This window comes from Thunnus thynnus, chromosome 18 (assembly GCF_963924715.1).
Source record: "Thunnus thynnus chromosome 18, fThuThy2.1, whole genome shotgun sequence".
Lineage (NCBI taxonomy): Eukaryota > Metazoa > Chordata > Actinopteri > Scombriformes > Scombridae > Thunnus > Thunnus thynnus.
Window position 1 is genome coordinate 19,898,248 of NC_089534.1, and position 106,790 is coordinate 20,005,037.

A 106,790-nucleotide genomic window follows, 5' to 3' on the forward strand; every position below is an offset into this window, starting at 1 on the left:
ACAGCACTGTCATTATGATCACAGCTCCCAAGGGAAAGAGGACACACTGGAAATTGGGTGCTTTGTCTATGCTGGCTCATTACAGTGGGTCTGTCTAATGAATTATACCCGTGGCTGTGGCTCAAGAAAACTTCAGTTCTGTGTTGTGCTGAGAGTAGGCGGTGTCATCTTTCTGGCAGTGTCCTGAAATAACCCACTGTTGACAAATTTTTGGTTTACCCAGCTACACAAGACAAGATTGGGTCAGACTATGAGAGCAGTTGTTAAAATGGTGTTTTTGCAGAGGGTCACTCTTTCTCAGAAACACCAGCTTTTCTAGGCCTCCTTTCCACCTTGGGACCAGTGGCCCAAATCTCATGGTTGCTCTATAAAATTACAGCTTTGATCTAATTTCATTTAGTGGTCTGGAGGAAATGGCCGTCAATATCTAAGTGCTAAGGAGACTTTCACACTCCCTCAGGTCACCTATATCCTCTGTTCAAATCGATATACAATAAATGAAATACCAAAGCAATAGTTCTTTTTGCATATCTCTCACCTGTTATACCACACGTTCTTTTTTTTATTTTTATTTTTGTTAAACTAATCATCCTTCTCCTTTTAAGTTCTCCCCAGAGTCAAACAAACCAATTAGGTGACAAATCTCCGGATGCTTGGCACACCACAGTTAAACAGTGAGCCTGCAGTTAGGTTGGGTATGAATGGCCACTCACTGCTTGGATGATAATCACACAAGCCTTGTTTATAATATGACTGAGCTTCTTCTTCTGAGCCACGACAGAGAGTGAGAGAGAAAGGAGGACCTTGCACCACAACCCCTTACTAGCTGGGCTTTGAGATTATATTTTTAGAATGAACGATTGGTTTCTTGTCCTTGGAAACAGCCCCGTTTTTTCTTGAATGGGTCAGACACTATACAGTGGATGCTGACTGTAATGCAGTGAAAGGTAAAGGAAACTCTAAAGGCTTCTTTATATACACTATATCATCCCACTTGGTTTTATATGGATCTAAAAGGATGTTGTTATATTCTGCCTGTGAGATGAAGTCATCCTTGTTTAGTGTTACCAGAAGAATATGTGTTTAATGAGATAGGACACACAGAGGACGCACAGGGGATCCACAAAAGTAATAATTTTTTTATGGTCACTTCAGTGGCCATATTGTAGCTGCAGTTTAACTGTGAATTTGCTTGTTTGTGCATACCCCGAGGGCATTTACAGTAAATATGCATACACAGCACAACAGTCAGGACTAACACACCTGGAGTACAGAGGCATTATTGAATGTGGTTTGCCGTGTTTAAATATGTGTTGAGAGATTGCTCTCCTTTGTTACAGGATATACTTATGGGCCATGTCTAAACATTTGACATGAGTGTACACTCAACTGTATGACAAGGTTTGTATCATAAGGTCACAGGCTTTCTAAAAAAAATAAGAAAAAAATCATGTAACTATCACTATGTCCCACTGTTGTATTCCTAGAGTGTCTGCACGCACACACATGCACAACATACCATGGCTAGTGCACAGCAGTGACAGGAAACACAATGTGCTCTGCTGTTCATCTCACAGATAGCATCTTATCTACAAGCTTCCTCCACACTGCAAGGACAGCAGTGGAAATATAATGCACCATTCAGTCTCTGTTTATCCTGGGGATTAGGAAGAACTATACTGTATATGCTGACGTCAGAGTTATTGCTGTCAGTTGAAAGCTCTGGCTGATACACTGTTCCCCAAAATACACACACACACACACATGCAATTGACTTCTAAATCTAAATTGATATATACTGTATACGGTAAACAATTTAGAAAAGTCGTGCCAGCAGAAAGATTGACAGAAACCACAAATCCAGTTTTTTCTACGTTGTAGTATCTTTCTGTCTTTGAGTTTCAGTGTCAGATTTTGTTAGACATCATTACAAAGATGACATTTCAGAACAGAAACTGGAATGTGATTCAAATTGCATGTTTACATTTAAATTGATTTAAAAACAAGTCTGACAGCCTTTTCTTTCTTTTGACAATGTTACATTTAGTCTTTAAAAGTGCAAAAGCACTTTAGTATGATGTAAAGGCCTAAACTCATTTCTTTAAAAATCTTGTTAAGAGGGTGTATTACATGTTTGAGATTTTGAAAAGCAATATCAAAAACATCTGTCAATAATGCCTCAAAACTATGTAATTTATGAAAAGTTGAATGTATATGAAATAAAAATATACAGTGAAATGTATATAATGACTGATTAAGCACAATATAATGTAGTCATGTAAGTAATGTATTTCACAACTAAATTAACAATGGCTTAAGTTTTTATTCCCATGAGTCTGTACAGTGTGCACACAGACACACAAATACATGAGCAAACATACGTCTGTTCTTACTTGTGACAAACCTTAATGACGCTGATGTTTGTAATGAAGTGTTAACCATCACAAGATACCTAATCCTAACTCTTGCCCTAATTTTAAAGTAATCCTAATTCTAACCTTAAAGGAATAGTTCAACATTTTGGAAACTATGTTAATGCACTTTCTTGCAGGGAGTTAGATGAGAAGATTGATACCACTCTCGCAGACAAGAGTGGTATGGATCTTCTCATTTTACTCTTGGTAAGTAAGCAAATACTGGACTTCCCCATAATGTCAAACTATTCATTTCATTTCAGGAAATAAAACATTTTGCCCAAGAGATGTATTCTTTTCTTAAAATAACCCTTTTCCCGCTCAATATGCATGTCAGATAAGGTTTCACTGATCGCAATTACACAGTATCACACCTACTGTTCTATTATACAGAAAACAGCTAGTGTGATGAGTGAATTTGAATTGCAAATGCAATGTCAGAATAGGAAAAACAAATATTTGACTATCGTTGGAGTGTTTTCACGAACTTTAATAATAACAAAGGATAGAGGCTGACCCTGTTCAATATGAAAACCTGTTGCGTGCATGTAATGATAGCGTTGGAAGAGATTTACGGTTACAAACCTCACAGATGACGCACCATAATTCCACAATGTGCCTCATTATATCATACACCCAACCACTGTGTTAGAAATTGTGCCTCTTAAATGGACTGAGGCGCTTTTTTCCTTGATGATATCTCATTAGCAGCCTGTCAGCTCGACTCACAGCCCCTTCACACCTCCTCACAGCCCTCTCTTCTTCCTACACTCCACCAGCAGGCAATGACATTTGTGTAATGAATGTGGTTCATTTTCAGACGTCTGCCCAATTAGGTGTGAGACACTGTGGACTGTAGGGAAAGTGTAGTTGTATTTGTACAAGTGGAATGTTCTCCGGCAAAACGCTTTGTGGATTAAGAACATTGAATCTCTGCAGGTGTAAGTTATATTAGAAAGATAATTCATTTATTCATGAACTGCAAGTAGGTAGGTTAAGACTTTATATGATATGATAGATATAAGAATATTTTACATAACTTAGTTTTAATAACTCTATCATTAAGCACAGAATATACAGTTTTTCTTCTCATATAAACTTAAACTACCTAGTTCTAGACATTCTACATGCAAACATATATCGGTACTTTTTTAAGTAGGAGTGGGCTGTATTCTAGACAGTATTCTGACGGAAGTATTCCTTCACTAAGATTATAACGGACCATCGTCTTGTAAATAAATGCTTTTTCGTTGCTTACGAATGAATGCAGACTGCTGGTGTTTATCTTTGGCAGTCTGGGTTATGTCCTTAAACTGGGGATGGGAGGGTTTGCAGATGGCAGAGATACAAAAGAAAAGGACACGGGCACTGCCAAGCAGTTGTTATGTCTGCAGTTATTGGCATTTGCTAAATTTCTTGGACACTGCATTTTGTATCCTTAGTTGGAGCAATAGAAATAAAAACATAATAAATCACACTGTTCACAGTGGAGTTCTGTTTATCATTGTCATTGTTTATGTTCTGGTGGTCATTAATAATGTGAATATAAATAAAAGAACTAAAATGAGTGGTTGTGTGCTCTTCTACATTTTGTTAAGACTGTGAAAATGAGCCTAAAGAGCTTTTTAAGGGTTAAGATTTGGCTTTAGAGTTAAAGAAATAGTTCAACATTTTGGGAAATAACATTAGCTAATTTGCTTTCTCGCTGTGAGTTACATCAGTACCACTTATGTCTGTATGATAGATATGAAACTAAAGCTAGCTGCCAGTTAGCTTAGCTTAGCATAAAGGCTGGAAACAGAGGGAAATAGCTAGCCTGGCTCAGTCCAACTATTATAAAATCTGCCTACCACTACAAAAAGAGCAACTCTTAAGTCTTAGTCACCATGAGGTTGCTGGGCCCAGCCAAGAAATAGCCATACTGCAACGCCACTAAATTCACAACTTATTGATTTCACAGTTCTGTTATTGTACGAATCAAACAAACCAGTTAGGCTACATGTTAACTGGTGAAATTTAGAGGTGCTGGTAGTTTGATTTTGTTACCTTTGTACAGAGCCAGGCTAGCTGTTTCCTACTGTTTACAGTCTTTATGCTAAAGCTAAATGGCTACTAGTGGTAGCTTATTATTTTCTGTAAGGCTACAAACAGCTGCTTAGCTTAGCATAGATAGTGGAAATGAGAAAACATCAGTCTGAAAGTAACACAACCTGCTTACCAGTGCCTCTAATACCTAATTTTTGTATATATCGTTTTACAGAAGTGCAAAAACAAAAATTTGAGGTTTTATGAGGGGTTATGAACCAAACTATTTCGGGGTGCAGTGACTTCCTAGAGTGTCCACTGGTTGCCAGCAACCTCATGGTGACAATAATGCTCTAAACAACTGAGATATAATGTGTTAATAGGTGTGGTGGTTTAGAGGTGCTGGTAGATGGATTTTGTTACTTTTGGGCAGAACCAGGCTAGCTGTTTCCCCTATTTTCCAGTCTTTAAGCTAAGCTAACCAGCTGCTTGCTTCAGCTTCATATTGCATTGACAAATATTACATTTTCTCATCTCAGTAAGAAAGCAAAGAAAGTGTATTGCCCAAAATGCCAAAGTCTTCTTTTAAACATGGAACCAAAGCATTGCCATTACATCATTGCCATTACATTTACGTTTCTTCCTCGTATAGCACAAACCTCATAGAGTCTGAAGGGCTGAAGAGTTTATAAAAATAAATAAATTTAAAAAAAAAAAAGCTTTGACAACAAAGTCTTGATCAGCTCTCACTTTACCTGATGTGGAGTATCATCCACTGAAGTATAAATTCATAGAGCTTGGATTGAATCCTACTTTGGGACCTTGAGATTTTAAATGAACTGGAGTCAACTTACTGATCAACAGTTTAAAGTAGCAGTCCAAATCTGCGGCTAGCCTTGTAAAAGAATAACAGTTTATAGATGTTAAATATCAAGTAGACAGGCTTGTGGGATATGAAAACCATGTCATCACTTCATCCAGCAACAGCAGAGTCAGCAGCTTTTTTGCCAAAATTTCCAGTTGGTCTCTGTTTTGGCCATTGTGGTTTTGGAATTAATTCCTTGTGTTTCCTGTTCACTCAAGTGGTGCACCACTGGATGAAGGTAATAATCAGTAATAAAATTGAAGAAACATGGTTAAGATAATGAACAATACTGATGACTATTCCTGTCTCAGTGACATCAAGTATACAGTATCTGTAGGAGAGTGTTAAGGAGCTGAGCTGGTTTTGTGTCTGGATGCAGTTTTGGCTTATACAATAGAATATGTCAAGAGTCAGAAGATCTTGTAAACCACTTTGCCTCAAATAAATCATCTATTGATGTGATACTGAATAAAGTTTTGGTTGTCCTGGCCTCCCCAAGTTATTTCATAGTTTGTGTCTGAGATTTTGCCCATAAAATAAACAGATTTAAACTATTTTGGCATAAAATGGTAACAATACTGAGTATCAGCACAAATCCTTGGTATTGGCCTTCAATCTTTACTGGTCATAATTATCTCCCAATTATCAGCCTGTAATTAAAAGTTGGGTTGTAAAACTTAAATTACTTTCCCAGCTGCACATGGTTGAAACTCAGTTCACCTTTTTACGAAACTTCACAAATATTGTACAATAAAACATCAGATTGTCAGTTGCTTTTAATGCGATATCTTTAGGGAATCTTGGCAAGAAAACCAATTTAAAAACTTCTGTGTGCAGCTTTCAATTTGTCAGATGTTTCTGACAGGCGAGTGCAGCTTAAGGAAAAAGCATCGATTCTCTGTTGCTCCACAGACCAGATGGTGCTGAGACACACAGCCTCTCTGTCTCTCACGCATCAGTGTATTCAACAGTCATTGTGTGCAGGATTAGTTCATGTACATTGACGGTTTCTGGCCGGTGCTTCTCGTATAGCCTTCTTTCGACACACTCCCATGCAGACAGGGTGGGTGGAAGCTATTCCCAGCAAACAGGTGCCATCATGTGGCATCAGGTGTCCTTCCAAAAGGTTAGACAGCGATGGGAGGATGGTTTGTCCTAGATATGCAGTTAGTTAGATCAGAGCTGCTCTCGGAGGACACTCTGAGACGGTAGCCACGGACAGTAGGGACAGTGGTGCTGCAAATCTGGGATACAATCTGATTTGCTTATGAAATGAGGTTAGCTCTGTGTGCTCTCACTCCTTTCATGTTAAACAGGGCAAACAAGACTCACAAAGAGATGAGACTTTGCACAACAGCAGAGCAAATATTCATTTGTTATGTGATTGTATGTGAAGTGTGCTCAATTAAAGCCCCAACTGTGACTATTCAGCCCTCACAGAAAAGAAGAGGAATAAGCCTCAGTATGCTGCAAAATATTCTTCATCTCCAGAGTCTGACTTAGCAAGGGCACATTTACCTAACAGTTTTCCAGGATCGGTGTCAAACATCTTTCTATTGTTTGGTTTCCATAGAGACTGCAGCCTCTGGTTATGAATCACTGAAACTGCAGACAGGAACAGAGGATCCATTTATGGTCCTAATTGACAAGCTACATGTGATTAATGAAAATGAGAGAAACCAAACAGCTTAATAGAGGTCTGCCTCCATCTATGCTAATTGATCCACTTTAGCTGTCTGTTGATATAGCAAAGGGGAGCCTCATTGTGACAAAAAAGCAACAAGCCTACTGACAAGGGTCGAGCTAAAAAATAAGTACAACTGCCCATCTGGCAGGATGGACCTTTCAACTGATTTACAGCCTTTTGTCTGCCTTTTTCCTCTTTCCTTCCTCTATTTCATGGAATTACTGAAATGTTCCTGAAGCCCTCTTTAAAATTAATTTACAATTGATTTCATTTCAGGCGTATCACAGACAAATTGTGGTTACTGTTTACAGCATTTTAAGGTTTTAGAAATGTCTCTGTTGTGCACACAAAAGCTGTACTTTAACAAATTACACCAACAATTGCAGATGTTATTAAATGTTATTTTATTAGATGTTAAAAAATGAATTCTTTTATTGTAGTAATGAGATGGCTTTGTTTGGAGTTTCATTGAACCAGTTTTTCCCCTCTGTGCTGGAGTCTTGTTTGGCAGCCCAATCAATAAAAATAAAATTGGAGAGCTTGGTGAAATAAGCTTTCTGGTAAGAGTGAGGAAAAGCAGACATCTTTGACATACAGTATGTGGTGAAAAAGGAAGCAGCAGTTTGTGTACTCCCTAGTCAGGGATGAGACCGACCAACGCCCTGTTGGTGCTGCGTTAGAAGCAGTTCAACCAGGAGTAAAAGATCCAATGACGCATTTATGCCTCAGCACGAGCTGTGTGTTTTACAATAATGAGAGAGCCTCTATTGCTCTCTCTTGAGCTATTAAATGCCTCTCTGGTCTGTCAACTAATGTTGCTCTATATAGATAAATGTGGTGGGAATTTGTTGTATTGTGTTGTATTTTTTGCTGATTGATGCCTTTGTTATTGTGGTTTATTGTGTAATTAAGGGAGTTAATTATATTTGTGTTTTTGCAGTTGACCTCTGTCTCTATCTGTTTATATTTGTGTCTCTTGCTAATGTGAAATGACTAGACATATAGACCATATTTCACAAAATATCCTTTGTTCAACAGCCTAGCCGAGTAATTTGGAACATGAATAACTCTCCTATAGCTGGTAACTTGCAATAGAGAAAACCAAGAAATTGATTTGTACATAAATTTGTATAGGTAAGGAAAAGAAAAAATCATATAGCCTACTGTCTATGGTCTCATTAGCTGTAAAAAGCATTCCAAGTCAAGTCAATATTATGTATATAGTGCCAAATTACAACAGAAGTTATTTCAGGCCACTTTTCATAAAGAGCAGGTCTATACCGTACTCTTTAATTTACAGAGACCCAACATTCCCCCATGATCAAGCACTCAGTGACAGCGGTAAGGAAAAACTCCCCTTTAATGGGAAGAAACCTCATCCAGAACCGGGCTCTGGGTGGGCAGCCATCTGCCTCGACCGGTTGCTGGCTAAAGCGAGTAATAAACTGAGCGGGGATCAGGATAATCTCATCACCGCAAAATGTATTACCATCACTGCACAGAAAACTGCAGGGCTTCCAGATTAAAACAATTTAGATAAAATATAAAGATTGATTGATGGACTTTTTCAGACATTCAGCATATGTACAGTAATGTGGGCAGTTATGTTTATATATATTTACAATAAATATTTGAATTTAAACGCAATTACTATATTTGCTAGAGTACCACAACAATACATCTAAAATATGCAGCTTTGTTTTCCATTATCATTAGTTTGCATTTACTTTTGAAGCACATTTTGCATAAAAGTAAATTTTTGTTGATGGGGACAACACTATTTAACATGCCATTTATTTTTGAATAAACAAGTTATTTGACAATAAAAGATGACCTTTATGAAAGTTTACAAGTAATATCCATGAAATGGAAACTTTGCAAATCTGAGAGTCAGGGTTTGCAAAAATGTAAATTTGTGTAAATTGTCTTGGTCCTCAAGTAAACACAAAAACTCAGGAGGACTTCTCTTTTGCTCGAGACAGGACTGTGGGTTGCTAACAAATTTGGTTCTCCTACTGCAGAGTTCACTGTGATTTGAATGACTTTGAGTTTTTTAAAAACACATGTTGATGCCTTGAGGCCACTTCCCTTGTGTTTTTCTTATTCTTTGTTGGTTGTTTGAGCTTATTCTTGTTCTCTGAGCTTGTACAATTATTCAGTCTTTTCTACAATATTCCCAGATTACTCAGTCTTAATAAGACCAGCATCTTATTGCTGCTGCACAGTGAGAACCTTGCATCTCTGAAATGTCAGCTGTTGAGAGAGTTTTTCTATAACATTCATCATTTTCTTCTTGCATTTTGAAAAGATTGTTTGGTAGTATCACTTGTGGTGAACAGCAGTTGGCTTGTTATAATAAATCACCCTTTATATAGGGGTTATAAATTGTAACTAATGGCTTTATTAATAATTAATAAATCATTCACTAATTCTTTATAGATGAGTTATAAGCCATTAATGAGAACAACCTTTGAAAATTTGTTGATTTACAGCCCTTTAATTCATCAGGATGACATGTGAATGGACTGTTTCCTCTCTGGAAAAAACCTGCAGAGAATCTGGATCAAAATCAACTTCTGAACAACTTATTTCTATGTATGAAAGAAGGCTTGATGGCTTATTAAAAAGTGTGAAACACACCAGTATTCATTAATGGATTACTAGCATTTATAACTGAATTATTATTTTCCACAACATGGCAACCCAAAAGTTTTTCTTATGACTGGCTAATAAATTATAGTAGGAATCAGTATTTTCACTTAATATGTACCCAAGAAGAGGTTGTTTTGAAGTTTACTGCAGCTGCTACCTTTTTGTTTTTCTCTCTCATACAAGCAAATTAAAGGCAAGTTGTTTCTCTCTGGAAAACCAAGAGTTGTACAGAGCGCTCTGTGGGAACAATGTGTAAGCAGCTGCTGGTTTCAGCAGCTGATTTGGCCATTTAAGGAGTCAGCAATTATCTTTACTTTTGTCAAATCTTACTTATGAATTAGCCAGCACAGAAAGGTTTTCTGGCACTAGGATGGACAGGTGTGACACTGATCCATGCATTTGTCTGAGGTGTGAGCTGAATTATTCATGAGCCCAAAACAAACTCTTCCCTACAGCTGAAGGCTAGTTACAAAAAACAAAATTGATAAGTGGACAAAATTGGAATGTTTTGACTACATGGAGTTATATTTCCCTAAAATATACAGATCAGTTCTTTATAAATCCACTTCCTTGCTTTTGAGTCCTGTTTTACTATAGTCCTGAAACATGACACAAGTTAGGGGGGTTTAGCCTTTAGTGACAGAAACGTGACGACTGTATCTAATATCAGCTATGTTAGAAATGTACACTTTTACAGAGTGATGGTGAATATTCACACCGCTCTCCCATTTCACAACATAATATGAATAATAATCATGTGATAGCACCGCTTGCTTTTACACAACAAAAAAAAGGTATGAAAGGCCCTCAAGAGAAGGGAGTCTACGTGGGTTGGGAGTAGAGTATTATGTGCATGTGTGTGTGTGTGTGTATGACATTGTCACTGCAACAGTGGCGGCCATCTGAATAATTCATAAAGCTAATCAATGATTAAAGGTCTGTTGGGTGTCACACCTCACACTACAAGAGGGTGACTGTATGTTATTCAGGGTTATGGAAATAATAGGGGAGAACAGGGTAAATCGAGCCAATGGGTAAAATGAGCCACTCCCTTTATCTAGGTAACCATAAACAAAAGTAATCATGTGACCACAAATTAAGAAAGTTTAGATCACGTTACTCAATCCATCTTGGACTCAAGCACATGGAGAGAGTAGTAAGCAAAACAGAGCAAAAAAAAAAAAAAAAGATTTTTGTCATGCCAAGTGAATTCATCATGTTACTAAAGTTATCAATCTTGTATCTTAATTAAAATAGATATGTTTTGGACATTATACATGTTAATTTAAGTCAGTGTAAGCTACAAAACAATGTCATAAACTTAGCATAACTGTGGATCTGAGCCACTGTGTGAAACAGTTTTGTCAAAATGGAGTTTGTGGGGTAAAACGTGCCAGTGATGTTGGGGCAGGTTGAGTCAATGGCTCAATTTACCCCCAGAAATTATTTTCTGATATTCTAGAAACTAGAGACACTGTTCACGTTAATGTTTGATCACTGTTACAAGTTTTATAATGTTTAGGAATAAATACCTAATTGTTGACTAATGTTAAGTTTAAGCCACACACAAACATGCTGTACATACAAACGGGTGACAAATTAAAAGAAAAACCAACATAAAGTGTCTTAGTAAAGTGTTGGGCCACCACGTGCCACTAGAAGAGCTTCAATGCATCTTGGCATTGATTGTACAAGTCTCTGAACTCTTCTGGAGGAATGAACACCATTCTTCAAAAAGATATTCCCTCATTTGGTGTTTTGATGATGGTGGTGGAGAGCGCTGTCTAACACAAAATCTCCCATAGGTGTTCAACTGGGTTGGGATCTGGTGACTGTGAAGGTCATAGGATATGATTCACGTCATTTTCATTCTCATCAAACCATTCAGTGACCCCTCGTGCCCCGTGAATCGAGGCATTGTCATCCTGAAAGAGACACTCCTATCAGGATAGAAATGTTTGATCATAGGATAAAGGTGATGACTCAGAAAAAACTTTGCATTGATTTCCAGTGATCCTTCCCTCTAAGGGGACAAGTGGACCCAAACCATGCCAGCAAAATGCCCCCCAAAGCATAACAGAGGCACCAGTGATTTCATATTAATATTAATAATGCACCGATAGCAATTTTCTTGGATTTTTGGCGATTCTGATTTTCGTTATAAGAATTAAATTAAAATTAAAAATTTTTTTGGACTTAAAGGTATTACAAATTGCAAGCTTTGTGTCTTCTTCACTCACGCTAAAGAACTTCCATACCAACGACAATGTGTGCGTGTGTGGCTGTGGATTTCTGTGCGCTGTATGCGCCACATGCATGTTGTGTGTGTGTGGCTATACTGTCTGTGCTGCAGCTGCTGCTGTGTGCGTGATTTGAACCGTAGTGTGGTTATGTGAAAATTTGACTGGCAAAAAATTGGATATATATTACTTCTTTATCAATTAACAAGTTCGAGTCCTCGTCTTCAACTTCCAGCTCTGAATGCAGTCAATGCTCGAGTCCAAGTCTGAGTTTGAGTCATCAGTGCGCAAGTCTGAATCGTGTCACGAGTCCTGAAATTCAGAACTCGAGTCCGAGTCCTGGACTTGAGTACTACAACACTGTATATAGTAACTATTATTTGAAACAAATACACTTTTATTTAGCAGTAAAATCATCAAATGTAAAAAGTGGCTCATGTTACCCCGTTCTCCCCTATGGATGGTAAGGTAAAATGTCGGTCAAGATACAGTAGAAAAGAAAGAAGTCGAACTCACATAATCCTCTCTCCCTGCCTTTCTTTCTTTCTTTCTGGCAGCAAAATATTGTATTCATTGCCAGTTTTTGTAACATAATAAGGATTTAATCTGTACTAGGGGTGTGCCACATCGTATCGTTCATGATAATATTGGTATAATTTTTAATATGATGAAAAAAAATGATGAAAAAAGGTCAAATGAACAACAAACCACGTAAAGGCCACAGATCAATGATTCGCAACGAGACTGGATGCAACTTGCAAAAGAATTATGATGATGACCGTGTCCATTGCAACGACACACTGGCATATCCCAATACTTCTGTGTTGATACACTGTATTAAGTGGATTAGCTGGATTTCTGTTTGTTTTTGATAGCATCCAAGCTACGTTACTATCTATGAACAGATTAAACGTTACCACCGTTTAGCTGGTGACCAGTGTTTTGTGTTTTTTAATGTTAGCTAACTTAACTCACAGTATTAGCTTAACGTAGATGAAAAAGAACAAGGCTTAACTTGTTGGACACAGTCAGGATGCTTGCAATCGAGCAAAAGGCGTTGTTTTTGTTCGTAAAGTGAATGCTGTTCTTCAAAAAGTTGGATGAGCTGGTCCTCCCACTCCTCTGTCCACAAATCTGCCATGCTTTCGTACTGGCCTGTGCTGTTTCCTGATTGGCTGAAGAGAAATAGCTATGTCCTTACGTTCTAAAACTGCACCTGGAGACAATCTCCTGAAAACCAGTTATGAAACACTTGGACACTGTTTACAAAAACATGAAAGAAGGTGAGTTATTAGATTAATATCAGTGTCTTCCAAAACTTTGTTAGGTAGCACTTTGACTGATGACTGAAATGGTAGTATAATGTACAGAAGTGCTATTGATTCACAAAAATGTGTCTCACTAAAGCTTTTCCATCCTCTTATCTCATTTCAATACACTATGACTTTGCTGAACAATTTCTCAAGCTTTTTAATTTTCCTCCAGTGCTCTGCTTTTCCTCTCTTTAATTGATTCACTGAACTAAAATGAGAAGTCTGTCCTGAGACCTCAGTTTCAAAGCGGTGGTCCGCAACATTCTTAGTTCTGACGACTTCTCTTGTGCTAAGTGCTGATTGCAATCACATTAAGCGCTTCCCTTCAGTCAAGGAGTCTTGTGTATTTTTCCCTGTGTCTTGTCAGTTCATTCCCCTTCTGGTTATTGTTGTTGCTTCCCGTAACATAAGAAGCATTACTTCCTGGGTGCCAGATTTTTTTTTCCTGGAAAGGCCTATTAGACACAGGCTGTTAACCACACCGATCATGTAAGCTTCCGTGATGTAGGTACAGATTAGGGGTGGGTGATATGGCCCAAAAATAATATCATGATATTTCAAGGTATTTCTGCGATAATGATATTCATGGCAATATGACAAAATACTACTTGTAGGATTTTAGGCTCTCTTTGTAAGGTGCTTCCTCTTGAGGTGATGAAATAAGTTTGCTGTATTGCCTCCTTTTGTTGTTTAGTGTAGTCTTCTTGCACTTCTTACATATTACTGTGGTTTGTTGATCTTTTGTAACCAAACTACTTCGACACTGACTCCTCCACCGTGGAGCTGGTAGCAATGTTACTTTTGCTTTCAGCCATGCTTGTTGTTGCTGCGTGTGACACTATGAAATCATTGCGTCAACAAGTCAGAATATTACCATAATCACTATATGATTTTCTTTTCATCATATTAAAAATGTTATTGATAATTATAGGTCGTCTTATTTAAACTGTTCTTCTGGTAATAGTTGAAGAAAGGAAAGCTGCTTGATAAACATTGTCCAATCACCTTTCTTAATTTAGGGCATAAATGGTGCTCTTTTTGCTAGATTACTGACTGCAGACAATGTAATGACTGGTAAACAATGTGTTGTTATTTCTGAGAACCTTTCTAGAATATTTTTATTTCTTTAAAGATCCCCTCCAGACATGTATTTAAACAAATAAAATACTCTGCATGGAACAATAATGTGTGTTTGATGTGCTTTTTCCACAAAAAAAAAAACTATAATTACCATATTAAAATCCTTAAAATGACATCTACTCCTTCTCCCTCATCATAAATCTATGAATATGCAAATATTGTTCATTTCAAAAGTTTAACTGCTGTACACAAGATGTCTCCTACTTCACTGTAAAGTCTGTTCTCAGTTTATGTGCACTGAAGGCTTCAAGTTTCCACATCACACTTGTTTGAGTTTCCTATTGAACCAGGATTGGCTCCCAAACTAGTTGTGATGTCACACATCCTGCTTGAGGATATGCCCCTTAAACTCAGATTTTCAATGAGCATAGAGAAACTTTCCACTTTCAGCAGATGAATGTGAAAACAGCCCTTCAGTGTCAAATGATTGACATACATCATTCTGCACAATGAAGCTCAAACATTCAACTGTAGGAACAAGAAGAAATCATATTTTTGAGTGGAAGGGGACTTTAAGTGGATCATTTAATGGTGTTACACTCGTGTTGATTTGATTAAGTTCTGTGCTGAGTCATAATCAATCAAAACATTTTAAGTATCTAAGACATCTTGTCTTGCACCATTGTAGGGTTCCACAGAATAATTAGCAATGAGTGAATCATGGATAGATAGATTATTCAATATTTTAGGTGTGTCAGTCTCAAATAAAAAAAATGAAACAGCAAATCTATTAATCATGTATGATTTGTTCCGGTATTCAGAAATGGAATTATGGGTCAGTGGCTTTTTATTGATAAGGCTCTATGCATGCAGACGACACAGTTATCTACTAACATAATTATTCTGAGCAACTTTTTAAAGCAATCTTTAGTGAGCTTTATGAGCTGAATGCTAATTGAATTTAATTTATTATTCTTATTATTACACAATACATTGATCATGTATTCTTGTTTTGGCCCTAAGAATACAAAGGATGGACGGAATTTTATGACCATCCGCACAATGCCTTAAAACACTACAATACAAATACCTTTGATTTCTCTTTTTCTGTGGAGACATGGCGGTGTTTCAGCTGTAGTCTGTGATGTTGTGTTGGATTGTATTACATACTGTATTATGGCATGTTAATTCTATTTTGCCCACATACAGGGAGGGGTCATAATGCCTTGGGCACTTTTACAGTACAATGCAATCCAATACACTGCTTAAAATGGTTTCAAAAACTCTAGTGGAGTTCAATAAACAGTTGTCTGACAAGACTAAATTTAATATGCAGTGTAGGGAACATCAAAAACAATGTAGCATTTTTTACAGGGCAATCACACTGGTGTGATGAGAGTACAACTCTAAATAGTTGAATCTCTGAACAAATATACTGTTTTTACCCATTTACAGATTAATTTAAATTTCATTTTAAGACCTTAAACTTTTTTAACCAAGAAAATTGGTGTGTATGAGCAATGTGTGTGTGTTCTATACACAGAGGACTGAACAAAGACATTTCTTCTGTTTTAGAATATATTGACAAGCAGCCACCTACACTGTTAAGCCTCTAGATGTTTTGTTGTCTATTTGGCTGCGAGAATTGCTGTTTTACCAGAAATGCCTATGGCGTTCATCCATCCATTTCATACCACAGAGTGATTAGATTATTCTTTATCTGAAAAAATGTATGAAAAGGGTATTTTTTTCAAATTATAGCTTCATACTGAATATAGTTAAACCTCTCTCAGCACTGGCTGGTGCTCCAGATTCTTCAGGTTAGCAGGGATGCAGGCTGCTTTTAGATTTTGTGCTCTATATACACTACCTGGAATAAATGGTGTCATAACCCGAGGCACTGTGTTTTGGCTACAGTGGGACAGCACAACAATCTGATGAAGACTCTGATTACCTTTTTGTGTGGAAAGATTATTGTTAAATAATGTTTTAATTAGTTGTTTTAATTGATGATTGCAAAATGTTTTAAGTATTGTGCTTGTGTGTGTGGTTCTTCATGTCTGTTAACACAACACTGTTGAAAAAAAGAAGGCGCTGATCTATCTCTATTCTGAGTGTTAAAGGTTAAATTAAACCAAATATTTGGCTGAAGAACAGCAGAAAACCTTTGCTAAAACAAGTTGTTAACACCGTGCTGAAATCATCTTTTTAACAGCATTTAGAGGGTGAAAAAAAGCCCTTAGTCATTTTTGAGAACCCACATTTATACAATCCCCAAAGACCAAACTGGTAGAGAACAGTAAATGGATAGATCCGGAAAGAGAGATATTAAAAGGGAGGGGAGATGGTGGGGAGATGGAGTCGTGCGGGGAGAGGTTAATAGTGCAGAGAGGATTGGGAGACAATAGGCTGGGCTAATGAGTCATGAGGCTGGCTTTACTGGTGCTGAGGCATTTCCGAGCCGCACGCTATACTCACTCTGCTATCACAGTGTTCTCTCAAACCACACAGAGATGTGTGATCTGTTGTTAGTTTTTTATGAAAATTTACTTGTCTGCTTGCCAGAACAACAGTGAAAAACACAAAGTGAGGTTTATAATAACCACCAAAAGAAAACAGATAAATGTACAATTAGGGGAAAGAAATTGGGGGAATTTTGTTCCACAATGTTGGCAAAGAAAACAGAAAAAAGTATTTGCAAAAATGTTTCCTTCTGTATTGTTCTGCAAGTAAAAATCTAATAAAAATAGTGAACTTTCATACTGAAAAATCACTTTTCTCAGTAGTGTATATTCTTATTCTTCTTCCGTTAAGTACATCACCAAGATTGAAATCTATGTTAGATTTAATTAATATTAGTGTGTGGCTAGACAACTATTTTGCCATGCTCCGCAGCTGTCGCAGAATTAAGCGCTGGGACATAGACAGAATGAGACAGTGTCAAGTAACAGCCAAAAGACAAACTTGTTTAAATACCTGATCAAATATGACATTGCTATCCCTCGAGGGCTCTTTCAACTCATCTTTATTCTTCTAGTAACTAACAGATATTCAACCTTTGGACTGAAATAACAGGTTTCTGCATGCCGCCAGCTAAAATGGCTTCTCTTCTCCTTGTAGAGTCACAAAAAAGAATCTATCTAAATGTTGTTACGCAGATTTGTTTAGACTTCGTACATCACTAGAATACCGTAGAGGCTGGAACTGTTTCATATCCATGTCAGTCACTGCTGATCTGGCACTAATCCAGAGGAGATCAGTGAGGGCATCAGGGAATGCTGAGTCCATCTCTTGCCTGTAGCTCATTAGCTGCCTGTCTAGACTGCCTGGCAGCTCAGTAATGATGAATACAGCATCACCACACCCTTAAAACCAACTATCAGAATGATTTTATGGACAGAGACCCAATTTGGAGGAGAGGAGAACAAGTTACAGTAAAGCAGCATGGTGGATCATGAAGACTATCAATGATTAGATAGAGTAGGTAAAATATTGGTTAAAGCAGTGGTTCCTAACCTGGGTGGCAAGATAAATCTGACCGGTCACCAGATGATTAACAGAAAAGAAAAGCAGAAAAACCTGCTACACAAACTTCTCTTTACTTTTTCAGGTCTTCTTTTAGATCTACGTGCTGTTTTCTTATGAATTACTGCATAATTTTACTTCTTCTGCCCTCTAAAAATAGTTAAAATAAATCGATCTGAGAAGAAAGAAGCACTTTTTCACTGTTTAGTTGACCTGCTCACGCCCAGTTGTGATATGCAAAGTCGGGAACCACAGCAGAACTGTGTTAAAGTACTGCTGTCAAAGGAAAAATAAACATTTTCAGTAGAGGTTAGTCAAAACAGGAATCAAAGAAACAATTACAGTTGTCATTTTTCATAATTTATTGTACATTGTCATTTCTTCCATCATCTTATACCCAAACTAATAAACAGTACAACATTTCCATTTATACAAAATATAAACTATAAGGGGGGGAATATAAATCTAACATCAACCCTTCCCATATGGTTACACATACAGTCATTTCCTGGGTCTAACCCATGGAGGAAGGGGGGGAAAGGTGTCAATCAAACCCTCATTGTAAAAGACCACAACTCTTTAAAAATCACAAGGCAAAACTGACACAAGTCCTGTGGCAACTTATTCGCTACATACATCTCTTTGACATTTCTAATTAAAAGACCGAAGAGCCAAATTATGAAAACCCAACTAAGAATGTCATCTGGCTCTCACTTGTTGCTTTAAAATCTCCTACTGTATGTGCCAAACTTCACTTTACAGACAAAACCCTTCTGATATTGATTGCCAGGTGGAATTGAAGCCACAAAAATAACCTCTGTACACTCAAGTGGTCCGCATTTCAATCAAGACATGTGACATGACAACCGCAGCCCTGAGCATCTCCAAAAAAAGTGGTGGCGTGACTATGGAAACGCAAGCCAAAAGGGAAGCTGGGTGCATCGTTCCTTTTGATTCCATGCAAAGGGGCTGGGGGGCTGAGGGGGGGTGTGCTGGTGGTCTCCAGCTGAGAGTCACACCCCCGTTATTGAAAGAAATGTCTTGGAATTACATATTTTTGTTATTATTTAAGGAGGACGAAGGAGGTTGTGGAGTCCATCCATGTTAGCCTTGTGGTCTCTGTGCAGTGCGGTGAAGGGGAGAGAGGCTGGAGAGGCTGGACTGGGTGGGATCGTGGGAGGGGAGTGTTGAGGCAGAGAGGGGGCCGTGGGGTCCGGGCTTCAACAGTAGCACTGCAGGAGAGATGCTGCCACGATGACGGGGATCAGCAGGGAGGAGAAGATGCCTGCGTGCAGTGAGACGCCCGCTCCGGCAGGGGAGGTGGAGTTGGCCGAACTGCTGTAGGTGTCTGTGGCCATGGTGGTGGTGTTGGGGTTGGAGGTGGAGTTTCCCCCCGCTGTGGGGTTTGTGTTGTTCTGGGAAACCACCTGTAGGAAAGGAGGAAGAAGAAGAGGATGGAGGGATGAGTGAGGAGCACTGTTTTTTTTCTTTTTTTTTTCTTTTTTTTTCTTTTTTTTTTGCCAATGCTGAACTTAATCGTCACATGAGGAAATAAGATAATGATAAATACCAGATGCTTTTAACAGATTAACTGACTGCGTTTCACAGCAAGGGTTTAGCTAAAATGAATGATCTTATACGCAATGGCAAAATACCCAAATTATTCCAAAAACGCTTGAAATCCATTTATATGTTACTCAAAGTTAACCATTAATTTCATTTGGTGATGATTACCACATAACTCCTCACATTCTAACAACACTGGATTACTAATTGTCACCATAAAGATAAGAGGGGACCCAAGTTTCTGTGCATATGTGTCAGGTTTCGTTTGGCATACGGCACCGAAACTTTAGCTCCCCTCCCCAGCGTTGCGCAGGTAGACAATACACTGCACCTAAATCTTTAATTCACTGGAGTGTAAGCTAATCAAGAGGTAAAAAATAAAAATGTGGGAAAAAATTCTATTTTTCTGGGAATTAAGTTTAATTAAAGATGCACAGCAATCTAGAAATCGACTAACTATAATTCAGGTTCATGTTAATTTCCCAAGAGAGCTTCAAGTCTAGCCTGCTGTAATCCTGATCATCACACCGACTGATTATTAGCCTGTAAACCCTTTCTAGTAACATCATTTAAGTAAAAAAAAAAACATCACCACATTTATTTATAAGCGTCATAAATAAAGGACAATCCCAGCAGCTCATACACAATAAATCCATTACCTAAATCCTTAAAATCATTTTTTCCAGCTAAAAACTGAATATAACTCAATATAAATATCAGCCTACCTGGGTTGATAAACATATGGCGAACACAATCACTCCAAGCTGAACGATCGTCATTTTGGACATTTCTGTTTTCTGTTTTTTTGTTTTTTTTATGCAATGATTTGGCCAGATGGATGAGGCTGCCCACAGACGCTGCTTCTCTCTAATGTGGACGCTGCATCAGACGAAGCTTTTTATACCAGCTGCAGGTCTGTGACGTAGCCTGCAATGACAGTCGGTCCCGGACATGGTGGAAATAGAGTTACACAGAAATGTCTCATAGAAGCCTAAAGGAAGCAATTTTTTGAACACAAGATATTCAATGACGCAACCCATGTCACTTTAGGCTAAGTGAACACAGCAGAGGCTGTTTAAAACATTTGGGAAGTCAGCTGAGCACGCATGCTCCATCACTGTCCTGTGAGTTTTCTACTGTCCTATATATCATGCTGGAGTGTCTCACTCACAGGCTGCTTGTTGAGCAGAAATCACCTTCTCTAGCAAAACAAAGTGACCCAGTAGATCAAACCGGGACCGTCTATATAGCTACACCTGCACCCTACTCCCACCATTATGTTGCCATGGTGATAATGATTCGTAGGCTGCACGGTTAAGGCTAAAACTGGGATTGTGGTTACTGAGATCATTAAACTTGTGAGAATATGTTGCTTCATTTGGAATTTTACTGGCGAGGAAGAGATATTAATCCAGAAAACGGAAAGCTGTCGCAAATATGAGAAAACAGTTAATGCAACCTGTTGAACAGTCTCTATATACCAGGCTGTATAAATCTGGCAACAGCAACACCTGGTGTTCAAGACTGGTTCACGTTGAAATAAAAACAAACTGCGTAAACTATGAATTAATTGTTTGATGTAATATTATGACAGAGGCAACATCATTTTCAACCATAACCTATTAAAGATGTAGCCCACTTGTCAGTCTTTTTTTTTTCTTTTCTTTTTTTAAATTTTTTTTAGCATCATTGTCCTTAAAGCTGAGAAGATAAACAATGAAAATTAAATTGTTATAGCATGTGTTGGCCGTTTATTTTTATTTTTTCATCTACTTTATTTACAATTTTATATTTATACAGAATTATCAAAAAAAAAAAAAAAAAAAAAAAAAATCCAAAATACACAAATAAATAGCAGCAACACCAAATTTGGGAGGTAGGGTGCAACTATAGTCCTACATACAGTGCAATATGATTAAACAAAATTTAATTATAGGCTATGTATTGATGAGGATAATCAATACAAATTATTATTAGTTTTATTTTACATATGTATGTAGCCTATATGTATGGGTCACTGTGTTAGATTTCCTCTTTTGTTGTGAAGTGTAACAATATACTTTTTATCTGTGGTGAGGAAATGTTAAAGTTGTTCGAGCGAAACTGAAATTCAAATTGCGTTATAAACTACATGTCTACAGCTTATTTAGTCAGTGGTGCATTAAAACAGATGCACTCATCATGACTGTATTTGAGTGTAATCTGATGCAGGGAAAACACCGGGGTACAGTTACTGCTTAAAACATTCAAAACTATTGGGTAGACATCGCCCCCTAATGGTGACATTATATTACTGTAAACCAAAGTATCACATTGTGTGTACTGTCTGTCTCTCTGTTAATGCTCAACACCAACATTTTCTATCATCTTCTAAATTGACAGTTCACTGTAATCATGTGTCCACGGACAATAATGCAAGTAATGATACACAAAGTGTTCATTTTTTTTATGATTCAATCCAGATGTTTGGGATTGTAACTTTAGAACTATAAATACTGACTCCAGTCCTCTGTCATTTATGTAAGTGGATTTCTGAGGGAATAGCCTAGTGAAACGGTCTTATCCCCGCCTTCACCCCCCACAGGAACCTAAAGGGACAGCGCTCCCTGCAGAGGCACCAGATGTGCGCTGTTATGGAGAGCCGGAGAGAGGGGCCTTTTGTGAGGCATCAGATAAGCCCTGTTCCCAAAGCCGGGACGGATCGGGTATCATCAGCGGGTCTACGAGGGGGCGAAACCCAAACCCTGCGCACTGGATCGGGTTTCTGTTTACACGAGCGCGGTCCCTGGATTCTTCCAACCAGAGCAGACTGAGGAAGGCTGGAGACAGGGAGGAGAGAGCCCTCATGTCCCGCCTGTCTGTCTACCTGTCTGTCTCTCTGCATGGGGTTTGGCGACCTGTAGTCAAAGTCCTGCCAGAGAGAGACATTTAAGGATGCAGTTGAACCATCTAAACCCAGTTTTGCCTACGTTTTTAGTAATGGCATCTTTATGACCTAAATTCATCACACTAAGTAGGCGTATTAACATGACATTGGTTAAAACGGGTATGTTTAAAATAGATTAATGAAAATATAGCATTAAATAGTAAAATAATGGCAAGTTTGAACTAACACTGATGTTTCTTTATGTTGCTGAATGAAACTTGATCATCTCCATCTTTTCATCACCAGCTGAGAAACATGATATTTATAAATCCTCTGGCCTTTACCATCAGGAATAACCATGGGACAAATGTTTATGTTGAAAGCTCTTGTTTGTGCACAGACACAGCACACACACACCTCCCTCTGTGTAAATGTAACTCCTGCCCTCAGGCATGTGGTACTTTTCCTGTGGCAAGGGTGGCTCAGGGGCCAAATGTGGACATTTCAGGTGTTTTTAGTGTTGTGCGCGTGTACACACACACACACACACACACACACACACACACACACACACACACACACACACACACATACACACACACTTCACACACAGGCACTCACATGCACTGATCAAACAGATGCCATTTAAGAAAGCCCCAAACATTCTGCCATGGTATCATTTAACTCACAAGGCTCTTTTCATCTCTTTATTTTAAGACAAGAGTATACAGACAGTGTTTGTACTGTGTCCCCTCCGATAAAACACAGTCTTTGCATTCCTTATGAAATGTATCTGTTGAGATTTGGGAGGGGTGGGCGCCAGGTGTTGGGTTACATCAAATCAGAAGGCCCTCCCTTCTCTATCCGAAGAGGGCAGCATCAAGTTGCACAGAATCAGGAGGGAGTAGACCGGTAGTCAGGCGAAGAAGTTTTCATAATAACAGCAGACACAAAAATGTGTTTTGCATGAAATGTAAATTTCAGAGCAGCGAACTTGGATTAAACACAAATACTGGAACACAACTTGCATTGTAGTATTTCTTTGTGTGCAACATTACATCAGTTTTAGGCCATTTTTCAGTACTTTTTTCTCACTGAATAATAAAATAAATGGTGCAACATTTAGGTCATTCTTCATTTACATTTTACATGTTGTCATTTGGCAGATGCTTTCATCCAAATTTACAAGCAAGGCAGTATCCGCTTTGTTTGAGTTGATCATCTAAAAGTGTTTTGTGTTATTGTAGTATATGTTTAAATATGTTGTGTTCGATTTTTGTTTGCTTGCTTGCTTTTGGATAATAACTGCCTCAGCATTCAAATAACAGGGTATAAAAATGAATAAGTTCAATGAAGTTTTGACCAACTTTTCCTGGTAATTAGAATAGTTTTACCCCGCTATTAAAACTCCAGTGATCAGACTATGTTGAGGTTAAAATAATATAGCCTTGGGATTATTACTTGACATGAAAGAATAGCCCATTTATCAATAAAGGTTTTGTTTCTGAAGTTTTCATGTTGCACCAAATTCCTCAAATCCTCAAAGTTGTTAATTACTAGACTTCATTTGACTGTCCTTCCTTTTCATCAAGGAGAAAACACGCCAATAAAGAGTCTATTTTGAAGGTGCTGACCGGAACACGTATCTTCCATATCAACAGAGGCTTGACTGTGGTGAAGAAGAGAGAGTGAGGGTTGTTCGGCGGCGGAGCCTCCAGCCTGGAGCGCACGCATGTTCAGTGGACTCGAATGGTGTGAAGCCCCAGATGAGGGACTCAGACGTCCGGGAATGACAGCCGCTGTCACCGAGAGTGACAGCTTTCACTCAGAGCGACTCCGCTGAAACCTTCCAGCTGACACCCAACACTGATCCGAATCGGATCCAGCCAGACCAGGACTATGCCAGAGATGGAGAAAGGGAGACCACCGGAAAATAAACGCAGCAGGAAACCCGCGCATCCCGTAAAGAGGGAGATAAACCAGGAGATGAAGGTGAGAGTGAGTTTGTGTGACACTGCTAAATCCGTTTTTATCCCGTGAAATAACTTCTTTACGCACACGTCTTCCTACTCAGGGCAGCGAGTCAACTGCGCACAAATCAATGCTGGGAATAATCAGGCACATACTGTGTTTGTTTTCAATGAATGCACTCCTTGTGTCTTTTATATAAGAGGTCATAACTTATGAATACATTTCTCTCTGTTAATTTACAAGAAGTACCGGTTATTTGCAGAGATTCCACTAATGATAACAAATATTTTATATCACAATCTAAACTGAAAATGTCACATACAAACACACTCTTAAGAGACAGGGGTCATTTTAATTATAGATGTTAGCAGTGAAGAAGAGTAGGCTGGCCTTTGCCGTCTACTGACGCCATGTCAGGCCAGCTGTGGCCGGACGCACACACTGTGATGTCCAGCGGAGATCCAGATGTGCGTCACTTCTTCCCTGCTCCTGCGGTGCGCACACTTGCTGTACCACAGAGGCTTGTCCTCATGCCTTCCAAAAGAGAGAGGGCATTTATATTCTTTAAATAGCCTCCCTCAGCCTTACTCTGAGAAAAATATACTAATATGTGTGCTATCACAAAATATTAAAGGATGCAAACATCACATCAAACTAAAGTATTTAAAGATAATAACTGGTCACTTGAGGCATGTTCTTTAAGAATCTCTCCTCTTCTCCCTGCTTTAAAGGACAGTCACTGCACAGGCAATAATAAGTTAAATCACAGTAACAGACATGATTCCCTCCCACCATTATGAGTCTATTACTGCATGGAAACTAATCCGTGGATTGTCTGCTTTGTTTGGGTTTGGACACTGGCTATTTGAGACTGTTGACTGTGGTGGTAAGGGATATCCAAGGCTCCTTCAAGCAGGAGCTGAGAAATCTAAAAAGACAAGCAGTTTTTCGGGGGGAGATTCTGGCCTTCTCGTGAGAGAGGAAATGTGCTCTTTTTGTGTAAGTGGTTTGGATTGTAGCGTTTTGATATCCAGGAGAGGTGTATCGTTACAACTTAACTAATTTTAATCAAAACATGTGAAACGCTATCCCCGCTTGATGTAAGGCTGCCTGGGCTGAATCTCAGGGTCGGCCCCGGTTTGTTGCCTTTGGCTGCAACTCTCTCTGTGGTTTGGGATATGGCTTGTCACTCTCACAAAGCAGATGTTTGTCTGAACTGCCAAAAAGAAACAAAAACAACATTGTGGGAAATGGAGGGGTAGGGTGAAAAAAAAAATTGCCCGTCTTTCGTTAACAAGAAAACAGAGAGACTAAATGACCCTGAGCTGTGTGCATATAGGAGAGTTGACATGATGTGAAACATTCAAGAATCTGCCAAATAGGACTTAGATTGTAGTAGAGTAAAAATCCTGGAGATTTACACCTTTAAACGAGACAAATGATGAAAGAGCAAAGGAAAGACAGTAAGAAGAAAGACAGACTGAAAGGCAGGCAAACTGGTTTCTAACTCAGCTGAGGTCCAGCCCAGTGTTGTCTCTGTAATACATCTGTTTCAACACCACATTCGGACCTACTCCCTCCACGTCAGACCCGAGCGCAGCACCAGACACCGGATACTTAACTTTAATCATCTTTAGGCATATTTAGCTGGATATGATACCACTGCTTGCACTCACCCACACACTCTCCCAGACGCACACACACAGCAGAAAGTGAGCAAGCGAGGGAGAGATCCATTTCTTTGAGGCCCTAGTGCAGAGCAGAGGTCGGAGTGAGGAAAGCAGGGGAAAGAATGTGCAGTCAGTACTACAGCACTACAACACCACCACAGCAGACTGGCTGTGCTGGAAAAGGGTGAAACCTGAGAGGCAGTGCTGTGTCGGGTGTCAGGGCTGGAAGGTGCTGGGGTGGAGGGGAGGATGGTGAAGATGGGAGGATGAGGGGGGGGGGACAGAAGAGAGAGAGAGAGAGGCAAGGGGAGGGACAGGGAAAGCTGGAGAAAGAGAGAGTGGTGGACATTGGAGGGAGAAGAAGGGAGAGGAGTGGGGCATTTCCGAGAACCGTGGGACCTCGCTGTGGTGTAGGGTGTCCCGCTCTGATTTCTGCCCGTTCCGGATCAAGTTTCTCCTCCAATCCAGTTCTCCCAAAGCCACAGAGAGAGGTGGGTGGATAAAGAGAGAGACCTTTGTGTTTTGTTTTTTTTTTTCATCTGGTCGTAATAAAAAAAAAGGGACCACACATCCCATCTGCGGAGAACAGTTTTCTTTTCTCCCTCTTTTTTCCAATTAGAAGAGATAAACAAAGGATGATTCATAGATTTCACACTGGTGTTAGGTTTTAAACCTTTCCGTCTCAGATTTAGCAAGAGTAAACAACTTGAATACATCATGGAAAAAGCGTCATACTGTACTCCACTGTGCCCGTATTCATTTCTCCAACAGGGCTGGGGCTGAGAAAGAATCCCTCTCATTGATTCAGAGTAGGAAGGTCTGATTATGTTTAACATAGGATAAAAAGTTCCACCAACAACCCTAAGATGTACGGTCACAATTTCCCATTTGCAGCCAGCCTATGGTTCAGTTACCCTATCTCTTTACATAGAGGGTTAATCAGAGATTTCTTTTCCTGTTTTTCTCATGCAGACGTTTGCAGAAAGCACCATGAACGAGCTCCTGGGATGGTACGGCTATGACAAGGTGGATCTCAGAGACTCGGAGGCCAACGAGATTAGAAACTACAGAGAAAGGCGTCAGCATGTGTCAGTGCTAAAAGGTGAGGGCAGGTGTTAACAGTTCACAGAGTCTTCTTGAATTTATACTAACTTACAGGTTCTGCAGGTTTTAGCGCAAACAATGAGTCACTGTACAAATTTGCTAGACTTACTCTCTGCTGAAGTTGTAACTTCTCAAGTTTCATTCATTCAGATACATCTATTGTTTCTCATCACATTGTACTAAAAATCAATGAGGGGCATTGTTACGAGTTCAAAAGTTGTTACAGTATCATGAATCATTATCAAAATTCTCCTCATGATGTTTATGTCTTTCAGAAAACTCATTGCCAAAACCTAAGAGCCTGGACACCAAAGTCAGTCACTCAGTTCTGGCTATGAAGAGTGGAGTGAGAGAGTCCTCTAGTGTCCCCTCCTCTTCACCCTCCTCTTCCTCAACAAGTTCATCCTTGACCACCCCCAAGGAGCACAAGAGTGCACCTGTCATTGTCCCACTCATAAAGCCATCAGCAGGTAGTGAGCTATGGACCTACAAATGATGAGTTTAAGTTTGGATTCTTGCAAAGTCTATACAGTATAATATGTAATTGGCTTATAGAATTGCTGCCCCTAAATTTACAATAATCCATAATCTATGACTATTATATTAATATGCTGAAAGATCAGAGTGTGGAATCAACTGTTGCTGATAGAGCAGGTGTTGTTCATGACTCCTCAGTGGTCATAAAAGCCCTGCAAACAGTTAAAGAGGATTTGCAATTACGTGACATGTCTCCTAGCATTTAATTACTCCGGGTCATATTTGTCATCACATTCCTACTTCTATATGTAGTATTAAGTCTAGAAAAGAAGTGATATCTGAAGTTATCAGGTGAACTTGTGTGTTAAGGTGATTTATTTTTAAAGTAAAAAACAATACTCTCAGACATCTGAGATCATTTTGTTTGCAAATTACTTTGCTGTCACATTGCAAAATATTGCGAGTTGCAGCTTAAAAGGAGCCAGTGTTAACAAGACTACACTAGTGCCACCTTGGTATACAGTGCAGTGTGTGGGTCTCTTGTTTTGACAATGTACTCTAGCACATTGGATTTGAGATTAAGCAATGGTTATAATGGTGATGACTTTCCACTTTCCACAATAATTTGATTGTGAGTACATCCATATTAATAGAACAGTGTTGGAATTATAAACCTGCCATTGTCCTGCTGCACTGTTAAGAAATGTGTCTCAACAAATCCAATGTGTTGGTGTAATTAGCCAAAACAATTCAAAATCTGCCATTGTTTATGGATTTATGGACAAAGCAAAAAATAAGGCATACTAAGGGTGCAGCTTTGGGCTCCCTGAAAGAGTATTACTCCTTTGATTAATTCATAGCATCTTACTAGAAGCTTTGTTTCTAGCCTTTCCAGTTGTGGGCCAAGATCCTATGATTGCTTAATATACTGACTTTATTGAAATATATACTTGATCAGATAATTGGCTAATGGACCAGTCTCTTGAGTTTTTGTTAAGATTAAAGAGTTACTGTACACAATTAGTCCACTGAAAAGCACTGCTGTTGCTTTTCACAGATATTTATATATAAAGACTTCCAATATGGCTGTTGAAATCTTCTGTAAACAACTCATGTCTCACCCTTATAAGATCTTTTAAATCCAACAGCCACACACACCTCTTGAGCTGAGCTGTTGCATCGAAGATGGGTAGTAATAGCTTTGCAGTTCGCAGTTGTTAATTGCTCTCCACTTCTCTTCTGCTTTTTCCCCTGCAGTGGAGGATGTACAGAATGTGCAGATAGTGTGTGTTTGGTGCCAGAAGGAGGGTGTAAAACGCTATTCACTATGTATGGGATCAGAGCTCAAGAGCTTCTGCAGTGAGAAGTGTTTTGCTGCCTGCAGACGGGCCTACTTCAAACGCAATAAGGTAAGTAGTGACAATACATACAAAGTGTATACAGTACTTGTCACAGTGAATCATCACAAAGTTGTGCTGAGAACAGATAATATTAGAATAAATAAATTAAGTTTAGGACATTGGGAATCATCCATACATCGTCACACACACAAATATATGAATGCACACATATACAGGTACCGTATACCGACAGAGTTTATACCAGCTGTGTCATCCTGCATACACTTAAGACCCAGGCTTCAAGTGGTTTCATGCTTGTAAACTTGTATTTACTTTATTTTCTTAGCAAAAAGGAAATAATCAAAACAGAAGTCTATAAAGATAAACATAGTAGGGACTGTGCAGGAGAGGTAAGAAACCCCAAAGGGCTTGTAGTAAAAAACTCCCCTCTAGGATTTACAATTTATCTTAATACTATGGATATTTGTTTCCTTAACACAATGAGATAAAAAGAAGAAGAAAAAAAACAAGTTAGTATTAATAGTAATAATAATAATAAATAAAACAAATGGAAACACATAAACACACATACTGAGCACATTAACTATAGCACAGGTGATTTTTCATGTTAGACTTAAGTACTGACAGTGATGGGCAGGTTTTGATAGAGAGGGGACTGTTATTCCAAAGTGACGATTCTCTGTATTTTATGACATATTGTTCGAGAGTTGTGTGATAATAGAGAAGATGAGTATCCTTTGCTTGTCTGGTTGGATATGAATGAATATCAGAGTTCATTAAAAAGAAGGTGTAAAAAACATTAGGTAAGCTGTATACATTTACACATAAAGATACATGTTTGATAAATATTAGTGTTGGAAATAGATAACAGATTTCATTTCTTGAACAGAGGAGTTGATGGTTCATGGCAGTCTGATGCAGTTGCCAATCTTAAAAATGTCTTTTGGATTAAAGGGAAGAGGAAGAAGAAGGATATGTACTGGCCTAAACAATGTTACTGTATGATATGTATGGATACATTGAACTATAATAGAGTGTTAGAGGACAGGACTGATTTATCAGTGAACAAACTTTTCTAATGATGCCAAAAGAATTCATGTTTTTTTACACACATACTCAATGTGGTCATTCCAGGATAGTTTTTCATCTATTAATGCACCTAAAAATCTTGTGTTAGTGACTTGGTTGATTTCAATATTATTAACAAACTATTTAGCATCTTTCTTTGGATAACTTTTATTTTTATTTCTGAAAAAAATTATAAAATTGCAAAAATTTTGACATTTAGGGAAAATTTGTTAATCTCTAACCAATTTGAAGTATATGATAGAATTTTATGAAAGATCATTGGCTTCTCTGATCAAGAAACCAAAGTTTGCTTGTGATATGACAATACTAATATCATCAGTGATCAGAATGGGCAATGCAAAATCAGACATCCAAGCAAAGTCATTTTTATAGATGAGAAGTAGAAGTGGCCCAAGAATAGATCCATGAGGCACTCTGCAATATAGCTTGATTCTGTTAGAAATGCAGTTTTACAGTTTATAGATACATATTGATCTCTATTATTAAGATAGTCATTAAGCCAATTAATAACAACATTCTGAAAGCAATACTGGTGAGGTTTGGAAATGAGAATTTTGTGATCAACTGTATCAAAAACCTTCGATAAATCCAAGAATATACCAACTGCAAACATATTATTGTCCAAAGCTGTGGAGAATTAGTCTATAAGTTGTAAGAGAGCCATATATGTTTAGTGATTTTGTTGAAATCCATATTGGTGTTTATACAGGATATTGTTATCATTCAGGTGTTTTAACACTCTTGCATAGACTAACTTTCCCAAAACTTTGGAGAAGCAAGGAAAAATAGAAATTGGCCGGTAATAAGTGTAAAGGCTAGGATCCCCTTCCTCAAATAATGGTATGACCTTTGTGACTTTCAAGTATTTGGGACAACTCCAGTTTTTTTGCTACACGCATTTGCAAAGAAGTCATTGAATCTATTTGCTATATCAAAAGGGTTAGTGAATTAAATGTCACCATCAATAAATTGAGATGGAATTTTAGTAGCCTTTGTCTTATTAAGTAATTGATTGATAATGTTCCACATGGATGTTATGTTACAAGCAGCCTCTTAAACTTGTCTGAATAGTATTTCTTTTTTGCTATATGGAGAAGATGTGAAAATGCGTTTTTTTTATTTTTTTTGTATGTATCAGAGTTGTGGGGAGTCGGATTTAGCAGAAATCTTTTATATAGTTTATTTTTCTTCATAGAGGATTTCAATAATCCCGAAGACAACCACGGTTTACTGGCAACTTGGTCTGACTTGATCTTATACTTAAACAAAGGAAAGCATTTATTAAATGTAGAGTTGAATACTAGTGAAAATGATTGGTATGCCAATTCAACATCCTGTTGAATAAAAGTATTATTCCATGGAAAATCCTCAATCATGGATTTGAAGCATTCTATATTCCCTTCACTAAACTTACAATAGCTTGCTTTATCTGTAGACATTGTTTGTATACCACCAGTTGCTGAAGTAAGATGAAATACAGGGAAGTGGTCTGAAATGTCTGTATACAGTATTCCTGAGTTGGATACATAATAGAAAGAATGTGTTAAAATATTGACTTGTGAGGTCATAATAGACGGATTAATTTACAGGAGTTTAAAAAGGGGGATCTCTGAGAACACACTTTCTAGTTATTATGGGGGATAAGTAAGCTATAGGAATGGTGGGAGGGAGGTCAAAGTTTGTAGAGGACACTTGGTATCAGTTTCGCGTTAATGGAGGAGGGGTTGGCCATTAAGTGGCTCTGATCTGGGGGACAGGAAAGCAGCAACCACAGAGAATTGCTCTGATGCACACTGCCATGATTTTTCACCATCCATTACAACATGGATATACCCTCTTTAGAGGTGCGGGGTGACAAGCAGCTATATCGCCTTTCACCTTCGCTGTTGTTTATACTATGGTGGGTTTATTCACACGACAACAGAGACAAAAAGGAGGGCTGAACAGACTGCGCGCAACAAGCCCTCTAGTTTTTCAGAGGCGGGGAGGAAAGCAGTGCCGTTGGCTTGTCGCTGCTTGTCTGAGAGGAAGGCCAGGAGGCCTGGGGCGAGGTGTCCACTTTCAGTGCATACCTTACCTTCAGCTGCCTCATGTTTCGTAACTCAACACGACTCAATGGGTCACAGAGATGGGGGAGCACTCAGATCCACAGCAGATCAGCTTACATGAATCAAGTGGAATTTCCTATATTAATACTGGCAAGGCCATTAATAATATGACAATACATCACCTGTATTATCTCCTCACTCAGTTGTACAATCGTATCTGTTTCACAACACAGCGATTTCCTTTTGTTGTACTGACCTTTGGGATTTGGTACCATGCATGAAGTTCAGACCGCTAACCTTGATGACAAGGCAATTCATTTGAATCTATTTTTTGCACTTGTTATGTAAGAAGCTCAAATTTGGTTTAATGACCACAGATTGATTCCAGTTTAGCATTCTGATGTAAAGCAACTGCAGCTACGTCCTCATGAATTGTAGAACTAATCCATCAAAAGTAGTGTGAACTCAGCTCTGACTAAGTGCTTCACAGCGGTTCATGTCACATGTGTCACACTGTGGTTTTCCCCTGTCAGGCCAGAGATGAAGACCTCCATGGTGAGAGATCCCCACAGCACCCCCATACGGAGGACTCACCCAGACTGGTGTTGAAGATAAACAGCAATGTTAGAGTAAGAGGATATTATCATTGTATCTATTGTTTGCCAATGTAAAGTCTTAATATAACTATGCTATGAATTACAAGATTAAAACAGCTTTGTTGTGTATCTAAGTTGTCTTTTTACCGTAAAAGCATTTAATGAAATTAGCCTGTCTTAAAGTTCTCATCATCGACTATCACCTCAATGACCCTCCACAGTCTCTCTCCCCTGTGCCGCAGGTATGTGATTGGTGCAAGCATGTCCGCCACACTAAAGAATACTTGGACTTCGGATCTGGTGAAGAGAGGCTTCAGTTCTGCAGCACCAAGTGTCTGAATCAATACAAGATGGATGTTTTCTACAGAGAAGCCCGTGCAGCTCTCACCAGCTCCAGCCCAGGCAGAACCAGCCAGGAGGGGAGGTCGGAGAGCAGTGTGGCAGGGCAAAAGCTACTCACTCCAGAGTCTTGGAACAGCAGCACCAGTGCAGGGGAAGCTCGTCATAGAAACCTTTCCCCTAAAGGGCCTACGCCAATCCATGGATCAGCAGAATCCACCTCTATCTCCCCCTCAGAGGCATCATCTTCTTCTTCCTCTTCTAAGATCGCTGTCTCTGGGCTTAGGAGCCTGGACAGGCCCATCCAGCCTCCTCCGCCTCCCTCTGCTGTAGAGGTGCCATCTCACCCTGTTCCAATTCCTCCTCTTCCTCCACGTCCCCCTCTGGAACATCAGCCAGTACCTCAAATCCACATGCCCTTCATCAGACCTCCTCTTCATGCTCAGGGCCTCAGAAGTCCCCTTACCAACCCTCCCAGACACCCAGGCCCCCCTTCCAGCCCTATCCACAGACCTCCTCACTCTCCTCACCTGCAGCCCCCAACATCTTCTTCCATGAATCCCCCTGGACTGATGCATCCCTTCCCAGGAGCCTACTTCCCTGGCTTGCATTCCCCTCCCCTTAACATGATGCCCAGAGGCCCTGTCCCAATGCCTCCTATAATGAACTTTGGTATTCCCTCCTTTAGCCCACTCTTACCCCAGCCCACTGTCCTGGTGCCTTACCCCATTATTGTTCCCTTACCTGTCCCCATACCCATTCCTATCCCCATTCCAGTCCCTTCTAAAGCAAACCTAGAAACCCCAACTCACAGTGGAGTTATACAGCCTGTGCCAGAGGGGGCAGACCGGGGTAGGTCCATAGCTACCAGGCCTCCATCTCCAGGGATGTCTGAAGGGGATGGCCGATTGGCAGCCAACAAATTTGGTGGAACCTTGACTCAGGGTCTCCCCTCACCCAGTGACCCCAATGCCAGGGACACAGATTGGGTTAAATCAGAGAGGCCATTCCCATCCCCAACATCCACACCCCACAGTGGAGCATCCTCCCCCAGGGCACAGTACAACGCATCCCCCTGCTCAGCCCCAGGGTCGGATGGGCCGACAGACTATAAACAGCAGCAACAGTCAGAGCGACAAGTCATACAAAGGGTACTTCAAAGGACCCAAGTGAAGCTGGAACCCAGTGCCAATGCAGTTGTGGACGTTTCAGGGCTCAGGTCGTCAGGAACTGGGCAGGGTACCAGATCAGGGTTCCACGATATCATCAGACCTACCCCTCCTCTACCACAGTCCCCTTCTCATGACACTGTATACCACCATCAGGACTCCCACACTCCACCTTCACACACCCCACCAAGCCCTACAGGGAGCAACCATCCATATGATGCCACATCTTCTGCCCTGAAACCTCAGGACCACGGTCCAAATGGGATGTCCTCGTCATCCACACCCGCCAGTCCAGACTCCTCCTTACCCCAGAGAGTACCAGCACCACCCCCTGACCCTGCACTCAGTGAGCTGGAGGCTATTAAAGAGAACAAGTGCTCTGTTGTTGGCCCAGTACGGGTTGAGGGCCCAGTCAGTCAGTCAGAAGAGCCCTTAGCAGTAGTTGGGGAGGTAGGAGAGGACCCCCATGTTCCTGATGAGGACCATGCCTATGCCCTGCCCACAGCGCCAAAGACAGGCGGGACCACCACCCCACTGCTCTTGCCCAAACTCAGGGACAAGGGCAGCCTGCGGAGCCCTGCTAATATGCCCAGTGCTGGAGACATGGAGCCAGCTCTGAAGAGGCGATGCCTACGAATCCGCGATCAGAATAAGTAGAGGATGGAGGTGAGAAATTCTATTACAAAGCGAGGCAACTATATAGATACTGTTAGTATAATTAGCTGTTAGCTAGAGAACTACTACCTTATCTTATATACATACATCTACAGAAAACATGCCACAAGCACCAAATGGATGGGGTTAACTGCATCAGAGCAATTCAGAGTATCAGGTAAATTGTAAATTATTGAATAATGTGCTAAGTTGCCCCTAACTGTATTTGCATAAGATTTCTAAATCCCATTGCATTGTTCTATGTGGCAAACCCCTCCCATGTGGTATTCCATGTTGGTTAATTTAAAAACCAGCAATTATGTCTAAATGCAATTTGACCAAGGATTGGAAAAAGTGCGCATACACACATTCAATGATACAGAGGGCAAGCTTAATCACAGGTCTTACAGTATCCGCGTGGTCACTAAACAGCATGGCGCCAAAGAGAGAAAATCCCAGTAACCTGGCACTCCTCAGGGCTCTAAGGTTACAACAGGGGAAGGAGGTGGAGGGCACAGGCAGTGAGAGTCACTTTGAAAGGCGATCACTTCAACACAACCTGACAGTCACAATGCTTTGTTTGCATGGCAGCCTGTTTTGCAGGCTTTGTTTTGCCAAGATATGTGACTGTGTGTCTGTTTAAGAGGGAGGGAGAATTTTCTACATTTTAACCAATTAGCCCATGCTTTAATCCAGGCTAGTTTACAATGTATGAGGAGGTAGTGGGTTCAGTGTCTTGGACAAGGACATATGGCTGCTGCTGAATCAAAACTGACCTTGAGGTTAAAGGAGGGCCTGTCCAAAGTGTAAGCCCAAAGTCAAACTCTTGGTTCTCAAGGTATGAAAAGTCAGGTAGCACAGACATCTTTTGAGATTGCTGTAGAGACAGAGGTGATTGTCAGGCAGACTACAAGGCGCTGTTACTATGAGAGCCAGCCCTCAGCTTTGATAGAGCTCTGGGGCTTCATTAGAAAACACAGGGGCTGAATCCGAGCGATCCGATTACACATGTCATAGTGACACCCTATTCTGGCTTTGGCTTTTCTCTCTCTCATGTATGAGTTTAGCACTCTCCTCTCCCCTTTCCCTCCTTTTCCTTCCCTTCACTCACCACCACTGTCCCCTGCCAACCAGATGTTGTTAGAGTGCAGCAGAAAAGCCTCCTTACTTTGGACCAATCAAAGGCCCTCTTGATTTCACTTGCCTGATTGCTAGTCCAAATGGTTGTAACACCACCCGACCGTCCTCGCCCACTGGTATCATGCCATAATGAGATCATGTTACCATTTTACTGTATGCCCTGTGATTAATCTGCTGATATTACAGAGATGGTTTAGATTTCAACTGGCCTGCTCTTCTCCTCCAAAGGCCAAGGGTCACCTTACTAAATGTGTTTAAAAATGATGGCTGTTGATACAGAATGCACAACATAAACCTTTATCTTATACCCCAGGTGTTTTATGCCTAAGCATGACAAGATTCCCTTTCACTAAATGAGTTCCCACTTCACTCTTTGTCATTTGTTGTGGTTTCATGCGTCCCCTTAGTAACCAATACATATGAAATCACAGCATGCTGCTTGTGTCATGCAGACGGATTTATGGCCCTGCGTTGTGTGTAATGGGAGCTGGCTGTCGTATGTGAGTGACTTAAGCTTGCCACCTCTGTGCTCTGAGCCGAACATTGCTGTGCTGTTCTATTGTCTCTAGTGCTAAAAGTCTTTAAAAAAAAAATCTCCCACTCTGACAGAATCAGCAGCCAACTGGAGGACTTCACCTCAGGAAACAGCCCGTTTTTTCGTCTCAGTTTTCCTTGCCTTTATTTGGGATATTTTATAGCCTCATGTAATCCGATCCCACCACATGGGTATTCGCTGAGCTTTTGAAACTAAAACGCAATGGGACAGAGGGAGTACAGAACCCCGGTTTGGCCCTTACATGAGTGTGTGTGTACGTCTGTTTACGTTTAATATGTGTGTTTGAATGAAAGTCTGTGTTAGTGTGTGAGAGAGAAATAGACCAGATGTTCTTGGTTTGATTGTGCCCTGTGCAACAGTTATCTGAGTGTTGACATGACTAAAAGCCTCATTCTCAGTGTTTATGTAGAATTGGCGGATTAAGGAATGAGTGTCCAGAACAGGAGAGGTTGATATAAGATATGTTAGAGATGAAGAATCTATAACATCTCACCGCTCTCTTACCCTCTTTCTGTTTTTTTTTTTTGCTCTCCCCTCCTCTCCAACTAATGAACAGACTCCCTGTTTAACACTGTATGGCGGTGCCAGATTCAGTGCCACGCCCTCTTGTGGACAACACCAGTGCTAACATCCTCCAGCCTGTCCTTCAGCCTGTCAGCCCACCAGAGTGTTGCTCTGCCTGTAGACCAGCAGGGTGCCAACCCAGGAAGCAGTCCAGATGGCCATATTATCACAAGTCAACGTGGGGGAAGAACACACAACACAGTCACACATTTTGTCTTGGACCAAAGAGTATTGCTGGCTAGTGTGTTATGTTGTGTTCAGTGAGCACTTGATATGGAGCATCTCAGATCTTCTCCCTGTCTGACATTGCCCGTGTGTGTGTGTGTGTGTGTGTGTGTGTGTGTGTGTGTGTGCGTGCGTGTGTGTGCGTGTGTGTGTGTGTGTGTGTGTGTGTGTGTGTGTGTGTGTGTGTGTGTGTGTGTGTGTGGCTGCCCAGATGCGCTCCTCCTCCTCCACCACCACCTCCTCCCTCTCTCCTTGCTCCACACAGCAGACAGGGCTCTGATCAGCCTTGTGTGGTCTTCTCAGATGGAGCCTGAACATGATCTCTTTCCAGGGGAAACGGTTTGTTTTCTCTGCCCGGCTTGCACAAAGAGCCACATTGTTCCTCTCCCCATATCCCACGCTGACTCCCCACTCCAGGTTTTGGGTTACCTGGCCGACGGGGGCTCAGACTTCAGGAGCGTTTTTATTTTTTTGACCGACAGCCAGGAATATAGTATACCCTTCTCCCCACCTCTCTGCCCAATCTAAATACGGTACACAGGAACACACTAGTTCTGAGGTTTGATTCCTCACAACTGATTGCCTGTGATTCCCTACTCTGCCCTCTTGCCTTTCAATTCCCTTCAAAGGGAGGAGAAAATGTCTGCAGAAATGAAAAGTTTAACCTTGGGCAGTTTATGCATTGTGTGGAGAGAGTCTTGCTGGGCTGAGCAGTATAATACACTCTCTTAGAGAGAAAAGATGCTCCCTCTGCCATCTGTAAAACAACGACATAGAATATATGAGGGGATGTCTACTGATATACAGTAGCCGAGATGGTCTGTGAACACTTTAGTCGTCCTGATGACGCTGGTCCATAAATGTGTGATTTACAGACCCTCCATCATCGTTCATCTGATCTGATAGCAAATCAGAATTTGAATCAGTTTTAACACAAAGAGTGCCGTGCATGTTCATGGCAGTTTAAAATCCTGAATATTGATGGCACATGGCAGTTAAACTGATCCTGATCTTTTTATTATGTTACTGGCTCTAATGAGATGATCCTAGAAAACAGGCTTGTAATATTACCAAATGTGGTATTATACTCAACCGTCAAATGCTGTAGTATGCAGCGATCAGTATTACAGTTCCCTCTATTGGGAACACTTAATGAGATATGATCCAGCTAGATCACTTAGAGGCTTTGTCAACACTTGTCCCATTGTAAGGTTTCAGTTTTTCTTGTTGAACTCTACACAGATACTATTTGATGTTATATTAACTTATGGATGATGCATCTGTAGATTTTCACAAAAATTGCTTTATTTCTTTGTTTTTTTCTTTGATGATTGTATTCTGTGAGTGCTGAAGCTCTTAAATGCCCCTTGTCTATATGTTTATATACTGTATCCCCACTAGAGAGCAGTGTTTGCCTTTGTAACTTTGCACCTGCCTGTTTTTTTTTTGTTTTTGTTTTTTTTTTTGACAAGAAAGGCCCATAGGCAGTTTGCTGAAACCCATTACACAGAACACAACGCCGCACTCAGTGCCAACTGACTGATATTGGATGCCAAGTAGATAGCTGTTTCCCCACATTTCGCTGCCATTATTTTATCTTTTCATCCAATGCTTGCCTACCAGTACAGCACTGTCAAACCACAAAGGCCCCGGGTGTAGTCAGCTGTCCTTCAACGCCTCTTCTTAATGAAGAGTTCAACAGTCCCCTGAGATAAGTAGTCATCATGACCTACTCCTAGAATAACTTCAAATGTGACCCACCCCAGCCATCATTCCAAAACTACATGCCTATCAGTTTGTGTGTGTGTTTGTGTGTGTGTGAGTGTCCCTACAGCGACAACACATTTCACTGTCTCCCCACTCATTCCAGCCAGCATCCTCACCACAGGTCATGCCATTATGTCAGTGTCATCCTCGGCTGGCCAGGGGACTTTGTCAACAGCTTGTGTGATTCAGTGATGACATCACTCCATGCAAATAGCTGAGGCGTCAACAAGTGTTCCTCTACTCTGACGCCAGAGGCCAAAAAAAGACATTATTGATACTGCCATTATTGGTTTTATTGCACATTTTAATCATTGCCATTTTTGACCTGATACAGTATGTGTGTTAATCCAATTTTGGACAAAAAATACTTGTGTCAGAGATTTTGTTGCTGTTGTTGCCGGTATTTTCTGACCTCCCCTGTCAAACATTTAGCCCACTGTCTAAATAGATTGTTCCCAGATTGTTTGTATCTGAATATAGATTCAGTAACCAAGAGCTTTGGTGGAGACCTCTTTGTAAAGTTAAATAAATAAAAGTTATTCTAAGAGCAAGGAAATGTCTGGTGTGTTTTTCCAGTTCTTCGTTTTGTAAACTTTTTCTTAAGTTTATTTTTTTTCAACTCCTTTTGGGATATTTTTTGAAACCTGAGAACTCTGTTGTGCTTTATCCTATTAAATCTGAATGCAGGCACAATAAATAACTAACTGACTAGCATATATCCAGGTTTTGAGCGGTATAGATAAGGACTTCTTACACACTGCGGTCCATGCACACGTCTATTTTTAGTGCCAGCGTGTCTGCAAGGCAGCGCATCAACATTCCTAAAATACTGGAAGTGGGTCGAGGCTCTGTGCAGTGACGGTAAAACTGATGAATGAGATAAGAGGGCAGGAATCCCGGCTTGGTGAGGGCTTGCTGGAGGCAGTGATTGGAGGTTTTTAGGGGTCCAGTGGTAATCCGGCCTGGGACAACTTCCATAAGCAGGACGGAGACCAAAACTGGTGGACAGGACTCCTCATAACTCTTATTAGTATATGAGTACAGAGTACATACAGTATATGGAGTTACCGGTAATCCGTCGAGTGACCTAAAATTAGATAGAATTATACCGGATATACGACTTTGCCTCCAAAATAAAAGCATTAACGAAGGTTGCCAATGAGTTTGTATATTATATTGTACTACTATACTGTACTAATACTATGTTTGTATTGTACTTTATCAGAATCAGATTTATTGCCAAGTAGGTAATCAGATTACATACAAGGGATTTGTCTTGGTGTTGTTGTTGATGTGGTGCATAGCATTTTATTCTTTCAGTTTCATCTTTAACTTTTACAATCAATTCATGTTGATACAAGGTCCAAAGTTTCAACATCATTTTTTATTTATATAGCATACGTCATACAAAATCATGCTTCAATAGAGTAAAGTAGAAGATAGATGAATAAAAGTGTAACCACCTTTAATAAGCTCCAACATTTATTTTTACATGTCATACAAAAATATGCGATGTAATAAAAGTACATATAAAAAAAACATGGAAAAATAGGAACATTTAATGTTAATATATGACAGTTACGAGATATTTATACATTACACTTGTGGCTACACTTTTTTCATTCTCCACAGCATTGAGAGTCTGGTTCATTAGAAATCAATTTGTCGTTATTATGCTTAGTATAAGAGCTTATCATAGGCTCTGTACATGATATCCACACTTGACCAGGCCTAACATTGTGCTGCCATGCTATTTGTTGACTGTTGTCATGCTGTTGTTGATTTTGTGTGTCTAAGAGCTATGTCTCTTGTCTCTATGTGGTGCAGGCTCTGTTTGTATCTGCATATTTTCACTGTTTGTGTTTTCAACTATTGCCTGCTTGGGGACTACAGATGAAAATTAGCCTTTCTGGCTAACTCTGGCATATTTTCAGAAATATTATTATTATTATGCACTGTCCCTCTCAAATAAAGAAATAAAATTAAAAAAAATAAAAAGGACAATATGACAGTAAATAATACACTTCCTTAAAACTGCCTACTTCATTTGAGCTTGAATATTCATCACATTCCACTTATTATCTTTTTGGACCTTGAAATACGATTTTTATTTTTCATTTTTGGGCCTACATAATTTTTACTTTTCTAAATCTATTATATATTTACTTATATGTTCGTCCTTTTCCCGATTTTTTTTTATTTCTTTTTTTAATGACTGACTTTCCTTTACCATTTTCTTAGAATTTTTCTTAGTTACCTTTGCTATGCACTGTGTCCATTTTTATTCCCTATATAACATTATAGCTTACCGTGGTATTTATTTTGAGGTTTTTAAAATGTTTCTTTTTTCACTATTAATCAAAGTTAGCCAACAGTTTTAGTGTGATAGTTTTTAGCGGAAGCTGCACTGTTGTGTCATGTCTAACCTGACAGTGTTCTGTCCTACAGGTTGGACACGTTGTGGTCGGATAGACAGTATTGTACCTACCTGATAGCAGACGAGGCGCACCTGAGAGTGAAGTGCGCCTTCATTCGGCTCCTAAAAGCCCAGTTCATTGTTGACTTTCTTTTGAGATATTAATGAAAAAGGAGTGAGACGCCGTGTACTTTGGCAGCGGATAAATAATTAACCTGACAACTCAAACCGCAGTTTACTGAAGGAATGAAGAGCTGAGCCAGGCTGTAGCGGAGTGCGCCGCCCGCCTGTGTCCAGAGAGCAAAAAAAAAGAGAACTAGGCCTCCAGGTGTTTTGTGTTTTGGCTATTTCATGACATTTGAACTGGATACATTATACTGTCATCATGCTCGGAGCGGAGAGCAGACTGGAAAGCCGGCTGAAGAAGCTGGAATCCCTGATGAGGAATCCACAGTCGGCATTAAACTTGGAAACCCTACTGGTGAGTTTGCATTTGCCTTCAGGGTCTGATATGTGACATAACTCTCATTGGGAGATAGTTTTTCACTGTGTCATACCCGAAACATGTCTCTGAACGGCTGTTGTCCACAATGAATAAATACATAAATAAATCAGTAAATAAAGAAATATCAGTGACACACAAGCTGAAGAGGAAGAAGAAAAGTACAAATTGTTGTTTAAGTGTGTACAAGTGAAATTAACTTTCTAACCTTAAAGATAAGCGTCTATGAAAAGCTCAGGTATCATTTTCTGTGTTTATTTATTACTTTGGCTTTTAATCAGGGATGCCACAGAGGGAAACCCCACCTAAACTGAGTGTAGCCACCTTTTCCTGTGTGGAACACAACTTATTCCTCATTTAACATTCGTAATATGGAAAACAAAAGCAGTGTTTGATTTGATACAGAAACTGAAAGTCATTTAAGAAAATGAATCAAAGAACCAGAGGAATCAGTGCTCTCACCAAATTCTACTGTCAGGAGGTGATTGATTCATTGATCTTGTCTCACCACTCCATCATTGTCTGTTTGTGGTTACCTCTTGAGACTCTTAGCGTGGCCTCTAATTGGCACGTCCTTTCTCTGACCTGTCTGAAGAATGTACTCTGCCAACTTTGATAAAACTGCTGCCCCAAACAAGCCTCTGCCCAGAACCTCTGACAACAAATACACAGCTTTTGAGCTGATATGGAGTAGCTTTTGTTCCCTAGGCTTTGCCTTGACAAGATCTCACACACAGGCAACAGTCAAAAAGTCCACTTATTTTGTAGATTTCCTCTTCCTGCTCTCGTAGGTCTACTCTCCCTACACTGTAATTATGACAAAACACAATTTTAAAGTGTGGTAGGAGTAATGTGTCACAAAACTATACAGACACCTTTGAAGAAATGTCTAGACTGGATTAACGTGTTTTTCTACATGGACTACACTGAATTGTGTGCAGTCATGCAGGTGGCTCAGCAAATGAAATGACCTGATGGGAAAATGAGTAAAGAAATCTGTCCACTGTTGAAGTTATTCAGTTGCTTCTTACAGGTTTGATGTTAACAGAACACCACCAACTGTGGTTGTTAGTCAGGCTATTTTGGTGGCATTTGGAGCAAAGAATAACTCATCCAAACGTGCTTAGGGATCATTATTAAGGTCAATAAGTTGACCTGATGAGTTGTTGAGGCAGTTAAAGGAGACTCATGTCATATGTACTTGTCTTCCACATTTAAAACTATCTGCTTTGCAATATTTGCTGCTGGAAGTAACCATGTCTATTCTGAGCACTGATGAGTCATAAACATGTCTGCACGTGTAAAGCCACTTCCCTTAAGTTTATTGGTATATATAAGAGCAACCCCGGGCAATAAAGTTCCTCAAATCAATTTCAGCCCACGTCAACTGTCCATCCAAACCTCACCAGTCATCATTTTCAGTTTTTATCTGTGTAACCAGCTGCATCTGCTTCCAAGCAGCTCTGTGGTGGACATAACAATGACCACCATGCTGCCTAAATGCAGGGGAGCTCCCGCACAGGAAGCTGAAGTCACTTCCTGGAATTGAGATGGAGATAACCCTCTATGACCTCCCATCAGAGTTTCCTGTTTGTTCACAATTATTTTTGTGGAGGCGCAAAAGATGTTTTTTGAGGCGTTTTGTGAAACAAATATTTCAGGTCTTCATCAACGAAGCTTTTGAGAAGGTAGATTGTCGTGAATTTTTATTTCTGTATTGATTGTTTTGCAGGGTTCATTATTATCATAAGTGTGATTGTTGTTGTTCCACCAAGTATTACAGTCATTTCACACTTGACACACTAAAACATGTGGTTCCTAAGTTACAAATAACTACCAGGATGAGTGATGATTATCAGTCAGTGCATTGATAATTAATGTATTTGTTCTGTGGTTGTATGTTGTGCTGTAATGATTAGTTCATCTGAAAAATATGCAATTATAAATATGACAATCATTAAGTTTTTTTGTTAAGTAAAAGTTACAAACAATTGCAGGCTTCTGAAACATAACATTGTGGTGGTGAGACAATAATAATCATTTTTAAACATCACTTTAGGCTCTTGTGATGGGAAATATCCCATTACTGCTGACATTTTATAGACTTAAAAAGTGCTAAATAGAGAAATAGAGATATAATCACCTAGTGGTGTTTTTTCAGTGTTTTACAACAGATTCAACAATCCATTTTATACTCAATTCAATACAACATTATTTATCCCTATCACCACCCTCATCAACAAATACACAGTCGAAGGAAAGGATGATTAAATCATGTTTATCACAAAGCTAAAAACAATGAAGGCTATAAGCTTTCAAAAAACAACTATATATGGAATTGTTAATAAGTACATTAATAAATTGCTATAAATAACTAAACATTCAAAAAGGAAAAATTATCATTCTTATGAGCTTGATGGGGAATAGAAATAATATGTAGTTTCATCTTAATGTGGGGAAAACACTTTATGTATATACAAGATTATGACATATCATTGGTCATGAAAGGGAAAATTTATAAGACACAGATCCTTTCTGTCTGTGTGTCTCATTGTTAGTATCCAAACATACAGTAATATAGCAGAGGTAGCTGACATGCAAATGTATGTCAGAGCTATGTGGCAACTCCTTTGTAAAGAATGTAAAGACATGCAAAGACCAGGTGCTGTAGAAGGAAATGCATAATCAAATTCAGGAATGTGAAGAACAATGCAGCGCAGGCCCAGTTTGTGTACAGAGAAGCAACTTTTTGGCAGAGACTGGATAAGGGCAGGAAACGGTTTACATTTTGAAGCATTCTGAGAACCCAAGATGCTTCATAGTTGCTGAACTTGCTCGTTGGCAATATCAGCTCAAGGTGGAGTAGGTGGGAGGTGTTATCTTAGGCAGGGAGGACACGCAACCAAACTACAGGATCATGTTCAGATTTGTCCAGATTCCAGAAGTTTCATCTTCTTGTCTGTTTAGCTCTGACTAGTCTGAGGCTCAATCAGGAGTCCACAGATTTAAAATTGTAAACCCTGCAACACACAATGTAGTGGTTTGACTGGGAGCTGGAGTGCCAGTCTGAGTGCAAGTCTGACAAAGATCATATTTTTTAGTTGCATATCAGCCAACCCTACAAAGGACCCCTTAACAATCACTAACAACCAAGTATTTCAAAAGGCACCAGCAGACAACAAAAACACACAAGAATTTAAAGTCCATCAAAGTGTATTATACAGTCAGTGCTCAATACAAATACAGTTCAATTACCAATGAATGAGTCCTTATCTTAACAAAAAAACTCCCCTTTGATAATTTCTACTCACTCTAGTCATGGACTCAGTCATGGACTAGAGTGAGTGACAGGAAATCCTGGATAATTTTTTAAAAAACCACATCATCTCAGGTTGTCAGTGGCTTTCAGCTGCACTGAGAATTCACAGTCAGCTCCTTTGTGTTACTGTTGTTGAGCTGCAGATTGTTCTCATACTACCAAACCCACTTCAAGACTCCTCCAAGAAAAGAATTCAAGAGCAGCACGAAAAGTCATCCTCTAGCACCAAATTTTAGAATATTTAGTGTGATTCATTCACAAAATTCTATGTTCATCAGTCAGTGAGGTCTTGGTAGATGATTAAAATGACTGAATTACAGCCCGTACTAATTAAAGCTCAACACAAAGAATAGAGAAGTTGGATTACATGCAAATGCATAAAACACATAAATGCTCATGTAGCATGTGTAGAAATCTGACATGAGCAGCACATCTTCATAAAAGCTCTAGTTCGCTGTAGGACAGAATATTTCATCAACACTTGAAAAAGCTATACCTTATAATTCAAGGTGTGCTGAGGTTACAGATAGGGTTGGGTTTCAGTAGCTGGTTCCAAGTCAGGTAATAACTTGTAATAGTAATAACAAATAAATCTTAGTTTATCTTGCCAACTAATTTAATAGTTGGCAACTTATCAATTAATCAACTAATCATTGCAGTTCTAAAACCTATTAAAATTTGACAAAATGCGATCAAAACCCAACTCTAATTATAGATGTTATTTTTCATTTAGTAGAGGCTTTAGATGGCACAAGAAAACTTGTGACAGATAGAAATGACAGATACTGACATGGATGTAAAAAGAAAGGGAATATCATGGACATATCGTTAATAAATTTAACTAATGCAATTAGTGAGGATGCAGCAGCCCAACAATTTGTCATACACACACACCCCAAATACTTCATTTGAATCTGCTAAAATTCAAGTGTGATTTACATAGGATTCAAATATTAGAGTTTTCTCTGCAGTAACCATGACCGTTAAAATGCACACACACACACACAGTGTAAAATGACTACAGATCCTGGAGCACTCAGCCTGAATTCAGTCCCATAAGCTGTTTGTCCCACAATAGCTTCTGAGCCTGTAGGTCTATTTCCGCTCGTCTGCAGTGGGGGAAGATCTCTCCTCACCGCTGCTATTTAAAGGTGCAGAATTGTTCCACATGCCCCTGCCCACCCACTCACATGTCCCCCGAACAAACAGACTGATGGACACCACCATGGCTGACGCACACACACACATTGGGTGACTCCACTTGACCCCTGTTTTTGGGCAACAGAGGGTCATACTACACCCTCAACCCTCCCTGCTTCCTACCCACCTGCCCAACTGCCCTTCCAGCCTAATGCGTTTGGATCACAGAGACATTTTGGTTTTACGTGAAACTCAACACCGCTGATTTAAGCGCTGATGACACTACTGAGGCCCCAGCTTTCAGTGCGATGCTGCCTCTGCTCCACTGTGTTGAGCAACTGGGAGGGGTTTTTGGGTGTGGTTGGCTGGAGCGGGTGTTTGTTTCGCATCCAGCAGAACAAAACAGAATCTTAGAAATATCAGGGAGTCAAAGAACAATTTTTAACAATGTGATGTTTGAATGAATTATGTAATGGGATCATCTGCAGATAAGGTTTATCTTGTAAATGTTTCCAAGCCCAGGGTGTGTAATTCAAAAGGGCCCTTTTACCAAGTTCTGAGCAAGGATACTGAATATTATCAGTCTAGATGATCTGGTCTGATAGCTGTTAAAGACACGAGAAATCATTTCATGAAGGTAACCAGGAATTTTACCAATGATGGTTTTAAAAAAGGAAAAGGTTTTTATTCCTTCCTTTCACACTTCATTCAGTTTTCTATGCTTTTATCAGCTGGGAGAAGGTCAGGGTTGCCCAATGTGTCCTGACAGATTAATGAGGGAATCATGAAGAATACTTTCCTTCCTTCCCAACATAAGAGATAAGAAAAATGCAGTCAAACTCAAGCAGTAATATTTCTAGTGTTGGATGATATTTGTTTTTGCAATGTAGTGGTTAATTTGAAGGCCCAAATGCACTGAAAGCGACAATTGACACACCTCATTTGATGTGCGTCATTTGATGCTCCTGTGGCACACTGCAGGCATCAGACTTGAAATGCCAACACCACAGAACCAACACAGATTTGCCCTGCTGTTCTTTGTATTTATTGCTACATTAGTATGAATGAACAAAAAGGAGAAATGGAGAGGAGGACAATGAAACTAAGAGCGTCCACAGTAAATCATCTGTTGAGTGTTTTAATGGTCATTTATTTAAACGTAACTGCCATGAAATAATCAGAAAATAATTTTTATTTTTTATTTAGTTTTATTTCTCTCATTCACTAATTTGTTCTCTTCACTGCTTGCTCGATCACCACCATGCTGTCTCTCTCCATTCGCTCGCTCGCACTCTCAGCTTGCTCGCACTATCTCTCTCTTTTTCAGCTGCAGAAAAGACAGCTTTGGTCACTGGGTCCTCATTTGACGCTGCAAAAGCGAAACAAGGTCATAGTAGGTGCTTCAAGGCAGTTTGACACACTTTATAACGCTTATGGTGCACATTTGGTCATTTAAAAACAAATAGATGCACATCAAAACGCGTGTGTCAGATGCTTTCAGTGTGTTTGGGCCTTGAGAGGCAAAATAGCTAGTATTCTTAATACAGTGGAGGGGGCTAAATCTGGAAGTTTCTTTCTATGTGTATTTGTTCATTTATTTAAGTGTAACTGTTTTTTTTGTCTTTTCTGTCTCTCAGGATTCCATGAATGCCTTGGCTCATGATTTGAACTATCCTGCCCTACGGAAAAACAAAAATATAGACGCATTTCTCAACAGATGTAAGATCTACAGTATGTTTTTTGATTGTGTAAATATGGACAAGGTCAAGATGTTTATGCTCAGCCTGAAATATCTAAAAAATCTGTCTGTCGGAGCACACAAACTCTTATCTCGAGATGATGAAAGGCATGACTTTCCAGACGAGAAATCCTTCTCCCCCTGTTATGGATCACATGCTGCAGACAGTGCACAATATACAGTTGTTCTCTCTGGAAAAGGTCACAGATGAGATAAGAAATAAATGAATTGATGCTTCTGTAGTATTTTGGTGAAATGTTGATATTCAGATTGACCGCTATTTGGCCCTGACATATTGTAAAGTCAAAATATTTCTAAAGTTTAAATAGATGTAATTTTACTGTTTTGCAGACCTTCTGTCCTTTGATATCGCAGAAACTTCCTGCGCTGTATATTCGTATAGACTAAAGATATCTAAAATCATTTAAATTAACACTAGAGGCCAATTTCTGTTGCTAGAATTCACATCTGTCTTATAAAATTAATTCAAGTATTTATATTTGCACATTGGACAGACAGCAACCTTCCACTAATCTCTTTTTTTAAATCTAAAAACTACTGTGGCTAGTATTTAATTGGGCCGGAAGAATTTCAATTAACTTGCAGTTGAAGACACTCAAAACAACAACTTATGTCTCCCTGATCCAGAAGTGAACAACTGACCCTCTCCTTTGAACACAAATAACTGTAGCTTGACCTTTTGTGTTGCTATAGTAACGTGCTTGTCTGTTCCCACAGATGAAAAGGCAGCGAGCCAGCTACGAGAACTGCAAGTGAAGCTTGAAGATTTTGACAAAGTGAAGTTGATTGGAAGAGGAGCCTATGGAGAAGTGCAGCTGGTGAGATGTTTCTGCCCGTAAAGAGTTATTGTTTATCAGCATACTTTCATTTTAAATGAGGCAGCAGGGAGTTCAATGTGAAGGGATGTGGGGCAGGAGGAGACGTAGATTGAATTCCTTACAGATGTTTATAAATGGAGCAGCAAAAATTCCAGCAATCTGTGAACCACTAGAGGGAGCAACAATCTGTAAATCTACAAAAGTGCAATACATGTAACATCTGCAACTTGTTTTTGTTATTCCAAATATAAATGGCATCTTTCTTTACATTGTGACCAAGATTAATTGACTTTAAGTAACTGCGGCAAGCAGTTTCCCCAGATGTCTGTCTCGTGCTGGTAGAAGCTTGAATCCGATTTCTGCTGAGTGTCTTGCAGCAGAAACGAGTCTGGACAGGCACAGTGTGTGGGAGAGGAGTGATCTGCACTGAGGGTGAAGTCTGGAGTGGGGGTGTGGAGGGGGGGACTTAAAGTGTTTGTGGTTGAAATCTTGTGTAAACATGTCTTTCTATGGGTGTGTACCTTAAATCATGGGTTCCCCTCACTATCTCTCTGTCTCTCTGTCTCTCATGTTATCTTTGTCATTGTGACATTGTTACAGTCTTGTTCTTATTGTCCTTGTGCAGTTATCATTGTTTGCATGCCAACGTCTCCTCTTCTGCCTTCCCCTCCTCCGCTGTAGGTCCGTCACAAGGCCTCTCAGAAAGTTTACGCCATGAAGCAGCTCAACAAGTTCGAGATGATCAAACGGTCAGACTCGGCCTTCTTCTGGGAGGAGAGACACATCATGGCCTTTTCCAACAGTCCTTGGGTTGTCCAGGTGTGCACATATACAGGTTTTGTTCAATGAAACACTTGTAAGATGTAATTTAGTGGAAGTATTGAACATTTAAACATAAACGCAAAAAGCATATTTTCTGTCACAAGGTATATAATATGTTTGGTAGGATGAGTCTGGCTCAACAATATAAACAATGAGAAGATATGTAATTATTCAAAGTGCAAGAAAATAACTTGGAAAAAACATTTAGAAATAATTTGTGAGTATGATGACCAATGTTCCTATTTAGAATTTATAAGCAGTATATAAACAAGTAATAAATGGTTGACACATTATAATGTATTTGTTAGCAGCTATTTGTTTATTCATGTATTTTTCTACAACTATAAGTTGTCCTGTTGGCATGACAATAGTGACAGTAAAACACAGTTGTAATAATATGAAATGTGTCTTCATAGGAGAAATTATACATATATACAAATACTGTACATTAAATACATTAATTACATCCGCTTATAATTACATTATAGTAGGATATTAAGCATTTAGTAAACCATTCTAGGGCTGCAACTAACTGTTATTTTCCTTATCGAATGATCAGTTAGTTGTTGTAGCTTAGTCTAACTACTTTCAAAATGACGAGATGAGTTCGTTTTTCCCGTTTGCTGTCATTCAAAGTGTGTCATGGGATAAACTTTTCACCCATTAGTTGATCAACATCAGAATACATAGATCAACTATACATGCCTTTCTCCCACACCGGTGGCCAGGCTCACTACAGAAATGGCTAGAGAACTGAAGTGCTCAGCTAATCTATCTGAAAATAACACTGTCAGTCAGGACTGTTTACTTTTTCATGTGGATGTTCTGACTGACAGTGTGTTTCAATTAGCGGCATACATGGACCCAGAGGATGACCCTTTTTCTTTCAATAATTTAGAGGATGTAGCTCATCGCCTGAACACGTCCATATATACCACGCAACCACCGGTGTGGGAGCAAGGTATGTATAGTTTTGTATTTATAGTACTACTGTATGCACTCTGATGTTGATCAACCGATAGGCGAAAAGTTGACCCTAGACACACTTTGAATGACAGCCCTCTCATTTGCATAATGAAGCAGAAATGCAAAAATAAATGTAAAAAGGAAACACATAAATAAATAAGTTTGGGGAATTAATACAAATGTAAATAAATACAGATGCAAATTAAAATATAAATATCAATTTATGTCATTCATTAATTTTATCAATTAATGAATGCCTATATTTATTTGTAATATTTTTGGTGCATTTAATGGCATATGAATTTATTGAGTGATTTATTTATTTTTGATTTTGGCAGTTTCGGTCCTCCATACTAAAGTATCTTTTACACCTGCGTGCATTGTCTTTTTATGTTGATACTGAGCCAACATTTCTGTATATCTGTGGTTGTTGGGCAATATCCATGGGTGCTTCTCTCTCTGTAAGCGAAGTCAGAATGCTGGAGCCTTCCTCCCACAATGAGCAGCTCATCTACATACAGAAATGGTTTAAGCCCCTGGATTCTGGAGTCGGTGTTGAGGCCATTCCCTGCCCTCAGAAGATTGATTTCTGGGCTGAAACTCCGACTCTGAGTTGCTTTGATCCAGGAGGATCCATGCAGCTCCTTTCACTCAATTCACCACGCATTCTTGTGCTTGAATGCATGTTGGCTATAAATCTCTTTATCCATTGTTTTCAGTTGACTGTACCTTTCCAGGCATAACACTGGTTTTAAGAGCTCTGTGTCTTGATTAACAAGCTGTATAGTGACTTGGTATCTGGACCTGAGTTCAGAGTTCACCTCATCCTCTTGAACATAGTCCTCAGCCCTATCAGAGCACTAGATCTGCTCCACCACAGTGTGCTCTGCTTCAGATCCTGCATAGTTAGACCTCTGGTGGGAAGGTCTGCTGGGTTCATTTTCCCTTTGCAGCAAGACCATGATTCTGGGTTGGTCAGGGATTGGTTTTCCGTCACTCTGTTTGAGACAAACTGTTTCTAATTCTGGGCAGAACTGCATATCCAATGTAGCACTATCATTGAGTCTGTCCACAGTCTGAGTTGTGTCCTGTCTATTTGCAGACAGCTGGTGCAGTTGAGGATGTTCTGAAAACCATTGCCACCATTTTCTTGTCAGATCAGGTGGCAATTCCTCATCCCATCTGACCCCTCTCTCCCACATTTCCTGGAACAGGCACTTTATCCTGATTGTGAAAGGGGTCAGGAATCCAAGGGGATTAAAAATGTGAGCAGATGATCACAGAACGCTTTTCTTTGTGTTCTCCCTTTCCTGCAGAGTGATGAGCAAAACCCTGAGGTCAAACACAAAATCATAAGTTGCTGGTCTCAAAACTAAGCCCAGAACTTTCAGTGCTGACCCATGTGTCTCTGGCTCTATAGTGCAATCCAACAAGCTCTCCTGCCATTTTTCCTTCAGCTCAAGAGAGTTTTGTCATCCATTTGCAAAGGTCCATACCTGCAGTAGACATGATGTTCTTTGCTGTTGTTGTCACTGAGTGGGCCCCTTATACCTCCCTTGAACTTGCAATAAAGTCATCCACCTAAAGTGAGGTTCTGACAGTCTCTACCACTTGTGGTTATTCTGACTTGTATTGCTTCAAATGCTTCCTTGTGGTAGCTGTGAGTAAGAATGGGCTTAAAGAAGCTCCAAACACCACTCTGGTCATTCTTAGCACATGGAGCTTCTTCTCAGTTGGTAAGCCACAGAAATCTTAACAGTATCCTGATCTCATTCTGACAGTAACATCTGCAGAAATGCCTTCTTGATTTCTGCTATGTATGCAACTTCATGCAGTCTGAACTTTATCAAAATGCTCTTAAAATGTGGATTCAGAGTGCATCCTGTTAAAAGACAGTAATTTAGGGACGAATCATCAAATACAACTTACAGTTTGGTCGTCACCTTATCCTCTTAGTACAGCATGATGAGGTAGGTAATATCTCTCACTGCCTCACTGCCTCAGCCATTCTTTGTTTTAAGTAGTCCTCCACCACATCATTGTATCGGCAGTAGAGCGTAACATCCTTTCAGAGTTTCCTTCCTTCCTTCAAATCTTACAACCTTTTCTTGGCCATGTGGTAGTTGTCCTGGAGTGCAGGATGGTCTTGTCAGCATGGCAGCTCCACCTGGTAACACCCATCCTTATAGATGGAGGTTTCCTCAAACCTCTGTAGAGATTCTATGTCCTATGGGCTTTCAGACTTTTTGCTCGTGATCCTTGTCAGTCTGTGCATCCTCACTGAGCTGAATCTGCATACAAATTGTCTCGGTCATGCTGGACACTGCTTCTGGGCCCTGCGCTGCCCATTCAAAGGTGCTCTCTAATGCTACAAGACTCTATGTCAGTCTCTCTACCTGGCCTGATACTATCTGCCAGTAGTAATCTGAGCCAGTTAGCATAGAAAGTTCAGGTTTTTCATCTCCAGGGAAGTCTGTGATTTGTAGACCTCTCCTCTTCATCTCCTTCTGTATATGATCACTAGGAACCTTCATCACAGCTGTGCATACTCGGGGGTCATGACTGCGTCTGTCTCAAGACTCCAAGCTGAGCTTCACTATGTTGCACTTCACTGTTGTTGGAGCAGGGGAGGTTGAATGCCTCTTGTCTAATGAGGGGTAGCTTCAGTGTCTTCACCAAATTCTCATGCACAAAGCTTCCCTAACTGCCTCCATGTAGCAAGCACTATCTTCCTATCTGCCTACCTGCGGGGCCTACCACCCATGCCTTGGCAGTTTGTAGCAGCACAGTGTTCTCGCTGTCAGGCTTCATCTTCTCTGCTTGGGGAATTATTGAGGAAATGATAGTGCCTATATTTTCAAAAGACTGTAGGTGGGTGTGTCTTATTTTCCTCAGAAATGGCTATGTGATGCCTGCCTCCACATGTTACACAAGACACGCCCTTTACCCTGCAGAACCAATATAATAAACATATTGCAATATGTTTAAGGCCTAAACATATAAAGCAACTGCCTAGCTTCTTGAGCCTCTCCTTATGTGCAGCAAACTTGTGGTCTGGACATTTCTCATTTCTGTGTTCAGCACTATCACAGAACAGACAATTTTGTGTCGTCTGGTTAGCTGTGTGTAGTGAAGCTGTGGATGCCATGCTTGCTTTCTTTAATTTCATGTCACTGGAGGAATATGATTTGCTACATAGCTTGTGAGCAGACTGGCTCTCTCTCTGATTGTATGGTCTCATCATTTTCAGAGCTCTCTCTCTACTCTGAACCTCCTTCTGCAGGAACCTAAGAACATCAGGCCCCTTCCATTAGTCATCTTCTTCCCCCTGACAGCTATAATCAAGAGCTATGTCCTTTGTAGCAGTATTGCGCATAGCAGTCTGAATTCACATCATCATATGGATGCCTCAGTGCACTGATATCGGATGATTTCTTCACAGGAGTGAGATTCAGTAGCTTTGACATGTGCACATTTACAATGAGATCCTTCCTTCCGAGTCTGTTTTGGAGTATATTAACTGCAGCTTCATAATCACTGTCTGTTAGGGTGAGTCCTGCTACTGCCTTTGCTGCTGGCCCTGTCAGGTAAGTTTTCAGGTAGGTAAATTTCTCTCTCTTCCAAAGGGCACAATTGCAAATGAATTGCGGTGTCATACTGGCTCCAAAATTCCTGCCATTAACCCACTTTCTCATTGAATTTCTCAATCATCAACTTTGGCAACTTAACTGATGCATTACTGTGCTGAGATCTGGCAGAATTTGCGCGTCTGCACTTCCAGGGAATTGTGTTCTTTCATCTCTGTCAAGTTCACACAAGCTGTCCTCCTTTGCTGACAACACAGCCAGCATCTCTCGCACAGGGTTAACAGCTGGATCTTCCTTTTTTAATTAAACATCAATCTGATTCAGTAGTCTTGTGGTGGAACTCTGTATTGTATGACACTTCGGTGTCTATCTTTGCCATCAGCCATATCTCCTGTACCGGGTTTCAGCACCAAAATGTTGTAGCTTAGTCTAACTACTTTCAAAATGATGAAAATCAGGCACTCTCTTTTAGTGAATGAAAAAAGGTATATACATTAGCTTGTGCTAACGAAGGGTACACACAATTTGACTGCTAACAACAAACAATAACTAAAGTCTTAAACATTGTTTTTCTCTTTTCACTCTGAGAGCATCATGGGTAGTGAAGTCCTTTAAATGTGACGTAAAGCACGTGGTCTCTAAATTATCTTCTGTACTTATTACTTTGCAAATCAAGTGTTGAAATGGAATGTATAGTCTTCTTTTAACTCTTTTAAATATTTCCCACATTAACTGTTTCACATGGGTTACTAACTTTTTAACAACCCTTAAAAAATAAACATCAGTTCCATCGAAATAAAGTGACAACATTAGTTGTTTGGTCCATAAAATGTCAGAAAATGGTGAAAAATGTCCAAGGTAACATCCTCAAATGTCTGACCAATAGTCCACAACCCAAAGATTTTCAGTTTACCATGATAGAGAGCTTAAGAAACCAGCAAATATTCACATTTGAGAAGCATTTTCTTCTTAAAAAATGACTCAAAAAGATTAATTGATCATAAAAATAGTTGGCAATTAATTTTCTGTCGATCAACTAATCAATTAAATGACAAATTGTTGCAGCTCCATTATAAACTATTCATTGAATTTTATATACTGCTTATAAATGCTAAAAAGTGGGACTTACCGTAAAGTATCACCAGAACACTCAACCTGAGAAAGTCACCTGTACTGCTTCCTTAAAGAGCTTGAAAAAACATTTAACATACATTATGATTACCAAATTCCAGATGATATTGAATCTTATTTTGAGATAATATACTCTCACACACACACACACACACAGACAAATCTGTATCAAAGTAATTATATGACTCCATTTGTTGTCTCCTAGCTGTGCTGTGCTTTCCAAGATGACCGCCACCTCTACATGGTGATGGAGTTCATGCCTGGAGGGGACGTGGTCACACTCACCATGAACTATGACATACCTGAGAAGTGGGCTCGCTTCTACACAGCTGAAGTGGTGATGGCGCTGGACGCCATACACTCCATGGGCTTCATCCACCGTGATGTTAAGCCTGACAATATGCTGCTAGACCGGAACGGACACCTCAAGCTGGCAGACTTTGGCACATGTATGAAGATGGACTCGGTAAGTTATGTTTATGGTCATGTTGTTGTTGTTTTCAAATTCGAGGGTAGGTTCACAGTTTTTGGCTTACAACAATAGTCAGCTGTCCATATGAACACTGAAAGAAGTTTTGCTCGCTGTAATCATTCCTCCTGTTCATACTGACTATTAAAAGATCCCCTTCAAATGTGCTTTCAGTGTAAGTGATGAGAGACAAAATCCAGTGTGTCTACACTATCATTTTGTGGAAAAATGCATTGAAAAGTTAATCTGAAACTATATCTGGCTTCAGCAGTCTGAGTTAGTCATATCAAGTGGATATCTGCCATATTTACAGTCTTTTTTTAGCATCAAATTCCCTCTTTGTGTTTCCTCAGACAGATTCCCTGTTGAGCTGTAGTGGAAGTATAGTAACAAAAAGAGGGACTTTGGCACTAAAAAGACTAACATTGATTTGACTCATTTCAACAACTGAAGCTTCATATTAACTTCATATTAACTTTCCAATACATTTTTGCACAGAATGAGGACTGCGGATTTTGGCCCCATCAATTACATTGTAAGTGCATTATGAAGAGATCTTCTAATGGCCAGTATGAACAGGAGGAATGATTACAGCAAGAAAAAAAACATTTCAATGTTAATTTGGGCTCCTGACTGTTGTTTTAAGACAGACTCGAAACATTGTGAACCTGTCCTTTTAAGGGAATAAATTTTTGTGTTTTTTTGTGAATTTCAGTCCTTTAATTTTAAAGAGAATATGGCTCTTTGAGTTGAAAGTAAATTGACTCTTTTTAGGGTTCTATTGCACCACCAAGTGTTCAGAATATGAAGTGAAGCTTAATGCAGCACTCAGGTTGTTGGCTGGACCGCAGGGGCCAGCCCTATAAATGCAAAAGTCCGTAACTGACTGAGTCACTGACTGACCAGTCAGTCACCTCGGCCAGGTATCGCCACTTCCTGTATCTGTTGTTTCAAATTAAAAGCCCTCCAGCATTTCTTACATGGTTCAACTATATACTAGGTTTTGACGTAGTCTTGTTTTGAGAGGCCCCAGAAGTTTTTGTGCTAAACAACCAATCTAAAGTAGAGCAGAGGTCCCGCCTCTGCTGTGGTTCAGGACATGTTTTTCCACATTTTGTTTTTACCACTGCAATTTCAAAATAGCTATTTCACAAGCGGCTCCACACATTTGAGCTCTCTGAAAATCTACCAGTTGAAAGTGTGTCATGTAATTCATTTTGCTTGAAAAAAGAACATAATTAAAACCCTCTAGCAGAGATAAACATTATTTTATCTTCTACCAGCCATCTCAGAATATCAGTAATATTGTTAAATTTCTGTATTTCTTACATAAAAAGTGAGGCCCATTGAGAGGGCACAATGAAATGACATATCACAATGTGTTTCTGAGTTTGTTTCATCCATTAATTGCTTTACATGGTGATTTTTCAGCTATGGTATACATAGTGTGCATCCGACACTATATAGTTTTGCAGAAATATGTTTTCTTTGTTTTTCTGTTTACACTCTGCCAACCTTCTACCATCACTACTATTCCATTCTTGCTTTCTCTCTGTAGTATATCTTGTGTATTTGTCTGTCTGCAGACAGGTATGGTGCACTGTGACACGGCTGTAGGCACACCGGACTACATCTCACCTGAGGTGCTCCAGTCTCAGGGTGGTGATGGTTACTATGGCCGCGAGTGCGACTGGTGGTCTGTGGGAGTCTTTATATACGAGTTGCTGGTTGGTGAGTGACCTCGTATATTCTGCCATGTTTTTTATTCACTAACTTGTCAACAGGATATGATGTAATATCTATATAACCATCAACAACTAACAAATGACTAACTATTCATTATGTTCATTTTCTTGCTGTTTTGTAGTTAAAATCTCACACAGACTACTTTTTTCCACAGGTGAAACTCCTTTCTATGCTGAGTCCTTGGTGGGAACTTATGGGAAGATCATGAACTACAATAACACCCTCATCTTCCCAGATGATGTAGAGATGTCTCAGGATGCCAAAGACCTCATCTGTGCCTTTCTTACTGACAGGTTAGCACATGGACCTATAAATCATAAAAACCAACACTTGTCTTTTGTGCTTTGACAAGAATTCAGAGTATTTCACTATTTCAAATACACACAGGCTCCTTTCCTACTCTGTTGTTCTACAGTTTGTTGGACTATGAAGCAATAAAATGAAATTGTTTGGATCACAGAACAGAACAGAGAGCACTCACATAATCTCAACATTTACCTGTTTTGAAATCCACAAGACCTGGTTAATAGGATAAAAAAAAATCATGATTTGATTTGATTGGTAGCCCACCTGTCTATTTATGCTGTACTGTAGACTTCCATTTGAAAAGAGCAACAGCTTCAATGATATTCTATATTATTATCAATCCCGTGAAAAGACCAAAACCTACATTGTTAGTCTGCCTCTCAATACGTTCCGACTTTGTCAGCCTGTCTGTGGCACTCCTCCCCAAGTTCCTTTGTTCCTGCTGAAGTTCATCAAAAACAGGTCACAAATAAATAGTTTTATTCTTTTTAAAAAGGCTAAATTATTTCCTAAAATAGCTGGGAATGGTAGTTTTTAGCAAACATTTCTCAAGCAAGAGTAAAAAGTGCATTTGTTGCTTCCCAGCTACAATGTTGAATATTTCTAATGACATTTTGAAGCTCGTTTTAAAGGTAAAAGTTACATGAATAGGTGGGTGCGTGGGTAGTGTACTCGGTTAGTGGCCCATCCCCCTGGAAGAGACCACTTCCTGTTTACATTAGTAACCCCGCCCCCTGAGAGGTCTCAAACACAGGCTCTTTCTGCTTCAATACAGAGCAGCCTTTCACTTTTTTCCTCACTCAGTTTATTTACCTTCTTGCTCACTATTCTCTCACCACAGACAGAATCTCACATGTGCACGGGTGCCCAGCTCACACACCCACACACCACACACACACACATCTTGAACACTGACCAGTACATTCATTCACCACTTAACCCACATGCTCTGTCACCCTGCCTTGCTGAATCACACACTCATCCCTGTAAGCACTGCTATCCTCTCCTTTTGGACTTTTTAGACCTCTTCCCTTCTTCTCAATATGTTTTTCATCACTCTCTGTTTGTAATTTTCAACCTTTTCTTGGTGCCACATTCCATTTCTGCCATAACTTTCTCCTTTGCACTCCAGCAGTGTTCTGGGCACTGAGACATGGCCTGTAAGCTCGGCTTGGTTGCATGTCAGATTTTTTTTGCGGGGGTTTAAAAACTCTCCCTTCTCTCTTTCTTCCTCCCCGCCCCTGCCCTCTCTTCCTCTTGGCTGCGTCTGGAATGTCCCACACGTGGCAAGCCCAAACTGCCGCACCCCTCCAGCCCTGTACCCTGTGGTGGAGGAGGGAGGAAAGGGTGATGAGAGAGAGAGAAAGAAAGAGTGTGTGTAGAGTTTCAGAGAGAGAGAGAGAGAGAGAGAGAGAGGAGGGAAGGCAGCAACAGATCTATCAGTTGTGTTTCAGTTCAGTCAGATCCTGCTGTCTTCACTCCCTCTTACCTCCTGTATCCACATTATCTTGGGTCTGACTGGTTAGAGGAGGCTCTCAGGCGTGTCCAGTGTCCGCCAGTGGTCATGCGGCTCTCCATGCTGGTCAGTGGACGCACTGCGGTCTGTGCCTAGTGGTCAGTCCGCTCAGTTGTAAGTTTGGAATGACATGTTGGGTGAAGGTGGGCGGAGGGGGAGGGATGTTATGTTTTGTGTTCATGCTGTTCACAGTGTGACTGCTTGGTCCTGTTGCTGTGTGCAGGAAGGTTCGTCTTGGCCGTACTGGAGTGGAGGAGATCAAATGCCACCCCTTCTTCAAGAACGACCAGTGGACCTTTGACAACATCCGAGAGAGTAAGTGTGTGCATTGTTTTGATTCTTCTGTGTTTTTTAAAATCCCGACAGCGCAGTCGCAGATTTTTTTATCTCTCGCGATTTCTTTTTCTACTTCTTCTCCTTCGTCTCATTTCTGCTTCTACTTCTTATCATCCTCTGCCCATTCCTCTGCGTATCTGGTTCTTTTCAGCCAAAGCTCATAGTTTATTTCCATCTCCTGAGCCATTAAGCCTACATATATGGTACACATGCTCTCCACATGCTCCCCAGTCATATCTTTTAAACATTATATTACTGGATGCTGTGCAGACCGGCGGAGCACATAATGCACAAAACCTGCAGAATAACCACCTACATATGACATATGCTGCTCCAGAAGAATAGAATAGAGATGTTTCTGAAAATATGAAACAGTGCAGTTTTTACATTATTTTTTAATACTATATGGTGTTTTGTTGATGCTGCGGTTAGCAAGTTAATATTTTAAACCTCAAGTTAAATTCAGCCAGTTTAATATGGGAAAATGACAAGGCCCTACATCATTCAATACATAAACATTGCATACTCACTGTGGACAACCCATACTACTACTACTACTACTAATATACACACTAATGAAACTGAAAGGTTGTTTTTAATGAAAGTGTCCACCAATAAGAATTTGTTGTGTGAAATGACGTGTAAAAAATAATATAACATGTCTATGTTGCTCAGTCCAAGATGTAATAATAATTCCCAGTGTCAAACAGTTTTGTATGGTTAAAATTATCACATGAACTGACCTTTTCTCATGTTTGGTGTGTTAGTAATGGCTAATGCAATAACTTTAGGAATAAGAAAAAAAAAGGAATAATTGAAATTGTTACATTATCACTTGTTTAACACCATGCAAACAAAATTTTTTGCATGTTGCATTTTCTTTGCGCATATATATCATTCATACTATATAAAACAGTTATCTTGAAAAAAATGAATATATAGGAGCAAAATAAAGAACAGAAAAACCAAGATATCTACATTATTTATCTGGGTCATATTTAGATGGTAAAAAAAATGATTCTAAGCTTTTTACGCAAAACTAAAATTGTTATAATATCCTTTCGTTATTACATTTTACTTAACTGTGTTGTTTTAAATTTAGCATGTGATCACTGCACATCGAGAGCCGTGGCTTTAACTCCCAAACATCACTGAAGAAGGAAGGAAGAAAAATAAGGAAAAGGGATATATTAGCAATATGAACAGGACCTCTGTGTCTGTATATAATTACACGCAGCCTCTTTCTCCTTGCCTCTCCGTCTCTCTGCTTCACCTGGCTCTGATTAAGACAACAGACAGAACTTCTGATTAGAGCCTGGCAGTCTGGAACATGAAACCACTACTGTGCCACTGCTGTGCTGCTCAGCTCTCTTTATGTTTGCACATGCATGTCCTGTCACACACACACACACACACACACACACACACTTAAACACGCCCTCAAAACATAACCCTGTTACCATTCTGCCATCCTGCAGACCTGGATGTACCTCCCACCCCTCTGTGTCTGTTAAATAGTGACATTACTCCCTGCTGTGTGTGGCCTCAACTCCAGGGGGGTTATTTTCTGTGTTTGGGCTCTAAGATTCTCCACGTTTATCAAGCTTATTAAGCATCGGGATGGTTCAGGGCTAAAGAAGTCAGCACCATGAAGAGATGGACGGAGGGACAGATGGGACGGGAGGCAGCACCCCCCGCTGGGACGGGCGGGACCGACTATGCGGCCTGTGTGGACTGGTCTAATGAGAGGGGCGCCCCAGTTGGATGGTTGCTCCCGTTCTCTCACTCTCACTGTGGCTATGGCTGCCTGTCATTAGCCGCCCGCTATCAGAGAGCATTCTGGGAAGTCATGCCACAAGGGCCTCCATAGAGCGGCCCGTGTCTCTTTCTGTCTCACCACATTCTGGCTTTCTTTTTTTCTGCTTCGTCTTTTTTATTTCCCCTCATTTGTCTCATTCCTCCGCTTGATCTCTCCCTGTATTTTCTCCACCATCTTTTAGTCACATTTGTCACGCTGAGGGTTGTGTCTTGACCTAACAGTAATGAGCTCTTTACCCAGAGCCAGAATCGCACTGGTCTGGGGAACTCGATCCATAATGGCTGCTTATTTCTTAATTAGGGACTATTTATAGGTTAAAGGACTGGCTTAGTTTTATCTGATTGGCCCTTTGACACATTTTTGTGTGCCAGTTGTGCAGAGGCTTTTAAAGTGCGCCTGCTCTTCTGAGAAGAGAGCAGAAGGAGCGTTCTCTCCTGGTGTGTTTAGGCAACGTTTGTGAAAGGCACTGTGTGTGGGGGCACAAAGCAAGCACTGTACGTGAAAAGGAGTGGTGTCAGCCTCACGCCAACCTGCAGAAAGCTTACTCAGACTACAAGCAGGGCAAAATTTACTCAGAAACACTGCTGGAAAAAAATAAGAATTCAATTTTAAGAGGTTTTTGAAGATGTAGCATAAATTTAAATATCTGTAGCATCAGGTTTAAATCATTGATAGTCATTATACTTAATGTAAAATATAATCTTTCTCTTTCCTCATCCCTTCTTAGTTTGTACCTCCTCCTTTCTTTCTTTTGCTCCATGACTCTTTTTTTCTGTATTCCAGCTGTGGCCCCAGTTGTGCCAGAGCTGTGCAGCGACATAGACACCAGTAACTTTGATGACATAGAGGTCGATAAAGGAGATGTTGAGACCTTTCCTCCACCCAAAGCCTTTGTGGGCAACCAGCTACCATTTGTCGGCTTCACTTACTTCAAGGAAGACCAGTAAGTTTTTGTGTTTTATTTTAATATTTTACTTACTCGTCTGTGCTGTTGTATTTTTTGGCTGGATTCATGTTTTTGACTTCATATTTTGGTTTAGCTAGAACCTAAAGTATATATATTTTTTTGTAATACTGGGATATTATGTAGTTTTTCACTCAAACAATGTGTAGCTGTCATGTGGGAACTTTTACATGGGCCTCTAGACTCAGGAAACGAGCTTAAGGACAGTACTGTGCCTAAAATGCCAGAAGGAGAAAAAGACAACTTCACACCCTTACCTTTAATACAGTCTTATACCAGTCAGACACTGTATGCCTGTTCACGCTCCACACTGCCGCCTTGTTCTGACAGCCGCTTTAAATGCCCTCTGTGCTTATGATGAAGCCGGGTTCCCAAAGCGTGGTCTCTATCGGTATGAGAAATAGAAAAAAATAACACCTGCATTCAGGATTCATGCTCTCACAGTGCTCTTATCAGAAAGGTCATATATTCATCAAACTGAAGGCTCTTACATCAAATGTCTAAATAGTTTGTTGGGTTTTTTTTCCATTTGAATGTAGCAGAGAAAGCAGAGTCACCGTCAAAACAGTGGCATTTAAGTAAAGTGCCTTGTCAGAAGTATTTGCAGGTGGTAGAAAAAAAAATCCAAAATTCATGATAATACATGAACTTTGAGTAGCTAATAAAAAATATGGCTGTGGGCAAGACTTTGCCTACTGACCAGCCTTCTTTAGGTTTCTGCTACACTGCATCCTTAACTCTGAATTTCTGGACGTAGGCTTCTTGTGATGTAAATGCTGCCTAGTGTTTCTAGAAACCATCCTTCATGTTTTTTTAGCAGTGTGTACTGTATGGATGTCATTTCAATTTTTTTTCACTTTAAAGGGCACAATTGGTCTTGTAAAATGGTTTCAGATTCCTTGGTTATTATATAGTCATGTAATGATTCCCAGAATTGCACCATCATGGTTGGCAACAGACAGTGTGGGTTGGAGGCATGCTTTTGGATTTCTGCAAAAGTAAATCCATCCAGATGTAAGAAGAAGCCTGAAAGAGCTTTAGACCATATTTGCTTTTTACACGGCACATGGTTCCAGATCTTGTGCTCCATGCATGAGGTTATACTGTATGTCTTCACTGAGTGCTTTCTGAATGGTAGTAAAATAAAAGTGACATGTCTCTGGATTAACATAGAGTACCACCTTGATGATCAAAATGGCATCATGGATCTGGTTTTTGGGTGAAATGCGTCACTCGGTTGTAGAAATTTGGACATGTTGACAGTGAGGGATGGTAGTGATGGCTTGAAAACCGCCTCGTTTAAACTCAGTTACAGACATTAATGGTTCTCCTTTGTCCCTCCTCTCACTCTCTCAGGCTGCTGAGGGGAAATAAAAGCTGCTCTGTGGAGGATTCAGAGGACTGTAAGGATAACTCTGAGGAAAAGGAGTATTGCTCTGACAGCAAGAAAGAGGTAGGTGTTTTTAGGGCATCTTTATAGGCAAATGTTTCATTATCAACAAAAAGATCATAATACTATGATAACAGAAGATGCATATAAAAAAAGACATAATAAAAGATGGAATTTACAGTTAGATAATATTAATTTTCTTTTCTGGTCATCTGGAGGAGCAGCTTCAGAAAAAGCTTCATCAAGTGGAGGAGCAGCTCGACCATGAGATGCAGGCCAAAGATGAGCTGGAGCACAAGTGCAAGTAAGACTGGACTGACAGCACATCTAGTCTAAACTGGTTCTCACATTTCAAATATAATGCAATTTATAAGCTGAGTAAGGTTTAATTCATGAAATATAAAATACACATACACAAATAAATATCCTTTTTACATCCACTGTTTTACAGGTATAGCTTACAGCTTGTGTTTATATTGGTGACTGACACATTCATTTTGAGACAGTGGTTTTACTACTATGAAGTAAACAGACCATCAATGAGAAGATTGGCAGTTTCTTTCGGCCACTGAAGGGAATTATGTTGTATGTCACCAGATGGATATAACAGGAAATCTACTGAACTGGAAAATATGGGGAGATCACTTCCAACATGTAGTAAAAGTCAGAACAAATGGTAGTGGTCTAGGGTATCATAAACAAGAGTCATCTTTGGTTTTGAAAATTTGGGGCACCTTATAGTATAAAATTGCATATAAATAAACTGAAATATCCTCAAAGTAGTAACTGTATTGGGCATAGCAGGACAACAGGCAGGCCAAGTTCTTCTTAACTTGATCGTTGATTGTTTGATTAATAATCTGTAATAAATCTACTTTTTCTCCCCAGAAATGCCACCAACCGTTTAGACAAGTTGGTCAAAGAATTAGACAAGGAGGTAAGGATGGGTGGATGCCGTTTCAACTGTGTACTTGACATGATGAAGCTGTTTAAGGTTTATTTCACTTAACATTGTGTGTAAATTCCTCTCTGGTCAGATGAGTAGCAGACAGAGAGTCGAGGCTTCGCTGAGGCAGCTGGAGAGAGAGCGAGCTCTGCTGCAGCACCAGAGTGCCGAGAACCTGCGTAAGGTGGAGATTGAGACTGACAGAAAACGCAGTCTGGAGAACGAGCGTGAGCATTTTCATATATTTTACTTGCAAAACTGGTCGTACATTTCAGTGTGAACATGCAATATGAGGACATTATGTGTCCTTGTGTCCCACTGTCCATATCAGATGTGGAAATATATGCTGGTATTTCCAGATTCCACTGAGTATTTTATATCAAATACTACAACATCTGTGTCATTTGTCTGTATTTACGCATCAGTGAACAACCTGAGGGACCAGTTAGAGGATCTAAGGAAGAGGAACCAGAATTCCCAGATCTCCAATGAGAAAAACATCCAACTGCAGAGACAAGTGAGGAGGAGCTTTTTAACTTCACCCAACATGTGTTGCATGTGATTATATATGTTGTATATCTGTGTTTAAATTAGGATTGTTCCCTAGTTATGGAAAGATGAATTAATGTGATGCATACTGTGCAAAATAATATACACACATAAGAACATTTCAAGTATATGTTTCTCACCAAAGCAGTATCAATAATTCTTTACATTTATATCTAACAAAGCTACAATGTCCATTTGAAAGTATAATACGATATTGGAAAGAAATGGGCTTAAGAACCTTGATTGATAATGTTTAACATGCTTTGATTGTTGAAAAAAGTTGAAGAACCTTGACGTCTTCATTATGGTTTTTACCTCCCTCCCTCTTTCTTCTATTAGTCATTTTTCATTAAGCTTTCACTGTTTCATAAGCGCTTGTACTTATGTAACCCAAACATCCTTATTTAATAATCTATATCAAAGCAGGCAACTGTGACTTCTTTCATTATTTCATCTTCTTCCCCTCATTAAATTCCTTTAATTTTGCTGATGCACTGACCCGGTTTTGCCTGTGGTGTAAAAGTTTCATCTTGTCTGTTTCTACTCGGTAGCTTGAGGAGGCCAACGCTGTGCTTCAGGCTGAGCAGGAGGCGGCGGCACGGCTCAAGAAGAGTCAGGCAGAGGTGCAGAAACAGGCCCAGGGCCTGGAGGTTAGCCTCAAGGAGATGCAGGAAAAGTGCAGCCAGCTGGAAAACAGCAAGATGGAGCTGGAGAAGCAGCTGATGGGGCTGCAGGCCGAGCTGGAGACTGAGAGAAGAGACCGCAACCTCAAGACAGAAACTATCTCTGAGCTACAGGGTGAGACCTTACTGTTCATTAGACAGTAAAATTAATTTAATGAATAGTTAACCACAAAGAGATTTGAAGGGTCTTGTAACTTGGTAATAGTGGTGGGAAATTAACAATAAACACCAGAAAAATGCTGCTAAGATGTGGTCGTTAAATTTTACTACAATACTCACCACTTTGGCAGCAAGCCAACCATTATTAAGAGGTTTTTTTTATATTCCAAACTTTAATGTGTCCATTAAAATAGCAAAAGGTTAGATAATTTGGCATTCACCAGTCAAAAAGGTTAATTCCCTGCTATAACTGCAGGTATGAAATGAAACTGTGATCTTCATGGGCTCATTGAAAGCTTCTATAGTAAACATCTACTCAGTAGCAGGAAAAAGGCATTACACAACTTGGAACTGTAGGCTGGAGCGGGTGTTAGATGTGAATCAGCTTTTTGGACCAGGAATTGGGGAAATATCAGATCATAGGTGGAAACATCTGTTCAAAAGGCAGGGACTGAAGCAAAAGGCTGTAAAAGTCAAAGGCGGACCAGAGCCAACACCTCTTGTGAGACGCTGTTTGGAAACTTAAACATATTCGGAGGCCAGTCACTGAGGTCAGAGGGGACATATTGTAACAAAAGTGTTGCTTGTTTGCAGTGATGCCTCGTGTTTTTTTTTTTCCTACTGGTAAAATTCTCCATATGGGTGGAGTTAGGTAAAGGGGAAAATAAAAATAAAATGTGTCGTTTTTAATATATTTAAGACCAAACATGCTGGAGCATTACGCAGTGTCTCACCTAGGATCACGTCTGTTTGAAGCTGGAATAGCTCAGGTGCTTTTCCATGTAGTTTCTGCATTTGCTGCATGTTTGTTTCAAATCTATCACGTCATAATCCCTGTTCGCATTCCTCAACCTCAGGACGCATCTCTGGCCTGGAAGAAGAGGTGAAAGAGGTGAAGTCATCTCTCTCCAAGGTCCAGACTGAAAAGAAGCAGTTGCAGGAGAAGCTCAATGACCTCAAGAAGGTTGGTTGCCATTTCTAATTGCTTATTTCCAATGTGAACTGAGATTTAAGGCTTGCTCCAAAGATATTTCCCCTCCAAACTATGTTGACATTGTCGTACTTCATATTGGAAATTTGCCTTTGGCTGTGGTCATGCAGTAAGTTTAACTAATACAAAACATTTCTATGACATTGTGGCTACTAAAAACCTAATATCTCGCTTGACTTTTTAGGAGAAGAACAACCAAGAGATTGACCTGACGTTCAAGCTGAAGTCACTCCAGCAGAATCTGGAGCAGGAGGAGGCAGAACACAAGGCCACCAAAGTCAAGCTTGCCGACAAAAACAAGATCTACCAGTCCATTGAAGAGGCCAAATCTGAGGCTTTAAAAGGTGAGCAAGTGGGAAGGCAAAAGAGTGAAACATGACTGGAGAATGGATGAAAGCATCAGCATATGGCCAGTAGTTTAAAGTTAATTTACTCACACAAGTGCCTCAGCTTACATAGATATTGAGATAATAAAAGTAGAAGCAAAGAAGCAAAAGTATTACCAATCACAAACGTGGCTTCAGCTATTAAGGATGACAAGAGTAGAAATGAAGCATCTCTTAATTTCACAGCGAAGGTTTGAATGTTGGGTAGACTTTAAGTAAACAGCATTTTCAAATAATTGTGCATTGTGTCCAGCGATTAGACAGATAACTGTGACAGGCTGGCCTTGAAACACTGTACTTGGGTCTGATTATCTGCCTGGCACTCAGCCATTTATCTGAGTGCTCCGAGCATGTTCAGTGAAAGGCAAGAATTGTTTTGTCAATACTGTGATATCGAGTTCAGCCTAGATTACCCTGCTGATGGTTCTCCTGGTTGTTTCCTTTGGTCCAGAGATGGAGTGCACCCTCCACGAGGAGCGCAGCTTAAAGCTGCAGGTGGAAGGCAAACTGCTGCAACTAGAGAAGGATCACTCCATGCTGGACTGTGACTACAAGCAGGCACAGAGCAAACTGAATGAGCTGCAGGCACAGAAGGAGAAAGTTTCTGAAGAGGTTTGTCTAACTCTTTGCACTAGCAAACAACTACCAGTAGTAGTAGTAGTAGTACTACTACAACTACTCTGTAAAGCAAAGGTTATTTTCCAGTGGCAACCATTCAGCACTTGCTGGACTAACCTGGACCGAATTGTAAACCTCACACTTCACCTACACCACATGACTGCACCAGTCGTATAGACATCCTGCCACTGAAACAATTATAACAGTCAGAGAGAGTGCGTATTTGGCTATTCTCTGTAGTGCTTAAATCATTGGTTGATTAAACTACATGTATTAGTAAATAGATAGAATCTTTATTGACAATAATTTCTATTGTTGATTAATTTATCAAATAAAAAACACCAATTACTGGGTTCCAGCCTCTACAATGTAATGATTTGCAGTTTTTCTCTATCTCAGTTATAAACTAATGATTAATTTCAATTTAGGTTTTCACCATTGAGACAAAATAAGCAATTCAAATATGACACCTTGGGCTCAGTGACCTGGGGTATGTGGCCGTTTTATAGGCTAAAAAGTCTGGTTTAGTTTAATATATTAATCAATAATAGAAATTAATCATTATTATATTATAATTATATCATAGTGGCAGCCCTAACTCTTTGTTCTGTAGCATCAGTTGTTCCTCATTTGTTCACCTCACTAGCACTTTTTGGAACCACTGAAAATATTCAGTGTGTGTGTGTTTGTGCAGGTGAAGACACTGAGCTTGCGTCTGGAGCAGGAGATCCACAAGCGAAGTCTGAGCCAGAGTGATCTGAAGATGCAGAACCAGCAGGTGTCAGTGCTCCGCTCCTCAGAGAAGCAGCTCAAACAGGAGCTCAACCATCTGCTGGACATGAAGCAGGTCCTGGAGAAACAGAACCAGGAGCTACGCAGGTCAGATATACCAATGATTCCCAAACTGTGGTTTCCGTACCACAGGTGGTACATGAGGCTCCACCTGGTGGTATGCAAGAGCCTTGCTGCAAGGCCTACCAATTGCACTCAAACTGGCTCAAGTTCAAAAGATTGTCATTTAATTTAATTTATTACAGACAACAGTTATTACATATACACATCACATTAGGATGACTCCTCACAACAGCCCCCTCAGTCACTTCATCCCGGGCCTGTGTAGTAGTAGTATTTTATTTGATTTTATCTTATTTGATTTTGTTTGTTTTTATCTTATTTTATTTGATTTTATCTTATTTTATTACTTTTATCCTGTTGTGTCCTTCATCGTTTTATTGTGTTCTGTTGTGCTATTTATTGTGGTTTTTTTTTTATCTTGCTTTGCAGCACTTTGGAAACCTTGTCTTTGTTAAAATCGTGCTATATAAATAAAGTGGATTGGATTGGATTAGTAGTAGTAGTAATAGTCAGGGGTGGACTTACATAGGCGAGGTGGCTCTTTCAATGTTACATTGTTGGTGTTAGAAGTGCTACTTGGGAAATTTGGTTAGGTACGTAGTGGTACATGGTCTGAAAAGTTTGGGAACCTCTGAGATATACACACACATACGCCTGCATAAAAAGCGTAATGGACATTGTGCATACACACACACACACACCTACACACACACACACAGAACAGTGTTGTTGGCAAATCATTGTGGAGAATTTCATTCATCATGTCTGATTGAGGGAAGTGTTTTGGCTCTGCTGTTGAGTTGGCGGAGAGGAATGAATGACAGATTTTTGGTTCTGTTCCAGGGAGAAGCAGGAGGCTGATGGCCAGTTGAAGGAATTAAAGGACCAACTGGAGGCAGAGCAATATTTCACAGTAAGTCTAAGCATTCAATTTCCCTTTTTTGTGCACTCTTGACAGCCAAATATTTGAAACTCAGCATAGTTTACATAATGTTGATAGCCTAGCTAAAAATTTAAATAAACCTGCAATTGCCTGAATACAGTTTATTCCTCACAAATGAGTTTTCCTCCTCCATCATAACTCTTCTATGATGTTAAATAAATTAAAAATCCTTTTATATTCTATCAAGACCCTGTACAAGACGCAGATTCGTGAGCTGAAGGATGACTGTGATGAGAAGAATAAGCTGTACAAAGAGGCAAAGCAACGTCTGGCACAATACGAGGAGGAGAGGTAACTGTGGGCTACTGATCTGCTGACTCTGTTTCCAGTTTAGAAACATTAGAACAAGAAACTGTAAAACACTGAAATGATTTGAATAGTATGCAAATTAAACTAGCTATCTGACATTTCTCTCATAAATAACACACGTATAACACACGTCAAATGAGCAAAACAAGAAAACATCAAAGGAGAAACCAAAACAACAAGTACAAATTTAATCTAAAAGTGGGACATGCTCGAAGAAAAAAATTCAAAATGAAATAAAATACAACAAACATAACACAAAATAGGTATTCAAGCATAAAATTGAAGCATGGTGCTGGATAAAAATGCGAAAAACTCACATATGTTGAGATTTAGAGTTGAATGTCAGTACTGTGAATTCTCACCACAGCCAGAAAGGAGCATTTGACCTTTAACTGGATGAGTGAGGTATAACCGGATTAGCAGCTTTTCCAAATGCATTGATGCACAATCATGCAAGTAATTGTCACATGGAAAATGGTTTAAAATTATGCATTGACAAATATTACAGCATGTCCACACAGTCTTTTCTGATGACTGGCATAACAAACAGCCGCAGGAAATTTTTGCAGTCTTGAGGATTAATCCTGTACTACAGCACCAGTTTAATAAGATGGTAATAACTATTCCTTCCTCTCATCCCTCCATAGGGATTCTCTAACAACCCAGCTGGAAGCCAGTTTGACCAAGGCGGATTCTGAGCAGCTGGCTCGCTCCATCGCTGAGGAGCAGTACTCCGATCTGGAGAAGGAGAAAATCATGAAGGAGTTGGAGATAAAAGACATGATGGCGAGACACAAACAGGAGCTCAGCGACAAAGAGGCTACAATCAGCTCGGTGAGACCAGAGTTCAAAAGCATTTTTGGTTGATCCAATTTATGAAGTTTTTGTTTGTTTGTTTGTTTTTTATGAAGGTCTAATTCAATAAATCAAACTTTTTTGTATGTTTTGAAATTCAATTTTGAATTTCAGTTAATATGCCTATAACAAATGTGTAAAGACTTTGTCCAAACTGTTGTAAATCCTCAATTTCCTGTCCTGTCAGCTATTTAAAGGTAGGTTTTCTTGTAAACAGACAAATGTATGTTTATGTTCACTTTTTTTCAACAAAACTCATTGTATATATCCTTGAATCCTTGAACATTTGCAAAGATGATTTTAAAGTATTTTGAAACCAGCATTGTTTATATACATGTGTGCTAGCTCGGAGCATAAAATGTAAAACGAATAATTGATAATAATAATAATAATAATGATAATCATAATAATGATAACATGTATAAAAAAAATAATGGACATAGCCACTGTGATGTCACCCATTGGCTTGTGGACTTCTGTTTTGAAGCCTTGAGTTTGGCCTTTTGACCGTCGCCATCTTGCATTCTTGGAGCCAGAAGCGATGAGAAATTACCATATTTGGACAAGAGTGTGGAGCCGGGGAGGAGCTCCCCAGGGTCCAACTACAGCATCTCTTGCACTGCTTTGGTAGTGACTTGTCAATCACAGCATAGCCATGCCCTAAAACATACCTTGCTTTATTGTCTATTTTACTCGAAACGGGACCATAATTTACTCAATGAGCATCATGCTGTAACTAGCGATTGAGACCATAAACCATAAACAGGTCTGTTTACTGAGGTAATAAATGAGAAGTAGAGTCATTTTCTCATAGACTTCTATACAGACAGACTTCTTTTTTGGAGTTAGTGGAGTTGCCCCCTGCTGGCCATTAGAAAGAATGCCAGTTTAAGGCACTTCCACTTTTCAGACTCAGAGCTACCTGCTTTGCTTGGAGTCTTCTTCCCCTCCTTTTCTTGGCACATCGCTATGTTTCTGGGCATCTTATAGCCACCAACTGACACTTAGTGAAATAGCATGAAATAGTATCAGGAAAGAAAAAAAATACTAACAAATCGGGGACCAACTCTCCAAGACATTGCTCCATAGTGCTACTAGTGGTCAGTAACTCCACAGGGTACCTTGAATTAGTTGATGAACAATAAGTTAATTGTCTTCAGCTGGTGGTCCAGATGTAAAATTGATTCGGATAAGACAGCTGGATTAAAACTGAGGACCAGCATTGACAACCACTGCAGTAAAACACAGTAGTTTGGATCATAAAAACTGTGTATCCTTCCCTTTGCTTCTTCCTGTGAAGCACTTTCTGATTTCTATATGTGCTATATAAGTAAAGTTTGCACTGTATGGATGGATGACACCAGCTCACTTCTACTCTGACACTCTACCCTCACAGTTGGAAGAGTCCAATCGCACTCTGACGGTGGATGTGGCCAACCTGGCCAGTGAGAAGGAGGAGCTCAACAACCAGCTGAAAGAAATGCAGCAACGTGAGTTCCATTTTGAGCCAACAAGTGCTGCAGAGAACTACAGAAATGACATTTCCTTCAGTTCTGCAAAATGGGTTAAAACACTGTCTTACTTATTCAGATAATTTATGGGGAGAAAGTTGTACAAATGTCATAAAAATTAACCCTTAATGTCTTCATCTGTGAAGCAAGTGTCTGTAGAACGGCAGAATCTTGGTCCTCAGACTTGTACATATAGGTTTTGAATTACTTCTGTATAGATTCTGTTATATAAAAATGTATTTGGCCCTGAATCGATGTTCATATTCTATATGCTATTCATACAGAGTTCCAGAAAGCCAGGGAGGAGGAGAAGGAGATGAACCGTCTCAAACTGTCCTTTGAAAAGCAGCTGCAGAATGAAAGGACACTAAAAATTCAGGTGTGTGTCTGGATGCCTACACAGGTCTGGAAAGCCTGGACTCTTTTCTTTACTTTCATACTTCTATATTTTTTTCCTCAGACCATTGTTGTGTCAGACAGTTTATCTGTTGTTAAGAATAATGTTCAGCTGCACTTGCGCTGAACTCTTGCCGCAACATTGATATTCCTGTAGGCTTCCCTGTGTATTTACAGAATTCATACTTTATCATGAATAGATCTCTGTAAAGCACAATTTTGCTGGGTTTTTTTCTCCCAGGCCATCAACAAGCTGGCTGAGGTGATGCAGAGGAGGGAGACAGTGAAGGGGGGCCACCGGGGCACTGGCACCGAGGTGCACAGGAAGGAGAAGGAGAACAGGAAGCTGCAGCTGGAGCTGAGAACAGAGAAGGAGAAACTCAACAGCACCATCATCAAATACCAAAGAGAGCTGACAGAAATGCAAGCGGTCTGTACGCCCACACTGCCAACACATACACAGATACATTTACAAAAGAAAAACACTGCATTTCTCTGAGATACTGATGAAAGATATTGATACTGATTTTTTTACATTTTTTTTTTTTTATTGCTGTGTTATGATAGTGAGATGGAGATACTGTAGGTCACAAATGGACTTCAAAATTAATATATTTGCAAGGAATAGTCCTAGCCAGTGAGTCATTAATCACTTTTCCAAGATCTGATATTACATTTAATGTTGTGCCAAAGATCTGTAGGAGGAAATTGCCTACTGGATGATGTCAAATGCCAAAAAATGCAGCTCTTCTCCTTATCTAACAGACACATAAAGATGGTATCCCTGATTATAGCCAAGGCGATTTAAGTGTTTACTGCACTGTAATTCCACTGTCACCCATAATTGATTTTGTTTATGTCTGTTGTTCAGCTGATAGCAGAAGAGAACCAGGTGCGTCTGGAGCTTCAGATGGCACTAGACAGTAAGGACAGTGACCTCGAGCAGCTACGTTGCCAGCTTACCTCCCTCAGCGTTCACTCCCTGGACTCCACCAGCGTCAGCAGCGGCAACGACCTGGACACGGTTGATGGATACCCAGGTAGACGTCAGGAGACTTTATCTCACACTCATCATCACATGATTTGGCACAAACATGTTAACTTAAAATGCTCAAAGCCAGTTCTGTAAGCAGATGAACTTCAGCATGCACTTCCTGCATTCCTTTTTCTGCAATCTCTCTTTGTGTGTTCTCTCTATTTCCTTTGTTTTCACTTTGATACTCTTTGTCTTCCAGGCCAGTTGTATTTGACCTTTTTCTCTTCATGCTTCTTCCCTTTTCTTCTCCCTCATTTCACCTCCACTTCTCTCTTCGGGGTCGGGTGCAGTGCGCATTACTCACTCTCACACCTCAGAATCAATGTCCTTCACCTACCAGCGCACACACAAATCTGTCTGCATCGACACCCGACCCAACCTTCACTCGGCTCGCTCCCTCTTTGACTCTGACTCTGAGGATGAAGAAGAATATGACGGGCAGGTGGAGCAGGGCCCCCGCCCCCTGGCCCTCACCTACAAACAGTCCCCTGATTCTGAGCCTGAACTCGCAGGTGACCCTACATAGCGGTTCAAACCTAGGATGGGGATGGAATTTTAAACTGCAATTGACCTAACAATGCTTCATACCCTTTGTCCATGCAAATTTGAAGAAAATCCTTTTTCCTAAATTCACTCAGTTGAGAAAGAAAAGCCCCAACCTTGGTTCAACCCAGCAAAATTGCAGCTAATCCCTCTTCTCTGTTGACTCTGTCTCTGCTGTGCTGTGCTGTAATCCCTTTTAATGTTCACTGGACACGTGAATACTCACAGCTTGATACTTGCCTGCTTTGTTCACATTTTTTACACTACAAAAGACTCTGGGAAAGTACTTTTATAACAATGAAGTTTGCTGTGTGGAGTTTTTCAAAGCTAAAGATTTTTTTTTGAAATCCTGTTTTAGCTTTTCAATGAAGAGCCTGTTAACATTTGTTGTTAAAACCGAGGAGCAGGGCTTCCTGAACCCTGTCTTCTGGTTTTTAGTCAGGGATCATTTCCTGTCAGACTGATGAGTGTCTGTTTAAGGAAAATACCACCAAAGTTTCAAAATGTAAAGGTTTTCTTTTAAGTGCTTCACATGATTAAAGGCTTTTTTCCTTTCAATTCTAACATCTTCCTGTTTTCTTTGCGCTCACCAGACTCCAGGCTCGATGGCTGGGTTTCACTTCCTACCAAGAACACAAAGCGGTTTGGCTGGGACAAAAAAGTAATGTATTCACCATTATTTCTCACGTCTTCAGATTTGTTTTTTTAGTAATCATCAGTGAGTCATTTCCACCTCTAACCCGTTTGGTCCTTGTTTCCTTTTCCTTTACAGTATGTAGTGGTGAGCAGTAAAAAGATCCTGTTCTACAACAGTGAGCTCGACCGAGAGCAGTCCAACCCTTTCATGACTCTGGACATCGAGTGAGTTGTTTAAAGCAGGTTTTGACTAGTGTAATACCACATATTATTAATAATAATACAGTTTAAATATAGAGGACGTTAAAGTCCATTAAGAATGGGAATGTTGTTAGGTTTGCAGGTATTTGCAAGTCATAAACCAGAGTAACTTTCTGGACAAATTAAAATTTTGACCTGATGATGATGCTGGACGAAGAGTCGGGTTTTCAGAAAAGTTATCGCAATTCATCCTGAGGGGGACATAAATGTCTGCACTTAATGTCATGGCAATCAGAAAATATCACTGCACTAACTCAAAACCTCATGGTGGTGCTAGAGGAAAAGTCACCAAAGTCATCAGGCTTCATCCACAGGGCATCATAGATTACTGCACCAAATTTCATCACAATTCATCCTATAGTTGTATGGCTATTTCAGTCTAGATCAATGTGGTGGACCAAACCAGAAATAAGAGATATATACTGAATAAAACAAGGCAGGTAAAAACAGCAACTGATTAAAAATTAGTAGAAATGAGGTAAAAAGTATGATTTGACAAGTGATTTACAAGGGGATACAGAGGCATGGGTGGCTTTTGAAAGAATTCTACGAATTTGAGTTTGTGGCCTGAAGCTGCCCATAACTGACATTTACTGCCAATATCTTTCAAGGCATTCTAGTTAGGTTACTAAAATTAATATCACTCTATACCCACTTAAATAATTACACTTATTATCTGGGGTGAGCTCCAGACTTAACTCTTCCATCTCTCGCCCCCCTACAGTAAGCTGTTTCATGTCCGACCTGTCACTCAGACTGACGTGTACCGTGCAGATGCAAAAGAAATCCCGAGGATATTCCAGGTAATGCAATCATATCACAGGAAGAAAACAGGTTTTTTTAAGCTTGTTTTTCTCAAAGATACTGTGTCATGAGCAAGGACCCTTCCTGTTTCCCTTTCTTTATGTCCCTCCTCCTTCCTTTGACATAAATTGAGTCTGTTTTTAGTTCAGCCGTTGGCTTCAATAAATATTAATTTAAACTGCAATTCCTTTCCTTTTCCCAGATCCTGTATGCCAATGAAGGCGAGAGCAAGCGTGACCAAGAGGTTGTAGCGGAGCCCACGCCATACAGCGATCGCCCCTCCTACATCAGCCACAAGGGCCACGAGTTCATCCTCACTCTCTATCACTTCCCCTCAAGCTGTGAAGCCTGCACTCGGCCTCTGTGGCACGTCTTCAAGCCCCCGCCGGCCCTCGAGTGCCGCCGTTGCCACACAAAGTGCCACAAAGACCACCTGGACAAAAAGGAGGAGGTTATTGTGCCCTGCAAAGGTCAGTTTTATGAAGAACAGTTCATATTGAACTTAACATATACCAGGAAACCAGAAATTCTCCAGCATTCATTTGGATTGTATATATTTGGATGTATACTGCATGTTCATATGTCTACGTACACATACCACAACTGCACTGTTCTCAAGATACTAAATAATACTGGGAAATAGTAAAAATACAAAATAAGAAGGGGCTTTTTTTGGCAACATCCATTTGCTTTGTATTTCTGACTTATGAATTATATATATTGCATAAAAATAGAACCACTAGTGAGTGACCAGAAAAAAACACTGAAATGCAATATGGCTATATCTTATTTTTGTGAAATGGTGCAGTTTTTTAATACATTTTTAAAAATGGACATTTATTCTATAATTGTTGTTATGCTTTTGTTGTCTCTTCGTCATCGATTTATTGCAAGGCTGTTGTGTTTTATTATATTGTAAAGGCTCATAGTTTTAGAAGTCCATTAGAAGATTTTTTGGATTGACTTACATTGTAAAAAGGGCTCTGTGGTTCTCTAGGTCTTTACTGTGTTCCTAATCAGCTTTTAATCTCTCTCTTTAACAGTGAACTATGACATGTCCACTGCCAAAGATCTGCTTTTGCTGACCAGTAGTCAGGAGGAGCAGCAGCGCTGGGTCAGCCACCTCCTCAAACGCATCCCAAGGAAACACCCTACAATCAGTCATCCCTCGGCAGCCCAAACCCAACCTCCTGAGGCAACATCGAGATCCTCTCCTCGAATCTCACCACGATCTTCACCCAGGAGCTCGCCTCACTTGTCATCCCACCGTGGAGCCATCAAGATCCAGCCCAGCAGACAGCAGCAGTCGTCGGGGAAGACCAGGTGAGGACAGGGGAAAAGTTTATTGGATATATTTCATCCATATATTTTTGTGTCAGTAGTCTGTATACTTGACTGTAATAACTGTTTACATTGAATATGTTCAAATTCAAAAATCATGTATGCCCATCCCAACATTACATCAGGTGTGTTGGCAAAAAGGGAAAAACAAGATCAAGAAAAAAGACTTCTGCACACTGAATAGATGCTCTCAAAAAAAGACCACTCTTCCAATCCTGATTGGTGTATGGGAGCAGGCAACATCACCTTTTTCCAACATTTTTTTTTTTTTCACTTTTTAAGCCGTCATGTTACAGGGGAGATACTTTTTTACTGCAAACTTTGATATGTGTCCTCTTGCAGCAGGAAACAACTGTTTAAAGAAATCAAAATAATAAGCCTTACTAATATGTTGTCTCTGTTGATGATGCTCGAACCTCTGCATTTAAAAGAGGCCTAACATCTGAGCTGACACAGTATGTTTTGCTTAAGGCAAGCTTCTTGAATTATTTGCATACTGTATATATAACACTGTTAATTCTCCAACAAGGCACCTCACACAGCATCAGTAGCCACCTAATGGAGTAGGAAATGGTACAAAACCATTATGGGACTAACTATATCTGTCTAAATTTCTGTGATTGATTAAGACACTCTGTAGTCGAAACCCAACCTAACTGGCTCTCATCCCTCAGTTCTGGCCCCATGCTCCGTATCATCCTCCACTGACCTCTGACCTCTTCACCTCTGACCCCACCATTCTAACGTCTCTCTCATGCTGGGAGACTGTAAGTAGCAGAGCTCGACGTGTTTGTGCGCCCGCTGCGTCGCTGTGCCGATTAACCATGTCATCATAAACAGCAGCACTCCATCACGCAAGAAACTACTCGCTACTGCCCCCCTGTGAATGTGGCATGTATTGCCCCAACAGATTTTCAGCACTGGCTTTTGACCCGTCGGTGAATCTCATACGTACTGTTTCAGATTGCTTGAGTTTGGCCTGAAAGACTGGAGTTGGTCGTTGGATGATGTCGATAATGATGATGATGATATATTCTTCTGAAGGAAGTGAAAGAGGGGGGACAGGAGGGTAACTGGACCTCTGCATGAGACTTGTGTGTTTGCAGTTAGCAAGGACTAAGAAGCATGTTTTTGTGTGATTTCCAAATTCACATTCGAGTGCAATTCATCGTCTGTGTTTGAACTTAGTCTTTGTTAATGTAATACTTCATGCAAACATGCAGACCAAGATCATTTCCGAATCTGTCTGCTTTTTATTTCACTCATGCATTGTGTGGCTACTGGGTAGCTTCCTCGTTTAATATGTGTGGATTTTGTGTGGGTGTGTGTGCCTTTGAAGTTCTGCCATTCTGTTGGTAGCATCCCAGGTTTTCACATCATTTTCTCTCTCTCTCTCTTCACAGTTAACCCTGGCTGAGCAAAGATGTGTATTTTCATCTTTGTGGATTAATGACCACAATCTGGACACGGTGCCTACATTACATGTGTTATTTGTTCAGGGAAGTAAAAAACAACGGTAATCATTGACAGAAACATTCACAGAAAGTGGCTGTCGTCGTGAGAACTGGGACTGCCTTCGTCATTTTAACAAGAAGAGTATGAGCACATGCCTTCCTGTTACAGACTTCATCTAAGAGAAAAAGTAAAAACCTCAGCTCAAACTGCCTTATTTTACAATCATTATCATGACAAAAACAAGGACATTTTATACTGTCAGATGCAGTGACTCACTTGGATATGTGTTTGTGAAGTGTTAGGCGTGTGTGTGTGTGTGTGTGAACATTTGTATATAGGATGAAGAGGTCTGTATGTGTATTGTAACACAGAAAGTGTAGCTCATAATATGTGATGTTTTATTTTTATGGATATCAAAGTATAATTAGCTGCACATTATACAGTATATGCTTGTCCAGTAAATGTATGAATACAGTTTCACTGAACGGAAGATTTTGCATCGTTATGAGTCTTGATTTTCTTGGATTTGTTTCATCACACAAAACAAAAAACTAATCCATTACATCATATGACAGAATAATGTGAACAGGAAACAATGTGCTATTCTCTTACTATTCATGATAAATTATAATAAATTCTGTTAGTCTGAAAATGAATAATTCATTTTTCATCTATGTCTAAAATCCCATGTGTAGGATTTGTCTCTAATATGTTGCTGTTAAGGATTTGGGGTGATACAATGCAAAAGCATGACTTACTCCATTGTAGACAGTGGCCCTTATGATGAATTCTGTGCCTTGATGACTGGATTTCATACAAAGATTCCTCTTCAAGAATAATGTAGAGGATGCATCAAAAGCAGTAGAGAGGGGTTTATGACAGATAGTCCAATTAGTTTTTTTTCTGTTTTTGTCTTTGACAGCGACATGCTGTGTTTTTGGGTCGGGGGGTGGGGATGGGGGTGAGGGGGGATGGGACTTCCCCAACTGGGGTATGACTTTCTTTCTACACCCACATCTTCCCAGGATACATTGTGTCTGGATTATTAATGTGGTACCAGTGAGATCTTAATGATCATTAGGTATATTCATTTCATATCATCTCTTATTATACATAGTATACACTCTACAGTAATACTACAGTAATGTCATAAGAAAACAATATCAAACAAGACAATGAGATCAATAGGCGGTCCTTACTGCACATCACAGACACATTAAAAATACAGAAATGGCACAGGAATATTGCGGTGATCCCTCAGAGTTGTTTTCACTCACTACACTCTCACTCACTATCTCACTACAGTTTATTTTAGGGGACCTGAACCATACCAGAATAGGTATGTCTCTATCTTGCAAGTGCATGTGGAGTGAGTGGGCTTGACTGAAATAAATCTTTCAGAACAGCCTAAAGCCAACTGGCACTCGTCATACATAATGTAATGGTTCATCATGTTGCCCATCTGCTAAAATCGTATTGCAGTACTGCAGGTCTAATCCATTCTCTATCAGCTGTGTGACTGTATGTTCTGCTTAAATTACCATGAAACCCGAAGTATCTGCCTGATGTACCGAGCACAGTGACCTCGAGTGGTAGCTGAACGCAGCCTTTTCTTGAAGTTTCTTCTTCTCATGTATATTTACTCTTTAGTTTTTAAATTATATTTCAAGAAGAAATATACACACACATGTTGTTACAGTTAGGTAATATAGGCAAAAATTAAAATATGTGTTTCTGTAACCCTTCATATTCTGCCCTCCTTGATGTACTACCGTTACATTGTTTAAATCCTGAACTGACTTTGTACTTATACTGTCCCTGCTCCTGTGTGAGTCATTTATGAGAGTTGATTGCTCAACTAACTGGTTTATATAGTATATGTTTTTTGCTATGCTGATGTGGCTCTAGGGATGTCAATGTTAGTCTGATGGTCAGTCCACTATCTTGGTCCAGATTGAAACATCTTGACAAATATATTCTGGAAAATATCACAACATCTGCTTTATAGATTAGCACAAAATTTTGTACAGATATTCATGGTTCCCAGATGATTAATCCTGTGGCTTGGTAACTTTTCATCTAGCACCACAAGGTTCACATTCGCAGTTTTAAATTAAATGTTTCAACAACAATTGGATAGATTGAGATGAGGATGAATAGTTGATTCCTTAAGTTTTCATCCACTGTCTTTATTTCAATTTGTCCAATACTTTGATTTATGATCACATACCTTAAAAACTAATGAAATTCTGACCACTTAGTTTTACTAACTTACTTTACTACTTACTTTACTGCTTTGTATTTAGTGTTAATTAGGAAATGTTAGCATGCTAAGACACTAACTAAAATGGTGAGCATGATAAACATTATACCTGCTACAGTGTGTTTTTAACCATTGAAATGAAAGACAATCACTGCAAACTAACATGGGCAACAAATGTCATAAATCTTGTCCAAGGACATGTTAAAAGAAGGTTTGTTCATGATGAAATCCCTTGACATTTTGACTTTTAGTTGATAATTGTGCTCAAATAGACACTGGGTGCCAGTGCTGGAATGTAGAAAATGTTATTTTACTGTTTACTTTTATTCAGTTTCTTGACTGCTGAAATATGTGATCATCTTATAAACTACAATACATCGTTATTGAGATATTGTTACACCAAACAGTATAATTTAGTTAAAATTAGCTCCCTACTCAAGGGCTATAACAGTAAAAAGCTACTTACACATTACTGCATCAGTATTATAGTAATAATCTAATCTAATATAAAAGTATATAATAATATAACTCATGCACACAGCATATGCACAGTTTTTACTTTTAATACTCTAAGTACCTTTCGCGGATAATACCTGTTTTTGCTTAAGTAAAATTTTGAATACAGGACTTTTACTTGCAATGGAGTATTTTTACATGATTGTATGGCTGCTTTTACTTAGGTTTACTTTCTGCTTTGGTTACATGCAACCTACACAATGAAAAAAGCTGACAAATGCTGACACATTCATTGTGTTTGTAGAGTAAATTAACTAATTCAAATTCAAGCTATTGGATCAGCCTTCATAGTTTGTCCAAAACTTTTTTAACTGAGGAGGGAGGGTGTCCAACTAAAATAATGCAACTTTAAACTGTTTGCATCTACTGTTTATGTGAATACTTTCTTACTGCTGTTGAGCAAACATGTGTCACAAGCTAGCTTTTTTGTTGACGAATTTGATTTCCAACAATTAAGTATTATTTTCAAATAGGTGATGACACATTTTTACTTCTCTCCCTCCCTCTCTCCTCCCTTCTCTCTCATATTTGAAAAATCCAAAGTGCAGAATAATATGAATATTTAGATTAGTTTAGATTCAGTCAATGTGAAATGTAAGATATTCATGAACTATAAACATGAACTTCAACATCATATCTCAGAATCTTTTTTTTTTTTAGTAGAAATATAGCAGTTAATTCAACAAACAACCAAAAAAGATTTCAGTTCTTGTACTTTTCCTGCAGGTTAGTCACATAGTCTGTTGCAACTGTGTCCTTGACGAGTGACTGTGTAGTGACGAGTCCTTACTTACACAATAAGTAATGATTATTTTGAGGGATTCCGCTTCCCAAATGACTCAGTGACTTGCAACTGAGCACAGATCTGGATCAGTGGATCAGATATAAAGAACAGTCTGGCTGATACTCATTCAGCTTTACCTCCAGAACAACAGTAAGTTTTATTTTTTTACTCATGTTACTACTGCAACCTGTACTTGTCTTATCTGTGGTCAGATATTTTGCATTGGTGCAATACTTTAGCATTATATTTAAGACCTTGCAACTTTTCTGATAATTCTTCCTCTTCATGTTTAATCTAATGTTTCCTCCCTTTCTTGTTTCTTAGTAATGAATCCCTGGTGTGCCCTTGCTTTTCTCTGGTTGGCATATTTCTGCCATGGCACTCTGTCCTGTCCGGCACTTTGCAAATGCTACCCCACAAGAGCTGAGGTGGTCTGTAATGAGGTTCCCCTGACAGAGTTTCCCACAGAGGGTCTCCCAAAGAACACCACTATGCTGACCATCCAGGACACCAACATCACCTCTATCTCCGAGCACCATCTAAATGCCACGTCCCTGCTGCAAGAGCTCCACCTCTACAGCAACCACCTGGAGAGCCTTTCCTCTCACCTCCTCAGGGGCGTTCCTCAACTCAACACTTTGGATCTCACAGGCAACAAACTGGCTCACTTGCCTACAGACGTCTTCAGCCACGCCCCACTCCGCAGCTTGGTGCTAAAGAACAACCTGATTGAAAAAGCAGATGCTGAATGGTTTTCTGACAACAGCAACGTGACCTGGTTGGACTTATCTGAGAACCGTTTGACAAAGATCCCAACAGCTCTACTTCAAAAGCTGCCACACCTGGAGAATCTTGATCTTTCCAACAACCGTCTGGAGAAGATCTCTGCAAATTCTCTGGACTCGCTGACCAAACTTGAGAGGCTGAGCCTACAGAACAACAAGCTGGGAACCCTGGATGAATCTATACTTGGTAGCACTCATAACCTCACCTACCTGTTCCTGTCTCAGAATCAACTCAACAAGCTCCCCCAAAACCTTTTTCAGGAGCTCACTCAACTCCGAGTTCTTAGTCTGGATGACAACCAGCTGAGCCACATCCCTCCAGGTTTGCTGGACCCGCTGAACTCCCTGGATGAGGAAGGGCTGGACTTGACCAACAACCCGTGGCTGTGTGATGGGAAGATAGAATACCTCTGGAGGTGGCTCCAGAAGAACAAGAAGAAGGCCTTCCTGCCAGAGTCCATCATATGTGCTAAACCTCAGTCTCTGGCAGAACGCAAAGTAATGTCACTGACAGAAAGTGAACTAAACCCTGAGTCTTAAAATTTTCCATCCTTTTATTGGTTACTTTCTGATATGCAGTAGTCACGTACCCAATTCAGTTTATCATCGCTGTCTTACATGAAATCACTGAAATGTTCTCTTTTGTTAATGTAATATGAGTATATAATTAAATATGATGTGAGTAAAGCATTCAAGATTGTTTGTCATTCCTCTCACTTTAATTGCAGATCAAATGTGTTGTGAAAGCAATAGTTTGACATTTTGGGAAATATGCTTACTTGTGTCCTTGCAGAGTTAGAGAAAAAGATCAATACCACTTTCATGCCAAACATGAAGGTACCGCTAGGGGACAGTTAGCTTAGGTAAGCATAAAAACTGGAATTAGGGAACAGCTAGGCTGGCTCTATTCAAAGATAAAGAAAAAACACTTTCCGGTGCCTCTAAGCCGCTGTAAAAGCACAACTTCATATTTACTGTACAGATGTTAGAGTGTAAATATTATATCTTTTTCAAACAGGAGAAATGCAAACACAGAATATGTGATCATAAAAATGATTCAAGGCAGAAATTACATCATCAATTTCTGTTTTTGCCAATAGCAATTATTCATATATAACATCTGAAATAACATACTGTTGCATTAAATATTCTCACAGAAGTGCAAATAGAAAATATTGATTTTGATGTGGTAACATCTTTTTTGGAAAGTACAGAAAAAAGTAACCACTCGACAGTTGAGCTGGTTTGTTTGCTTGGTTTTGTTTGCTTTTTGCAACATTTGGTCCTGACTCATTGCTGGGAACAAATGTACTCAGCATTGTATAAAACCAACTCCTTCAACAAAAACAGAGAGAATTCTGCTGTGCCTTTCAGGTAGGATTATGTATCTTTGATCAGATTTTTTACAATACAATAAGATAACCTGTAGATACCTGATAATTTGTGCTCGCTGTAGATACATTTTCTTAACTGTCTCTTATTTGTTTCCTCTGCGCAGTGGTTAAAGATGAACTTGTGGCTGCTCCTGACAGTCACTGTACTGGCTGAATGCTGCTACCAAAGAAGAGGCGCCTGCTCTTGCCCAGATCTGTGCTCCTGTTCACCTTCAGGTGCAGAGGTGGAGTGCAGCCAAAGCTCTCTTACATATTTCCCTGTAAACAATTTACCTCCCAATACCACTCGACTATCCATCCAATCCACCAACCTCAGCACTATTTCAGCCGGTCATTTGAGTGTTGTGCCTCTTTTAGAAAACCTTCAGCTTTATCACAACAAACTGGACAGTCTTCCTTCAGATCTATTGAAGGACATTCCTCACCTGAACACTTTGGATCTCACAGGTAATCAGCTGGTTCGTCTGCCTCCAAATGTCTTCAGCCACACTTCACTGCATAGCCTGGTGCTCAAAAATAATCTGGTTGAAAAAGCGGATGCCAAGTGGTTTTCCGACAACAGCAGCCTGACCTGGCTGGACTTGTCTGGGAATCGTTTAACACAGATACCAGCAGCTCTGCTTCAGAAGCTGCCCCATCTGGAGAATCTAGACTTGAGTCATAACAACTTGCAAGACTTACAAACAGATGCACTGAAGAACCTTCACCACCTAGAGACACTTAACCTTGCTGGTAACAAGTTAAGCTCCCTGAAACCAACAACCTTCACCCATAACCTGAAACTCTCCCAACTGTTTCTACAGGAGAACCAGCTCCAAGAGCTGCCAGTGACCCTCCTTCAAGGTCTCCAACGCCTTGAACTACTTCTTCTCAATCAGAATCAGTTGCAGCATCTCCCCTCAGGCCTGCTGGAGGACAGGAGTTCCACTTTTCGGGTTATCTTGACAGGGAACCCCTGGGTGTGTGATAGGAAGATGGAGTATCTGTGGAAGTGGCTCACTGTTCGTCCCCAGAATGTCATCTTTTTGGAGGAGGTAACATGTGCTAGCCCTGAAGCTCTCAAACATCGTCAAGTGGTCTCTTTAACTGACAGTGAACTTGGTCTTAAAAAATGATACAAGATTTCAAATAAGTAATGGGGAGGAGGTTAAAAATGTGGATATTTTGTTTTATTATCTATCCACCACAAACATCTTATGTCAAATTAATATTCACATGCAATGTACTGCACAGCCTTAAACTTTAAATCCTGAAATTAAACTTTATAATTGATTTTTGTATTCAACACTGTTGTCATTAAATTTATTCCACTGGAGTCTCAAATTATTCACCACATTTTCATTTTTTCCTCATGAACTCTCATTAAGCTCTCCATTGATTGGATGTAGTCCAGCCCACTGGGTGGCGTAATATACTCAATAAATGTTCAAAGCAATGAACAGAACAAATAGTCCAGCTCATTTAAGCACCAATTTACTCAGCAGACCCTAGCCAAGAATGTGTTTAAACAAATTTCATGCAAATGTATTGGGGCTATTATTTTATCTTTGATGTGCATAATCTAAAGGTCAATGAGCATCATTAAAAGTATGGACAAACTCAATTTTTAATCAGCTTTTTAATAATTGAAAATGTTTTCATAAAGAGGATAAAGAGCATAGTCCAAAAGCAGTTATGCAGGAAATAAATGGACAGTAGTGGCTGCAGAGAATCATCAGAAATGAAAGTGCTCTTCCCTCCTTCCTTCATGTTCAGATTCTCATGGTGAATCCTTACTCAAACAGATCTTTCTCACTTTTTGTTGGTTGCATCATAGATTGCAGCATTGTTTCTGTCATGCCCTTTTGTTTTTAATGATGTCGAGCATGTGGGAGTGTGTGGGCAATGCAACGGCTGAGTCTTCTAGCTGACCTCTTCTGGATGTGTTTAAATATCTCTCTCTTTCTTTCTTGCTTTCTTTCTTTCTTTCTTTAGGTCTTTCTCTTTCTCTTACAATATGTGTGTTTGTGTATCTTCTGTATGCCCACACACACCCCTGTCCTCAAGCCTTGATAAAAGTGAGGGTGCTGGGCTGTAATTTATACCTCTTACAAAATATAAAACATTGCGTCCTCTAGGCTGTTACTTATGAAAATTAAACCTTGTTTGTAAATACTCCCCAAAGAGCAGAGGAAAAACTTTGATGTATGTCTTTCATTCTACCTCTCTGAATTGTATCCCTGAGGTTAAAGGTTGAGGAGGTGGGCTTGAGAAAAGATTGCTGGTCCAAATCTTATTCCCTCTTATGAGAATTCCCTCAGGATGTGAACATCTGTTTTAGGCAAGGTGAACAAGAGCACTCTCATCTACCTTAACAACTATTGCTGCTCTTTGGGTAAGACATTTAATCTACATCCCACGAACACCCAGGCTCTGACGTTTATAAGTGTGTAATAGTGTGCAGGGTGATGGATAAATGAGAATGAAGCTTCCCTCGCCTGATCAGTATGGAGGAATGGAGCTTGCTCTCTGGCACGCTGCTATACTGTCGGCTAATGATGACTGCCTGACATTGAAATCTAAAAGGTCGCAAGCAACATTTTCCTGAACTTGAAAATTACTTTGGCCTTTCTGACTTGGTGTTGCAATAACGGAGACATGATCGTGGTTGATAGCTGCTCATTAGCACATTATATTGCACTAATTACATTATATTTTTGTCATAATCAGCAGACACGAAATGTCTATTGTATAATGTATATTTTCAGCTCATACACTTATCAATAAACTGTGAAACAGCTTGTTCATAGTTCACATTCCAATCCAAAATGAACATAGGTGGAAAGCGTACACAAGTATTTCCTTTTTGAGGTATACTTTTTTTTTCATTCTTCATTTAGGGAAATTACTTAAACGTTTCTTTACACTACATTTATTTAAAAGTTATAGTTACTCTTCAGGCAAATATTTTACATATAAAATATCATATTAGCCTATAAAACATAATGAATTGTTATAAAATAGCTCCGCCTCGACCAACTTTAACATTAAAATCCTACTTATGTGCTAATGCAGCAATTGTTTAGTATATATATATATATATATATTATATGTATATGTATGTATGTATGTGTGTGTGTGTGTGTGTGTGTGTGTGTGTGTGTATATATATATATATATATATATATATATATATATATATATATATATATATATATATATATATATATATATATATATATATATATATATACACACACACACACACACATATTATACATATATACATATATTATACATATATACATATATTATACAATATTAACATCCCGAAAGGAGCCACTCTGTATAACTGTATAATGAGTACTTTCACTTTTGATAATATTGTATTGTAAATTAAAAATCACTTTGCTGATTTGAGTTGTTTGTTACTTTACTTTTGTTACTCAAAGCCTCCACTCCCACATGTAACATCTTCTGTGTTTAACACGTGTACAAAACCAAAAAAACACAATGTTGTGGTCTAACAGCAGCCAATTTATAGTTTGGAGGTTTTTACCAACCTCGTCCTCTCAGTGAAGCTGCATTATTCTCACAGCCTCCAACTCTGTACTAACCCAGCTGATTCCTAAATCTAGCCTTACCAGTTGGTAAGCTAGTCGCTAACTTTGTCTGCTTTGTGGTGCTAGGTGTGTACGTGTATTTTTTGTTTTTATAGCTGTTCAGCTTTAAACAGCTGCCTACTGTGGCCACAAACAACACTGATGAGAGTTGTGAGCGAGAACCAAAACAGTAAAGTTGCAGCTGAAAAACCAAAACGTTCCTTAGAACAGCAGAGAAATGTAGGGTTCGATGCTAATTCTCTCTTCTCTTCTTACCACAATCAACCCCAAGTAAAATGATCCATTATTAGAGTATTATAAAGATATTGGTTATAGCTCCTTTAAGGTCTGAATACTTGTTCCGTGAGTTTTTACTCAACAGACATTCTTCATTGGCCATCACCCAAAATCTGCCTTAGTTTTTGAACAAGTACCACTAGAGGAAAACTGAACCACACTGTAGGCTGCAGTGCAATTAATCACAAAGAAAGGAAATCCCAACACAAAGTTTCCCCTGTAACAATACATCCATCCATCAATAGACACATCTGATCTTTATCTACACAGCTGCGGTGCACCTTTGTTCTCCAACCTTGCAGATTTTACAGGTCACACTCACCTCCTACTTTATGTGTGTTGAGCTCAGGCTGAAACAAGAAAAGAGGTTGTTAGACTCATTAAAAGCTTACCTGAAGGTGGGTGTGAAGAGTCACACTGTGACTGCCTTCAGGAGCTTGAGTCCATTACCATGCAAGCACTTAACAACGGTAAAACACTCCCACTGAGCCCTTTATCAACCCTCCCACACATTTTACTCACAAATGACAGTATTTGTTTATGCCTCAAACCTATGCATGTTCAGGACCAGCATGCTTTGCAGTTTGCCCATCTAGCACATTTAATCAATTTTTTACCATGTGCAGTTTAGGTAGTGAGTGAGGAAAAATAGCATGATTCCATGCATTAACCTGCATCTTCATTTATCATCATCCTACATGTGTTTTATTAATCTCGTTCCCCTGCTCATAAATCATTGCTCTACTTGACAACATAAACATGGGGAAAGGAATGTGTTGTTGCCTTTGTGCATTATCTCATTATTGGCAAAGAGGGCTGAGGCCAGTACCCCATCTGTATGATTGGTTGTTGTAAATGGCCTCACATGCTCTCCAGGGAAATGGGCTATTAGGAGGCTCTTCCTAGATGGACGCTGTGTTTAACACCCTGCCACAAACAGAGACTGTTTTATTGCGGGAATGATGGAGGCTCCCACAACATCCCCAGACATACACAGTATAGCATGAACCATGGAGAACAATACAAGAAATAGAGCAGGGATTTATCCATCAAAAGCGCTGCTCACAGATGAAAATGCAGACAGAAGTGGAAGAAACTGTGAATGTGCAACACAAAACAAAGTGACAGAGAAGATTCTTTGCTCTGCAGAAACAAAAATGCAAATGCACAATCAAGATGACAACAACACAAATTCAATGGCAATGAAATTTACAGAGGACTGTAAAAACACATGATAACGCTATTGATGACAGGCTGGAAATTCAGCATGAGTAACCACCAGTAAAGAGGACAGATAAGTCTCAAGTTTCTGTTTAAAGGGTTGGTTAACCCACATTTCCTCCAGTAGTGTCAATGCAGATGCAATGCAGGTAGTTTTGATTTTATTTACCCCGGTTTTGAATCAGTTTTCCATTCACTTCCATTGCATTCACCCCAAAACAATGGAGGTGAATGAAATTTCATTTGTGCAACTTGACTTTTAAGAATAAGGGCCAGAGAATGCTTTAAACAACTAGTAAGTATGACATATAATCTAAAGGCAAATGTATACCTTTTTTGAATGGAATTGAAGGCAGAGTGGATATTCAATGATTCAATTGTAAATAATTGTGCACACTTTTGTAGAGTATCTTCTTAAAGGCATTTATGTTGTGGCAAAAATAGTAGTGTAAAGACCGAAAGTACAGCTTGAGAGAGAAGTTCAAACCTTGCTTACTTTCGCATCTTCACACACCTGGGCGATCTCTACATCAAACGGGAGTGGTTGTCAGATTGTCAGTTTCAGAAAGATACAAAAACAATTGCACACAGCGCTCCCAATTCCCGACATCAGAAAGGTGTTGAGGGAGGACGGTTTATACATTGTTAATCAATCTGACAAGCGCTTGAATCATACTGCAAAACCTTTAAGGTGCCAGTACACTTCATCACAACTGCTTGTTGGTTGGTTGAACAATTTCTAAATCCTTTCTAAACCCTGTCACCTTTTGCACATTGAAATTGAAGACAATCTGACATTCACACCAGCTTCACACCGTGACTGGCAATGCGTGCAGAGGTAACAAATTAAGCAGGGTCTGAAATTCTCTCTCTAGCTCTTTTTATTCCTTACACAACTATTTCTGATACTCTTTGTGTTCTTGACTTTGAACTTACATTGTAAATTTCTCAAAGAACTTCAGTCCAAAGTCAAGATTGTGATATGTAACACAACAAGCTAGTGAAGCACTGTAAAGGCAGTGGCATCTCCCTTACAGTAAATGCTCTCTGGGGAATGAAAACTAATCATTGCTATTAGTCTTTGTAGCCCTTTCTAAACAAATTAACATGCTCATACCCTTCTGTGACAAAAGAACATGTCACCCATGTTCACCATGTCTTAGTTTTTGGACAATAATGTTGGTCTATGATACAGAGGAATATGTTATATCAGGCTTATGATACACACACAATACTTGTAAGTAGGATCAATTCATTGTTAGTTTGGCTCTGAATATGAGATTCGTTGAGAGTAAGAAAAATATAGAAAATTGCCAGCGAAATCCTTTGAGGTAAATGAGATTTTAGGGAATTTGGGAGAGCTGTAGACTATATAAAGATGGACATAGCGAGGTGTGACATCACCAATTGGTTTGCATTTGAGCTGATTTGAAGCCCTGAATTGCTGCTTATGGTTTGCTCCATCTTTTCTGTTTGGAGCCAGGACCTTCCAAATAAGGAGTGCGGGGTGTCACCTTTCACACTCTGGAAACACCGCTACGTCGCTACCTCGGACTGCAGCGAACGCTAGCTTACTGGGAACACTGAGTGGTGCACAATGGGGCTAACATTAGCTACTTTAGCTAAATTGTGCTAACAGGGAAGGTATCATAATCGAGAAACATTACCGAAATATTGCGACAATAGTCTGAGAGCAGCAGATGTGCGACCTGTCAATCACAGCTGTCAATCAACGCCCACACAGCAAACGTAGTGGACAAAGCTGCTAAGTCTTCAAATCTTATTAACAGAGCAGAAATTTCCAAAATGACCACTAGCAAACTTATTAGAGGGCCTGAATTTAGCTATTGAGACCATAATGCTGAAAAAAAACTGACTTTCTAGAGGAAAGTTGACGCTTTTTGAATGGGAGTCAATTGGTCTTAGGGATTTTTATAGGCGTGAGCATCTAGTGGCCACTGGTGGCATTGCACTGTAACATACTTCAAGCTGTAGTAGTTGCCACTTGGGTAGAACTGACATTTTAACACGAACAATGACTTCCACACACTGATAGGAAGGCCTCTATTCTCTGTTTGTTCATTATTCTGCCCCCAGGAAGCACAGCGGCTTTGATCTCTCACTGACATGCTCAGAGCCTCCTTAAAAAAATTACTGACAGATCTTTTACCCCTCCCCCAACTTCTGCTATCCCCCTCTGTACACATCCACTCTCTAATGACTATGTAAATATTCCATTGCAGTGATGTTCTGTGTACAGTCCATGCAGCTTTGATCTGAGGCTGCTGTAAGAGGAAAAATCTTTCTAGCAGTTACTCCTGTCACCACCATTCTTTTTGTGTCTTACTCTGTAGTTTTTCTTTCCAGGGACAGCAAATTGATTTCCACATTGCCATCCAACTATGATCACCCACAGTGACCCACGTAGGGGACAAACGGGGCGGAGAGAGTTTAATTACTTCCAAGCACAAGGACACAGCATTGCATCACTGTTTGACATCTAAATCTCCTCAATGACTCCTCACATCCTTTGCCATAACTTTTCATGTTGGCTCACTGAGCATTCTTTCACACTGAGTTCATATGGATTATCATCTGACTCCATCCATCCTGAGGGGCTTAAACAGTGCCTGTAACAGACCTTTCACCTGTTGTTGGGTTGGTCGGCACGGAGCCACACAGAGTTGCCTGCAGCCATCAAAAATTGTTCACAGCATGTAGATTCAAGGTCAAGGCTACTGAGGAAGATCATGTGTCACTGATGGGTGTGGAGAGGGGGGTCAGGCAGCTGTTTGTGTGGGCGGACTGAGATGAAGTGTCTAAAAAACGATTGTCATGAGCTAAGGCATTAATTTAACAACTTACTGATTCATGCATTTGACATATGCCTCTGCAAAGATATCTGTTTTAGCAATCAATTAGTATTCAGGAACATTCAGGAATGTCCAAGTATGGAGCTGGATGTAGGAGCCAATTAGCCTAGCTTAGCACAGAGATTGGAAGCAAGGGGAAAGTTCAAAATTACACCTAGCAGAAAAAATTTAAATTTTTTTTTTTAAATTCATTTGTTTAATCCATGCACAAACAGAAATTTAAAAATGACAGTTTGTGGTTTTATGAGTAGTTATGTGCTGTAACTATTTCTCTCATGCTAAGCTAGGCTAACTGCCTCCTGGATCTAGCTCCATATTTAAAGGATATGGCTATAGAAAGGATTTTCTATAGTTTTCTTATTGTCAACAAATCTCAACGATAATGAACTGTGTGTGTATCCAAAGCCTGCTATATTGTATTCCTGTGCTGTAGACCTCCATTTCTGTTCGAAACTATTAAAAACACGTCAGTGAGCCACACGGTTACACTGGGTGACATGTTCCATTGCCAGGAAGAGGTTGGTTCAAAACAGCTCCAAAGACTAATAACAGTGATCAGATTTTCAGTCTCAGGAGAGTAGTTCTGTGTAAGGCAGGCACCACTGCACATGTGCAGAAATGCAGTTCCATTTACAGTGCTTCGATAGCTTCTTGTGCCTCTGACTCTGCACTACATTGAATTTTGTGAATTTCTTAAAAGAACTTCACTACAAAATGCAAATATCACCCTTGTACTAATAAATTATACAGGAAATCTGCATTTGTCTGTATTCAACTGGTATTTCTTCAGCATTTATATTCACATCTCTTTTATGTTCAATAAGTCCTCCAAATAAAACGACAAAAACTTAAGGCTGCAATTTAGAGCTCACAATTTCAATTGAGTGAGTGAGTGATTTATAGTTTTATGGCAGCAATCGATCTTCTGGGTGTGGTTGTTCTATTTTTCATAAGATGGACATCCTATTGTGGAATGAAACTTCACTTACGGTGGTCACATTAGCCTGGAGCAGAAACCCCAGGCAGCACATTACAATAATGCATAGCTGTCACACTTTGACATATACAAAATGCTTGTTTGAGTAATTTTGTAACAGAGATAAATATTGCGTCCCAGCAGAAGCATAAGACTGATGACACCCTCGCTAAATATTTTTTTTATGACCTGCCACCCCAAATTAATTGTAATCATTGTAGCAATCCACTATTGGACAAAGATGTTCCACTCCATAAAACATCATTGTCTCTGAATGAGATAATCAGTGGTGGCAGGTGTATCAGCGAGCAGGTCAAATCTATCCCTATGGCTTTGGTCTCTCAAGGCCAATTTCCTTAATTAGATGTCCATACATTTATCAGCAGAAGTGACACAGGGCCACTAGAACATGGCTGATGCAGTGAAATGTGCCCTTTGTAAGCCATTTTTGAAGTGGGACTGTCAAGTGAAGGGCATGAACTAAGTGACAGAGAGAAAGAGAGAACAACTTGTGCCAGACAGTAAGCAGACCCAGTCATAGCTCTTTATTATGCAGGCAACGATACACAGGAGGGCCGTTTCTTTCTTTTATGTGTTGCTGTTTATAACCTTCTAATTAAATTCATTTGCTAAAAAACCCGTGCAATGGATGGATTGATTTTTAGATAAATTGAGACAGCTTGGCTTTGAAGTTATTTGAGGCCGTAAGTGGACACAGCTTTCAAAGCTCAAGGTCATCTGGAGACTGAGCTTGGCAGAATTTTTTATATATATGTTTGGGGCATTTTTTTGCCTTTATTAGACAGTTGATAGTAGATAAGTGGACAGGAAACAAGGGAGGAGAGAGGGGCATGACATGAAACAAGGGTCCCTAGCCAGAATCGAACCAGAGCAGTTATGTAGCATGTGTTGTAACCACTTGGGGAACTTCTTGGCAGAAATGTTGTTTCAGACTGCTGAAACTTGATCAAAGCAGCCAGCACGACAGTAATGTGTAAAGCAGTGCAACACAAAACAAAGTGCACTGCCACTCAATGACAATTCAAACAACATATTACAAAACGTAACAAGTGGGTAACAACATGAATAAATACACAAGGACTCTCACTCTTAATTTACATGTGCATGTTTGTTGAATGAGTGTTGATTTACACTGGGGGACTTGGCAGTGTCAGCCTGAAAGAGTAACGCTGGAATGTAAAGGAAGGACATTGAATTGTTTTCCTGGCTGCATTAAAGTTGGTTCAAATGTAGCCTGAATAGAAAAGCACTGCCTCACACTCATGACATTCAGAACTACCTGAATTTATAGGTAAAGTCTTGCTAATCATTTGAATTTATCTTTCACTTTTAAAGAATTTCATCAGCATTTTGAGAAGTAAGCTTATTTGCTTTCTCGCCATGTACTGTATGTGCAAGTACGGAGCTCGAGGCAATTAGCTGAGCTTAGCATAAAGGCTAGAAGCAGGAAGAAACAGTGACTGTAGACAGGCTCCATCCAAAGTTCAACACCTCTAAAGACCATTTGTGGTTTTACTGACAGGTATATGCTAAGCTAGGCTAGCTGCTTCCTGGTTCTAGCCCCATACTTAACGCAAAAACATGAGAGTGGTATCGATCTCTTCATCTCACTCTCGGCAAGAAAGCAAGTAACCCAATTTCCCAAAATGACAAATTATTTATTTAATACTTCATCGGCAACTAACTACTAGGTTTCCATTTAAGTTAGTTCCTGTGCCGACTGTATCTGACAACATAATGGCATAATTATATGGTCTGATTAGGTGGAGATGGGATGCTCTTTACATTGCAGCTGCTCTTTAGGCTTGTAGACTGATGACTCATCTGGATGCCCACAGTGCCATTAAAAACTATTTGCCCTTAGCCTTTTTCTTATTAGTGTTTTACAGCATGGAATCAAAATAGAGATAATGTGGCTTTTTATTTCACACAAATCAATAGAAAAGGAACCTTGAATGTCAAAGAGAAAACAGATTTCCACACAATAAATGAATTGCAAATATAAAATACTGAACTTTTGCTCAAGTATTCACCCTCTTTAATAAGACACCTCTGAATCATCACTGCTGCAGCCACTTGATTGCAGAAGTCACATAATTGGTTAAATGGAGATCAACTGTATGTAGTCAACTTGTTTCAGTTGATTTGATTATAAATATACATTTATGTCAGGAAAATCTGTCTTTTGGTGAGTCAATATTGTGGCAAGAAGGGAACACTTTGTTTTCAGCTTGACATAAAAAAACACATTGAATCCCCTTTGATTCAATGTTGTGAGACAGAACAACATAAAAACTTCCAATACTTTTTATAGACACTGTAGTGTAGATAAGACTAAATCCCAAAGTGCTATAATTAAATGAGCTACTGTGTAATATGGTAAGCATTTAATTGCTTGTTGTAGTCAGGCCCCAATTAATAACTAATGCTTCCATAGTAGGCTCCTAAAGCAATAATTTAACAAAACTAATATAGTATAATGAGACACTATAATAGATCAAACAAGTATAATGAGTCCATGGACATTTTGCTGCTCCCTTTGGTTCATATATACAGTTTAACAGATAAATCTAATCAGACAGAAGAGAGGATCTGATGTAACTCTCCTCTGAGCCGACACAGATACTTGGTTTGTTCTTAGAGCAGGGGAGGACTGGTTAAGGGAAGGTATGCCATTAAGCGTATTGAGAAGGAGCAACCACAGATGTTTTTACTGAAGGCCACATCACCTCCTTGAGGCTTAGCATTAAAACTGTGATGACCCAGAACCCCCCAGTGTCTATTCCACATAAAAGGTGCCGTAAAGCCCTCGCAGATAACAACCTGGAGAAATGAGATTATAACTTGCCTGGCAAATCTCAAGATACTGAGGTACTCTGAGACTAAAGGTGGCACTGAACTCCAGAGCACACTTTCTGCTATCTTCTTTTCAAGTGAAGTGTCTTCTGGAAACTGATAGATTTAGAGCTTAATTGTGGCCATTGAAGCCATATTTTGAGAAAATCTATTACAGTTTAATTTTGCACTACATAAATCCTTATTTTCATTAAAAGAAAAGATAAAAGGTAAACTACTGCTGTGATCCATTTGGATATTCACAGTGGATTTATATTAAATGGTGCTTGATACACACCTCAGTATCAGTATGCTCATAACTATCACTCAGTATTCTCCTGCAGCTGTTGGCACGGAGACACTTTGCAAACCCTCATTCAACTCTCTGCAGGAGCAAAAGCTTTGCATCACATGTCTCTATTAGTCCCGCAGACAAAAAAGAACTGGCACACCAGTGAGAACAATTTTATAGGCAAATCACTTTTCTCATATTGCTTTTGCAGTTGTATTTTATTTTCCATTTGTATGGGTCCAGGGTAATGTACAGCACCAGTAAACCTCAGAAAGCTGCATCACCTCTTTACTGGTCAGTAGGTTTCAGAGGCATAACTATATTGATTTCATTATTTAACACTTTACATTGACATCTTGAAAGCTTTTGGCATAGTCAGCAACAAGGCCATTTAGTAATGCATATGAAACAATATATTCACTGGGCATTTATTTGATTTTCCAAATGAACATGTAATATATTCTGCAGGTTCCATAAATTTTCCCCGCTATTTCTGATCCGTGTTCTTATGAGCTGACAACTACAGATGTGATGTTTTTGTAAGAGAACACTTTTCCAACACAAAAGAAGGTTTAGAGGAAAAGAAGATGGACATCATTTTTGCAGCCCGGTTGAGTGTGTTCAGTGCATCATCCTATTCTGCTATTTAGTAGAAGGTCATATTTAATCTATGTAATTATTGTCATGCAATTTTATGCAGCTCTTCGGGGTGCACCTACGCAGCGTTTTAACCATTCCTGTTGAAAAAAGATGAAACTCATTCAGCACACAATTGCGTTCCTGGAAACATGTTTTTCCTCTTCTTTCGAATATGTCATCGGGGAGATTACCTTTTCTCTCTCCTGCGGCTGAAAATATCTCCCAAACAGAGATAGTGATGGGGGGCTGGTAGGCCGTTAAGCCATTATGCACCCACATTCTTACTCAAATGAAAGTGTTTGACCATCTTCTTGTGGATATGAATCCATTAAAATACATCATTTGTACCATTTGAGGGTAGATATTAATCTGGTTTCAGTGTAGTCTTTAGAGAAATATCTGATCCATGTTGTTTGCTTAGTTGAGCTTAATTTTATTTCCCCCCCCTTTATTTATTTTTTTTTCTCTTCTTTGGAATGTGATGTCTTAAATCTTTGACTTTACAGTATATCTGAGAAAAAACTGCTGTCAGTCTACATTGCTGCATCTTAATAATCCATTTTATTCTCCTTTCCGATTACAACCACTTTTTAGCAGTTGTAAAGCATTCATAAAACAATATTTAAGTATACACCAACTGGCTAGTGAAGGACATACAAAAACAATAAAATGATCCTTTGTTTGTCTTGGATTTCAATTCATCTGCAGCACAGAAGACACACAAGACACCTACAGGTATTTCCCTATTTTTAGACAGGAGACGTGAGTAGAAGAGGATCCCCGTCCTTAAGGTTGAGGGAGAGGTGACCAGGGTCTGTGTGTGTTCATGCTGTCATCAAAATGGTTGCTGTAACTCAATACCAACATACCAGTACATCATGAAAAAACAAACAGGGCTGGGTGTCAGCTGGGTGGGACATATGAGTTTCAGGAATTGCTCTGATTACTTGAAACAGGAGCAAAAACTAATGGTGGCACTCATCTTTTTAAATGTACCACTAGTGGAATCACAAGTTAATTTTCCATTTGGATATGTTTGGGCGTTCAGGCTGAATGTCATAATGTGTTTATTTACAACTTCCCACATGCATGATCCACGATTTAATACCAGACTCAGCCAAATATGGAGGTGCACACACAGTACTGTAACAAACGTTCTAGACACTTTGCACTGTCGCTGTGATTATTATTCTCCACCTTCTCTGCATGTTGGTTTAGTAGTGGAATGAAATGTCAGCAGGATAATGTAAACACCATTAAAAATGAAACCGAAAAGTAATTTAATGGTCAGCTGGACAATTTGAAAAACTTTCCTCAAGCACACACCTACACAGTCTGTGATCCTTTTAGTCTGTTTAGTCACATCTGTTGAAAGTCTTACGAGTCAAGTAAACACTATGACTATGCCAATTTGCTGTCTATATCTTCAGAATTGTGCAACTTACACTCGCCAACAATGTCTCAAGATATAACCATAATGTGCACCGAGAAAATGTATTAATTTAGTAGTAACAACCATTAGTTACCTGGACATTCTTACAACACTTGCAACTATTCTGGTGAAAGGATAATGAGCACAATTTTGTTTAAATGCTCAGAAATACCTTTTATCTTAAACACCCACTGAATGCCAACATGTGGGTGTAAAAACTGATGATTAGCCAGTGGGTCATGGCAGGTCACTGTAGAGTAGATCACACATGACTTTGGGTATATGGGCAAAGGAAGTGAATGTGTGTGTGTGCAATTATTTGTGTGCACTTGTAGGTGGGCGACGGGGAGGAGGGGGATGTTTGTATGCGCCAGTGTGTGCGCTTGTAAATCTAAATTTGAACGTGAAGGTGCATGTGTATTTGCTCGTCTGCTGGAGAAACATTGTTCCTTTACACAATGCACGGCTTTGACATTCCTGCTCCACCTGTCAGCGTGTACAAAGGCCTTTCTCCCAGGCTTTGACAAGTGTGAATCTGTTGCTGGCCAGAAGAGATAGCAGAGTCCTGTGTAGGACATGTGTGGGTGGACAGCCTGCAGAGTCCTGCCTGACATCCTTCATGATCTTTCTTTCAGGCTGCATAACTTAGAGTGGAGCTTAGTGAAAAAAAGCAAGCATTTGTCAACAGGTAGCTAATACTGAACCAGTGCCTCAGACTTGTTGACATGTTGTCCCAGTGAATGGTGGAGATTCTCAGTCAGTGAGTAAGGCAGCAGTAAAATACAACACCCCTCTTCGTCCCATCAAAACATGACTGCAGATGTAGTAATCACAGGACTTCAAATTTTACATTTTTGACCTTTACTTTTAGCTCCCCCATCAGGCTAAATAGTGTAATTTTTAACATGCCAGAAACAACATAACATCAGCATTTTCAAGTCAAATATAAAACAATGAGACCATTACATTCCATCATTGCAACTGAATTATGTGACAAAATGTGCACTGCCATTTTAATCTTTTTCTTTAAAGGTTGGAGTGAAGGTTACAGTTCACTTTAGGCAACTTATAATGTACATTTTGGATGATGTAAGGTTTGTAACCCAGTCATTGTAACCCGCAGTCCCACAGTAAGCCTCCATCCACTGCACCACTTCACTGTCAGGCTGCCTGCTGCTATGAATGCCCTCCTCGTCTTTCATATACAGTATACCCCATTTTTAGTGGGAAACCTGTCATTTTGTCCTGCAAAAGGCATTTATTTACATTCAAGACATTATGCATACACAATAAAAAAAAATAAGACTGAGCAAAGGAGCACAATCTTAACATGAATCTTCCCTACAGGTTGCAACAAAATCCAACCAGCAACATTTGAGATATGAATGAAATATGTCAAATTTTAATTATAGTCCACACACACACACACACACACACACACACACACACAAACACACACACAGTGCCGGTGAATGAAATTTCTAAGAATTGTTACAACTGTGCAGCAGGTTTCCTGTCACTCAGACTGAGAGTGTGGGAGTTGAGTCCTTTCAAACTGTGAGAAAAAAATTAACCTTTAAATATAGTACCCATTAGGCCATTAGGAGTGGATTTTTTAAAACATGGGACACAGTGTGAAAATACTTCATCTCTTTAAGTTTCATCAAAATAACATCAAAAATGTAATAAGACACATGTCCATTAATCTTACCCCTGACAACCTGCTGGCCTGAATGTAATTTTGATTAATTAATGATAAAAGAAGTCCTCTCTATTTCTATTTTATATGTTTCCATTAGTATTCCTTCTTTGCAATTCAGATTTTCAGGTTAGTCAATCTGCACTCTGAAAAACTATATTTAAAGTTTTAATAAATCAACCATCTGGCTTATTTTTGTTGAATCCTCAGCCTGCTGCTCCTTACCCTCAAACACAAGTCCAACTTTGTGGTTGAGGTATTCCACTGAACCTCCGGGGAGGAGCAGAAAGGCGACCGCTGTTGCAAAATTTAAACCCATTATAGGAACATGTCCTGAAGCCAAAGAAGCTTCTGAAGTTCCGCTGTCGGCTACATGATCCTCTCTGGCACGGTCACTGCTTTTAACATTCCTGCACAGTAGAGGGGTTTTATATCTGATATGTTACCTCACAATCATACAGTGTCTGTTACAAAAATAACACTGATGCCACTGAGACCACAGACAAAAACAGAACAGCCTTGGTGATATGTAACTTTTATATTCCCTACCAAACTCATCACCTTGCTCTAGTGTATCTTTAATGTGTCTGTAGAGGCTTTAGAGTGGCCTGGTAGAGATGTATCACTATTAAACACCTTTAGTGCACTTGTGATGTCTATACACCATTCATAAACCTATCGCAGCATGACTACATTTCTCTTTTCTCCTGGAGGAGCTGCCTGTCTTTATTATTTGAAAAAAAACATTCATTGTGATATATACAGAGGAATAAGCTACAGTACGGTCTACAGTATGAGTGTGAGGATTGGGGATGGGGCATGTTATATAAGAAGCCTACATGGGGGAATCAGTGTAAGTGGCTGCTCAAACAGAGCCACTCAGCCTACAGGGACTCACTGCGCAAAGGCACAGCTCATCAAGTCAATATCGCTCACATATGTCCCTTTAATAGGAGCAATTCCTCAAAATGGTCGTTGGAGACCATTACTGCAGTCCCATTATTTCTACAAGGCTATTTACAATCATGTCTCCAGCAGTCATTATGTTATTGTTTAAGCTGAAATGTGCGGGTTAAGTTTGAATAAGTCAAAAATGAATGATTTAGTTTGGTGTTTTGTTGTTGTTCATCCTTTCTGCAGGATCTTTTCTGGTGATGCGGGGTCTTCAGTGTTCATGAGATGAAATATTCAGTGGCCTCAGCTGTGCTCTCAAAGCTTGTGTCCATGCTTGGGGTCTGGATCCCTGCCCCTCCCCTGGGATCCTTCAGTAAGGGGATGTATGTGTCGCTATGACAGGAGTGCATGGCGTTGTCCCAGACCCCCGCGCCGCAAACATGTTTATGAGGGCCGGGTGCAGCCTTCAGCTCGCCATCGCCGGAGCGAAGTGCCATCAGTTCAATCTCATGCTTGGCCGCAGTCTCCAGCACCTGTTGCTTGTTGTAAAACAAGACGAAATTGTTGATGATGGGGTGTATAGGCAGCGCTATGGCGATCACCCCGCACAGAAAGCTGATGGCTGCGTTACACCGACCTAAAGTGGTCTTGGGGTAAACGTCTCCATACCCCACTGTGGTCATGGTGATCACAGCCCACCAGAACGACTGTGGGATGCTTGTGAACAAGGTGTCCGGGTGGTTCTGCTCCATGGTGTAGCCCAGTGCGGAGAAAAGGAACACCCCCACGCCCATGTACATGAGAAGCAGTCCAAGCTCTTTGAAGCTGCTCTTCAGGGCAGATGTGAGGGTCTGGAGCCCAGAGGAATGGCGTGCCAGCTTGAAGATGCGCGCAATGCGCATTATGCGTAAAGCCTGCACCGCTTGCTGCACGTTAGCCAGCTCCATCACTCCTGCGCCGAAGGAAGTCAGAATCAGCACCACGTAGAAGGGCATGATCGCCATGAAGTCGATTATGTTCATGAAGGACAGGACGAATTTCATTTTATTAGGGGAAGAGATTAGACGCAGGAGGTATTCAATAGTGAACCAACCGATGCACACTGTCTCGATGACCTCCAGAGTCGGGTGCTCCATGAGGTTTCCCTCTGAGTCCTCTACCTGCAGGTCGGGGATGGTCCCGACACACATCACCACGGAGGAGACGAGGATGAAGATGAAAGAAACTATAGCGATTATGTGCGCAGGCAGCGAGGACTCCGGCTTCTCCATCAGCCTCCAGAGGCACATCTGGAAGCGCTGCCAGCCTCCTGCAGACGGATCTCCCTCCCGGTCCACCAGGATAGTTTTCACTTTCTCTGCAATCTCTGCAAGTTCATCTTCTACCTCCTTCAGGTGGCTTTTACAACACTCGTCCAGAAAATCAGAGCCAATGTTCCAGAACTCCATCTCCTTCATAAAACAGATTGGGCAGATGCCTCGTTTCATGTGTATCTCTCCATAATAATACAGCTCAATTATGCACTTAAATGCTTCTGGGTCTCTGTCAAAATAAAATTCTCCTGTGTCAGGGTCGTAGTCATCACACAGTGAAGATATTTCCTCCGAAGACTTAAGTGAACAGCTCACCAATTCTGCCAAACGGGTGTCCGGGAAACGATTCAACACGTCTCCATACAACACCTGTTTCACTCCCCCGATATTAACAACAATCTCCGTCTCCTCGCTGGCTTCAGAGCCGTTACAGTCCGCATACCGCGTCCTCTGGATCCCCCACATTATGTTGATAACAAACCCGCCACAAAACAGCAATCGAGATGTTCACAAAACTGTGTAACGCAAGTCACCAGAAGCCCTGGCGCTGTGCGTAAAACCGCCCAACTCCCACTCTTTTTGTTGAAGTTAGAAAAAATAAATATTTGCTCCGAGGTGACTGCGGCGTGAAGTCTTCTCAGTTCAGTACAGCCGTGTTTGGTAGTGAACAGTGCGCCTGTGCGCTCTGAGAAAGTTGGCATTGAAGTGCGCGTAATGTTCATGTCAAGTGAGACACGATCAAACCACAAGACTTCCCCTATTAACTTTCAAAACAAAGCACCTACAAGCTGAAAACTGTCTCTTTTTTATTATACCAACATAAAAACCACTGGGTTAAGGCAATTTAGGCAAATGTCTCAGCTCAAAACATACCCAAAAAAATTCTAGTCCTTGTTCAGTTCTCTACTGATTACAGTCTTGTGATTAACTACCACACATTTTTTTGACATCCTTAAGACATTGAGTTGTGTTAAACTGTTCTCAAAGGGCTCTGTAGTCATTGTCAGCTCTTAGGAGGCTGAAATATCTCCTCCAGACATGTTTTAAGACATAAAAAAACACTCTTCTTTGAATGATAATTTGTTTTCCACAAATGTAATAAATTAAGATTACAGCCACTCCTTCATATTGAAAAATATAGGCCAATGAATATACAAATTTTGTTTATTTCCAAAGTTGAATTACCTGACACACTGTTTGTGCAATGGAGAATTCAGTGTTCCACATCTCATTTGTGTAAATTACACACTGGAACACACTGGATTCAGCTTCCAAACTGGTTGTGATGTCACAAATCATACCTGCAAGTAAACTGAGATCTAAGGTGAGCACAGAGAAACTTTCCACTTTCAGCAGATGAATGTGAAAACACCCTTCTAGTGTCAAACTACATCATTCTGCGCAGTGAAGCTCAAACATCCAACTGAAGGAACAAGAAGCAGAACACATTTTTAATGTTGCCAAAACAATGCAGAAAATAGCTACAAACGTGCCAACTGGTTTATACTTAATTATTACATTAGAGTTACAAATGTCCTTAATATTCAATCTGATAATCTCACAAGCAATGCCCCGCAGTGACAATGTGATTTATTTTTGTGGATGACTCCGTATCTTCCTGTCTGTCTGCGGTTGTCTTAATGCAGCAGTGCAGCCAAGCGCAGCAGATCATAAAATCACAGCGACATGTAATGAATTGAGAAGTAGCAAACAGGGAAATCGGGGACACGCACACTTTCGTGGCAGCTATAAGAGCAACAGTTAGTTAAAGGTAATCGATTAGCAGGCAATAATCCTTCTAGTAACCTAATACATCTTTTTATTTTATTTATTTTTTTATTTTTTACAATAGCCTATAAAATATTGTTCAAAATCCCAGACCTAGGTGCATTATCCATCATCCATTTTGAATGTATTATCACTAAATATGAAGAGGATTTGGGCTTAATAATAACCCGACAGAGAGTGAGATATATGCCTAAATATACTGGACTATATTCCCCTGTTGTCGCGGAAAACCTTTATACACTATGTGGCTCTGATGCCAACGAAAACTACCGTACAAGCAGTCCAATAATCCACCAGTGCAATTAGGAACATTACAGGTTATGTCTATTTTTATTGGGCAATCACATTTGTTTACAGGATTGGCAGGAGGTGACTTGCTTTTATACAACTTCTACTTTGAATTCAGTTTCGCAGGTTTGCTGTTAGCATTATGGGTGAATGATTGATAGGCAAGTGGATCATTATGGTTGGATCACATAGCACACAGTGCTTTGTTGTTTGTCTCCACCTAGTGATGCAACCTCCACAATACAGTAGCCTAGAGGCTTTTCTTTTTGTATTTGTAAACACTGGTGCAAACCATTGGGGATATGAATCCATTAATAAGTGATTAAAAAACAGTGTAGAATAAAAATCCAGTGTTTGTGTTATAAACTGCTGTAACATTTGCTGTAACCAAAACAACAGCTGAAAAATGTTTGTGAAGATTCTCAATTATCCAGGTCGACTCATTATAGCCTAAACAAACTTTGTGTGTTTCCATCACATGTTGTTGGAAAGTTAGACACTGAAAGTTTGACTTGACTCCACTGCATTGCAGGTTTTTACTCCAGCTGTTACCCAAAGAGAGTTGAATCGAGGGCGACTGGACTTGGTTACGACCCAGCAGAGGTTTAATACCTGGGACTCCCCACCAGTCAGTTAGAACTGAAGGAGCCCCTTGGATTAGAGTCGAAATGTCTTCAAGTATCTTCAACCAAGTCCGGTTGCCCTCAATTCAACCCTCCTTGGAGATCAGCTGAAGTAAAAACCTGCAATGCAGTGGAGTCAAGTCAAACTTTCAGTGACTAACTTTTCCACAAGATTTTAATGGAAACACACAAAGTTTAGTTAGGCTATAATGGGTTGATCTATGTAAATAAATGAATGTAGGAATACAAGGACTTTTTTTGACTTGAGATAATGACCTAATCAAACTTCACTGAAATTTTATCCACATTGAATATTCCTCCAAGAACTGTCATTTACATTTTGCTGCAATAACTACTATGTGTAAAAGTTATCAGTGATATAATGTTCATTTAGTCAAGTATTATACTTACTACAAATGTGTGTATGTCTGATAGGCTATTTACTGTATATTGTTGCTTCACTGGAATTGCATATGAGGAGTGGAAATAACTATACAGTGAATCTACTGCCAGTTATGTACTATAGGTATGTAATAGCCTATACATGCAAAGATTGGTTATGTAATAAAAGTGTAGGCTGAGCATACTACACATTAGAAATGACCGGGTCAAATTTTACCCACTTGTGCAAAACGATGTGCATTTGTCATTCAAAAGATACACAAGTTATTCACGATCAATAACAAACCGTGACATGTAAGTTTAAATAAAGAGTAGAATGAATTATGACAAGCTTTTTTTTTGATAACTCAACGATAAAAAAAAAAATGTAACACTAAAAGTGGGTCAAAACAACTCCTTGTTCTGAGTGGCTTTCTAGGTAACATAAACCCAGTAATATGTTGGTGCTTTATTGACCTAAATTGGATACATTTTCACCCAGTGACTTTTTAGTGTGTACAGTGATCATCTATAATCTGGGGTTATGATAATAATAACAAATAAACCAAAGTACTTGTAAATGTTGTCCATTTGATGTAGAACTTTTACAGTGTGGTTTTACTTTAAGAGCTGAGTACTTCTTCCTTGA

At 39.8% G+C, this 106,790-nt stretch overlaps 4 protein-coding genes across 10 annotated transcripts; 3 read left to right on the forward strand and 1 right to left on the reverse strand.

Moving 5' to 3' along the window:
• The first annotated feature begins 23,890 nt into the window (after positions 1–23,890).
• Positions 23,891–38,766, forward strand: LOC137169019 (sine oculis-binding protein homolog). Of its 2 annotated transcripts, none has more exons than XM_067571953.1 (7): positions 23,891–24,225; positions 26,847–26,976; positions 27,254–27,448; positions 28,713–28,864; positions 32,487–32,582; positions 32,771–34,723; positions 36,964–38,766. In XM_067571953.1, the coding sequence occupies exons 1-6, from the start codon at positions 24,133–24,135 to the stop codon at positions 34,712–34,714; spliced, it is 2,610 nt and encodes an 869-aa protein (XP_067428054.1). In that variant the 5' UTR covers positions 23,891–24,132; the 3' UTR covers positions 34,715–34,723; positions 36,964–38,766. The 2 variants fall into 2 exon arrangements, with proteins under 2 accessions (XP_067428054.1, XP_067428055.1); XM_067571954.1 differs by having other exon boundaries at positions 32,792–34,723.
• Positions 38,767–41,392: 2,626 nt separating this feature from the next.
• Positions 41,393–79,905, forward strand: LOC137168898 (rho-associated protein kinase 2-like). 6 transcript variants are annotated; one of them, XM_067571755.1, is made up of 35 exons: positions 41,393–41,860; positions 47,978–48,059; positions 48,817–48,917; positions 49,599–49,736; positions 55,629–55,889; positions 57,479–57,623; positions 57,793–57,931; positions 59,684–59,775; positions 62,399–62,558; positions 63,936–64,032; positions 64,188–64,273; positions 64,858–64,906; positions 65,007–65,142; positions 65,341–65,432; positions 66,016–66,262; positions 67,164–67,270; positions 67,482–67,641; positions 68,135–68,295; positions 68,996–69,180; positions 70,000–70,069; positions 70,287–70,390; positions 71,056–71,242; positions 72,660–72,753; positions 73,059–73,153; positions 73,412–73,600; positions 74,042–74,210; positions 74,497–74,718; positions 75,343–75,410; positions 75,522–75,610; positions 76,371–76,449; positions 76,653–76,920; positions 77,494–77,773; positions 78,466–78,558; positions 78,755–78,860; positions 79,195–79,905. In XM_067571755.1, the coding sequence occupies exons 1-33, from the start codon at positions 41,765–41,767 to the stop codon at positions 78,497–78,499; spliced, it is 4,482 nt and encodes a 1,493-aa protein (XP_067427856.1). In that variant the 5' UTR covers positions 41,393–41,764; the 3' UTR covers positions 78,500–78,558; positions 78,755–78,860; positions 79,195–79,905. The 6 variants fall into 6 exon arrangements, with proteins under 6 accessions (XP_067427856.1, XP_067427855.1, XP_067427853.1 ...); XM_067571754.1 differs by lacking the exon at positions 78,755–78,860; XM_067571752.1 differs by lacking the exon at positions 78,466–78,558.
• A 2,886-nt stretch (positions 79,906–82,791) lies between these two features.
• Positions 82,792–86,380, forward strand: LOC137169907 (chondroadherin-like protein). The gene is made up of 4 exons (XM_067573320.1): positions 82,792–82,959; positions 83,134–84,131; positions 84,924–84,968; positions 85,093–86,380. Exons 2-4 carry the CDS (start codon positions 83,136–83,138, stop codon positions 86,101–86,103), a joined length of 2,052 nt encoding a protein of 683 aa, XP_067429421.1. The 5' UTR covers positions 82,792–82,959; positions 83,134–83,135; the 3' UTR covers positions 86,104–86,380.
• Positions 86,381–100,390: 14,010 nt separating this feature from the next.
• LOC137168758 (potassium voltage-gated channel subfamily F member 1-like) lies at positions 100,391–103,923 on the reverse strand. Its single transcript, XM_067571486.1, has one exon. It carries the CDS (start codon positions 103,524–103,526, stop codon positions 102,027–102,029), a length of 1,500 nt encoding a protein of 499 aa, XP_067427587.1. The 5' UTR covers positions 103,527–103,923; the 3' UTR covers positions 100,391–102,026.
• Between the last annotated feature and the right edge of the window lie 2,867 nt (positions 103,924–106,790).

What these genes read in the sequence shown, in the direction of transcription:
- LOC137169907 (XM_067573320.1), top strand. Translation starts at nt 83,136, where the DNA reads ATGAATCCCTGGTGTGCCCTTGCTTTTCTCTGGTTGGCATATTTCTGC. An exon ending in GTGAACTAAACCCTGAGTCT is followed by an intron (nt 84,132 to 84,923) that starts TAAAATTTTCCA and finishes ATTGTATAAAAC; the next exon opens with CAACTCCTTCAACAAAAACA. An exon ending in AATTCTGCTGTGCCTTTCAG is followed by an intron (nt 84,969 to 85,092) that starts GTAGGATTATGT and finishes TCCTCTGCGCAG; the next exon opens with TGGTTAAAGATGAACTTGTG.
- LOC137168758 (XM_067571486.1), bottom strand. Translation starts at nt 103,526, where the DNA reads ATGTGGGGGATCCAGAGGACGCGGTATGCGGACTGTAACGGCTCTGAA.
- LOC137169019 (XM_067571953.1), top strand. Translation starts at nt 24,133, where the DNA reads ATGCCAGAGATGGAGAAAGGGAGACCACCGGAAAATAAACGCAGCAGG. An exon ending in ACTCATAAAGCCATCAGCAG is followed by an intron (nt 27,449 to 28,712) that starts GTAGTGAGCTAT and finishes TTTCCCCTGCAG; the next exon opens with TGGAGGATGTACAGAATGTG. An exon ending in AGATAAACAGCAATGTTAGA is followed by an intron (nt 32,583 to 32,770) that starts GTAAGAGGATAT and finishes GACCCTCCACAG; the next exon opens with TCTCTCTCCCCTGTGCCGCA.
- LOC137168898 (XM_067571752.1), top strand. Translation starts at nt 41,765, where the DNA reads ATGCTCGGAGCGGAGAGCAGACTGGAAAGCCGGCTGAAGAAGCTGGAA. An exon ending in ACGCAGTCTGGAGAACGAGC is followed by an intron (nt 65,143 to 65,340) that starts GTGAGCATTTTC and finishes TTTACGCATCAG; the next exon opens with TGAACAACCTGAGGGACCAG. An exon ending in GGTTTGGCTGGGACAAAAAA is followed by an intron (nt 75,411 to 75,521) that starts GTAATGTATTCA and finishes TTTCCTTTACAG; the next exon opens with TATGTAGTGGTGAGCAGTAA.